Source organism: Mauremys mutica, chromosome 9 (assembly GCF_020497125.1).
Source record: "Mauremys mutica isolate MM-2020 ecotype Southern chromosome 9, ASM2049712v1, whole genome shotgun sequence".
In the NCBI taxonomy this organism is placed as follows: Eukaryota; Metazoa; Chordata; order Testudines; family Geoemydidae; genus Mauremys; species Mauremys mutica.
Window position 1 is genome coordinate 78009543 of NC_059080.1, and position 117188 is coordinate 78126730.

The following is a 117188-nucleotide window of genomic DNA, read 5'->3' on the forward strand; positions in this document are numbered from 1 at the left end:
GGGTCAGGACCCCCAATTTGAGAAATGCTGATTTCCCCTGTGAAATCTGTACAGTATAAGGTAAAAACACTCAAAAGACCAGATTTCATGGGGAATCTAGGGAAGGGGGCGGACACCAGAGTTCACGCTCCATGAGGCATTTTTCACGGCTGTGACAGGGCCATTATGTACCAGACATGCTAGTTCCACCCCACTATCCCCCATCCAGCACTGGCTCAGCCACCCCCGCCCCGGCTCTGTGCGCAGAACACCGCCTTCGCGCGCGCCCCCCGCGCGGACAGGATCTCGCGCCCACTGGCGCGTGTGTAAGAGACGGGGGAGGGCCACCCCTCCGGTGACTGTCACCTCACGTGACCTGCTCTGCGCGTGCGCGCTGCGTTTCCTGATCCCGTGACCTTGCTGTGGGGGTTCGCTCGCCCCACGCCGGCGCGTGCTCAGCCTCCATTTGCCGGTGCCGGTGGGGTGGCTGAGGGAGGATGCGGGCGCTGGTGCTGCTGTTCCTCCTGGCGGCGGGGCTGGGCCGGGCCGCGGCGGAGCAGGGGGCCCTGCCGGCTAAGAAGCTGCGCATGGCCTACACCACGGGGCCGCTGCTCAAGTTCCAGATCTGGTAAGTGCGCGGGCTGCGGCCGGCAGCCTCCCCGCGCCCGGCTCCGGCTCCGGCTGGGCCGCTCCAGGGGTCGCGCAGCCCCCTGTCCTCGCCGCTGGCTCGTGCTGCCGGGGCCCCTCCAGCCGCTTCTTCCCCAGCTCCTCCGCTCTGTGCACGGGCGAGGGTCCCTGTGCCAAGCCCGGGACCTGCTGGCAGCGCTGGGGCGGCGACTGGGCCGCCTCTCCCTCCCCGGGTGTTTCCCGGTTCCCGCGGAGCCCCGGACCCGGTGGTTTAGCACCAGTCCCGAAGGCTGCTGGCCGGAGAAGCCCTGCTCGCTGCGGCTCTCGGGGGCTGCGGGCTGCACGGGGAGGTAGCTGTCAGCGAGGGGTTTCCAAGCTTTTCCGGTGGCCAGCCTGCTGCTGGGAAGCTTTGCCAGGCGGGGGCTAGTCAGACTGCACGGACTCAATCGCCCTTGTGTTTGGAGAGAGGGGGGCTTATGAGCTGCGGGCTGAGGAGTTCTACAGAGTGCAGAAAATTGCTGAATTGTGCAATATTTTAACTTGCGTTTGCGTGTAGCGTTTAATGTTTCCTTCCTATTCTCTTTGTAGTTGATCTTTACAGTAGTGAGACAAATAACTGGGTTTAGATCAGAACATAAATGAAGTTGAGATCCTCCACGTATGCAGTATAGTTTGTGTTGGGACCCAGAATGACTTGCATTTCTTTAATCAGGGTTTAAATCATGGATTTGGGTAAGTGATACCGAGAAGAAATCGGAAGTCTACAGAGAAGCAATTAATACTCTTGGTCTAAAACCTTAGCAGTACCTCTTTTGAACATTAATGTAATGTTTAATGATGAATTCTTCTGAATCAGTGTTGAATAAATTTTTGTCTTTACCTTTATGACCTTTGCTTCTTTAAAAGATCTTCCTTGTTACATGAATCTCTGGTATATTTTAATGTGGGGTTTTGGGAGTTAATCTTTAATAGTAGTCTCTTAACCCCTTTCACAGCAAGTGTTAATTTAAAAAGAAATTGTGCTTTTCAGGGCTATTTTTAAGATGCTCTTGTGTACTGTGGTTACATCAGCATAGCAACCCATCACAACTGGGACTCAGAGACAGAACAGTAAATAATTAAACAACAACCAAAAAAACCTCTTCCCTGCTGCCTTAGTGTTTTAAAATAACATAGAGGCACTTTCAGTTTTTTAATGCTAATGCTGGAACTTTATAAATTAAGTTAATATTGAACAGAGAAAATACCTTACTCTAGTCCTTGATGGAAATTGAACAATAGTTTGGAAGTTACCTATGCACTTGAATTTATGTAATAGCTAACTTTTGGTTTTAATAGAAGACACATGTCTCTAGAAAGGGTTCATAGAGCACTGTAAGATTAAAACAGACCACCTCAAGGGCAGAATTCGGCCCAACTTCCTTGTCATCTGTAGGGCATAACTGGATTCTGCAGGATCTGAGCTTTCATTTTAAAAAAGTAAGTTACTAACCCTCATGATTGTGGAGAAAACATTTCAAATATGAACAGAGTTTAGACAGCTGCGGTTTTGTCGTGAGTCTGCAGACAATGACTCTGATGTTTGCACTTACCTGGCTCAGTTATTCTTTTTGGGATGTAGGCTCTAAAGATGAATGATGACCCTTCATTTTAGTAACTGTCTAATTGCTGATCATTTTATCTGACAGGGAGGTGGGAATTGTGAGTTGATGCAGGAGAGAAAATGCTCAGTGAAGAAAGGAGGGGGTACATAAAAATAGGGAATGGGAAGAAATGTGAGGATCGGGAAGGTAGAGAAAGGGCAGAACAGTGGTGGTCGTGAAGGTGAGCATATTTTCCTTCTGAGTGATGTGGAAGAAGGTTTACCAAATAGCTAAAAGTTTAGTTATTACATAAAGGACATATTCTACTTTGGGACTTGTTATTGGGAGCTCTGCTGTGAATTGATGGTAGTGTATACCATATATTTAATACTAATGCCCATACACAATAATTTTAAGAAGGAATTTAACCATTTTCAAAAAAATAAGATTTCCACCTTTGAAACTAACTTTTATCCTATGGCTTTTTTGTACATAGTGGGGACATGTAATCAATTAAAGCAGTCAAGTTTCTAGCCAATCTTCTTTTTAAAAAAAGTCACATAATTAACAGAATATTTAGACTTAATTTTAACATGAAATTGTGATATCTAAGTATTTGTAGAGGTAGTAGCTGCTGAAAGGGAAAACATGTCTTGTCAGGATGTAAGTGAAGGAATAGTTTTGAAATACTTGGTTTTAAAACAGATGTGAAATATCTAAGTTTGTATGTAGTGAACAACTTTGCGAAAGATGCATTTTATCAGCATACAAAATTGTTTCCCACAAATCAGCAAAGGGTTAGTAACAGAAATAATACTTCACGTATCATTTAAATAACAGGTACATGTATTAAATAAAACATTCCAGATTTATGTGTTCCATAGTGCTTCAAACCCAAACAAAAGCTATACTAGGGAACAGAAATAGAGCTATCCTACATCGCCACCAAAAATATGCAGGAAAGAGTATACCTTACCTTCGTGTAGTATTGATCACCCCTGATAGGAGAAGATGCATGTAGCTACATGTCATAAGTTTTATCAGAACTAGTTATTTTGTCGGATGTCTCTGGTATAATTTTCCTCAAGTACTGCCAATCTTTATGAACAGCGTTCAGAGCAGTAGACATCTGCTGTTATTAGCATGCTAGCATTCCGTACTGCGCAGTGGTCCCCAAACTTTTCCTTTTGTGCTGCTCTTCCCTCCCTTCTCCCCCCGCCCCCCATAGAATGTGTCCATGCTCCCCTGGGCTGGAACCAGAGTGGCAGCTGGGCTGGGGGGTGGGAGTGGGGGCTGGAGGCAGAGCCAAGGCTGCAGCTGGGCACAGAGTGGGGCTGGGTGGTGGTGCCTTCCTGCCCCCTCATGGGGGCTGGCCTACACCCCACCCCAACAGTCCTCTGTGCCCAGCTGTGGGGGTGTGCTCCACAGTTTAGGGTCTACTGCCTGACTGAGACAGCATGTAATGCCATTTCAGCAGGAGGGAAATATTTCATGTTGGAGCAGGAATGTGCACCCCAAGCCCTTAAAAATTAATGGAGTCCTTTCATATTGGTATTAATGATTCTATAAAACACAAGTAACAAACTTCAGTCAAATTAATATAGCTCTTCTTCATTTTCTTACTTACTATTTTTCATATATTTTCATATGTTAATGAGATGTGCAATCAGATTTTACCTGAAACAGTTTTTATGTTGTGACATAGGTGTGTGCATCTTCATAGTTTACTAGACTAAAGTAGCATGTTTGGCCCTGTATTCATTATCTAAATTCTTCTCTCCATAATAATTTTTAGTGAACAGTTGTATTAACATCAGTCTATTCACTTTTAGACTGATATAACTAAAATTACCTATCTTTGACAGTCTGTGAAACATTGTGCTTAGTTAAAACTACTGGAAATGCAAGTGTGTTTCACAGTTTTATAGGAAAGTTCTTTAGTTCAAAGTAAAATGTGTGCACGCAAATACAATTTTCCTGTCATGGCAAATTTTCTTGGTTTGTCAAACGAATAATTTGTCTTTTTAAACTATTTTAAATAGTTATTTAGTTTTATGAAGCAAATGCCATTAGACCTAGCTTTTATATGTCTGAAGGCCAAATAGCTGTTCAAACTATTTAAAACTATAGTTATTTCAATAATATGTTTTGGATGCTCCTGCTAGCAATGGGTATTCCACACAAGTAAAAATAGAGGCTTGTTTTCTACTTGGATCCTGTGACTTTTACAGTGGCTCCAGCTATGTTGTGACATTTCAGAATGTCTGTGACAACTACTATGGAAGCTTCCCCAACTCCCAGGTTGGTGCTAGATTTAGAAAAGATCCTCTTCAATATATTTCATAGTGTTGTACCATTTATTTTTTTCAAAGGACATAAAATGCAAAGACTTAGTGTAAACATGCAGTACTGCATATTTTTTTAAACGGAACTTCTGACTTCTTATGGTTTGAGTCTATGCTCCAAAAAGAGGCTTTCTTGGCACCTGTGGTGTCTCAGATGTGTGCTCTGGAGTGTTTCAGTGAACAAAAACAAACATAAAAGACTCTAAAGTGTGTTAGGCGTGGGGTGTCTTCATTTGTGCTAAATAATTCCTTTACTGTTTGGTGAGGGGGCATTCATTGCATGTTACTGAAGTTGATATAATTTTTGTATTTTGTTGGCAGTTCACTGCTAAAAACATCTTTTTTAAGAGCTCCCCCCCACTGTCTGTTATCTTCATTTTCACTGCTGTGTCTGAGCGTAGATAATTTCATTTGTAGAAGGTACAACTGTTTATAACAGGCTGGACTGTCCAAGACAATAACAAAACCATGTCCTTCCTGTTGAATTCTTAGCTTCTGCTCTACATCTTAAAGAGACAAGAGAAGGCTAAGGTCAGGCAATTCAACATACAGTAACTCCTCGCATTATAGTTATGTTCCTGAAAAATGTGACTTTAAGCTAAATGATGTTAAGCGAATCCAATTTCCCCATAAGAATGAATGTAAATTGGGAGGCGGGGGGGTAGTTTCCAGGGAATTTTTTTTCACCAGACAAAAAACATATATACACACACACACACCACACACACACTAAATTTTAAACGAACAATTTAGTACTGTACACAGCAATGATGATTGTGAAGCTTGGTTGAGGTGGTGAAGTCAGAGGGTGGGAGATTTCCCAGGGAATGCCTTACTGCTAAATGATGAACTAGCATTTGGCTGAGCCCTCAAGGGTTAACACATTGTTGTTAATGTAGCCTCATACTCTACAAGGCAGCACGAATGGAGGGAGGGGAGACAGTATGGCAGACAGACACACACCGTGTGTGTGTTTGTGTGTGTATGAGAGAGAGAGAGAGATAGATATGCGATGCGCTGACCCCACTCTAAGTACATTGCCTTTAAAAAGATCAGGAAGTTGAGACAGCAGCTGCGGCCAGCAAGCTCTCTCCATCCTGAGGCCTCTCATGTCCCCAGCCTGCTCTATATGGAGAAGGGATAGGCGGGGGACAGGAGCAGGGGGGAGGAGGGACACCCTGACATTAGCCTTCCTCTGCCCCCCATCCTGCACAGCAAGCAGGAGGCTCCTGGGAGCAGCACATGGCAGTGTTGGGAGAGACAGCTGAACTGCCAGCAATTGATAGCCTGCTGGGTGGCTGCCGCACAGGGAACTTAGGGGAGTGGGTAGCTCATAGGGAGGCTGCCGGTCCACCCTGGTTCTAACCAGCTAGCTGCAACGGGCTGCTCTTCCTGCAAGCCGTGGACAAAGCAGGCGGCTGCCAAACAACATTATAAGGGAACATTGCGCAACTTTAGACGAGCATGTGCCCTAATTGATCAGCAAAGTAACAACGAAACAATGTTAACCAGGACGACTTTAAATGAAGAGTTACTGTATAAGTTAGTGGCAAAGTACTACTGATTTATTGTGTTATTTTGTCTCAGAGTGCTGGAGACATCACATTGGGTCATGCTTCTACAAATTCTGTCCTCTTGTTGTCATTGGAAGCATTCTCTTCATTATACCATGACCCCTTCAGCCAGTTTCCAAATTGCTTTTCATTGTGGCACTTTTGAGTGTATATCTCACAGAATTAAAGGTATTTAACAGTTTTTTCTTATGTAGGAAGCTGTCATATGTTGGAAGCTGCGAGGAAATCAGATTGCAGTGATGCTGTTGTAAAAATGTAGAGTTGTTAATTGATCCTGAAATCTCTTAATATTAAACTCATATTGGCCTATCCTGAGTAGAATAGCACAGTACATTGAAAATAGGTATGGCATGTGAAATCAGTGTCTGAACTTCCAAAATAATCAGTTTGGTTTAATCACAAACTACTTTTTTTCTTGGTACAATGGATATTAGTTTTCTAATTCAGAACATTCATAAATTATTTGGGAATGTATTGTCAATATCAGCTCTGCAGTGAATTTACCAACAGTGTTTGAGATTTCATGACAATGGTTGTAGTACACTTCTTACAAAAAAACTTTCTTGAGAGCACTTTCTTCCAAGTGCGCGCGCGTGCTCTCTCTCTCTCTCTCTCACGTACGTACGTACGTTGCTTCTTTGTACCTCAAAGGATATTCTCCTCATTTTGCCGGTAGTGTGAAGTTCATGACTGTTAGAGATTGTAATATATTAAATAGCTAGACAGCTTTTTACTGAAGTCTTCAAGATTTTTGGCTGAAATCTGAAAGTAGAAAACAATCTTTATCTTCCTTAACCACTTTTAACATATTTCTGCTTAAATTGACTGATGAGAAGCAGGATAAAGTATCAGTTTAGGGTTTTGCCGTAGCCTCAGCTCAATGAATGATAATTGTCTTGATTGGTATGACTGTCTGATGAAGGTGATCCAGTATAAGGCTCTTAAGTGAACGTTTAAAAACATCAATTTCTGAGTTCACTTGTAAGGTGTAAATATCTTTTTTTGCTGGGACACAGTCTATTAAGTGGTCAAAAATTGTTAAAGTAGTATTTCACTCTCAATGATCACGAGAACTTGTGAAGAGTGTGTGTGTGTGTGTGTGTATATATATATATATATATATATATATTAGCCCCACCATCTGTCAGTATAAACATTTGTCCAAAGTTACATTGTTAATAATGTTGGGTTGTTTTTTTTTTTCCTCTAGTGTTTCCTGAGGTTACAGGCGGGTGTTTGAGGAGTACATGCGGGTTATTAGCCAGCGGTACCCAGACATCCGCATTGAAGGGGAAAACTACCTTCCGCAACCTATATATAGGTATGACTTGTTTGCTTATAAACTAGCAGAATTGACATGTAATGGCTGTATGTGCAATTTGTACATATCTCTCAAAGTAGAAGAGTTTAAAAAAGTGTGGGTTAATTTTTTAAGGTATTAAAATAGTCTTTTGTAAAGTCTTTCAGTTTCCATATGAAGGTATTTCCCCTCTCATTTCTAAATCAGATTTAAAGAAAATAAACTGGGATATATTCTCCCTTGGCAGATGATCCTTGTGTGAATATTGGACAAAAACAAAAATTACATCTGTCTGTACCATAATACTTGAGGGCAGATTAAATTAATTGCAGCCAAAATTCACCTTTGCTCCACAATCATGTCCCTGGACATTAGTTCACAACATCTATCTCTTTTGTAGCTCACCTGTTTGTTCATATTTACATAATGTTGCATAATATACATATCAGGCTACACTGGGAATGGAGAAGTAGATTTTAAAATTAGTTTTCTTGTGACTTTATCATAAATAGGAGAATTTCTTTTAAACATAATTTAAAACCTGGTGATGAGCGGTGAGGAAATAAATGAAATGATTCTTATTTTTTTTATTCAGTTGTTTACAGGCTAGAAAATGAATTTTGGTGTAAAGGTACTACAGTGGTTATTGGACCACTTACATGTCCAATTGGCTTTTGCAGAAATGTTACCAGTTGTAATGAGGCAAAATAAACATTGCAGAAGATTTTAAAAATCTTTAGCGACTTTACAGACAGAATTTTAAAGATACATTATTCTCTGGATGTGGGTTTAACCCCCTCATGGTGAATTATAGGGTTTTATGTACTCATTGAGAGAACACAGTTCAAGTGGATGTATTTTGGCATGGGTCATTGAAGACATTCTTCTGAAATATGATATCAGACTGAGTACATTTGCCAGTGTAAGATATTGGGCAAACTGTCAAATACAATTGATATTTGTATTTATCCTTGTACTTTATTAAATATACTACATCTTTAAAATGGCACTCAGATGGTATGCTATGTCTGTTATGTTTTTGTTAAATGAAAAACGTTCTAAATTTGTTCTTCTGGATGATCTTAAAAGCTATATATTTTACAAATGGGTGTGGCATTACTTTCTATAAAATTTCTGGTTATACACTACGGAAATAATTCTAATTGAAGTGGTTTCGGCTCTAAAGTGTCAAAGTATTAACTAAAAATCTCCTTAGTGACTGTTATGTCTTTGCTTTTGATAGACACATAGCATCCTTCCTGTCAGTCTTCAAACTAGTATTAATAGGCTTAATAATTGTCGGCAAGGATCCCTTCGCTTTCTTTGGCATGCAAGCTCCAAGTATCTGGCAGTGGGGCCAAGAAAATAAGGTACATCATTTCCTTTTCTTTAAAAGTAACTTTCTGGTGGTAAGGGCTGACTTGTGTGGAAGTGCTTGGAAACTTGCAATATCTGTATTCAGCTTGTTTGTACACTGCAGGTGTTTTTTAAGATACAAATATCTAAAATCTTTATTAGGGAGTATCTAAATTTACTTGACAAATGGAAGGATAGTCTAATTGCTCTTAACAATTGTTAGGGCCCTACCAAATTCACGGCCATGAAAAACGCATCATGAACTGTGAAATCTGGTCTTCTGTGTGCTTTTACCCCTATACAGATTTCATGGGGGAGACCAGTGTTTCTGAAATTGGGGGCCCTGACCCAAAAGAGGGGGGGGGGGAGTCACAAGATTATTTTAGGGTGGTCGTGGAGTTGCCACCCTTACTTCTGCACTGCCTTCAGAGCTGGGTGGCTGGAGAGCAGTGGTTGCTGACCTGAGGGCCCAGCTCTGCAGGCAGCAATGCAGAAGAAAGGGCAGCAATGCCATACCATGCCATCCTTCGGCGCTGCTACTGACGGTGGCTCTGCCTTCAGAGCTGGGCTCCCAGCCAGCAGCTGCCGCTCTCCAGCTGCTCTGCTCTGAAGGCAGTGCCGCCACCAGCAGCAGCATAGAAGTAAGAGTAGCAATACCGCAACACTTCCCCCCCCCCCCCCACAATAACCTTGTGACTTCTCCCTCCCCTCACGCTCCTTTTTGGGTCAGGGCCTCTTAGGGTGACTAGACAGCAAATGTGAAAAATCAGGACAGGGGGTGGGGGATAATAGGAACCTATATAAGAAAAAGACCCCAAAATCAGGACTGTCCCTATAAAATCGGGACATCTGGTCACCCTAGGACCCCTACAATTACAACCCCGTTAAATTTCAGATTTAAATAGTTGAAATCATTAAATTACAATTTTAAAAATCCTATGACTGTATTTTCCAAAATGGACCATGAATTTGGTAGGGCCCTATCAATGGTGCTTAGTTTTGTTGTCATAGATCCAGATTTGATTGCTGATCTTTTGCTTCCCAGACTGATAATATGGTAAAAGGAGCACGTAAAGGTAAAGATGTAGCATCGGTTGGTTACAAAGGGAGTCTTTACCAGTCAGTAAGGAGGAGTAATTTTTACTGCAAGTAGAATCACAGTTTTTAAATGTATAGATTATTTTTTTTAAGGTGTTACTCCTGTTTCTTCCTTTAGCATTGACTCCTGGCTATTTGTTAGTTATTTCTTATTAACACTTTATTAATTTTTTTTTAGAAAAGCGAGACCTCTATTTGAACTTCAGAATATTCTTTCTTCTTTTGTAGAAAATGCCCTGAATGCTTTAAGGGAAACTTTCATTACTGATGAGATGTATATCCCTCAGAATCAATCCTAAAACAACACTGTTCTTTTCGTAATAGTTCTTTCTTAAACTGGCCATTCTTGGAAGTGATTGATTAACTCCAACTCTACAGAGCCGCTCTAATTTAAAAAAAAAAAAATTGAGAAACTTAATCTGTGTTAAGGGCAGCGCTTTAACGTGGCTTGTATGGTCACAGCAGAGTGCAGGGAGAGAGTTCTCCCAGTGCTCTGTAAAAAACACCTCCACAAGAGGTGTAGCTCCCAGTGCTGGGAGCGCTGTCTACCCTGGTGCTTTACAGCGCTGAAACTTGCTGCGCTCAGGGGTGTGTTTTTTCACACCCCAGAGCGAGAAAGTTGCAGCGCTGTAAATTGCCAGAGTAGACAAGCCCTAAGGCTGTTGTAATTTGACACATCTTTAAATATTGAGTTAATTATGGTGCAGCAAACCTCAAACTTAACTATCTATGAAGAAGGTATGAATTAGCAGTCAGTTGAAATATATGGAAATACTAGAGTACTTGATTGACAAAACAAGCGGAACCAATACAATGGTGGATTCAGCTGTCTTGCACAATAGCCTGACCTTGGTAATGGCTTCACCAAGAAATTACTGGGTGTTTTATTGGTCTGAATATTTCTCATGTGCTACGTCCATTGGTTCCTGGTTACCAGTGTGAACAGACTGGTGTTTAATACTTAATATGAAAAGTTAAAACTATAAATAAATATACTAGTTATGAAATCTCCCAATGCTATGTTGCTGATGATTGCATCATTTGATCCTTGGTGTATAATGCCAAAAGAGAATTTAAAAGAATGGTGTGGAAGGAACAATGCTAGTAGGATTTGCCTCCCCAAAAAGAAAAAATAGAATCACTAACTTACACCACTACTGTTTTATCTATCAAAGGTATAATATATTTAGGCACATAATATTTGTTTCTGGCTACTCAAATTATTGTGGAGAGCACTTCTATAAATCCTTTCACTGGTTTTTCGTGTAAACGCTATTAAAATTGTACATCTACCTTCTGGCTCTGCAGAATGTGAATGGTTTTCTTAAAGTGGGTAAATCTTAGTTTATAGTACACTTGAAAATGAAACCTTAAGAATCAAGTGGTTCGATATTACTTCAATATTGAACTTCCAGAGTAGCAAGAAAATGTTTTACAAACTATTATTTAGATAAGGAAGATTAATAAACAACTATGTGACTCTAAACTCGTTTGAGAGAGAGCAAATGAACAATTGAAAAGGTTTTGATCACAGTTGAAAAGGTTTTAGTTTGTAAAGATGTAGCATGGTTCTCAAGACCTCATTGTCTATGAAATTCACACTAATTCTTAATTGGTTCTAGGTCTATGCTTGTATGATGGTTTTCTTCCTGAGCAATATGATTGAGAACCAGTGTATGTCAACAGGTGCATTTGAAATAACTTTGAATGGTGAGTTTTGAGTGTTTGAAGGAATTGCTTTGTGTACACTATATATTATGCTATATAATACAAGAATTCTCCAAGACTACTAGCCTCTCCTGTCCCTCCTAAATGAAGTAATGATGGAGCAAATCAGATAAAGCAGTTACCTGTGAAATTTGTGGATCTTAAATCTTTAACATATTGAATAACTCCTGTCTGTAGGTTGTATAAGGTGGTTCTTATTTGCCTTTCATCTTGAAGCTCACCTGGGGGAAACTCATTATTACTTAAAAGTGAACTAAATGCTGCTTATAACTAAACATAAAGAAGAGAGATTCTAGATTACTAACAAGACATACATGTGGACTTCAAACTGCATATTTAAAAACACAGTAATAAAAACTTAAGCTTTCCTTTAGTGATACGTCATTACTCTAAAATCCCCTTTGGGAGTGGTGAGTGCTCTTTCTTACACAAGCACTGTGTGATGAGACATAGGTGATACTGGTTAGCCAGGGAAGAAATGGGGAGGGAATTGTCTGCTTTCTCTTCTGTGGATTCATGTCTCTTCTCTTTGCAAATATGTCTTAGACCTGAGCTATTTCTGCTTCTGGATTCTCAGCAACTACTACTGGATTAATAGTGCCCATTTTCATCTGCAGCAGTCCTGGAGCTTGCAATCTTTCCTTTCTGATTTGGACCTCCAAATAATTATCTATTCCTTTCTATTGCATTAATCCAACCAGGAGGTGACATTCTACTGACGGCTGCCATTGCAGACCTGCCACAAGCTTAATGCTGTGCAGAATTCAGTGGCCTGTTTCTTTTGTGGGTCTGGCCACTATAATACGCATGTAACACCAAGGCTGTGTGGTTTTATACTGGCTTCATAACTGCATCAGAATGAAGTTCAGGGTTGTTATTTGAGTGTACTGGAAATTTTCTACTTGAGACTGCTTGCATGTAATGTTGCATCATGATGGCTAAAACTGACTGTGTACTAGAAAACATTATCTAAGTTGTTCCTGTCAGTTTTTGAATTAGAACTGGTGGCAGAGCCTTCATGGGAAAGGATCTTCACCTTTGTTCGGGCAGGCTTTTGACTTATTACTATTAGGTGTGGGAGTGATCATTAATGTTGTCATACCTAGCCGATAAATTGTATTTTTAACTATAAGGTGGCCAGGTGCTAATGTGATGAGTGCCATAGAAATAGTTGAGTGAGTAAATGAATAAAAACCTGCCAACACCAGAGCTGAAGGTTGTGTTTATCCTAAAATAGCTATTCCTGAGGGCATTCTGGGCCAAAAAATTTAAAATTCTCCACACAATATTTTAAAATTATGCAAGTTTTATTTGTCAATAAATAAATGCAGAGGCTCCAGCATGGCAGTGGGGAGCACAGGCTACTAGCTACACAAACGTGGGAGCTCACACTGCAGCCCTCCCACCCCCAGGACATGGACTCAGTGGTGAGGCTTCACCCGTCCCTGACATAGCACAAGGCCTGTCCCTGTCCCAGAAACACCCTCTGCGCCAGGTGCACCAGGTGTGGGGCAGGTAGGCTCAACCAGGCAGGATCCAGGTGTTGAGGGGCTCAGTGTGGAGGGATTAAGGTGTGGGGTGAGAGGATTCTGTGTGGAATAATCTGGGTGCAGGCAGCTCAGTGGGGAATCTACATGGGGAGGGGGAGGATCTGGATGCACAGAGGCTGGTTAGGGGGTTTCCAGGTGCAGGGGCTTCCAGGTGAAGGTTGTTGTGGCTCAGTGGAGTGGTCTGGGTGTGCGGGTCTCAACGGGGGGTGGGGTGCAGCTCGTTGGTGGTCAGTGGCATGGGGTGGCTCAGGATTGGAGTTTGAGTGCAGGGAGCTCAGTGGGGGGGTGGTCTGGGGGTGGGGGTCTGGATGTAGGGGGGCTCCAGATGCAGGGGTTGAGAATCAGTGGGGTGGAGTTTGGGTATGGAGGGCTAGGGGGATTCTGGATGTACCAGGTGAGGTTTGGCAGGGCTGTCTGGTATGGGAGGTCCAGATGCACAGGGGTTGGGTGGATGGGGGAGCAGCTCCCTGTACAGTGACCCCTCCCCCCCACAGCTGAGGAGTGATGGGGGGCAGGAAGCAAGGGAGCATTCTGAGCTTCCTGCAGCTGGGGGAGGGTCTGACACAGCCCCAGCCACTCCTTGCAGGGGAAGAGGAAGTCCCGTCCTCTCCAGCCCAGCTAGGACTAGCAGCTGATCCTGGCTCATCCCTAGACCTGCGGTGATTTACCTCTCCGCTGGATGCTCTGGTACCTGCCCTGTTAGGGAGTGGTGCGTGACTGCTCTTTTAGCTTCTCTATCAGAAAGTCATTTTTCTATGAGGAAGTAAAGAAATCTGTGGGAATGTGAATTCTGCACATGCGCAGTGGCGCAGAATTCCCCCAGGAGTAAATATCTGATGGCATTACTGACCACTAAAACTATTCAGGAAATGTGCTAAGCGTTACAGGATAAACAGCCTTCCGTCTTGCTCTTGGCAAGTACAAGCCTTTTCGTTCAACCTTAAACAGATTATAGGCGTACAGAAATGAGTTGAAAGCTGATCAGACCAACAAGATTTAAGCCTTAGCTATGGTTGAAAGACCCAAAAATCTAAATTGCACTCATGTCCACGGGAGGGAGGGAATCTATTAGTAGCTGAGGACAGCAAGGGTATGGATATTTTTGACTCCGAATCCTTATGGTACCTTTTTAAGCAAGGAGCCTAGTGCTTACCCTTAATCATTTGGGATGCAGGGTGCTTTACTTCATTTTAATACTCCAAAGGCGTGCAGCAGTTCTTGTTCCAGATATATTCAGGAAGTTAAGACCAAACTGTTGCTAAACTTCCTGGCTCTTAATTAGATGAGCTTCCTACTTCTAATTGATTGTGGTATTTTTCCCTTTTTGTGTTAGATGTTCCAGTGTGGTCTAAGCTGGAGTCTGGTCACCTTCCTTCCATGCAGCAGCTGGTCCAAATTCTTGATAATGAAATGAAACTCAATGTGCACATGGAGTCAATGCACCATCATCGATCATAGCCCCATCTAGCAGCACTGAAAACTTCTTGTAAGTGTGTGGGTGAGTGGGTAGTGGTGGGTGTAGGGATTTTTTTTGTTTTGTCTTTTTGTGTGTGTGCTACAGTCACTAGCTACCTGATTAATTAGCAGTGCAAACGATTGTATGGTAAATGAATGTTCAAGCCAAAGATCCTATTGATCAGAATAGTCAGGCCACTGATCAGGAGTTTCTGATCCAAAAACTATTCAGGTGAGTTGTAATTTAGCATTTGAGTAGAGCTGTCAAGCGATTAAAAAAATTAATCACACTTAATCGCACGATTAAACAATAATAGAATACCATTTATTTAAATATTTTTGGATGTTTTCTACATTTTCAAATATATTGATTTCAATTATAACACATAATACAAAGTGTACAGTGCTCACTTTATATTTTTGGTTACAAATATTTGTGCTGTGAAAAAAAGAAATAGTATTTTTCAATTCACCTAATACAAGTACTGTAGTACCATCTCTTTATAATGACAGTTGAACTTACAAATGTAATTATGTATGAAAAAATAACTGCATTCAAAAATACAACCATGTAAAACTTGAGAGCCTACAAGTCCACTCAGTCCTATTTCTTGTTCAGCCAATCGTTCAGACAAACAAGTTTGTTTACATTTGCAGGAGATAATGCTACCTGCTTCTTGTTCACAATGTCACTTGTAAGTGAGAACAGGCGTTCTCTTGGCATTGTTGTAGCCGGCGTTGCAAGATATTTACATGCCAGATGAGCTAAAGATTCATATGTCCCTTCATGCTTCAACCACAATTCCAGAGAACATGCATCCATGCTGATGACAGGTTCTGCTCAATAACAATCCAAAGCAGTGTGGACCGACTCATATTCGTTTTCATTATCTGAGTCAGATGCCACCAGCAGAAGATTGATTTTCATTTTTGGTGGTTTGGGTTCTGTAGTTTCCGCATTGGAGTGTTGCTCTTTTAAAACTTCTGAACTCATGCTCCACACCTCATTCCTCTCAGATTTTGGATGGCACTTCAGGTTCTTAAACCTTGGTACCTTCTTTGTGTTTTGTTAAATCTGCAATGAAAGTGTTCTTAAAATGAACAACATGTGCTGAGTCATCACCCAAGACTACTATAACATGAGATATGTCAGAATGTGGGTAAAATAGAGCCGGAAACATACAATTCTTCCCTAAGGAGTCCAGTCACAAATTTAATTAACATGTTATTTTTTTAATGAGCGTCATCAGCATGGAAGCATGTCCTCTGAAATGGTGGCCAAAGCATGAAGCGGCATATGAATGTTTACCATATCTGGCACGTAAATACCTTGCAATGCTGGCTACAAAAGTGCCATGCAAATGCCTAGTCTCACTTTCTGGTGACGTAAATAAGAAGCAAGCAGCAGTATCTGCCATAAAAGTAAACAAACTTGTTTGTCTTAGCGATTGGCTGAACGAGAAGTAAGACTTAGTGGACTTGTAAGGTTTTTTTTGCATTGTTTTGTTAGTGCAGTTATGTAACAAAAAACCCTTACATTTGTAATTTGCACTTTCACGATAGAGATTGCACTACAGTACTTGTATGAAGTGAATTGAAAAATACTGTTTCTTTTATCGTTTTTACAGTGCAAATATCTGTAATAAAAAATAATAAAGTGAGCACTGTACATTTTGTATTCTGTGTTGTAAATGAAATCAGTATATTTGAAAATGTAGAAAAACATCCAAAAATATTTAATACATTTTAGTTGGTATTCTATTGTTTAACACTGTGATTAATCGTGATAACTCACGCCGATTAACTCAAAAAAAGTAAACTGCAATTAATGGACAGCCCTACATTTTAGTGTAATATAACTTTTACATAACACTTCATGATAATGCAAGCTAAAGGTTTACCTTATGACAGTAAGAAGGAAATTCTCCTATTTCTTGTAACATGAACAGATTTTTGTGATTGATAGTTGATTCTACTATGCGCAAAAAATCTTATAAATGAAGGAAATCACACAGACTCAGGAAATGTTGCCCTTTAAATGGACAATGATTTTCACGTCAGTCTATTACCAAAAGCTTTAGTGAGTACCTAGCACTTATTCTGTTTGATGGTTGACCCAGGCCAACTCCATCTCCTCTTGCCATTGCACTGAGTGAATCCTGCTAGCCAGCCTGTTGATCAGATCATGGTGGAGATCAGACTTCAAAGGGATTGACACCTGTATTCTTTATATAAAGTCATTGACTTAGGTTCTGCAAAACCACTTAAGCCTGATTTTTAACCCATACTTATCCTTTAGCAAGCAACACAATAACCATCAGCAGGATACAGAATCTTAAAAAATATCATATCTTCCACATTGTTCTGAGACACATCTTAATCCCCTTGTAATGTTTTGCATATTGGATATGTTCTGCAGGATTCTGGACAAGTTTTCTCTTACTGCTGGCAACATAGATTGTAAAATTTGTTTGTGGAATAGCCTATAATTTTTTTCTTTGAGTTAGTTGATTTAACATCACAGGATTCTAAATCTGATAATACAGTAAAACCTCCCAAGAACCCCCTCTCATGGGGGTTAGCAAAAGTGGTCGCTAGTAAGAGGTGATCACTCTTCAAAGGTTTGCACACCAACACTAATCTGGTGGTCCATGGCCTCTGCAGGTAGATCTCAGCAAGTGGTCTCTCTTTAGAGGTGGTCCCCAAGGGCTTCTCTACACTACAAAATTAGCTCAACTTAAGTTAGGTTGGCCTACAGCTACTGCAGTAATTAAATCAGCTGTTAATGTCCACACTACCCTCCTTCTGCCACTGGTGTATGTCCTCACCAGAAGTGCTTGCACTGACTGAAGTGGGGCATTCTGAGGTACTGACAGCTGTGCCGGGCTCACAGCTGGACTCCCCTCACACCAGGGTTGACTGCCCTAGCTGTGAGCCAGGCACTAGGCTCAATTTCACAGCAAGGAGCCTACCAGCCATGAAAATGACATTCTTGTCAGTTTAAGGTTGCTGCTCTTTCACATTTCCTTTCTGGGTTCAACCTGGGAGGAATGAGAGCTGGAGCCAGAGACCAAATGTGAAATAATAGCAGCCCTGAAACTGACAAGAATGAAATTTCAGGGCTGGTAGGCTTCATGCTGTGGAATTGACTGCTGCCGGTCCCCTCAGCCCTTGGGAAGGGAGAGGGTTCCCACTGTGAATGTGTGCTGGGCTGGGGGCTCGGGCTGTCAGCCCTGGGGTACGGTGGGCATGGGGCTGACAGTTGGGAGCCCTGCTTCTGAGCTCAGGCTCCTTCATCACTGCCCCCCAATCCTTCACTGGGAGGTGGCAGCAGAGCTCCCAGATGTCAGCCAACAGGTGATGTAAGTAACGCAGTATCTACACAGACATTGTATCACCTTAGCTACATTGACCTAAGCACTATGTATCTCACAAAGATGGGGTTATTAGGTCAATATAGTGGGCGAGTTGCATCAGCAGAAGCACCATTGTAGTGTAGACACTTACATAGGTCGATGTAAGCTACCTTATGTCAATCTAACTCTGTTGTGTAGACCAGGCCGAAGGTAGGTTTTATTGTACTATACTGTTTCTGGCTACACACTTTTTTTCTTCTAGTTCTTTAACTACCCTCTGAAGATGATTCTGCAGTAAGTTCCTCTGTTAGAAAGACTTTCCTGATTTTTTTTCAGCCTTAATTTTTCCTTTCCTCAACTTAATCCCAGTACTCCTAGTTATATCCCCTGTACTTTCCTATGTAGTTCCTTTTCCTTTTTAGTGTTTACATTTATCATATATTTATGGACAATGTCCCCCTCACACCATTTTGTCACTTAACTGAATTATACACATGTATTTCTAATATTAGTTGAGTAGGCTCTGGAGTCACACAGGTTTTCTCCATAGTTCAGGACTGAAGGTGTTCAGACTTGCAACTTGTTCAGATGTACAAGTGCATCATGGAAGCAACTTGCCATTGTTTTTATTGTTTTGACCTAATTGTCCACTGATACAATGTTTTTGTCTCAATGTATTTTCAGCCATTAAGTGACACTTTCCCAAAGGCAGCGTGACTGAAACCTATGAAGGCCTGTACTGAAGACAGCAAGCTGTTAGTGCAGACTGGATGCTTTCTTTTCAGTCGTGTTGTACCTCCTGAAAAAACCTTAATGCAAGACATCTTTCAGTGCTGGCATGTTTCCAAATACTGCACAGTCATGGAGTGCAATAATACTGTATAGTTTTTTTTAAGAGTTAAGGCAACCAGTTGATCGCTAAACAATGCAGGCATTACTAACTGTAACTTTTGTTCTATATTCATGTGTCACACAATGGAAGATTGAGTTGATATCTTTTTTTCTTGAAAAAAGTTTGTCTAATCTGTTGTAATTTTATATAAATTTGTTCTTTTTGTAGATTAAAATGGAATTATAGGAATACTGATTTATTCCTAAACTGTTTTAAAGAGACAGTTTCCTATCAAATATCTCTAATTTGGTTGTCAGGTTTGTATATTTTTCAAAATATATTGCAGAGTGAACAGTGCATTATAAATTATATGAACAAAGCTATATGCAGAGTAATTACCACTTTTGTGATTTCAGGAAAAACTAAAAGACCAACTGCTTCTCAAATTGTATTGGCCAGCTCAAGAGTTTTCCCTTGATCAGTCTATAGAATTGAAAAGCTGGGCCTTTATATGTCCTAAATATAAACTAAGCAAATTAATTTAAATAAAGAGTTTTCATTTATTGTGTGAAGTATTGGTGTACTTTTATTACTTGTGAAAGTATGACTATGAAGAATAACTGGATTCTTCCAGTGAGAGCTGAAAACAAACCTAGAAGTAGTACACTTCACAGGAGCGTTATTTGTTTTGTATTGACTTCTTGTTACTATTCCATCTCAGTGAATTCTCAAAGATACAAGAGTGTTATTCAAATACATTTATTCAAATAGCCTTGGGAAGTTTGTACTGTAATAGGTTTTTTGTTGTTTTTTTTTAATTGAGTGCTATGTGTTCTTTTGTACATATGAGGTACGTAGGAAAGGGGAGAGAGAATGCAGTGTCATAGTTAGAAAAAGTTATTGGGCATATTGTAAGATATGGATTTCAGGAAACAGGTGCAGTTTAACAAAAAAGACATGCAATAGTTCTTCTGTCATATGGAAACGACCAGTGCAAAGGACTGTATGCCCAGTCAAGAGTTCTGTGAATGCTGACTAAGTGAATTCAGACTAGGTAAGGTTGCGGATGTTCTCAGTTAGATGTAAGTGGATGATAAGCCAATTCTAAAGTTCTTTGCTGAGGAGAAAGGTAGCATTATATCTATTGCAATGTGAACACTTTTGCCTGAAGCAAGTCCTGTGTCTTCTGTTTGCTTGTCTCAGGAGCCACTCCCTTCCTTAGCTGACAGTCTTCGTGACCACTGGATACAGCACCTGCACTAGTTGCAGAATCCTGACTGAGGATGGGGTAGTGGCATATCGCCATGAATTCCAGTGCATAAAGTCCAGAGCAAGCAGTACACAGAAGACCAAGAAAGCTCTTAACAGGTGTTGGCTAGCTACATGGGAGATATCTTCAAATGGTCACAACAGGTGTGGGGAGAAGGCTGGGAAGTGGGAGGAAGGTTTACTCAAATAGTTCCATCCCCACATTCTGGAATGGAGTTCTTTTAGGAGAGAAATTTAGGGGTCAGTAGGCTCTCTTTTGTGCTCAGTGCACTTCCTGAGAGAGATTTATCTAAGGATTTTTTCAAGATGATATTCTAGATCACCAGAATTTGCCTTCAAGACTAGTCTACATATGGGGGCTGGCCTTTGGGATCTGGACCAAACATAACTAGATCCCTTTGAGCTTTGGGAAGACCCCAGATCAGTTCACAGCTATAGAGAGTAATACCCCAACCCTCCTCCTGATGGCTTTAGGGCCATTATTTCCTCCTTAGCTCAGTCACAGGAAGGCAGTTATCTCCAGTTATGGTGACCAGATGTCCCGATTTTATAGGGACACTCCTGATATTTGTCTTATATAGGTGCCTATTACCCCTCCACCCCCTGTCCAGATTTTTCACAGTTGCTGTCTGGTCACCCTATCTCCAGTGCTGAGTGTGTGAAACTACTGGCTACATAGATGCAGAAGTTCTGTAATGTGCCTGGCCCTTGTCAAATCTGAATGTCCAGAATGGTCAAACTTGGGTGCTTAAAATTGGACATCTAACTCCCAGAGTGCTGAGCACCTGCAGGTCCTGTTGCCTTCATATGTTACCATTGGATATTAAGACCTGGTGCTTCTGACACTATTTAATGTTTTGGCAGTCTGAATAGAAACAAAGTGAGCTTCATAATCAACTGGAGGCATGCTGGAGACATCTGTCACCTTGAATAGGAATTACTGTAGGCCCTTCCTCAAAGATTTGTAGGGACTAATTTGAATGCAGTAACATCAAGACACTCTACCCAGCCACTCCTCAGTGAAACCACATGCATACATTTAAGCATACAATAACCTAAATTTGAAATTCTCCTTGCTTGCTGTTCAAAGGATAGCTATTTATTTTTGATGATCCAGTAGCATGGCCTCCCCATAGCATCCCATGTGAAACACAATTTCATGTGAAATAGATGAATCAAAATGTTTTCTAGTATCATTATCATTACTTACATACAGCCAAGTTAGGTGAAATTACTTGTTTTCTGTCTATGTGTATGACTGCTTAGATGTGTTGCTAGGTTATGAATTTTCATATACTGTTTTCAAGCAAAAAATCCTACTGATATTTATCTAGCCTTCCCACTTGATATTAAAATAACTGTTGATCTCTTTCCAAAGAGAATCTTGGAGCTCAGCATTTCTTTATCAGATCAAGACTATATGCAATATGTTAGGTAAAGTGTATGGGTAACTATGTTGGTGTTCATTAAATATGCAAAGAGTATAACCTTCTTTTATTGGCTTTTGGACAAACAGCTTTTCCATTGCCTCAATCCTGTATATAATTCTGGGTCACAGGGTTCATTACATTTTGTTTTTGTGATTTATACTGAAACCTATTAAACAGTAATTCTATAGAATGTTTTCAATCAGAAAAAGGTGATTGAAGAGAGAAGAATGTTGGCAGTCACTTAAAGGAAGTGTCACTTGCACACCCTCTAAAAGCTCATTGTACAGTGTTAATAGAATACACCTCTACCCCGATATAACGCCGTCCTCGGGAGCCAAAAAATCTTACTGTGTTATAGGTGAAACCGCGTTATATCGAACTTGCTTTGGTCCACCGGAGTGCGCAGCCTCGCCCCCCCTGGAGCGGAGCTTTACCTCATTATATCCGAATTCGTGTTATATTGGGTCGCGTTATATCGGGGTAGAGATGTACATAATAGTTTGTGGTACTTAATCAGGGTGACTTGTTTTACTCAGTGACTTGTTTTAGTCAGTTCTGTGAAACAGTTCTAATTTTCGATCATATATCTTGAGTTTTTGTGGTGGTCTTTGCAGGATTTTTCCCCATAAAGATCCTAATTATTTGCTCTCAGAAGCATGAACCCTCAATATAGTTTATCTATGCGTTATCCTAACATTAGAACTACAGTTTCAGTTCATCTTTCATGTGAAACCGGTTATTCTGACATAATGTTTCTCCGAAATGTTCCATTTTATAGGATCTAATTTTTAGTTCTCTTAGAAATCTTTATCAGTTATGAACCCACATGCAAAGTGCATGTAGAATTCTAATAGCAGTATAAGAGGCAAATTCTAATTTGGTAACATTTTTACTCAGTGTTCACTTAGCACAGGTGTAAATGAGGATACAAAACACCATATAGTGGCGAATCAGGCCCATTTAATCTAATGTTATGTGGATGTAGCTCCACTGACTGTTCTGGGAGTTACTCTGGGTTTATACCAGTATGAATGATATCAGAAGCTGGCACTTATTGTGTAAGCTGCTTGAGGTACAAATTGAGTCTCATTCTCATCTCTCAATGGTGTAAATCAGGAGTAAATCCACTGAAGCCAAAGTTAGTGGTGTGAGTGAAATCTTTCTCTGACTCTGAAACACCAAGGCCCAGATTTTCAAAGGTATTTACATGAACCTTTTCCAATTCCAATATCTTTTTTGAGATGGGGCGACCACATCTGCATGCAGTTTTCAAGATGTGGGCGTACCGTAGATTTATATAGAGGCAGTATGATATTGTCTGTCTTCTTATCTATCCCTTTCTTAATGATTCCCAACATTCGGTTCACTTTTTTGACAGCCATTGTGGAATTATCCACAATGACTTCCGAGATCTTTTTCTTGAGTGGTAACAGCTAGTTTAGACCCCATCATTTTATATGTATAGTTGGGATTATGTTTTCTAATGTGCATTACTTTGCATTTATCAACACTGAATTTCATCTGCCATTTTGTTGCAGAGTTTTGAGTGATCCTTTTGCAGCTCTTCACAATCTGCCTGGGACTTACAAAACAACTCAAGATAGTTATCTGCACATTATGCCACCTCACTGTTTACCCCTTTTTCCAGATCATTTTTGAATATGTTGAATAGCACTGATCCCAGTACAGACCCCTGAGGGACACCACTATTTACCTCTCTCCATTTTGAAAACTGACCATTTATTCCTACACTTTGTTTCCTTTCTTTTAACCAGTTACCAGTCCATGAGAGGACCTTCCCTCTTATCTCATGACAGCTTACTTTGCTTCCGAGTCTTTGGTGATGGACCCTGTCGAAGGCTTTCTGAAAAGCCTTTTGTGCCTTCAAATACATTTCCATCTCAATTCTTACCTGTGCCTGGTTTTTGCCCAAATCATGGGAGCTGTAATACCCCAAGGGAGCAAGCGACTGAGATGGATCATGTGATTGGAGACTGATAACAGGGCCTGGTGAAAGTGGTATCCTCTGAGGGGAGAGATTGGGGATGAGGGAAGACCTGAGGCCTGACTTGGCTCTGTAGGGTGGCCTGGGGAAAAGACTAGTGTAAAGTGGTTAGGGAGAAGGCCTCAGTATAGATTTGTTTGTTTATTTAATGCTGGTGTGGGATTGTGGCAGAATGTTATCCTGTGAAACAGGAAGCCACAGATTTTGAGAAGAAGGTTAAGAGTTTAGGGTGCCAGAGCTGCAGTCTGTAACAGAGGAAGGACTATAATGCCATTTTGAGGGTTAGTGTGGGACCCCTGTAACTGAGGAGCAGGGCTTATGATGCTAGCACTGAGGAATAAAAGAACAAGTGTCTAACTAACCTGGGAAAGGCCAAGCAACTGTTTAGCCTGGTGGAAGCAATTGGTGAAGCCACATAAAGTTCCATGGCCTAACAAGGGTCAAGGATATATTTTGCTTTTGGGACTCTTTGTAGCCAAAGTACTAAAATTACCCAACCACCAAGAGAAGGAGGAACTGTGAGTGGATGCATCCTGATGCTGTATCAGGTAAGCCACTTCTACTGGTTTTAGTATGTGATGGTGCTGGATGAATTACATGGTAGACAAATATTTGACTCAAATTCATATCTCAATTAAACTGCTGAAAATTTGGATTTACTTCCATTACTTCAGTAGTTTGTCCTGATTTACATAATTGCAAATGAAATCCAAATCAGACCCTTTATCTTAGTTTATTGAACAAGAACAATACTCTTAGTATTGCTTTTCCATGGTTAAACTATTTTCTCAAGATAGATAAAAGCTTTAGTCCCTAAAAGGTTGATAAATGCTGTATGTGAACTGCCTAGATAAAATGGAATGGTACAAATCCCTTTAAAACGATGTTTGCGAAGCTATTAGTGGTGCTCTCATACTGGTCATTAACAAGAGGCTGAAAGTAATATCTTACTTGGATTAGTTGACTTAGAATCAAAATCTGTAATAAATGCAAGCTAAATGATTATAAAATGTTTGGCAAGAGGCTAAATTGATGAATTATTGGATTTGTTTTTAGGTGAACCACTTCACTCTGTGAAGGTGAGGTACAGGCATACAGAAGTGAAAACGACGATATATAAAATGATTTCTAATCCATAACAAGATACGAACTTCGTATAAATCATTTGAAAAGTGCAAACTGTTCTTCAGTAAATGAGGTCACTTTAATGAACATCACAAATAATCAACTCTAGCAAATTGCTAATAGTCCTTCAACCAGCCATGGGAGCACACCTGCACTTGTCCCCTGCTCTATTATAAATGAATACTCCCCATTTTCTTCTCCTAGTCTTTACCATATTAAGGAACTTCCACATGTGGTTATTGCTTCAGTGCATGTATATGCACAAACAGCTTGATACTGCTTCTAATGCCCCCTGCAAAGATTAAAGATACCTTCACCTAATGTCACAGATGTATGTTAGCTAGATAGTCATAGAGCATGGGAAGGAACTGGACCCAGTCCTATCTCTTGCCCCTACTGCTCTTGTAATTACGGTAAGCCCTCTGGTATCTAGACTAAGGCCCATCTGTGATCCATGACTACTGCCAGCTACATCAACCAGACTGAAAACCAGGCCCCTCTGAGGTTGGGCACACACAGGATCAGAGGTGTAGCTTGGGCAAGTTCTGGCAGATGGGGAAGTTGTATCCCTTCTTTCACTAATTCCATCTCCCTTGGGGATCTTTCCTGCCACCCTGGTTAAAGTACATGTGCAGAATTGGGTATCTCATGCAGAGGGGAAGGAAAGGAGGATTTTCACACAGGTTTCATTCAGGCACATATGTCCTCATCTATCACTTTCTTCCCTCACGTGGCCAGACTGCAGACCAGACTCCAGTATTACAAAATACTGGTTTATGTATGAACCAAACAGGAATGCTCCTAGTTTCTGGGGACAGGTAGCAGGAACCTTCCTTTTGTTCCTTATTTGTACAGCATCTAGCACTATGGAATCCTGGTCCATGACTAGGGCTCCTGGGCACTACAGAAATACAAATAATACATCATAATACTCTCAGCTGTTCTAATCCTAGCTTAATGCATGATGCTGTGATAGCTATACCAATCTGAAAGCAATGATTTAGGCAATGAGAGTCCTAGGAAGAGAGGTGCTGTGGCTGATTAATTTACAGGGCTAGAGGAAGCATAGCAATTTGGGGCTCAATAAAAATGTGGGTCTTTTCTTGTACAAAAAGAAAACAAGGTGTGATGACCCAGAGCATCCTGCAGCCACATTTCTTGTCCTGAATTCTGAAGGTGATTCGAAATACTGTGATTTTGGAGGGTTCAGGTGTGTGGAGCAGAGTCAGGAAAACTGTAAACAAAACCAGCTGCCAGGGTTATGCAGTCCGCATGCTGCCGATGTTTGCTTGAGCCATGGGGCAAAAGGGTTTCTGTAAATGGTACATTTGTTGTAGGTGTGACACAGTATCAGACATATGGCCCATTCCTTGTGTCAGGCCAAAATGCCATATGTTTTTATGGAGATTTCAAAATGCTTTTATATCTTCACTGGAGGGGATATTTGTTTAATTTCCTCCTCTTCTGAGTTGTTTCCCTATAAATAAGGTCATTTTCTGTAATCTCACTGTGCAAAAACATCTTATCAGAGAAAATGAGGACAATTTGGCTTCTGTTCATTGGTTTTATAGTTCCTTCTAAGAGGTCACCTTGCACTTATATATAATATATAAATTATAAATAGTGCAGGCGATACATAATGCTATTTCCTTGCTTGCATCTATATATAACCACGAATAGTCATGTATGTTCAGATTTAGTTAAGGGATAAATCACCATGAAATTATACACACACACCCACACCCCCCGATGTGGTGTGCTGGTGATAGTTGGGATAGGTATTTATCACCTGATTCCACTATTTATCCTGTTCTTTTAATCACTGCTCCTGCACTCTGGCTACCAACTCTTCTGCCCTAGCAATGATTTTACCAATCAGCCCCTCTGTGCAGGTGCCACAGAACTGCTTTCTCTTCGGCTCCAGTTGTGGAATTCCCCTCTCATAAATGACAGGTGCCTGATAGTGAGGGTGGGCACTACTCAGGCTTGCGCCTATGACAGGTTTAATGCCCAATACCTCGTGATGCTGCAGGACTAGAAATGTGAACTTTGTGTTTAAAGCGAGACTCGGCATTGTCTTCTAGCCCTGGAAGCTACCAACATATCAAACTCTGAAATCATGACATTTGAATGTACAGAGAAGATATTTTAGGTCAGTTTTAGAGGCTTTCTTTCCCCCTGCCATCTGTAGGAATCGTCAGTCCTGAGTTAGCCACCTAGGCTCCTCATACAACAGGTGGGGAGAGTGAGAAAGGCATCCTCAGATGCCAGCAAGCCAAGTGGGGAGCTGCCAAAGCTAGCCAGGAGCTAAATGCCAAGGAGAGGGGAATTGGAGCCTAAGTGGCTAACCTGGTGCACCTGCCTGATCCCTCTGCTCAAGATCCTTAGCTGCAAACCCTTTCCTGGAGTTAGGCACCAAAGCTAGGTCAGACATTTTAGCTAGCACGTGCCCTAGCGGTTGAAATAGTCTATCTCCTGATCACACTCAATACCTTTCTCATGCTCACCCTACATTTTCCTGTGCCTACTGTGGGCTTTTGTGCGAGTGCTGGGCTGTCCCTGTGACGGGTTGGAGCCCCTGGGATGTCACCTGGTGTGCTGGGATGCCACTGAGGCAGACTATTCGACCAGCCTGGGCCCCCTTTTACCTGGTCTTGGTGGGCTAGGCTCCCTGGCCTTTTCCAGCCAAGCACCCAGGCAGGGCCACACCCAGCTGCACAGAGAGACAGAGATCTGCTCTGAGAAGGCTCAGCTTAAGGGGCCTGCCACAGCACCTAGATGTCCCGTCTCCCACTGACACTCTCTCTCTCTCTCTCTCTCTCTCTCTCGGAGTACAAAATTATATGAAATTTGCCTCTTCCCTCAATGTAGAGGAGGAGGGTATGCACGACTTCTTGCCCGCTCTCTCCCCCTCCCCCCAGTTAGAAATCACACAAACTGGGTTATACTGTAAACCAGAAATACATTTATTAACTATAACAGGTGTATTTTAAGTAGTTCAGGAGGTAGCAGACAGAACAAGGCAGATTACTAAGAAAATAGAGCACACAAACTAAGCTTAATACACTAAAGAAACTGGTTACAAGTTCTCACCCTAAATGTGGTTCTAATAATCTTCTTCACAGGCCAGATGCCCTTCCGGCCTGGGTTCAGTTCTTTAGAATCATAGAATTATTAGGGTTGGAAGAGACCTCAGGAGGTCATCTAGTCCAATCCCCTGCTCAAAGCAGGACCAACACCAACTAAATCATCCCAGCCAGGGCTTTGTCAAGCCGGGCCTTAAAAACCTCTAAGGATGGAGATTCCACCACCTCCCTGGGTAACCCATTCCAGTGCTTCACCACCCTCCTAGTGAAGGTCTTAGTTCACCCACAGTTCAGTTTTAGTTGTTTCCAGCAGTCATCTTGGGGGGTAGCAGGGAGAACTGACAACTTGCATTACCTCACTCCCCCCCTTAAATAGGATTTGCATAAGGCAGGAGTCCTTTGTTTCCTAGTTTGATGCACGCACCCAGCTTCTTGTGGAAAAGTACAGAATTCAAGATGGGTTCCGGTATCAGATGACATGGTCACATGCCTCTGTAGGGCCCCTGTAGCCATTCTTCACAGGTTGACCCACAGGTTCACAGGGAGACTACGCCCTTTTACAGTCCATTGTCTCGTGCTGATGGGTCATCAGCACTGTCGGGCTTTTCACTGTTGTACCTGAAGTGTCACCAGGGGACGTCACCCAAAGTAACACATTTGAAATAGATACATAATCAATATTCCTGATTTCACATACAGAAATGATACATGCATACAAATTGGATAATCGCATTCAGTAAATCATAACCTTTCCAATGATACCTCACATGAGCCATTTTGCATAAAGTATCTGTTATGTCATACTTGTATCATAAGCATATTTTCATAAAGAATATGGAATGACATGTCACACCCCCCATTGGTGGCCTGCATCCGGGCCTTGGGGTATGAGGTCTGACAGGTCTCTGTGCTCTGAGGATGCCTACAGGATAGGGCCTGTGGGTGAGATAAGCGTTCCCCATCCCAGTTTGAAAAGCTTGCTTTGGGGCCTCCATGGTTTCCACTTGAACTAGGGCTCCGTGCTGCCCATCAGCTGTGGAGTGGGATTAGGGGCATGTGGGGCATTAGGACTTTCATGGCTTTGTGAATGGTGACCGGCAGAAACCTATGTGCCCGGAGTCCTATTGGGTTAGGTGTCAGCAAAAATGTCAGTTTCCCCTAAATGGTGAAGTCAAGAGTCCTAGTGTCTGGTAGTGTGGCCTAGCTGATAGATCACTGGACTGGGCCTCAGGAGACCTAAATTCTAGTCCTGGCTCTGCCACTGGCCTACTGAGTGGCCTTGAGCAAGTCTCTTCCCTTCTTTGTGCCTCAGTTTCCCCATCAGTAAAATGGTGATGATATTGATCTCCTTTGTAAAGCACTTTGAGATCTAGTGATGACTTAGGGATTATTATTAGTGATTAGTTGCATCGCTAGATAACACTTTTCTATTACTTGGCTAAAACTAGCCTGCAATACAAAGGTGAATTATTTTACACGGAAGCTTCTTTTTATCATTCCAGTCAGTGTTACATACGAGATCTGAAACAACAATATGCTGGGCTGGGCGCTTCTTCCTGGTGCTGGGCTGCTGCTGTCCTTGGTGTTTTAGCTGGGATTTTGGTGCTGTCTCTTGATTTAGAAGCACTGTGTTTAAAGTTCATTGGTTGCCATAGTTCCAAGAGTTTCTCACAGTCAATAGAAGAGAGATTTCTGAGAAAACCATTTAACTGATAACCTTAGTCTGGTGTTTGGCGCATAGCACTCACTGACCATATTTTGTGATTCTCTGTAGTAACTGAGATACATTTCCCTCTCTGGAACAAATCCTGGTCTCTCTATTATTAGCACTGTGTGTTTAACAATAGCAGTTATACACGGGGGATCATTTCCCGTGTGGGTCAGGAGACTCTTCTTAGTTTGCACTTATTCTAGACACCTGTCAGGGGTTATAATTTATCTTTGCTTTATTTGATAAAGACCTTTCTTATCTTTCTGCGTCAAAGACACATACAGGAACTGATTGAACAAGCAAACATCCCCAATCACTTTCTCTTCCCACCCCATTGAGTTTATTCTGCCAGTAGCCTCCTGCTGCCAGCAGCTGAGGACTTTGGGGTTTTTTTTCCATCTCCCAGCACATCTCTGTGGGCAAAGAGAAAAATCTGAAAGATCTGGAAACTGCAGCAGACTGATGGCAGCTTGAAGAACAGAGTATGGACATTCCAAGAGAACAACCTCTCTCTTGAAGAATCAGCAAAGAGTTAAAGGCACCAGGTCTTAATTTCCTGCTGAAACCCCAGAAAGAATTGGGTCCTGCTCTTTCAGTCCAGACTTCAGCTGCACATTTCCTTCCAGCTTGGCTTTCTCTGGTGGAGTAAGTGTAGACTGTGGAGTCAGTTACACCTCTTGGAGCCAATGTGTCTCCCATCCTCATCTCCGAAGGAAGATGAGCCACGTCTTGTATGCAGTGTTACATTCTCTCCTGGGCTTCTTCATCCCCTCAGCCAACCTGCTGGTAATTGTGGTTGTCTACAAACTAATGAAGAAGCAGCAGGGCAGAAGCTACATCTTCATACTTAACCTGGCTGCTGCAGACCTGCTGGTGGGAGTGATGTGCATTGCAGAGGCACTGGATGATATCCTGGATGGAGACTTCGACAAGAATTTATCCTTTTGTCTCTTGCGGATCTGCATGAGTATGACACCTTGCATTGGCTCCATTCTCACCTTGCTCTTGATTTCCCTGGATAGATACCTGGCAGTGAAGCTTCCCCTTTATTATCCTGCCCTCTTGAACAAAAAACCCATCATCTTCTCTCTCACCATCCTGTGGGCCATCTCCATCTTGTTTGGGCACATGCCTTTGATTTCTCCCTCCCTGCAGCAAAGCAACTACACGGGCTACTGTGGGCTCCTGTATGCAGCCAAGAGTGACTACCTGTATGTGACCTGCTTTGGGATCTTCATCCCTTCCTTGTTGGTCATGATCTGCCTGCACATCTCAGTCGGGAGGATTGCCTACTCACAGCACAAGCGAATCTGGCGCACCTGCCTGCAAACAGAACCCCTCACTGCTCACCTCCGCCACTTCAAGGCACTGCGGACAGTACTTATAATGATTGTCGGCTTCACCATCTGCTGGGGACCTTATTACCTGGCAGGCTTTGTGCAAGCTACTTGGGACTCCTGCAACCTGGCTGACCCGATAACGGAGGTCTTATTCCTGCTGGGAGAAATCAACTCCCTCATCAACCCCCTCATCTATGCTCTGTACTACAAAGATATAAGAAGCCAGCTGCCCAAACTGATGTGCAAGAAGAAAGGTCAAGTAAAGCCTCTGGCTGTGGTTCACTTTAATATCCAAGCCCTTGATGGTGTATCCAATGGAGAGGTTAAGAGACCCGATTCATCTGAGGTTCCAGTCCCCAATGCTACTTTCTTCAACAGTTCTAGCCACTGCAAAATCGTCTTCTCAGTGTCATGATCCAAAGCAGAGGAGAAGCTCTGCATGAACCACCAGTGAAGTGGAATGTGAGACTGACAGTTTTCTAGCGTAACAAACAAACAGCCGCCTGGACCTGGAGCACATTGACTGGTATCCAGATTTACTATTTTCCTTTTTGTCCTCCTCTGTGTTAAAAGGTAGCTGACCTGGCTGGGGGAAAAATAATCAAAACTTTGACAAAAAATGGTGTGGGTATTGGTGTTTTAAAATAGCCTGTAACGGTTCTGTTTGGACAACTAAACTCTGCAATATTTTACAACCAGTGTTATAAACCTCAACATGCCCTGAGCCACTGGTCACTCTTGCTCAGACCTGGGTAAATCAGGAGTAACTTCTTTTGAAGTTACGTATTCACGAGGAGCAGTTACACACAGGATCATTTCCTGTGTGGGCCAAAGAGACTTTATTTGCACTTGTTTAGGCAGCAGGTTATTACTTTCTTTACTTTGTTTGGTGAAGTCCTTTTGTATATTCCTGTGCCAGCCACATTCTGTGAATGAGTGAACCTGTCAGCCTACCCAGCAGCTGTCTGTTACCAAGTGAAAATGAGGCCAGGCTCTGTATTTCCTCTGTATCAAAATATATTGTGCATTAGCTAAACAACACAATTCTGCTTTACCATATGCAAATATATTTTCCTGAGCTTTTAAAATATAGCGGTGGTCAGAGGGCAGTGGCCAAGACTGGCTGATGGTTTATGTGGCTTCAGCCACATAGTGCTCAGTGGATTGGTGTCCGTATCACACATGCCACCATAACGAACATCATTTGGCAATCTTAGCAGTGGGGGCAAGGATCAGGTGGGTAAGGAGCGTGAACCATCCCTATAAGAAATCCCTCCTCGTTAGGGGTAGGAATGCACTTGAAGGACAAAATGGGAAAGCCTGCGTTGTTGCTACTGGTGTGCAGAGAATGTGGTTAAGGCACTGGACAGGATCTTGGGAGAGCTGGATCAGTTCCTTGCTCTTTCACTGACATTTTGTGTATGAGAGATCTTGGGCAAGTCACTTAATCTCTCTGTGCCTCATTCCCCAGCTGTAAAATGGGGATATTAATGCTTCCCTTCTGCATGTCAGTGATAGGGGTGTGAAGATAAGTCCATAAAATCCTTGTGTGGGCTCAGCCGCTACAGTGAGGAGGGCACAAAACAAACAAGACATCTAGCCCCTGGTCAACTTTTCTCTTTTTAACACAAGGTGAGTGTAATTCTTACTCAATACAGCACATGAGCTCTGTCAGGAACAGTTCTGTGCTCCTCTGTTAGTACTAGTGTTAGCTAGTCACATTCACTGTATTGTTTGCACACATCCTTCTAGTGGTGATTTAAACATTATACTATTTATTCTAATATAGGCTACACACACTGGAATTTTACATTTCTGAAAATGATTAAAAACAATATTTTTGTAGTTGGGGGGCTCTTTTTTTAAATACAGATCAAATGGTTCTACTCTCAACCACTATTAGAAATGAGCAAAGGCAGCAGCATCTCTGACTCATGCCTGAATAGTGCATGTTTTGACGCAGTTAACATAAATCAGTGCATCCCAAAGGGCATCATTCCACAACCACTTACCACTAGGTATAATTCATGAATAATCCCACTTAGCCTAATGGGACTACTAAAGGTAGAAAGTGCTGTCTTTGGTGGCAGGTGGGTTACTGACCTCCTGGATAGGTTTTGAAGTAAGAGAAGGAAAAAAGAGCTGTCCTTAAATTCAACCTACTGTATATGATTCCTTTAAGCTACTTTTTAAAAATGTGTATAAACAATGCAATTCTTCAGTACACACAGCTGCAAATATTCCTCAGAATAATTAAACTAATATTGTCTTTATGCAACACACACATACTGCTAGTCAGGTGCATTTATTATAGCTCTTATTGAACAGTCAACATCATCACTTATGTCAGAATTCTTACAAAGGTACAGTAATTTTAAAGCCTGTGTTGCAAGGTAGGAAGGGGGTTTGATTTTGCCCCACTGCTCAGTAGATGGGAAGTTTAAACATCCATGTAGTCTATCAAACAGACGCTGAATCTTTATTTTGCAGGCAAACAGCAGCAGGTCTTCTTCGCATACATGTTTTGGTGGTGGAAGTTTACCAGGCTGCCTTACCTTTGAAGGAAAGAAGGTGTAAGGGGTGGAGAGTTATAAAATGTTTATGTTTAGAACAGCAATCAACAGTTCCTGGAGGATCAAAACTCACAGAAGCAGAGAGAAACATGAGAGCAAAGCTTGCAAGCCACAGGTGCCCATCAGCAAAGCTACGCCCAGCAATGGGAGCATAAGCCTGCGCCCCCCCCACCCCATCCAAACCTGTGAAGGGGAGGCACACGCGCGCTCTCTCTCTCTTTCTCATGGCAGGTCGCATGTCCGGTACTCCTGCTAATTAAAACTTAATTTGCTGTTCTCATTGCTGGCTTGTGATATTAGAAACAATGTGAACCATGTAAAATGCTCAGTGATTTGAAATAAAATATTTGAAACAAATTAAGCTGGAGATGCCCCTCTGCCTGCATCTTTCCTGACTCCAACAAACAAGGGTGCTTTGCATAATTTAATCCATTCCCCAGGCCTCTACAATCTATATATCACCCAGTGCAGATTACTGGTGCTTCTGGAAGGGATAATCTGTATAGAGGAGCTGTGTTTGGCTGTTGCAGACCAATAATATGGACTATTGGGGGCGAGGAGGGGATAGGAGTTGCAGGGGTGCTTAGGTCCAATTCTGGAAATAGTTTGAGACTTAAGGATGAGGTTCTACGGAAGTTGGACAACGAACAAACTGACCACGATGATACCAGCGAGGTTTGGGGAAAATAGCTAAACATTTTACAGAAAATGCATAAGCTGCCTGTGGCCAAACAAAAGGAGGGAAGCTTAAGGGCAAGGAGCTGTGCAAGTGGTCCATGGGGGTGGGTGTGTGTGTGGAGGGGTGTGTGTGTGTGTGCGTGTGCTAAAGTACCTGCACTTTTGTTCCCACGTTGAATTTGGCTTGTTGGCCCATGGCAAGAAAAGAAACCGCAATCTTGTCTTGTCCAACTATCCTGACACCAACATATTGGTTCAAGGATATAAAGATGGGTTTAAATGAAACGCGGGGTCCAGAGTCCATCAAACTATTTGGCCAGGTCCACATTCGCACCCTGTTGCCTGCTTGGTCTGAATAATGTCCTCTGTGAATATTTATGTTTATCCTAAACAAGTAGGATTAATAAAATTAGTGCTTTACATAACAGATCATGCCTTGCTGTTACTAATACAATGTAGGCCCACTCCTGCAAACTTTTACTGTCCTGCAATCAAAGGGACTACGCACGAGTAAGAGTCTGGAGTAGGGGTCGGCAACCTTTCAGAAGTGGTGTGCTGAGTCTTCATTTATTCACTCTAATTTAAGGTTTCATGTGCCAGTAATACATTTTAACATTTTTAGAAGGTCTCTTTCTCTAAGTCTATATTATATAACTAAACTATTGTTGTATGTAAAGTAAATAAGGTTTTTAAAATGTTTAAGAAGCTTCATTTTAAATTAAAATTCAGAGCCCCCCAGACCAGTGGCCAGGACCCAGGCAGTGTGAGTGCCACTGAAAATCAGCTCACGTGCCGCCTTCGGCACTTGTGCCGTAGGTTGCCTACCCCTGGTCTGGAGGATCGGGCCCTTACATATCTAAACCTAGTCACAGTTAGAGGGAGTCTTTCTTCTACTGAGGTAGGTCATAAAACTGGGCCCTAAGGGCTTGACTTCACACGGTATTGAAAGAACTCAGCACTTCTAGGAGATGCTCAACTGCTATTGAAGTCAAAAGCTGCTCAGGGGGTTTGGTCCCTTGCAGAGTTGAACCCTAAATAACCAGAAGTAGAAAAATGCGAGGCTTTCACCCCACCGTCTTTTCTTCTCTTTAATTCACTGCACAGTTTCCAGAACTTTACATTTACTGACTTTGCTCTATGGTATTTTAGGCAAATGTATTGCTTGTGTGGGAGGGGAGTAAAAAGTGGAATTACTGTTAACAGTTTTCCCCATACATCATCCCACCCCAAGGCTTCTCAGCTTCCAAGAAGGAGTCCCTGGTGCACAAAACGCAGCTCTGTAAATACTGTACAGTTCAGGGGTTGTTCGATGTCTAGTTCAGAGGGATTTACAGTTTTCATCTCAAGTCTTCACCTGCAATTTAGGTTGGCTTTGTATGTTTTACAACAATGGGCCCTGATCCCACAAACATTTCATATGTGCTTAACTTTAAGCATAAGAGTGGTTCCATTCACCTCAATGGGCTTGCTTAGGCACACAATTAATTGGCTGCAGGATCATGGCCTCAGAACATAAATAAAACTTGAAGTTGGAAAGCACCTGACCTACGCTAGAGCTTGGCATTTGAATTTATTAAAATGCTAATTTTTAAACAAAGGGGGGAAATAACCCTGCTGAGCTACAGATGTCAGCACATGCTAAACAGGGTGATTTGATTTACATGGACATACCATACAAGTCCGTTTGGATGATAGCAAGTACCTTTGCCACTGGACTCAAACACTGCTTGAATTTTTGCATTATTTGGCTTGTCTTCCTGTACTATACAAATATAACCTCTCCTCTTTTGCACAATGATAACAGCCAGAGTGCCAGATGGATAGCTGTGTTCAGATAAGGTGTTCAAAGCCTCGTTGTTTGGCTAGTAGCACTGCCCTATTATCAAGCATGCAGTGGTTTTGGTAAGTGTTTTATAATACAAAGGTTGTCACAGTAGCTAGAATATTGTTTAAAGCCTGTGAGACTGGGCTGCCAATATTTTAACCAAGGGGCTCTGCCTCAGGCTTAGCCTGACCTGGGCCCTGGCAGCTACCCCCAGCTGCAGGGAGGTCAGAGACAACTGCTTACACAGACCTGGTAACTCAGTAGGGGGAGATCTAGGAGAGGTGTTTTCTCTCTTGGAAGGGCCTGGAGGAGTCAGGATGGAAGAGACCCCCACAGAAAAGGTAAGGATCCTGTGGGGGCAGGCCTGAGGCAGGGCCTGTTAGAGCAGGGATGTCCTTGAGGGAAGCTACCAGACTCCCCAGAGAAAAGAGGGAGTGGAGGGACAATGGGAGGAAGCCAGCTTAGGAGGTGCTTTGCAGGACCTGAGCTTAGGAGCCAAGAAGAGAGAACTTCAGTGTAGCCCAACTGGGGCAGAAGAATTATTAGTTTCAATATTTATTTGGAATTATAGTTGGACCTTATATCACCCTGGGAGAGGACGGAACTTTTAAGTGGCCAGGTTAGGAAGACTCTGACAGACAGGACATTTTGAGGCCAAGGAAATGACCACCAGGGGGTGTTAGAGGCCAAGTCCCTTCCAACAATGTGTCTTGATGTCAGAGGATGAATGGTGGTAAGAGTAATTGTTTACAGCAGGGGTGGCCAATCTGAGCCTGAGAAGGAGCCAGAATTTACCAATGTACATTGCCAAAGAGCCACAGCAATACATCAGCAGCCCCCCATCAGCTCCCCCACCCTGCTCCCAGGACCTCCCTCCCACCCACTAGCAGCTCTGCCAATCAGCACCTCCCCTCCTCCCCCTCCTGATCAGCTGTTTCATGGTGTGCAGGAGGCTTGGGGGGGGGGAGGAGTGAGGGCATGGCAGGCTCAGGGGAGGGGGCAGGGGCAGAGCCAGGGGTTGAGCAGTGAGCACCCCCCAGCACATTGGAAAGTTGGCGCCTGTAGCTCCACCCCTGGAGTCGGTGCCTATACAAGGGGCCACATGTTAACTTCTGAAGAGCCGCACGTGGCTCCAGAGCCACAGGTTGGCCACCCTGGCTTACAGGTTTCCAGAAAAATGTCTCATTGTAGCCTGTGAGGAGCCATGTGTACGGGTGGTCTGTATGCAACCAGCAGCGAGTGGTGAGGGATGGAGGACTCTATTAATGTGTTCTCCCATTTAAACAGAAATGATTCCTTACAACAGTAACCAAAGAGGCAGGTAACGCCACTTAGTAAATGTACATTAAAGACACATACATAGGCACCAACTCTGTGGGTGCTCCGGGGCTGGAGCACCCATGGGGAAAAAATAGTGGGTGCTCAACACCCACCAGCCACAGTTGTTCAGCAACACCCCCAATCAGCTAGCCTGGGGTACCATCAAACAGCTGATCGTCAGCTTAGGGAGGGGTTTGGAGCGGGGTGGAGAGCAGCGAGTGGCAGGCGGACAGGGCCTCGGGGAGGGGCTGCAGCAGGGGTGTGAAGAAGCGGAGCAAGGGCGGGGCCTTGGGGGATGGGGAAGGGCAGGAGCACCCCCAGGGGAAAATAAAAGTCAGCGCCTATGGATGCATAGCTGGAAAAAAGTTCTGGGTATATTGAATCAACTTGTGTCACTGTAATGAGAGCAGTGAAACCCTATGAGGCAATCTGGGGCCAGATGTATCATCCCCATGGAAATCATGATGCAAATAAAAAACCAACCTTCCCCCCCCGCAGCAACAAAAACCCAACAAACCCAAACACTTGGTGCAATTTAAAAAGCAAAACATTTGCTCTTCAGAGCCCATGGATAAGTTATCTCTGGTAGACTTGATTTAACCTGCGTCATGCACATTTATGGCATCTTGTAATTTGACAATGCTAAATTAATAGCTCTTTCTCTAGAACTGAGTAGGAGTGGGGGATGGTAGCAAAGGCAGGGAAGTTATCTCAAACCCATGTTCACTGTGGGAGCAGTATTTTAATAAGTCCTCTCTGGTGTGTCACTTAGTCAGAAAAATGTTGCTGCAAAGGAAAAACAACAAGAGGATCTTAGAGTGTTACAATGGACAATGGTAAAGCTAGTTTCAGGACTACAGCGTCACTTGGAGATGTTATATTTCTGTTGGGTTTCAACAGTTCTTGATATCTTGTAAATTCATGACTTGTATCTGTCCCTAGTATCTTTTACATGCTCCTTCTTAAACACAGGACATTTCTCAAAAGGTTAATCTTAGATCTACCCATTTGAAAGTCATTTTCATGAATGGACACTCATGGGTGGGGGTATATCAGCATAGCTCAGGTTATAAAGTGCTTGCATCTCCTGAAGAAGCTTGTGGGTGAACATAGTTGCTCCCAGTGATTGACACTCCCAGTGCAACAACGTCCCTTGCCCCAGCATAGCACTGGAGAGGTGCAGCTCCATTTGAGGTGTTAAACTGAAACGCCAACTGCAGGTAAATGATCTCCCTGTGCTCTTTCCAAAAGAGTGGCAGATCTACCTGGTGCCCTGGCCAAAGGTCAGTACAGCACAAAGGTTCTAAGAGCTGAGCCTATGTGTGACATGCTGCAGGGCGCACATTGGGAGCCTCAGTGCAGCACTACCAGCGTCCAGCTTGTGGCTTTGCCAAGTGCTCTAGGATACTTAAGGGTAGTAAAGGTATTTGTTATTTCAAACCAAGCTCTGTTCTGTTTTGAATGCATATGCTTTAAAATAGAGTATGCCCTGATGCAAGCCAGTTTAATTACAATGCAGCAGTAACCCCACTATCATTAAGGTTGTGGAGCTTACTGTGGCTGTTCTTGAATCTCTGTAGCAATCACCACAGTGACAGCTAAGAGTTCACGGTAGGTTTTGTCCTTTGCCATTCCCAGGTTGGAGGAAGCTTTGCTTCCCCCTCCCTCACACTGATTCTAAGTTAGTACGTCTGTGCCTTCTGTTACTGCAGGGCGGGGGGTTGGCAAATAAGTGGCTTCTGTTATTGTGTTGCCCTGCCACCGTCTCACATAGAAATCCAATCTAGTTCTCCAAACAAACATCCTCTTGTCATGAAATATTACCAGGCAATGCTCAGTTGAGAATGCACAGCGTTCAAATCTTGAACCTATCACAGCAGTAACACCTAGTACTACAGCAGCTGGAGTTCCTTGGAGAAAAGAGGAGTTATTCTGGTCATCAGGAATAGAACTTCTCAGATTGAGACTGGCATCATTTGTAGAACATGCCTTTATCATCATAAAAATACTAGTTAAGATTTAAAGCCTAAATTGTCAAGTGAGCAGTAATCTTTAGGTGCATAACTTGAGACACTAGGAAGGGATCTGACTTTCACAGGGCAGATGTTCAGTCCTTCCTGAAAATCAGGGGCCACTGAAGGTGTCACTAGTTGGTCTTGAAAATCTAAATCAATTTTTTAAAATTAGCATTTGTTTGGGCTGCGGTAGCAAATGTGAGTGATACATCAAGTTATTCTGAGGTAAAAGGAACTAATCTTTAAAAATGTGATCAAATTTCTGGACTGCTCAGGTAAATGAGCCTTGTGAAGGATACAATAATTGTGCTGTACCATCTGGAAATATGGTAAGGAACTTTCCTCCGTGTTTGTAGTATTTTTCCAAGAACAGTCGCTTCACTAGCTACATATTAAATAGAAGAAAAAAATGATGAGTTGAATCTTCACATAAACTTCACTATTAAAGGCACAATTGCCCAGTTGTTCATGTATTTATCTTCTTAAGAGCCTTGTTATACCCACTGCAGGAAAGCCTGTCTCTTAGCTTGCGGTTAAAAAATTTGATATTGATTCCCCCCGCCCGCCACTCAACCTCCACATGTTACTTGGATCAGTGCCCTGAAGACCCTACAATCTAAGGCAGGGGTGGGCCAACTACAGCCTGGGGGCTGCATCCGGCCCTGCAGATGTTTTAATCCGGCCCTCGAGCTCCTGCCGGGAGCGGGGTCTAGGGCTTGTCCCACTCCACACAGCTCCTGGAAGCAGCAGAGGTTTGAAGTTCTAGGATTAGAACGCAGATCTCCTGAACCGCTGGCCTAGTGCTTTCATTACTAGATCCTGCTCCCCTGCTACGTGGTACAGCTCATGTTCCTCAAGAGAAGGACTGCCCTGTATTCCCACTTCAGACACAAGCTAAAATGGAGAGGACTAGCAGGTAAAGGCAAAAAGAAAAGGAAATTAGCATGATTCTGACTGTCAAGAAACACTAAAAGCTTAAGTTGCTAAACTTGTCCCAATGGCTGCTGGGAAAGCAGCAAATGGATGAAGCTCCTTTGCTGGCCATTGTCTCTCTGATAGAGGAACTGACACAGACCTGTGGGCAAGAACATGGTGGAGGGTGGAGAGAGCAGCTCTCTAAACTCCTCAGTGTTGTGAGTTCCTGGCCTCTTGCACACTGGGGGTGAAACTCACCCCAATGACCAGAGGCAGTGAAAGGCCGACACATCATTTAAGTCCCACTAAGGCCCTTCTTAGGTGCATGGCCTGGTGCACAGAGGTGAATGTCACTCTGGAAGGGTAAGACCCAAGAGTGGGGATCTATCACAGAGAAAGTACAGGCGCGGTTACCTTTCCACCCGCAATGGTAAAGTCACAGCAAGTAATACTGTAGTTAATTTCCTCTTTCTCTACTCTTTCAACTGTCTCATCAGGCATGAGAGTCCAGCCTCCAGGAGAGGGTGGCTCACGGGAGAGCAGGTAGGAAATGGTTTTGAGTTGCTTTGAATCTAAGGAGAAAAGAAAAGAGTTACATATTTATAGGTGGGGCGCTAGTAGCACCACGTATTATTAAGTTCGCCCAACATTTCTCATTAGAGGACCCTGTTTTCAGTTGCTTATAACTTGCAAACTTCAACCATTTGGGCAGAAATTCTCCATGCTGGGTGTCTGCCTTGGCTTGGAAATGGCCACTGGAAAAATAAGTTGTTACATTCTTGAGACCTTTTCTCTGAAATGCTCTGGCTCCTACTTCCTTTGCAGCAGGCACTGGAAGGGTGGCCTTTGTGTCAAGGATGTGGATTTTGCCATACCTGTGGAAATCTGCCCAAATTTGCCCAAGTTATAAGCATTTGAAAAATTCACAGTCTCTGTAGAGATTTGTTAAAGCTTAACAGCTAAAATCTCTGAAAATTCTGTCCTCACTGGGCATGCTCCCTCCTCTCAGAGCTGTCCTCTTCCTTATTTACCACTCCCCTAATTTCTGTGACTTCTGCAAGATTTCTTCCAGATCATTGATAAAAATGTTAAATAGTGTAGGGCCCAGAACAGATCCCTGCGGGATCACCTAGAAACACACTCACTCAATGAAAATTCGCCATTTACAATTACATTTTGAGGCCTAACAATTAGCCAGTCTTTAATCTATTTAATGTGTGCTGTGTTAATTTTATATCATTCTAGTTTTAATCAAAATATCATGCAATACCAAGTCAAACGTCTTACAGAAGTCTAAGTATATTACATCAATGCTATTCCCTTTATCAACCAAACTTGTAATCTCATCAAAAACATATATCAAGTTAGTTTGACAGGATTTATTTTCCATAAATGCATGTTGATTTGCATTTACTACATTACCCACCCTCTTTTAATGATCAGTGGTTCCCATTATCTTGCCTGGGATCAATGTTGACAGGCCTATAATTCCCAGGTCATCCTGTTTACCCTTTTCAAAAATGGCACATTAGCTTTCTTCCAGTCTTCTGGAACTTCCCCAGTGCTCCAACACTTATTGAAAAGCAGTATTAATGATCCAGTGAGCTCTCAACATGCATCCAGGAATTCTAAAAGAGCTAGCTATCTGGACCTAACTTTAGTAGCTTCTGTTTAACATGCTCCAGAGATACAAGTGGAATGGAATGGAAAGATTGTTATCACCGGATGTGATTAAATCATCTTTTTTTTCCTCAAGTGCAGAACAGAAATATTTACTGAATACTTCTGCCTTTTCTGCATTATTATTGATAATTCTTCCATTTCCATCTAGTAATAGACCAATACCATTGTCAGGATTCTTTTTGTTCCTAACATTTTAACAACTTCTTCTTATTGTCCTTAACTCTCTTCTGGCCACAGACTTCTCCTTGTGTCTGTTTGCTTCCCTTATCAAATTTCTACAATTCCTAACTTCTGATTTTATTTAATTCCTATCTACTTCCCTTTCTTTGTTGCATATAATTTTTTTTAGCTGTCTTTACTTCCCCTCTAAACCAGGTCAGGTTTTTTACCCAGCACGGCCGCCTTCCTCAATTTTGATATTTTGGTCACCTGCTAAGGTGTTCTTAAATGATTCCCAATTATCATTGAAGGTGAAAGACAGATTGTCCTCTTGCCCAGCCAGTCCTTTCCAAACTGAGCTGATAGACCAGAGGAATGGAGAGTAGGACTGGGTAGGGAAGGAGAATGGGATTGGGACAAGGAGTCAGTGGTGGGGAAGAGAAGACGGGGCAGAGGGCATAAGAGTCTGTGCACACTAGTGCACAGTCACTTTCAGAGTCCAGAATGAAAATCAGGATTCTTGAATCTCACCATTCCTCTGTCAACAAATTTCTGTGAAACCCAGACTTCTAATGCTATCAAGTACTCAGCTCAAGTGACAGAGGTCTGTGCAAAGGAATCCAAAGGTTCCAACCCTGCTGATGACCCAAATGGGTGACAATATGATGCCACATGAAGGAATTTTTTTCAGTTTGCTTTTTTCAAATCCTAGGACATTACACACACAACCTACATTAAAAGAAAATTATTAAGATTGCAAAGTCAAGCACTACAAAGTTAGGAAATGCCAGAGTTAAGGTTACTTTGCTCCATTAATTTGGCCCCCTGGTGTATATGTATTATGATACAGTCTTTAATTACATGATCACATATTTCCCCCCCCCCGACCCATCTCATTCAATGCACAGGCTAGATCTGCTTTGAGGATAAATCAGGGCTATGCAGTGAAGGAAACTGTTTTTTGTAGGACCCCTACTTCTCCCCGCCCCCCCAAAAAATTGGAAGCTCTCTAGTGAAATGAGGCTGGAGATTGCAGGAAGAGGAAGGATGATCTCATGATTAAGGCAGTTGAACGTGATCCTGGAGAATTGGATTCTATCCCTGCCTCTGCCACAGAGTTTCTAGGTGATGCTGGGCAAGTCACTTAAATCAAACTTTTCACAGTTGGTCACTAATTGTGTGTTCTTCCTTTTGGGCTGAGACCATGGGGCTCAATTAGCAGAAGTGCTGAGCACTCACAACTGCAACTGAAGTCAATGGGAGTTGTGCTTGAATACACAAAGTGCTACAGAATAAGTACACTGAAAAACCAGGTCCTAAGCATCTCAAATTGGGTGCCCAAATAAGTGTATACTTTTTACCTTAATCTCTGTGCCTCAGTTCCTCATCTGTGAAATGGGGATAATACCAACCCCCAGGCCACAGGAGTTTTTTGAAGACAAGTTAATATTTGTGAAGCACTTAGACACTACAGTGATGAGCCCATGAGAAAATTAATAATTCTCACTTCAGGAGAGACTCTGAATAATGTGCAGCAAATAAGGCTCAGGACCACACATTGTACAATGAGGATAAAACAAAATGTGTGAATAGCTTCTCGTGAATTGAGCACCACCCATCCTGTGCACTGAATGAAGCATGATCCTGTGAAAAATTGTAATGACAGACTGTCATCATGCATATGTGCAAAGAGGCCAAATGAAGATTGTGCAGGCAACCTTAATTCTGGCATTTCCTAACTTTTCAGGGCTTGACTTTGCAACCTTCATGTTCTATTAGGGTAGCTTGTGTGTGTGTAAAATTGTATATTAAAGCAAACAGTTCAAGCATAAGCCTTTGAAGTCTGAATGAGAGACCCCACCCTGTGTAACTGTGTAACACAGCTGTGCCTGTTTCTTTTTTCACGCTAGGAGCCACCTTAATGTAAAAGGCATGGCGCACTTGATAATAAATTAGAGAGCAGGCATTGAAATCCACATCCAGTGAGAAAGCCCATTCCAACTCTGGCACAAATTTTCAGTTGAAGTTCATTGTAACAATAAAAAAAAAATCTAACTCACATTCAACGAAGCTGGCCTGCTCTGCTGCCATGAATGCAAACTGTTTTGCTATTTGTCTTTCCTGTTGCCTATAAAGCAAAAACATACAGGACATAAATTCCAAACCTCTTTCTTCAAAAGATACAAGTGCAATTCAAATGTCCTTGCAGCAGTAATGCAAGTGAGCTGCTGTTTGACAGCTATTTGGGCCTGATTCTCCTCTTACTTATGCAACTGCAAGTGACTCCACTGGCTACAGTAAAATGATGCCACTATGAAATCTGTGCACAAAAGGGGAATTGGGCCCATTTATAGATTACTGTATGACGTAAAATTTGACTGTTACTTGATTGTTTGACCAACTCTGCAAACATTACAGTTTCTAGCTCATTAGTAAATATGCATCTTGTATAGAAGAGATTTGGCATCTTGCAAGATTCTTTAATGGATATTCTGTAGCTGATATTCTGACAGAACATAAGGAAAAGTGCAGAATATGGCGTTATGGTGGCAGAGCTGGAAATTTCCTCTCTTGCATATGAGGATATTCAGTGTGGTGATAAAATGATAACAAAAATTCTGCCAGTAACGCTGATGAGCTGGAAAACAAAGAAAGAATTCCTAAACTCAGTCCAATAAAAGATGGAGTCAGAAGATCTAGTTTTATTTTGCGCTGAATGTCTGTGAAGTCTCATGAGCCCTAAATTAACAGGCTATGTGACAGATTTTTATTTCATGGTGAAGACTTCTACACTGCCATGAGCTATCTTGACAAGCTGACCCAGCCTTTGAATGTGCAACATATTTTTAAACAGCTAGGGCAGTGGGATACTGGATTTCAAGATGGAATGACTGGAATTTATCCGCACTACGCAGATTTCTTAATACAGAAAATAATGGCCTCTCTCTTGCAGTTTTGTATCCAGCACAGCTCCAGGTATGTTATGCTGGCTAAACATACTTCTAAAGTCTGCTCAAGAATCTCTCCTAATAGCCAATGCTGGGCAAGCCATGGCAAGAATAGATTAGGAAGAAACAAAACCGATAATTGGGGGCTGTTATTTAATGCTATTCTGTGATGTTATTCTCTTTATCTAAGTTTAAAATTAAGCCAAATACATTATAAATTTGGTACACAGTGCAATATACTTACATTATAGTGTGGAAGTAGAGAAAGAACTGACAGGGATTTGAAGGGGATTTCAATGCATGACAGTCTCTGTTAGCAAGAGTCAGGCTAGCTTAACCCTAATAACGCGAGATTTGTAGAAGCGAGGATTGTGTGAGGCGAGTGGGAAAGAACTGTGTGAGAAGTTGTTGTGACCTTGTGTTACATATGGAATGTAGACTATAGTCTAAATAGAGGTGAGAAAAATAAGATATCAGGATGACCTATGTATAAACAAAATGCAGCTGTTGCTCATTATTATATGTAACAAAGGTATAAATGCTTGCTGTCATTGTTTACCTAGAGAGAGACCAGTTTAGCGCTCTCCCGCCACACAATTGCTAGAGATAATAAAGTATCTGACTTGCTGCACCCAACCTGAAAGTTAGAACTCTGTTTTTCTCCAACAATAGTGGTACATAAATTATAGGAGTACATGGAACTCCTACTGTAACTGAGCATTTAGGGATAGAAATGTTCTTAACATTTCCCCTGGCACTTTATTTTTGTTCTTTAAGTTTATGGAGTAGGCCCAGATATTTGCACTGGCTTTTGGCTTCCTTTTAAGGGCCAAGAAACTGGACATGCACAGTAAGATATGCAGTAAAATGGATGACTAGTCCATACTGCAATGGGGATATCACTATCCAGATAATCTTTTTATTACTCATTAGTTGTGCAGAGGGTTAGAATTCATTTATCTGGTTATCATCTTTCAGCTTGGACAAGAAAAAGGCTCTACCAATGCCTTCTCTAAGAATTATATTTGTACCACTGAGTACTGGCATTAGCCTATTTCTACCACTCTGCAGGTCCATCCTATTTTGCTTTTCTCTTTCTTTAAGGAAGGAGCAATTTCTATAAAGTCACCATTTCATTTGATTGATAGTACAGGATAGTGTTGCTACTGTAGGTAGAGATGGAGTTTGGAGAGAACAGACAAACCTTTTACTGTTTTCTCATTATCTGTCTGTCTTGCATACCTGAAAGGTTTGGGGTTTTTTTCTGTATTGCTACTGCTAGAAGTATCACTTGATGATAAAACAATCTAATAAATCCCTCTAAACAGACCTCTCTAAGTAGTAATAATGTGGGATTTCAGGGCAGTTGCCATTGATCTTCACTGCCACCTTGACACCATGGACTCACCTGATATATTACACATTACATACATACAAACACACACACCCAATATAACGTTTAAGAAACGCTGAGCACTCACAACCCAAAGACATGTCCATTTTGCGAGTATTCAGCCCCTGACAAGTGGGTTTCGAAGTATCTCAGTTTGGTTACCCCACAACCAAAGGCATCCAAAATCCATATCTCACCGAAAAATGTGGCTTAAGCATTTGGGGCAAGACTTAGGCCCTAAACACTGTCAGTTGGTGATTAGGAGTCTGGCTTCACTTACTTTCTGGAGCTTACTAAAGCCAAAGATGCAACTAATATAAGTTAGAAGACAGTGCAAGTGGGGCATGTGCTAACACATGCTGACCAGGCCCTCTCTGGACTTTTCCTGACACGTATTTCCCCTGTCTGGTGCAGATTCTCTTTTTACTCCCATTTGCTATACTTTGAATTTCTCCGCATTGTCTCCCCCAGGTTAGAATGTTGTTCCCGAAAAGAACAAACTGCGAAGTTCGCTATATTTTACCAGCAAACGGTACCTTTGATATTCTTTCTCCCTTGCTTGCTGCCTGTCCACTTCACTGCCGTGGGCTGCATGAGGGTCAATGGAGATTGACTGATTTCTCGCATTCTCATACATCTTTTTTTCAGTAATGATGTACTCATAAAGATCCTGATTTTGCTCACAACAGAAAAACTGAAAAGCAAAGCAGTGATGTTACTCCAGTAGGGGGTGATTCGTGGAGAAGCTTTGTTAACTCTTTCCAATCGCTTACTGATTCATAATCTTCAGAGGTTGGGTCAAGATCTTCATAGGAAGGAAATAATTTCAGCAAGCTGCCACAGTACTCGCATGTTGCAGTAGATTCCTCTTCTACCTACAGTGGGGGCGTGGGAGAGGAAAACAAGGATTTGCACGGTAATGTGAGGTTTCTATAATCCTCCTATTCTAGGTAAAGGAGGCACCTTCAAAACCGCCATGTTTTAAAGTCCTTTACTCCAGTCTATGTATGCACAACCAAGCTTCTGAGCTGATTAGCATGCCAATTCGAAGACTACTGGCTCACTTTTACTTTCTAAGGAGATTGCCAAGCACTGTAAGTTATCCAGTGTATTTCATTAGGGATCTTGAAGAGCCGTCTAGCTCCTGCAAAGTTGGTGACAGAGGAGCCTGGGCAGTGTTGCAAATTTTTTGTTGCCTGGGTTCCTGGCAAAAAGTATTTTCAGAGACCGTTTTTCCTCCTTCCCCTGTGGCTTGCTTGCTTATTTATTTATTTCACAAGGTGTTTCTTAGTTCCAACGCCCTGGATCAAATTCAGATAAATGATCAGGTGTGTTTCAAGAGAAACTCTGGTCTCTGGAACACTGCTTCCAGCTCCCAGCCCTTACAGAATGATAGTTAGATTGCTTGGTCATTGTCTTATTTTTGAAGCAGTGTTGTCTCTATTAGATAAACATATACCACTTTTGGGTACCCAGAACTATGTACTGTGCATGCATTATTATGCATAAACCAAAATAAGATTGTATATCTCAGTTTTAGTGAAAGAACTAGATTTTTACCCTAGAAACATATCCTCAGCATGAAATAGTGTGGGATGCTTGCACAGTCTAATGTATTTTGGTACATGGATTACACATTTCAATGCCCTGGTGAATGACAGCCTCACTGCTAATGAAACCCTTGCAAGTTGAGTTTGACAGATGGCAGCATCTTACACAGATTTCATTTTTCCCCTCCTGTGGCTCTTGGGGGTTACTACAAACACACTACCATGTAGCAGAAAGAAACATCACCTGTATCTCCAGGCCTTCTCTTGATGATTCTGGCCTATATGCTAGAATAGTTGGTGGCCCAATATGGGACAGTGTGCGTAGAGATTCTTCAAACAGCCTTATGAAGTCTTCATTAAACTTAAATTTGAAAACAGCAAATTCAATGTAGAGTCAGCTCTTTTTCAGAGGGAAAATTGTTAAGAATAAAATGTATAATTGTAGGGACTGGAGAACCATACCTCCATGTCGCACAAAATGCCTAAACTGCTGAGGTCTTGTGACAGCACTGCATATATATCTGAATAGCAGCAATGAGAATTAATTAGGGAAGGCGTTGTGTTCTAGGAGAGCATTTCTTCCTAGCATCTTGGGAGGAATTCCCTCCCTGGCTTTTCAACACCCCTTCTTTCCCCTCCCCTTCCTTAACACATGCCACCTAGCTGGAACATCTTTGGAGCTTATCAACACACTGCTCTTAAATCATTGGTAGGGTTGCTGTCCATCAGTGTGAAGCCCTTCCCCGCTTTGGTCGGGGACGGGACATATAGGCCTAGATCCCATACTGTACTTAAGCATGTGCAGTAAAGCACAGGCTTAATTTTAAACAAGGAATAGTCCCATTGAAGTCAACAGGACTGCTCACTGCTTAAATCTAAGCACTTAAGTGAAATGTTGGATCAGAGCTATAGTGTCTAAAGCAGTTCCCACCTCTGCTGTCTTGAGAAGCAAGAGATTGGAAGCTAGAGATGGGGAAACTCCTATTAATCCATCCTCTGCCAGTGCAAGATTGTTTCCTATATTTCGGGCTTGTCTACACTGGTACTTTACAGCGCTGCAACTTTCTCGCTCAGGGGTGTGAAAAAACACTCCCCTGGGCGCAGCAAGTTTTAGCACTGTAACATGTCAGTATGGCCGGCTTTATGACCCGTGGGGCCCGATTTGAATACTCGGTGGCGGTCCAGGGCTTTGGCGGAACTTCAGTGGCGGGGGGGTCTGCTCTGGGTCTTTTGCGGTACCGAAGGACCCCTCGCCACCGAAATGCTGCTGAAGACCCCCGGAGCGAGGCCTCCTTAGGTGCGGGTGCAGGGCCCTTGTAGAGGTGTGTGTGGTTTTTTGTTTGTTTTTTGTTTTTTTAAGAGCACTGGGAGAGCTCTCCCAGTGCTGTGCCACGGCAGCGCTTTAAGGTTGCCTGTGTAGACAAGCCTTTAGTCTACACATAAATATCCGAAATTAAGGGGTTTCCACCACTCCCCTCAGACAGCTATTCCCAATCCAGTAGAAATGGTTGGGAGGAAGCTTTTCCTGACATCCAGTCACAACGAATCCCATTACTCAGTTATATTTCCTTGTGCCACCCCTTATAATTCACCTTCCACCTTGCTATTTACAACCTTCACAATCTTGCAACAAGTCATATCCCCCCGTTCTGGCTCAGAGAAGCCACACTTCTAGTTCTTTTAATCTGGTCAAGCCGTCTAATCCCAAACCATTTGTGTTGCTCTCTTCTGAGTTCCCTGGCCTTTGTCACTATCTAATAGGTATTAGTGTGTCCAGAATTGAATGCAGCCCTCCAAGAGGGAAAGCAGAAGCAGCTCCTCTGGGTATCAGTTTACCATTTCCAGCAGCAGTAGCGATGTGAATGCTGTCTTTCTTGAGCTCTTCAGTCTTTCTCTGAACTAGAATTAAAATACAGTCAACATAGGCAGTGGCCAAGCTTTGACAGTGTGTTTGATCTCGTCAAAGAAAAGAGCTGCAGGGAATGCTGAGCTGGAGGAGAGGAAACACCAGGGAGGGAGACCAAAATACATTGAGTGCTACACTGTGGACGAGCCTTTCTTTAATATAGTGGTGTGGTGCTATGAGACTACAGGCCCCAGGCATTCAATGCTCCATCTTGTCTCCAGTATTTCCTCTTGCAATGTGTTTGCATTGGATTTTACAAATAAGTATCCATTAAAGTCTAACTGAGCAGCCCTTTTGTACAGGATATCCCAATTAACAGTGGTTGTCCAGTAAAAGGTATTAGCTCAGCCGCCTTGTCTTTCTCACATCCTGGGACCAACACAGCTACAATAACACTGCAGATAACATTTGGATGATGCAGTGTAGTTGTAGCCAGGTCAGTCCCAGGATATTAGAGACACAAGGGGGGTAGGTAATATATTTTATTTAGAGACAAGCCATTGAGCCAGTTTCTTTCAGGACACAACCAACTTTTTCTACAAACTCTGCAACATTAACCACCTGCCTCAGAACAGCATCCTTGCCACCATGGACGTCACTTCCCTATACACCAACATCCCTCACAATGACGGCAGAGCTGCCTGCCTCAAATATTTACAAGACAATGGACAACCCTCAGATATCCACCCCAACCACATTGCCAAACTCGTCCATTTCATCCTCACCCATAATATTTTTATATTCAACAACAAACACTTTGTCCAAACCATGAGAACAGCCATGGGTACTAGGGTGGCTCCCCAATGTGCCAACCTCTTCATTTGCCACCTTAAAGAAGAATTTCTGGATGAATGCACCACAAAACCAATGATATACCTGAGACTCATTGATATTTTCATCCTCTGGACTGTTGGCTTGAACTCCCTCATAGATTTCCACCACAACTTCAACAACCACCACCCATCCGTTAAATTATCTCTACAACACTCCCACACCAGCATCAGCTTCCTGGACACCACAATCAGCTTCAACAATGGAATCCTACAGATGTCTATATACAAGAAACCCACAGATCACCCCACCTACCTTCACAGATCCAATCATTATCCCAAACAAGAAATCTATCTTCAGCCAGACACTCAGATACCACAGAATATGCTCTGAGGAGAAAGTCCGGGATATATACCTTAAACTCAAAACCACCTTCACCAAACAAGGACACTCCACCAGAGAAGTAGATTCGATCATGGAATAGGCCACCCAAATACCTCAAGAGAACCTGCTTCAATACAGAAATCCCCTCCAACCGCACACCCCTAGTTATCACCTACACCTCAGACTGGAACCTATATGGGATATCATCAAATAACTACAACCAATATTTGATGGGGACCCCATCCTGAAAGAAATCTTTCCTGAACCCTCATTTCTGGCCTTCAAACAACGCCCCCGCCTCTCCAAGCTTATCGTCAGACCAGGACACACCAACTCAAAGCAGCACCAGACCCTGCCAGAACAACAGATGCAAAACCTGCAGACATATCTTCACTGCTATGATCAACATTCCCCACAACATACCTTTCCAGATCCATGGATCCTGCACATGCCTATCACAATATATGGTGTATCTCATCCAGTGCACTAAATGTCCCAATAACTATGTGAGTAAAACCAGACAATCACTATACTCTTGAATGAACTGAAATAAGAAAATGATAAAAACATCCTATCACACTTTTCACACAGCGATCGCTCTATATCTGACCTATCAGTCCTTATCCTCAATGGCAACCTGCACAACACTTTCAAAAGATGAGCCTGGGAGCTTAAATTCATTACTTCAGATACTTAAAAATCATGGACTAAACAGAAATCTGTAATCCACTAACCCCCTCTTTTTGTACTGTGACTGCAGAGGTGTTAATGGGTCACTCTACCTTGAATGGTCCCTTACAATATGTGCTAACTATTTATGCTAAACAATCTTGTCCACCTTGCATTTAGCTGTGATGCTCTGAGTATCTTTCCCAGATCTGAAGAAGAGCTTGTCTCTCTCACCAACAGGAGTTGGTCCAATAAAAGATATTACCCCAGTCATCCACCTCTCTAACATTTGGTCCAATTTGGATGACTCCGTTGAGCAGCAGAAGGAAAGAGGCCATATATTTTCAACTCTACTTAGAGGCTTTGAAAGTTATCTTCCATAGGGATATGGTACACAACTAGGTCTGTTATCTGCTGAGCATTCCCCCACAGACTGCTGGGTATTCTTCTTACTAGCTGAACATTATGTCACATGTTTAATAATAGTTGTATTTAGAAGAAGTGCTATCTAGTGGTTATAGGGTGACCAGACAGCAAGTGTGAAAAATCGGGACAGGGGGTGAGGGGGTAATAGGAGCCTAAATAAGAAAAAGACCCCAAAATTGGGACTCTCCCTATAAAATCAGGACATCTGATCATCCTAAGTGGTTATAGAAAGGAGCTCTCCTGGGTTATGTTCCCAACTCTGACATTGACTTGCTGTAGAACCTTGGGGAAAGTCACTTGACTTCTGTGTCAAGTTTACACAAGAGTACTTGTGTAAAATAAGGAATTACACAAATCCTTGGTTACTAGGCACCTTAGAAGAAAAATGCTATAAATGTGCAATTACTACTACACAAGTTGGCTCTTATACAGTAAGCAACAGATACTTGAACTAGCAAAGCCATTTCTTACTGGTTTTTCTGTACATATGTTCATAAATCCAGCTTGTTTCCGTCTGCATTGACACTGAAATTCCTAAAGGTTTCTCATGAGTTGAGTGATCAACATTATCAGATGTTTTTCTTTCCCTACATGTAAAATACAAATTGTAAATTAATCATGTATGGTAGCTGCAAAGAAGTTGCTTTTGAAAATCTATTCAAGCAGGAGGTTTTCCAACTTGAGTGTTTAATACATTATTAGAATTTAGAGTAACACATGTATGTAGGACTAAAGGCCTAGAAACTTATTTTTGCTATCTGTAAGATTTATAGACTTACACTCAACCAAATCAGTCTCTGAAGGTCTCCAATGGACTAGACAATGAAAATGTCCTTTAAAAAGGGCCTTAGAGATTAAACTATGAAAATCTCAGATTGGTTTCTCTCTCAAAGCATTAAGAAGCATGTAAATGAACACTAGGTTTGTTTTATACATTAAATACTTTAAAACAAAAATTCTTGTCTTCCATGGTAAGAACTGAGATGAAAGATGTCAAGTCTGGGAAACCAGGATTACTTAAACCAGCATTTAAAATTCCTGTGCTCCACCATCAAGGTTTCACTGTTCCAATATTTGACTTTTCTCTTCTTCTAGCTGATCACAAAGACCCTGTTAAGTATCTATGGCTTTTTGATTTATAAATCAAATCCAAGGGCCCAAGACTCATGAGCAAACTTAAAAAACAACATAATAATAGATGCAAGCATGGGGAAGGAAAAAATGTTCAGTAGGTGAAGAATTATCAACTTTAAGTATAGTCAATTTTAAACAGCAATTAAAATTTGCAAGTCCACGTACGTATCCCCTTAATTTCCAACACCTTTCATATGCAGAAGATTACAATCCACATCAGCTATATCATCCAATATATAGTTAAAGCACAACACGAAATCTAAAATTAGGGTTGATCTACACTAGAAAATAAGATTGACCCAGCTACGTTGCTCGGGTGTGAAAAATCCATCCGCTCATCCCCTGAGTGACATGGTTAAGTTGACCTAAGTCCCCATGTAGGCCATGCTAGGTTAACAGAACAATTCTTCCATTAACCTAGTTACCGCCTCTCAAGGGAGATGGATTTACTACAGGAATGGGAGAACTCCTCCTTTTTGCTGCAGGAAGAGTCTACACCAGTGGGTCTCAGCCTATTTACCATTGTGGGCTGCATATGCAGCTCTCTATGCCGTATATGGGCTGCATCCACACAATATATATACTACCTGTATGGCCTTGAGGATGTCACGTGGGCCCCAGCTCTGTGCTGATTGGGCTGCAAGAGGCCCACAAGCCATGAGTTGAGAACCACTGGTCTACACTGAAGTGCTATAGCAGCACAGCTGCACCACTGTAGCATTTTAAGTGTAGATGTTCCTTACAGACTGAAAGCATCATAGAGCTCTTCCCTTTTCCAGTACACAGTGCAGCTGTCCTACTACCTTGGAGAGGTGAATTCAACAGTCGAGTTGAAAGCTTTAGCTTGCTCAAAGCTATGAGCAAGTAATGTATATGAAATATGTTGGTGGTCCTAGTACAGATCCTAGTGAACAGGCTTCGCAAAAACAACCACCAGACAGACATAGCACAAATAATCGGCAGCACCCCTGGTGGTTATTTAAGTAGAAGCCAAAACAGGATGGACATAAAGAATGAACTACCATTTCACTCACAGATACTTTCCCTCCAAATCCAGGTCGAAGCTTATTCAAAGAGTGCCCATGTTACCATTGCCCATCCTGTATCAGCTTTGTGGATAAATAGAAGACCGCAGTCTCTGTGGCTGTCAAAAACCTTTGACAAGGCCTATATCTTAAAAGCAGGCTTGAACTATATTCAGGAAAAACAATGAAAGCAATGGAGATTTGTAAGTAGCTTTTCTCACTGGTTCTAAGTTTCCCAGCTTATGATCCTGTTTGACCACCAACCAGTCATATTAAGTTCTGTGGTAATTTTGCATGTGCTTACCTGCTTAACTTGTGTAATGAGGGAGAGCAAGTTTCTCTTCTAATTCCACCTAATATTGTAGGAAGGCCTTTTGTACCTGTTGAACACAACAAACTAGTCTATGCATGCAATACAAACAATACTAAATGATTAAACACAGAGACTCTTCAGTGCATCTGCTGGTCTCGATTCATGAGAGAGAACTGTATGTGTTAAAATCCAAACTAAAACACGTGCTACTTTTTAAATGGTAGTTCCATAACAAGGTGCTTCTTAAGAGCAGAAATTTTCTACTTAGTTAAAAAAGATGACGTGTTCAGGACTAACTCCTGAATCTGTTTTGAGGGATTATTATTGCTGCATGCAGTCTAACCAGGGCTGGCTCTACCATTTTTGCCGCCCCAAGCCAAAAAAAAAGCTGATCGGACTGATGCCCGAACTGCTGAAGCAAAAAAAAAAAAATGCCTCCCCTTAGCATGTGCCGTCCCAGGCACGGGCCTCCTCCACTAGTGCCTGGAGCCGGCCCTGAGTCTAACTAACCAACCTACAGTAACACTATCCTCAGTAGGCTTCCCAGGCTATTGACCTGGAGGTTCCAATCCCAGCAGAATTCAGCTGCTCAGGTGCTCCTTTTGTCTAGCACTAAGAGTCACTTATGCCCACCCTTCTCTAAGTGCCCTGCCTGCCAATATGCTATGTTTCCCTTTATAAAGTCCATCCAAATCTAGGACGTAAATACTTCAATGAACAGCTTTTGCCCTAGGCCTCTGCTTGGCTGTGTTGGGCCTGCTCTCATCCCATGTTCTTTCTGGTTGATCCGAGAGCACAAGTTTCTCAGTGAAAGACTTGATTGTGGAACTAATTCTTGGAAGAGGTTGACAAAATTTCTTCCTTAGCTGCCTTAGGACATGTGATAAGACACATTCATTGTGGTTGGCTAGTTCTTGATAGTTTGCCCCCCGCTTGTTTACTGGATTTACTAACCCTTCCCCTCTTGCTCTCTTTTGTAATAATTGAGCCTACAACTTTATCCTAATTGTGAGCTTACCTGTGAAAAGTAACTAAAAGGTCATTAAATGTTATAATAACCTATAATAATAATCGATTTGTGGGAAAATGTACAAAAGGAAGACAGGCCTTCTTGTTTGGATTAATTTAGTCTATTGATAAAACTGAAGGACTATGTTAAGATCATGCTTAGTAAACAAGGGGAGTGTGGAATTGGAAATTAGGCCTAATTGCTGGACAAAATAAGGAGGGGAGGAGCTATTTCAGCCAATCATCCCTTTTTGGGGCCCTTAAAAACAGACTTTGGGAGGGCAGGGAAAGACTAATACTGCCACTGCTACAGCCACTGCTATGGGTCTTTCCATCGTGACACCCAGATGTTGGCACATAGTGGGAACATGTGACTATCACCACTACACCAGCAAGGACCCTTGCCTGCTACATGAGAGATCCTGCTTTGTCTTCCCCTCCCTTGGGTCTTTCTTTCCATCCCCCACTCTCGTGGCTTTTCACTTGAGCCTAAAAAAACCTGCTGCACAGCACTAGCACAATGAGATGAGACAACCCATCCAGTTCTGCTCAGCCTGAGAAGGACCTGACCACACCGGATGTCCCTGACCGGGGAGGCAAACCAGGGTCCAGAGCAACAGGTGATGTGCCAGCCCAAAGCACCTATTTATGACTGACTAGCCCCCTGTTTCCTGAGAACATCAATAAAAGCTGTATTTCCCCATTTTTACTATCCTGTCTCTCTTCTCTCCCTGCTGGGTCCATCTGTTTTGTCAAAAGCAAGAAAGTGAGCAGCATTCCTGACTCAGGATTAAACAGAACTAGTCACTTTCTTCCTCATCAAGGAGGACTGTTTGATTGAATAAGACTCACTGTGGTGTCCCAGGCCTTGAAGTTCCCCGACAACTGTTGCACCCTGGCCTCTACCTCATGTTTGCTGAAACCTGATGGGCTGAGAAGCTGATTGGAGGAGCACTCAATCTCCACCGATTGGTCCAACCCTGCTATTTAAGCCAGACGGCAGTACAGGAAGTTGTTTGAGCAACAAGGTGATTTCCTGTTGCAGCTCCATGGGACCCCGCTTCTTGCACCCAACCCTGTTCCCAGTTCCTGCTTTGTTCCTGGCTTCTGCTTCACCCCTGCCTTTGCTCCTGTTCCCACTGGGCTCATTCACTGTGCTTGATCCTTGCCTTTCCTCCATTTCCTGCCCTTACCTCGCTTCCACCATCACTTACCAGTCCTGTCTCTGACTCTGGCTTGACCCCTGGCTCTGGCATTTGGTTTCTGACCTTAGCTCTGACCCTCAGCTTCAATTCCAGACTCTGACTTCACCCTGCCTCTGGTAATTGGCAGTTGACCCTGGTGCTGACCCTTGGCTTTGTTTCCCCAACCTGGGTGCCTGCTAGGCCACTAGACCTGATTCTTGCTCTGACTACTAGACCAGACTGCCTACATCCCAGTCCACAGCACTCGAACCAATATTCCCTCTCTAAAAACGGAATAATCACTCAGTTTCAATGTTTTTTTGCCTTTTAATTCTTTTCCTTTGTTTGTGTTTCAATCAATAAATATCTGACCTTTGGTATGAATTTCCTAGTGTGTTTTCCATGGTACTAAGCTGGCTAAGGTCTCACATATACCAAACCTTATTTAGAACTGTTTAATGTGCAACAGTTACAGGTTATGCTAATGCCTTTAACTTGTTGGGCCCATATACTACATCACAATTAATACAATATCCCCTTTATTTATACAGGTGGGAAACTGATCCCTTTTGTTGATGGGTGCTTGCCTGAAGATTATTAGATCTCCACTTTCATAGATTCCAAGGCCTGAAGAAACCACTGTGATCATCTAATCTGATCTCCTATAGGGCTGTATCCAGATGACTTTTTGTTTAGGCTTGTCGACACTAGAAACTTTTTCCAGTACAGTAATGTCATTTAGGGATTTGAAGTTTTTAATGACATTTTTATATCAGTAAAAGCCCTAGTCTGTACATGATTATATTGGGGGAAAATATGTTTTTGCTGGCATAGCTTGTTTTCTTTCAGGAACTATGATAATCTATAGCAGTAAAAATGCTCTTTTGTTAGTATAAGCTGTGCCTACACTACAAAGTGTTTTTGTTCTAAATGGGGAGTAGATACGTTGCAGGGGACCTTATAAACTACATAAAATAGGGTTACTATTAAACTGAATAGCCTAGTTGGACCTGAAGTCACTGTGGAAGAGAGGAACACTGTTCTTTTTAAGGTTGCTATTGTATTAGATTTTCCAACTATTTCCACCTTTGAGAGGGCAGATAACTAGACAGGCAGGACACTTCTCTCTGGAACCAGACTGTGAAGGGTGGGAAATCCAGTAGTTACACTGTGCATATGTAATATGTATCTGGCTTTCATTCTCTGAGCAATGCTTATTCTATGCTAGGAAAAAATGATGCATTTTGATACTGCCAGTTTTGGGCCATGCTGTGCTTTTTCAAGATGATGTGCCAGCTTCCAGTATGATTCTAAGGAAAGGAAGGAGTTAGAATAAGGACAGTGGATTTCAAAAAAGCAGACTTTAATGAATTCAACTGATAGGTTAAGGTCCCATGGGAAGAAAATCTAAGGGAAAAAAGAGTTCAGGAGAGCTGGCAGTTTCTCGAGGTGGCAATATTAAAGGCATAACTGCACACTACCCTGATTCTAAGGAAAGATGGGAAGAACAGTAAGAGTCAAATATGGCTCCAGGAGCTTTTTAATGACCTGAAAATAAAAAAGCAATCCTACAAAAAGTGGAAACATGGGCAAATTGCTAAGAAGCACAAAAGGATAGAAAAGCACGTAGGGACAAAATCAGAGAGGCTAAGGCACAAAATGGGTTACACTTAGCAAGGGAAATAAAAGGCCATAAGAAGTTGTTCTTTAAGTACATTAGGAGCAAAAAAAAAGACAAAGGAAAGTGTAGATCCTCTACTTAGTGAAGAAGGAAAGCTAATAACCGATGACATGAAGAAAGCTGAGGTGTTTAATGCCTATTTTGCTTCAGTCTTCACTAAAAAGGTTAATGGTGATCAGCTACTCAACACAATTAATATTAACAAGGCGGAAGAAATTTCAAAGCAGAGAAAGAACAGATTAAAGACTATTTAGATAAGTTAAGGATAGTCAAGTTGGCAAGGCCTGATGAAATTCATCTTAGGGTACTTAATGAAGTAATCTCTGAACCGTTAGCAACTATCTTTGAGAACTCCTGGAGGATGGGTGATGTCCCAGAAGACTAGAAAAGTGCAAACATAGTACCTAGCTTTGAAAAGAGGAACAAATATGACCCCATGAATTATAGACTGGTCAGCCTAAATTTGATACCTGGAAAGATACTGGAACAAATTATTAAATAATCAATTTGTAAGCACCTGGAGGATAATAGGGTTACCAGGAATAGCCAACATGGATTTGTCAAGAACAAATCATGCCAAAGCAACCTAATTTCATTTTCTGAGAGGGTTACTGGCACAGTGGATAGGAAGGAAGCAGTAGATATATCTTGATTTTTAGTGAGGCTTTTGATCAGTCCTGATGGGCTGGCACTACGGGCAGCCTGGCGGCCCGGGGCAGTTCAGCTGGGACTCCTCTGGCCACGGGGGGAGAAGGGGCACTTAGGGTGGGGCAAGCGCTCAGGGCTCCTGTGGACATTGGGTAGGGGCAGAGCCTTGGGCAGAAGGGGCAGGGCTGCATGGCTAGCCTCCCCAAAGGTGGGGCTCACGCGCCACGAATGCTGTCAGGGTGGTCTAAGCTTACTTGGTCCTGCCTCAGTGGAGGGGGCTGGACTCATTAACTTCTTGAGGTCCCTTCCAGTCCTACCTTTATTTGGTTCTATAATACCTGTGTTGGGAGCTGGTTGCTTTGTGGTGCTCTTCTGGAGGCTGGTCTTGGATCTGGGTTCTGTGGTCCCATCAGATTTTCCTGCTGAACTCTTGTCTTGAGGCGATCTAAAGAGGTGAAAGGCAATATGATCAGACTTTAGGTGAAGGGCTGTTTACCCATAGTGCCTTACTAATACCCATGGTTAAGTCAGATGGCTTGCCATCTCCTAAGGAATTTAGATTCCCTGTTGTCAAAGACAAAATGCTACACTTAGCTGGCTGTTTAGGGGCTTATATGAAATAAATGGGTACTCTTAATGTGGTTCCTACTGGATAGCTACCCATATTATAACAGCACCATAACTATCCTCATTAATCAACAAGAACAGATCACAAAGTAACAGGCTTATACTGTAGCATGGAAAACTTAAGTTAAATATTAGAAAAATATTTCTCCTATAAAGGCCTAATTCTGCCCTGTGATACATGTACAGAACTTTCACTGAAGGCAAGGAGAGTTGCACAGGGACAGAATTTCACCACTGTGCAGTTTCACAATGGAATATGTGAGTAAGGAAAGCTATGGAAATATCATCACTGGGAATATTAATATGTAGATACCCCTCTTGATGAATAACCAATTTTGCTGTGAAATTAGTGTGAGAGAAATCTGCATGACAATGGATCATGGTTCTTTCCAACCAAATGATCATTATATAACTAAGGACCAACATCTGGAGAAGAGTGAAAGCAAAGAAGACAGTTAATTGTACTGATTGTACTGACTACCTGGTTGTACAGTCCCCATATCAGGAATGGTTACAGCATGCCACAGCTCAGACAAAAATACAAACAAATTAACTTCTATTTTGAAGTAATAATTCAGCTAGAGCCTGCTCTAACTCCCATTGAAATCAATGCAAATAATTCCACTAAGTTCAAATGGGAGTTGAAGTGGGTCCTTCCTTACCTGCTTAATGTATCTAATGATGTGGAAATTTCTCTTCTAATTCCTCCTGGTTCTTTGGAACCTGTAACATACAAAAATCACTAGTCTTTATACTAGATTGTATCTGTAAACTAGTAATAAGCATAATTCTGACCTGCTCTAGAAGACTAAAGAATTGTACGTTGACATCAATGTAAATTAAAAACAAAACTTGTTTTTTACTGAATTAAATACAACCAACAGAGCAAATGCCCTGTCTTAAATGAGAATGAGAGTAAACTCCTCTTCCTGGCTTCAGATAAGGGTGACCAGCTTCCCTTTCCTACCTGACCAGTGATTTTATGTGCCAGATTATTGAGGCACAAGTGCTCAAATTTGGGTGGCTATAGCCAGGGCTGTCCACAGTGGTCCCACCCCCACTCCACCCCTTCCCCCAAGCTCCTGCCTCTTCCCTCTCCTGCTCCACCCCTTCCCCCAAGCCCCTGACCCGCCTCTTTCTGGCTTCTTCCCCCTCCCCCCGCCCCCGAGCGACACCGGGAGCTGGTGGGGCGGGCTGGGGCTGAGTTGCTCGCTGCTGCCGGCGCCAGGCCTCCCGCTAGTTCCCCAGGATCCCACATCCCGAAGCGTGGGGCCCCCTAAAGCGCGGGGCCTGGGACGGTTGCCCCAATCTGTCCTATGGACAGGATGGCTCTGTCTATAGCTAGGCACCTAAACCTGTAGCTAGGTACCTAAATGAAGTTAACAGAGAATGTGTGTGCTCAGCACCTCTGGAAAATCAGGCTACATATTTAGGAGCGTAAATATAGATTTAGGTGTCAAAGTTTAGGCATCTAAAACTGAAAATATAGCTCTGACCTTGTACCCCAGTGCACCTCTCCTTCTTGCCCCAAGGTATTTGCTTCCTTTTCCTACGTGCTCCAGATCACTGCCTCCTCCTTTTTTGTGTGCACTGATTTTTCTCTTCCCCCTATATGCCCAATGCATTACAATCCCAGTCTCTAGCAAGGATGGAATTACATCATAGTTGTACCTGGGCCTGGAGCTGGCTTTTCTGTGGCCCCATCCTGGAGGCTGCTCTCTGATTCCACCTCTGTGGAACTCCAGTCTTCAGATGAGCTAGGCAAGTTGAAAAGACAGTATGTTCAGCTTACAGGGGAAAGACATCTCTGCATAGCATTATTGTCTCACTAATGACCACTGTTTATAATAGATGGCCTTATCTCTAAAGGAATTCAATTTATCTCTCCTTGCACAAAGAAAATGCCACTGTACTCTGTCTAGTTCCTAGCAGACATAGTCATATAGTCCCTCCTCCTCCACTGGTACCTCTGCTATCCTCAGCAGAGGTTCAAGGACTGAATAAGCATGAAGACTGAAATAAGGCTAAGGTAGGAAAAATGGATACAGCTATGTTTATTCAGTCTGGGAGCGGGGAACTGGAGGGAGGAGGACAGTAACTAAAGATAAGGAGACAATCAATGAGGGCAGAACAAGTCATGATAGATGTGAAGTGCTATGCTAAGAAAGTTATACAGGCCATTTGGTAGGTGCAACATAGGTTACAAAATCATCTTGGCTACATTAGATGCTAGACATCTTCCTATCAAGGATGGTTTTGGGGAAAAACCTCAATATTGCCATGATGCAAGGAATGATGGACTAGATGACCCACTGGAGAGCCGCATAAACACCCAATGTTTCTCAGGTGATATAAGTAAGGATGGGTGGGGGATGAGGGAAGATAGTGAAAGCAAAGAAGATTCCCAAGTAGAATATTGGGCTGAATATTGTATTGCCGGCTCTAAGATCACGTATGGCAACTGCATAACACTGCTCAGCCCAGAATAAAGCAAATCAAAGTTATATTTCCATTTGCTTACCTGCTTTGCCCCTCGTAGGATGAAGATGAAGTTTCTTTTCTATTTTCCTTGGCATCTGTTGAATACAAATGTATACAGACTAGTTGGATGGCAAGATATACATCCGAACTTGCCAGCATAACCCCCCTAGTATGTGAGCTGGACTAGAGGAAAGGTAAAGAATTTTAAGGTAAGGTTTTAAGGCTGTATATACAGCATCTCCCATTCTTTTTATTGTCCCCACAGCAGTAAATGGAAAGGCTACTCCATGTAAAGGACTCGGAGGGATAAAGTTTCGCCAAGAAGCCAGGTTCTTATAACTCTTTGGCTTCAGCTATCAACAGCATGGCCCCAACATGTGCTTTCTCCCAATTCACTCTCCAGTCACCATGCTATACCCTAGAGATGCTCAGAGCATTTCATCACAAGTGAAATTTCCAACCAGTTCCCACTCTAAATGATGTCGTAAGTGATAAAACAAATGAGGAAATGGCTAGAGCACCAGTGGCAGAAGTCTGGTGCCAAGTCTGAATAGAAATGATTTGGACACGTTCTGCCATTGCTGTGCAAAAAGCTAAACATTTCTTTTTCTCCACCCTGGCATCAACAGTATCACGCAGCAGGACTGATCAGGATAGATGATAATATTGTTCATCTCAGCTGCCACCACTCAGTTACAGAGTTAGGGTTTTCTCCTCCGTGAAGAAATTTCAAATTACTTTGCAGGTAACAGCTTGGATCTGGACTGAGAGGTCGGCTTCTGTGGCGACAGAGTGGTGTCTTGAGGGGACAAATGCTGAGTGTTCTCTTCTTGAGTTTCAGATGATGTGGGTTTGCTTTGGGTCACAATCTGTACATGTTCTTCTTGGCTGGGCGGAAGGCCTGTGGGAAGTACTGGGCTTGTTGGTTGAGACTGTCGTCATTTTCCTACAAGGAGAGGAGTGCAGAGTGCCAGGAGTCCTTAAGGAGGCTCTTGCTAACCATTGACTTGTATCTCGTTTTTCTCTTTTGGGAAATAATTGAAAAGGAGGTGGAAGGGCAACTCCAGTACTTTCTGCAGTTCTATTTCATTATCTTAGTCTATCACACTTTACACCCTATTACAGACTGGATTGGGCCTTTTTAAGAGGACACTGCTCCAGCCCACCTATGCCTCAGTAACAGTCTCTTGATTGGGTGTGACAGAGGGGAACTGGTCTCTGTAAAGAGCCAGAGGAGCGAGGACTCTGATAGAGGCTGTAATGAGTTGAAGGCTTCTGCAGGATACTGTTGACCAAGGGGAAGCATTGGGGCCAGAAAGCCAGAGCAAGCTATAGAGAACCTGCAGGGACAGACCCTCAAACTAGAGGAGTTGCTTCAGCTAGGCTGGGCTGGGAGTGGCATGCTAAAGTAGGGAAGATGCTGAGGCACCAGATAAGTTTCTAAGCAGGAAGGCCTGGAAGTAAGACTCCTGCAGGGAAAATCCTAAGAAACCAGAGGAGTTTTGAGACTATACTCAGAGAGGAGGGGCTGGGTCCAGGATAAAAAAAAATTGTTAGTTTTTATGCCAATAAAACTAGTCCCTAAGTTAGTTACTGAACAGAGAAAAGTCTTTCTGTAAGTTATTGAGAAAACCAAACAGAGAAGCAGAGACAGGATGTGACAGTAACCCCTGACCAGAAGAGGGTGCTCAGGAGGCAGCTGATGCTGTAACAGGCCCAAATCTGTGACTATCTGCGCTTGTTTCTGTGGCTTTTCTAGCAGTGGATAAAGACTGAATATCCACGGTGCTCTCTTAAATTCTCAACGTCCTTGATGCTTGTAACCATGAGGTTTTGCTGGCACCGCTGCAGTTGCCAGTAGGGATCTTTGGGGAAAGTCCCAAGGGGGTAGTTTTACAAAATTGCTCTTCCAGCCAAAGGACTCTCTGTGAACCAGGCTACTCTGAGTTTCTTTTGTAAACATCACGGTCTCTATGCCTATTGGAAGTGTTAATGAGGAGCTATTGCTGCAGTGGGCTGATGGCACCCAGGGCTACATTCCCACCTATCTCACTCCGCTGATGCAGCAGAAAGACTGAGCCAGGCTCTTTATGAGACTAGGGTGTAAACAAAGGGAAGTTGTCTCAGTCTTACAGATGAGATGATGTTGGTAAAGGGGAGATGCAGGTAGAAAGTGGGAAACGCTAATCTCCCCTCTGTCTGTCCAACAAGGGGATCCACGCCGCGTCCGGCGGGCTTGTCAAGCGCTGAGGAGACTGGATCTAGAGTAGCTCAAGGAGCAGCTGTAGCCAAATGCCTTTAAAAATCGGCTTCTGCCACCTCCAGACCCAACCCGCCGGCAGTCCCAGCTGAGACGTGTCACGCTGGGCCGGGCCGCGCCATCCCCGTGACCCGAGGGCCACGTACCCTTCCCTGCTGCCCGCGAGGCTGGCTGCTCGCCGGGCTCCGGCTCGGCGGACCCACCGCGCTCCCGCCCCGCACTGCCGGCTCCCTCCATGGTGCGCTGCTGCCTGCGGCCCCTTTAACACGCGGAGAGCCCCTTCCCGGGCCCTTGTGACGCCACCTGTTGTGCGTTCTAATCGCTAGGGAGACGGCGGCGGGGGGGCGGAACGGGGCGCTCAGAGCCCCTCCCGCACCGAGATTTAAAGGGGCCGGACGCTGCCAGCCCTGTGGGGCGCAGACTCCCCTCCCCAGTGCCGAGCAGCTCCACGGCCGCGCGGGCGGGCTCTAGGGCACAGCCCCCGGGCTGGGAGCACGTGCACCGGCTTATTCTGGGGTTGGGCAGTGGAGGCGTTTGGTCGCGGGGCGAGGGGCTGCATCTCCTCCTCCGCTGGCCCAACGGCGCGGGGTCGAGGTGATCTCGCATTTGTGAAAGCGGCGGCAGTTCCTGTTTTCCACCGGCTCCCTAACCCCGCAACCCTTGGCGGGAACCCGCTGCACCCGCCCCCTCGGTGTTTCCGCCTAAAGAACCAATGATGAAGTAGGTCTTAGGCTATTAAAGATCCCTTTGCATTTTCTGTACGAGGTCTCCGCATTGTTGTCACCTGCATTGTCCCACCCTTTCCCCTAGGAAGTGGCGGCTTCTCAGTGGTGCTGTACAAGTGGGTGTGACGTTTGTAAGTGCTCTGAAGTGTCCACCAGAGCTCGGTTTTATAAAACGTGTGGGCTTTGCAGTGTGGCCAGCATCTTGGGGGAGGGGTATGGATTAGTGATGGGGGAGGGGGGGCTGTTTGAAAGGTTACTTGTGAGTTTTCTCTGGCAGTTGGAACCATATGTTTTCAGTATTCATTTTGAAAAGCTCCAAAGGTATGAAAAAAAATCTCAATACTCAATATTCTAGCCTCATGAGATACAGGCGGGGGTGGTTGTTTTAAGAGACTCATCTGGGAGTTTAAAACAGTTCAGTACAACACAATCTACTGTAATTTGTACTCAATCTAATGTGGCAGGTAAAATTAAACAGATATAATTTCACTTCAATTTACACTAGCTTAGCTTCTGAAAATGGCTTTGGTTTGTCAAATTTGAAAATAAAAAAATACAGAAATTCTAGTCTGCAATAGGATGTCATGCTATAGGTGGTGACTAGAGGGAGATGTTGAATAATCTTTTTGTCAGACCGTTTTGTTAAACCTCTAGGACTAAATTCATCCTTGGTGTAACTCATCACACAGAAGTTAATGGAGTTGTGTGTGTGAATGCTGTAATGCAGAACTCTGCTCTGGCTGGCATTGTTGGGTAATGCGGTTAAACTTCCTTGGGTGTGGACAACAATGCAGTCTGCACTGCTCATTTGCACTCCCTTGCGGTCTCTGAGAAGGCTACCTAATTGTTAGTCTTGGGGTGGATGGCAAATTCTGAAGGAGAGGAAGATGCCATTCTGATTGAGGGGAGAGGGAAAACAGTCTCAAAGGGAGTGCATCACAGTCTTACAACTAGAGCTGGTTGAAAAATGAAACTTGTCTCAAATGTTCTTGTGAAATTTTTAGATTGAGGAAAATGGGGGCAAATTTTTCACAAGTTTTCAACCAGCTCTAGTTACAGCTCTTAGAGGAAGGATGTTCCAAATGGTTAAAACACTAGCCTGGTTATGGGAGACCCCAGTTCAATTCCCCGCTCTGCCACACACTTTTTGTTTGTCCCTGGGAAAGTCATTTAGGCCCAGATTTTAAAAGGTATTTAGGCATGTAAGTCTACATCTCCACAGCCCATGACAGCGACTCTCAGAGGCTGGGTCGACAAACACAGTCTTGCCCTTATATGTTAAAAATAGCTGTGTAGATGGTGAGAGTCAGGCTGGAGCTTGGGCTCTGAAGCCCTGTCTCTAGGCTTCAGAGCCTCAGCCTGAACCTGTACATACCTATTTTTAGCACCATAACATGAGTTTGAATGTGTTGGTCCTTGGGTTTGACACTTGTTGTAAACATACCCTCTGTCAGTTAGGCATTGCAACGCAGACTGGAGCAGTGCCTAAATGCCTCTAAAAATCAGTCTTTTTGTGCCTCAGTTCTTCTATAAAATGGGACTAATAACATTTCCCTTCTTTACGGGGAAATATTTGTGAGGATAAATACTGCAAAGATTCTGAGCACCTCAGAGACTATGGGTATGTCTACACTACAAGACTATTTCGAATCAACTTAAGTCGAATTTGTGGAATTGACCTTACGAAGTCGAATTTGTGTATCCACACTAAGGACACTAATTCGACTTTGTGAGTCCACATTAATGGGGCAAGCATCGACTTTGGAAGCGGTGCACTGTGGGAAGCTATCCCACAGTCCCCGCACTCCCCGCTGCCCATTGGAATTCTGGGTATAGCCACCAATGCCTGCTGGGGGGAAAACTGTGTCGAGGGTGGTCCTTGGTAACTGTCAGCATTCAACCGTCACTCCTGCCGGCGGGAAATCAGTTCGCGCACTTTTCCTGTTATAAGTGACATCACGGACGCCACAGCACTCCACTGCGATCATGGAGCCCGCTGCGATCATCGCTACACTTATGGCCATTGTCAACTCCTCGCACCTTATCGTACACCTCTTCAACAGTCAGATGCTGAGAAATCGGGCGAGGAGGCAACGGCAGCGCGGTGAGGACATGAAGTCTCAGACTGGCACAGACCTCTCAGAAAGCACGGTACGCCGCGCCGTGGAGATCATGGTGGCACTGGGTCATGTTCATGCTATGGGACGGCGATTCTGGGCCCGGGAAACAAGCACGGACTGGTGGGACCGCATAGTGCTGCAGGTCTGGGATGAATCACAGTGGCTGCTAAACTTCAGGATGCGTAAGGGCACTTTCCTTGAACTGTGTGACTTGCTGTCCCCTGCCCTGAAGTGCAAGGACACCCGGATGTGAGCAGCCCTGACTGTGCAGAAGCGAGTGGCCATAGCCCTCTGGAAACTTGCCATGCCAGACAGCTACCGGTCAGTAGTGAACCACTTTGGCGTGGGCAAATCTACCGTGGGGGTAGCTGTGATGCAAGTAGCCAACGCAATCGTTGAACTCCTGCTCTCGAAGGTAGTGACCCTGGGAAACGTCTAGGTCGTCATAGCTGGCTTCGCCGCGATGGGATTCCCAAACTGCGGTGGGGCTATAGATGGGACTCACATCTCTATCCTGGGACAGGACCACCAGGCCAGCCAGTACATTAACCAAAAGGGCTACTTTTCAATGGTGCTGCAAGCACTGGTGGACCATAGGGGACGCTTTACCAACATCAACGTCGGGTGGCCGGGCAAAGTTCATGACGCGCGTGTTTTCAGGAATTCTGGTCTGTTTAAACGCCTGCAGGAAGGTAGTTTCTTCCCGGACCACAAAATAACTGTTGGGGATGTGCAGATGCCTACAGTGATCCTCAGGGACCCAGCCTACCCGCTAATGCCCTGACTCATGAAGCCCTATACAGGCACCTTGGACAGTGAGAAGGAACTCTTCAACTACCGGCTGAGCAAGTGCAGAATGGTGGTGGAGTGGGCTTTCGGACGTCTCAAGGGGAGATGGCGGAGCTTACTGACTCGCTCGGATCTCAGCGAAAACAATATCCCCATTGTTATTGCAGCTTGCTGTGTGCTCCACAATCTCTGTGAGAGCAAGGGGGCGACCTTTATGGCGGGATGGGAGGTTGAGGCAAATCGCCTGGCTGCTGATTACGCTGAGCCAGACACCCGTGCCATTAGAAGATCCCAGCGGGAAGCGCTGTGCATCCAGGAGGCTTTGAAAGCTAGGTTCCTTAGGGAGCAGGGTAACCTATGACTGTCCAGTTGCTTTACAGAGAAGCTGAACCTGCCCCTGTTTCTTTACCCAGTTACTGTTGACTCTCCTCTGCAGTTTCATACACCGTTCACCCCGTTCGCCCCCTTCCAACACACGTGTAAAAATAAAGTTAATGGAGCATTGTTATTTAAAAACCTTTTCTTTAATAATGAATTCGCGTTAAAGGGTTGAAACAGGGACGCGGACTGTGGTGGGTAGGGTGTGCAGTGATGTAGAGACAGCTTCTAGACTCTAGGAATGATAGGCTACTGCTCCTACAGCGGTCTCTGGGGGGAGGACGGTTACAGGTGGGTGTGCAGGAAGGGGTGAGGGGTGTAGGCTTTGGGACGGAGTTTGGGTGCAGCCTCTGGGCTGGGGGTGGGGGCGTAGGAAGGGGTGAGGGGTGTGTGGGAAGGGGGAGGAGGCGTAGGGGGTTGCGTGCTGGGGCTGAGGTTTTGGGGCATTGTAGAGGCTCAGGGCTACGGTAGAAGGGCAGGGTGAGGGCAACCTGCCTTGCCATTTGTGGATGGCAGGCGCTAGGACCCTGGGGCAGCAGACAGCATTTCTGCCGGTAGCCGCTCTACTGTCAGGTAGGGACGTGGGGGGCGGGGGAACGACACGCCGGGGGAGGGGTGGCAGGTGGGCGCTGGGACCTGCTCCAGGCAGGGAATTGACAGGGCGGGGGGAGACCCACGTGGGCCAGGGCCCGATCCAGGCAGGGCCGGGGGAGAGACCCACCTCCAAGTATACCTGGAGCAGGGCACCTGCCGCCTATGAACAGAACATTAAAAACACCTCACAGACTGACCAGGGTGCCTAGTGACTGCACTCAGTGAGTAACCTGCTGTTGATCCTGCCCCCATGTCTGTACCCTGTTCATGGTGAATGTCCTATGCAATTACCAAACCCCTCTCCCCCCTTCACAGAAAGTCTTCAGCAAACAAACATGACAGAAACAGTAATTAACAGCAAACTACTTTTAATACTCGACAACACAGTAAAGGTAAGAACTTTTCAAAATCTAGGGACTGTGAACTTTTGGGTAATTTAGCAGTCCGCTGTGGTGCAGTGACAGTTTTCATGGCCCTTGGTGCCCCTCCTTCTTGTTATTCTGGGTGAGGTGGGTATTGGAGTGTGTGGCGGGGGAGGGCGGTTGCAGACACAGTGCAGGGGGGCTCTGTCCTCCTGCCTGCGGTCCTGCAGAACATCGACAAGGCGCCTGAGCGTGTCCGTTTGCTTCCCTCAGTAGTCCAAGCAGAGTTTGAGTCGCCTGCTGGTCCTCCTGACGCCATCTGTCCTCCCGTTCGCTGTGTGAGCGCTGCTGCTGTGTGAGGTTCTCCCTCCACTGGCTCTGCTGGTCCGCCTCTGCTCTGGAGCAGCCCATAAGTTCAGCAAACATCTCGTCCCGTGTCCTTTTCTTACGCTGCCTAATCTGCGCCAGCCTCTGTGAGGGGCATGGTGGAGCAGGTCGGGATACTGTTGCAGCTGTGTGATGGGGAAAAGGGAGTGAATTGCTTACAAAGATACATTTTCTCAAAAATGAAACATAGTCTACTCATTGTCTGTGAACCAGACCATGGACGGCACCTATCTCATGCGCACTCACTCAGGGAAAGTTCGATTTCTCTGCATTCGCTTTCATTGCCTGGGGTATTGCACTGCAGACCAGACAAGCGGGCAGGAAAGCTGAATCCATGGAGCAGCCAGGCATGGTAAGCCCAAGGCTTTTGGCTGCTTAAAAGTCAATGTCCAGCTCTGTCCTCTTGCTGCAGGCAATCCTGAAAGCATAAACTCTGCCCCTGTTCCACCCCCTCGCGGTTTTCCCTTGGAAAAGATCCCTGTATGCTGCCACTCTAGCCTCCAGCACGTGGCTCTAAAGTGACGCTTCTTGTTGTTCCAAGGAACAGTGAAGCACGACCAATATTAATAGTACACAAATTACTCTACTTACATGCAGGAGTCTGCGCGCGAGATCACCCTGAGGAGGGTGTCACAGAGAGAGAGAGTGCATGCTGAATGAAAGCCAGCACAAGCCAGGGCCCTATGCTGCGATGCTCGTCAAGGCACTGGTCCCGGAGTACCAGCTGAGAGCGTGGCGCGGAAAAGTGTGCTACCTCAGAGCACCCAATAAGCCAGCTCTCCCCAGGAACCTCCTCCATAGGCTTTTCGACTACCTCCAGGAGAGCTTCCTGGAGATCTCCGCGGAAAATGCCTGTTCCATTCCCCTGTATATAGACCTTCTGTTCGCCTAGTCTATTTTCCTGTTCTTTTCAGAAATAAATGTTAACATGTTTAAAGCACTTACCCACTGATCCTTCTCCTGATTCAGGGTCCGTGGTAACGGCTGCAGAGGGTTGGTAGGGGATCTCAGTGAGAGTGATGAAGAGATCCTGGCTGTCGGGGAAATCAGCATTGGAAGCGCTGTCGACTGCCTCCCGCTCCTCATCTCCTTCCTCATCTTCCCCATCTGCGAACATCGACGAGGAACTGGCCGTCAACACTATCCCTTCGTCAGAGTCCACGCACACTGGTGGGGCAGTGGTGGCAGACCCACCGAGAATGGCATGCAGTGCCTCGTAGAAGCGGCATGTCTGGGGCTGGGCTCCGGAGCGTCCGTTTGCCGCTTTGACTTTATGGTAGCCTTGTCTCAGCTCCTTGACTTTCACGCGGCACTGCATTGCATCCCGGCTGTATCCTCTGTCTGTCATGGCTTTAGAGACCTTCTTGTAGGTCTTCACATTCCGTTTGTTGGAGCGCAGCTCCGAAAGCACAGACTCATCGCCCCACACACCAATCAGATCCAAGACTTCCCGGTCAGTCCATGCTGGGGACCTCTTTCTATTCTGGGATTGCCTGGACTCCTCTGCTTGAGAGCTCTGCATCGTTGCCGGTGCTGCTGAGCTCGCCCCGATGTCCAACCAGGACATGAGATTCAAAGTGCCCAGACAGGAAAAGGAATTCAAATTTTCCCGGGTCGTTTCCTGTGTGGCTGGTCAGAGCATCCAAGCTCGGACTGCTGTCCAGAGCGTCAACAGAGTGGTGCACTGTGGGATAGCTCCCGGAGCTACTAAGTTCGATTTGCATCCACACCTAGCCTAATTCGACATAGCCATGTCGAATTTAGCGCTACTCCCCTCGTCGGGGAGGAGTACAGAATTCGAACTAAAGAGCCCTCTATGTTGAATTAAATGGCTTCATGGTGTGGACGGGTGCGCGGTTAATTCGAATTAACGCTGCTAAATTCGAATTAAAGTCCTAGTGTAGACCAGGCCTATGGTGATAGGGGCGCTATAAGTACATAAGAGCGAACTCCCTTCATAGATAGGCTAACATTCTCTGTTTCTCCCACACTAAGGTAATAACCCCTCAGCATACTATAATTGGGACTGACTGTGTGAAGTTGAACTCTTGAAACTTCTCTCTGTCTCTTATATGTGCACACACACATCTTATATATTAAAGAATAGCTTGGAAAGAAAAGTAAATTACATTTATTGTATCTATAAGTACATTTTGCTTGCTTAGTCCTCTGTATGTACAGGGAGCACTTAGACACCAGTTTCTTTGTCACTGCATGTTGGTGCGTGTGATTACCTAACAGTCTTCTTCCAGACCAGTGGTCCCCAACCTTTTTGTGGCCAGTAGCACATTCATGTTTTCAGAAGAGGGGGGCGGGCGCCAACAATTTTTCAAGGCTTATTTTGTATTTGTACATTAAATAATACGAAAAACATCACATTTAATATTCTTCCCACTCTGGGTTGAAATAATACGTACATTGTCTCTTATTTGAACCACTCATTTTGGAGCAAAATGTTAAAAAATAATAAATTGCAAAGCAGAAGAAAACAGCAGTATCAGTGCAGGAAGAATACTCACATACAGGGCTGGCTCCAGGCACCGGTGGAGCAAGCAGGTGCCTGTGTCAGCACATCCTACAGGGCAGCATTCGGTCCATTCTGTAGAGGCGGAGCATTTTTTATTTTTTTTTTGGCAGCAGTTCTGGGCAGTGCAGAGAGAAGCTGCGCAGCCTGCAACCCCGGAGTGCTCTGTCCCCAGCAGGCGGGGGGCCCTGGCATCTCTCCCCTGCTGGGCACTAGGCGGGCCCTGCGCCTGCCGGGGACAGAACACCGGTACCTGCAGCCCTGGAGTTCTCTGTGCCCGGCAGGTGCGGGGCCATGGCTTCTCTTCTTAAAGCCGGAGAGAAGCTGCAGCCCTCGCCTGCCGGGGACAGAGAGCACCGGCGCCCGCAGCCCTGGAGTTCTCTGCCCCCAGCAACCGCAGGGCTGCGGCTTCTTTCCCCTGCTCAGCACTAGGCAGGTGCACATAAATGCCCCGGCGGGCACCATGGCGGGGTCCACTGTTCCAGGCTGATGGATAAATGAATCATATGGTGGACTCTTCAGTATTATTAGGAACATTCATGCATGTTGTTATATATAACATTTCTCATTTATCTTATCTTTTTATCCCAACCCCTCTTTTTTAAATGTATAGCTAAGTCTCTTATCTGTTTAAATATGGACATTAGCGATGGATATCAATGTTTAGGTAAAATATCCTAGCAGGATCAGCTTTTTACATTTTTTTTAAATTAACATATTTTTGGATTAGGAGGGTGATATTTTGTTTGTCTGGTTGGTGTCCTTTTGAGGTTTAAAATATAAATCTATATTAAGTCATTTTGAAGAAGTAACCTCTTCCCCTTACTAAACAGTAATGGGTCCTTTGAAAATGTTATACCTCATAACTCTTTTGCCAATCTGTGTCGTATGGGTGGGTCACAATGTTAATGTGTATATTATGTCCTAAGTTGTTGGTATGCACTAGGCTGCATTTTCTTGCAACCCTGAAAAACAGTTTATAGTGGTGGTGTTATGATGTACTACGTCAGCAATAGCAGGTACCATTAGAATGCATCTCCAATAATTTCTCTGTTTGCAGTTTATTGAGACTAAGGCTTAGTCTACACTAGAAAAGATTTGCTGGTGTAGCTAATATAGACAGTTTCTACCAGCAGAAATGTGGTTGTTTTTGTTTTTTTTTAATTGTATAGCTTATACCAGTTCCCTAAACAAAATAAGTGATATGCATCCGCACTATCAGCAAAAGCTTTATAATGTTAAAAAAACAACAACCAAAAACCCCAAAAACATCCCCCAACACTATCATGCTGGCAAGTTTCTAGTGTAGACCTGTCCTATGAAATGTTTTTTGTGCTAATTTGATAGGCCTCCACACAACTCAACATTCTTACGCAGAGGAAGATATTTAATTCTGACATCCTGCCTTGACTGGAGACTCAATGGCAATAAGGGTTTTTTCACAAGTCATGTTTTATGGTTTGTGGGTAGGTCACTGATCCCAATCTGATTGACTTGCTGTCATCCTACTCCAGTTCACTTGCAGGGGTGTTGAAACAACTTTTATAGTGGGGGTGCTGAGAGCCATTGGACCAGACTGTAAACCCTGTATATATTGGAAACCACTTCAAGCCAGGGGGCGTGACAGCACCCCTAGTTTCAGCCCCCACAATTCATTGATCTGAAAGATGGCTTATTTTTGTTCATTTTTCACATGGCAAATATGCATTGGATGTGTGTGTCTTTCTTGCACAGGCAGCCAGATAACTAGCCACATCAAAGATTCAGAGGTGAGTGGTTTTAAAAATGCAATTGGATGTTTACCAAGGGCTGTTGCTGCCACTGCAAAAAATGTCTAGGCTATATCCCATTAACATTTCTCCATCACAGTCAAGCCTGGCCTAGGAATTGAGTTACAGCATTGATTACACAACATGCATTACTAAGGCAGAGCTCTCCCTTGAAATCCATTTGTGATCACTCTACTTGCTCTGTAGAAAGCTTTATTAAATGCCAAACACCTTACTCATATCTGTGTACCATATGCAATCAGTTTTCATTTAAAAGCCTTTGGCTTCTGCTGGAAAATGATTGTACAGCCCTAGCTGACAAATTAATGAGAATTTAAACACCAGCACACAGTATTCCTCTACATTAGCTCATTGCCATAAAAAAGCAACTTCAATGGAGCTGTGCTATTTTGGGGTTACCTCATTACCTTTATTAGTATAGCAACCTAACCAAGTGATGTCAAAGTTAAACCAGCAAGTATGTGTATGAGTTGGCTGGACCCAAGTAATAGAGTTTATGCTGGTGAATTCCTTACAGGGAATATCAAAAGGCTAGATTTAATGACGTAATTATCCCCACAAGTTGCAATACTCCAGTACCCCTCCTGTTACTCTCATAACAGCAGCTGGGGTGCAACTCCACCCCAGTCAACTCCTCTTCTGTAGGCTACTCTCTTCCCTTGATCAGCTGTACTTTCTCCTGGCCAGCACACTTCTCAACCCCTTGCTCATTTCCTGCCTGCTGATTTCTCCTAAGCTTGGCCCAGTTTGGCACACTTTCTCCCACTTGTCAATTTCCCAACTTTCTCTGGCTCCCTCTGTTGCTTAGGAACCCTCAGTACAGTGCCACTGGGTATTGATGACCACCACCCCTTTGCCCAGTGAAGCTGCCGGTAACTTCCCATCACTCTGAGGGTCAGAATAAGACATCAGAACTATAGACCCATGTGTAGGGTGCCTGCTCCTGGAATCAGGTGATCACATGAGAATCCTAACTTTCATTTTGAAAAATGAGTAAGCCCTCTACCCCTCATGGTTGTGAAGAAAAGCTTGAAAAGGTGACCTAAATGTAACTGATGCATGGTTCTAGATAGTATGAAACAACAGCACTGAGAAAGATGAACAGGACCATGCTCTGGGATGTTAACTCCATGACCCACTGCAGCGGCCCAGCCCAGGACTTTGTGCAGCAGGAGGACATTGTAGCAGGACAGCCTACCCATGCAGATACTTACCCCACAGCTGCTGGGGTATTTGGAAGCTGCTCTCCTGTTACCCCATTTCTCCAAGGGAGAGAGGAGGCCGCATCGTGCTATCTCTGCCTTTCTGGGAGACTGGGGGCATTCCAATTGGAGGTGGAGCCATGGGGGCATTTCATGGTGTGAAAAACACGTCTGGATTGCCTTAATCTGGCCCTGACCCCCACCCCAGGCTTTTCCAAATAAACACTGAGAAATGAAGTGTTCAGTCTCCTACAGTGCCCCAGAGAATATGTTTGAAGGGGGCAGTTCATATCCTATCTTATTACAGTGGACTTCAGAAAAATCACAAGTGGGAAACCAAATATTGGTAAGGGAGAACCATTCCAAGAACAGACACTTTAATAACCCTTGGTTCACAACTTGCACTGAGGAAAGTGTTTGGAACCCCTCTGTAGGCCTCACTGTTTTCCTCATCTGCTCAGATAGTTTAAATTCCCATCCACATGTATCATTGATGAGGAAGCTGCAAAATTCCTTCCCCAAGTAGTAGGTTGCACTCAGTTGTCATTAAAGGAGCAACTTCCATGATATGATCAAAAGGTAATGTATGTCCATTGGCACCTCAGTGTAATTGTCCCCACAGAGATGTAGAAACACCATCCTGGGAACTGATTAAAAAGGACAGGTGCAATCCAGAGGGACCACTTGCTAGGATATTCTGTGTGACTGTGAATGAGGTAGCTTCTGGAATGTGGAGTAGCTATTCTTGGTACCTGTCTCACCCTCTGGAGGGGGCTTGAAACAACCCAAGGCGATTTAGAAAATGCATGTTTGTACCTGAGCAGTAATGCTCAAAGTACTACAAAGAGACTACACAAGAATAGGCACACAGGAGTAAAATAATACATTCAAAGAGGGGGAAATGGCTGATGACAGCAGCTGCTTTGGAATCATTAGTGGCTGTGCACAGTTGCTATTCAATCTCTGCTATTTGTATCATGTGAACAATTCAGAACAGTGTTAAGAGCATGAGCAGCGTTGTCAGATTATGTAAGTGTATCCACATTTTCCTGTTTTAAAATCACACTGTTTATCAAAGCAGATAAATGACTTGCTAAGGACTCAGCTGTCATATTCTAGATGGTTTGGTATAAGCAGGCATTTCTCAGTCATTTTCCCTCCCCTCATGTGAGGTCTGAATTTGGGTTGTGAGTACAGAGTTGGCAGTGAGAATGATTTGATGAGAGGCACCTGGAGACTGAAGTGCTGTGAAAAGTAACTCTGTATAAGGCCTTCCCCCAGAGCCACGATGGAAGACAAGTGAAGAAAATTCACACAATCCAGACCATCAAAACTAAAAAAATTCTTGACTTAATTAAAATAAATATATTTAAATATAGTGATCAAAGATCCTGTCCAGTAACTCAGGCCCATAAAGCCCACTTTTGTAAATACAGCAAAAACAACTAATATCCCTAAAAGCTAGTTTCAGGCCTATGCACAGCTTCACAGACCATACAAGTGATGCTGGTGCACTGTCAGAGATAAATTGGATCCCTATTTCTTTCTGCTTATGTAAATGCCTTGGGGCAGGTTCTGCACTTTGTTTGCTGCACTTAGTACAGTGGGACCTTGATCCTGGCTGAAGTCTCTTGATACTATTGTAATGCAAACAATAAATAACAATTAGAAATATGGGGCAGGGGAATCATAGAATTAGAATTAGAATTCAAGATCAGAAGGGACCATTATGATCATCTAGTCTGACCTCCTGCAAGATGCAGGCCACATAAGCCGATCCACCCACTCCTTAAGCAAGCGACCCCTGCCCCATGCTTCGGAGGAAGGCGAAAAACCTCCAGGGCCACTGCCAATCTACCCTGGAGGAAAATTCCTTCCCGACCCCAAATATGGCGGTCAGCTGAACCCCGAGCATGCGGGCAAGACTCTCCAGCCATACCCTCTGGAAAAAGGCTAACAATATCCTATCATTGACCCATTGTACTAATTACCAGTGTGGCACTTAATTGACCTATTGACTAAGCCCGTTATCCTATCATACCATCTCCTCCATAAACTTATCTAGCTTAATCTTAAAGTCATGGAGGTCCTTCGCCCCCACTGTTTCCTTCGGTAGGCTGTTCCAGAATTGCACTCCTCTGATGGTTAGAAACCTTCGTCTAATTTCAAGCCTAAATTTCCTGACTGACAATTTATATCCGTTTGTCCTCGTGTCCACATTAGCACTGAGCTGAAATAATTCCTCTCCTTCTCTGGTATTTATCCCTCTGATATATTTAAAGAGTGCAATCATATCTCCTCTTATCCTTCTTTTGGTTAAGGAAAACAAACCAAGCTCCTCAAGTCTCCTTTCATATGACAGACTTTCCATTCCTCGGATCATTCTAGTGGCCCTTCTTTGTACCCGTTCCAGTTTGAATTCATCCTTCTTCAACATGGGAGACCAAAACTGCACACAATACTCCAAATGAGGTCTTACCAACGCCTTATATAACGGGACTAGCGCCTCCTTATCCCTACTAGAAATACCTCGCCTAATGCATCCCAAGACCGCATTAGCTTTTTTAACGGCCACATCACATTGCCTACTCATAGTCATCCTACGATCAACCAGGACTCCTAGGTCCTTCTCCTCCTCCGTTACTTCCAACTGGTGTGTCCCCAGCTTATAACTAAAGTTCTTGTTAGTCATCCCTAAATGCATAACCTTACACTTCTCACTATTGAATTTCATCCTGTTACTAATACTCCAGTTTACAAGGTCATCCAAATCTCCCTGGAGGATATCCCGATCCTTTTCCGAATTTGCAATACCTCCCAACTTGGTGTCATCCGCAAACTTTATCAGCCCACTCCTACTCTTGGTTCCCAGGTCAGCGATAAATAGATTGAATAAAATCGGACCCAAAACCGAACCTTGAGGAACTCCACTGGTAACCCCCCTCCAACCCGACAGTTCCCCCTTCAATACGACCCTCTGCAGTCTCCCCTTTAACCAGCTCCTTATCCACCTCTGGATTTTCATTTCGATCCCCATCTTTTAACCAGTAATTCCTCATGCGGTACCGTATCAAACGCCTTACTGAAATCTAGATATATTAGATCCACCGCATTTCCCTTGTCTAAAAAATCTGTTACTTTCTCAAAGAATGGTTTCAGAGTAGCAGCTGTGTTAGTCTGTATCCGCAAAAAAACCAGGAGTACTTGTGGCACCTTAAAGACTAACAAATTTATTTTAGCATGAGCTTTCGTGAGCTAAAGCTCACTTCTTCGGATGCTCAAAGAAGGAGATCAGGTTGGTTTGGCACGATCTACCTTTCGTAAATCCATACTGTAATTTGTCCCAGTTGCCATCGGCCTCATGCTCCGTAACCACTCTCTCCTTTAAAAATTTTTCCATGACTTTGCATACTACAGATGTTAAACTAACAGGCCTGTAGTTACCCGGGTCACTTTTTTTCCCCTTCTTGAATATAGGAACTATATTAGCTAATCTCCAGTCAAACGGTACAACCCCCGAGTTTAGAGATTTATTAAAAATCATCGCTAATGGGCTTGCAATTTCACTCGCCAATTCCCTTAATATTCTAGGATGAAGATTATCCGGGCCCCCCGATGTACTTCCGTTTAGCTGTTCAAGTTTGGCTTCTACCTCAGATACAGTAATGTCTACCCCCATATCTTCATTCCCATCAGTCCCTCTATCACTATTCCTTAGCCCTTCATTAGCCTCATTAAAGACCGAGGCAAAATATTCGTTCAGATATTGTGCCATTCCAAGATTATCCCTAATCTCCACTCCGTTTAAAGTTTTAAGCGGTCCCACTTCTTCCTTCTTGGTTTTCCTCCTATTTATATGGCTAAAAACCTTTTGCTATTGGTTTTAATCCCCTTCGCTAGGTCCATCTCCACCCGGCTCTTTGCCTTTCTCACTGCTTCCCTACACCCTCTGACCTCAATAAGGTAGGTTTCTTTGCTGATCCCTCCCATTTTCCACTCCTTGTACGCTTTCTGTTTTTTCTTAATCACCCCTCTAAGACGCTTGCTCATCCAGCTCGGTCTAAAACTGCTACCTACGAGCTGTTTTCCCTTTCTCGGGATACATGCCTCTGACAGCTCCTGCAACTTCAACCTGAAGTAACCCCAGGCGTCATCTGCCTTTAGATCCCTAAATATGTTAGTCCAATCCACTTCCCTAACTAGTCGCCTTAATTTAGTAAAGTTAGCCCTTTTGAAATTGTATACCTTAGTCTCAGATGCAATTTTGATTATCCTCCCATTTATTTTGAAACGAATTAGCTCATGATCACTCGAGCCAAGGTTGTCCCCTACAACTATTTCCTCAACAAGGTCCTCGTTACTCACCAAAATCAGATCTAAAATGGCATCCCCCCTCGTCAGTTCAGCAACTACTTGATGAAGGAATTCATCAGCTATCACGTCTAGGAAAAGCTGAGCCCTATTATTATTATTATTACTAGCATTTGTTTCCCAATCTATATCCGGGAAGTTAAAGTCCCCCATGATCAAACAGTTCCTATTAGTATTTACCTCCTTAAAAACATTAAAGAGCTCTCTATCCATATCCAGGCTAGATCCCGGCGGTCTATAGCACACCCCAATCACTATCCCAGGGGAGGCTCTAGTAGTTTTCTTCCCCAATGTCACCATTGCCCAAACAGACTCCGTATTATCCATTGCATTGCTAGTTATTTCGTTACATTTCACCTCATTATTGATATACAATGCTACTCCCCCACTTTTACCTTTGCATCGGTCTTTCCTAAACAGCACATACCCTTCCATACCTGTACTCCAGTCATGGCTACCGTTCCACCATGTTTCGGTTATTCCCAGTGATGAGCTGCCAAAATCTTAACAACGGGTTCCCTATAAAAAGTTCTGATTTAACAACGGGTTCCCTATAAAAAGTTCTGATTTAAGGGATGTGCGACAGCATGTATTTTTTGTACCAATAGGGTTACCATACGTCCATATTTTCCCAGGAGGTGATTAAGAACCGAAAAGCCTGACATGTCCAGGAAAATACAGATGTATTTTAACCCTACCTAAAGTTCTTTTTTAAAAAGATGGGGCTGAACTAGAAATGAGCTCCGTTTCACATGTGTGGGTGGTGATCAGGGACAGTCTCAATTTTTGGGTCTTTTTCTTATATAGGCTCCTATTACCCCTCACCCCCGTCCCGATTTTTCACACTTGCTGTCTGGTCACTCTAGGGTGTGCACATGTGTGGGTCCCAGCTGCTCCCTGCCCCCCCCTCATTAAAGCAGGTGTGCAGGGTTACTGCCCTGGGAACTGCAGGGCACCAGTGGATGTGGAGCTGGCTGCAGATAGGGGCGTGGGGCAGGGCTAGCTGGAGGCAGGGAGTGACACGGGCTCGCTGTGGGCAGGTGATGCAGACGGGCGGGCTGCGGGTGGCTGTGGGCAGGGGGTGGCTGCAGGCGGCTGTGGGCAGAGGCTGGCTGCAGGCAGGGGGTGGCTGTGGCAGGGGCTGCAGGCAGAGGCTGGCTGCGGGCAGAGGGCGGCTGTGGCAAGGGCTGGCTGCGGGCAGAGGGCGGCTGTGGCAAGGGCTCGCTGCGGGTGGCTGGGGGCAGGGGGTGGCTGGGGGCAGGGGCTGGCTGCGGGTGGCTGTGGGCAGGGGGTGGGGCAGAGGGCAGCTGTGGGCAGGGGCTGGCTGGGGGCAGGGGGTGGCAGGGGCTGGCTGGGGGTAGGGGCTGGCTGTGAGTGGCTGTGGGCAGGGGCTGGCTGCGGGCAGAGGGTGGCTGGGGCTGGCTGGGGACAGGGGCTGGCTGGGGACAGGGGCTGGCAGGGGGCTGGCTGGGGGCAGGGGCTGGCTGGGGGTGGCTGTGGGCAGGGAAGGCGGGGGAGGGGCGCAGATACTCACACGGGGGGGGGGGGGCTGGGAGCAGCAGGAGGCAGCCGGGGACTCACCAGGCAGCAGCAGCAGGAGCCCCAGGGCCAGAGGTCCAAAGAGCAGGAGCAGCAACAGGGCCAGGAGGCAGCTCACATGGCTCTCGCAGCACAGCGCAGCGCCCCCCAGCGGCCGGGAGGAGGAATTACAGGCTTCCCAGGCAGAGCCCATCAAAGCTTCCCTCGCAGGGAAGCTAGTTAACAAGCGGTTCTAAAACCGCTTCTAAATTTAACAACGGGTTCGTGCAAACCAGTGCGAACCGGCTCCAGCTCACCCCTGGTTATTCCTACGACAGGGGTCTCAAACTCAAATGAGCCCGAGGGCCGCATGAGGACTAGTGCATTGGCCCGAGGGCCGCATCACTGACACGCCCCCTTGCTGCCCCTGGCCCCACCCCCAATCCACCCCTTCCATGAGGCCCCGCCCCTGCCCTGTCTCTTCTCCACCTCCTCCCCTAAGCGCGCGGCTCCCCGCTCCTCCCCCCTCCCTCCTGGAAAGTGCTAAGCGCCACCAACAGCTGTTTGGCGGCTTGGCGGCGGGGCACTTAGGCGGCGGGTCCCGGAACAGAAGGGGTCCCCCACCGCCGAAGACCGGGCTGCGCTTCGGTGGCGGCGGGTCCCTCTTTTCCCCACCCCGGCCGGTCCCGCTTCCCACCCCGGCCCCGGCGGGTCCCGCTTCCCTTCCCCCCCCCCGGCCCGGCCCGGCCCCGGCGGGTCCCCCTCCCCCCCCCCCGGCCCGGCCCTGGCGGGTCCCGCTTCCCTTCCCCCCCCCCCGGCCCGGCCCTGGCGGGTCCCGCTTCCCTTCCCCCCCCCCCGGCCCGGCCCTGGCGGGTCCCGCTTCCCTTCCCCCCCCCCGGCCCGGCCCGGCGGGTCCCGCTTCCCTTTCCCCCCCCCCCCCCCGGCCCGGCCCCGCCCCGGCGCGTCCCCCTCCCCCCCCCGGCCCGGCCCTGGTGGGTCCCGCTGCCCTCCCCCCCCCCCCGGCCCGGCCCGGCCCCGCCCGGCCCGGCGGGTCTCGCTTCCCTTCCCCCCCCCCACGGCCCGGCCGCGGGGGGTCCCGCGCCCCACCCCGGCCCGGCCCCGGCGGCTCCCGCTTCCCCCCCCCCCTTACCCGAGCGCGTCTCCGGCGAGGGCTGAGCTTCGTCCCGCTCAGAGCCGCGTGGTGAGGGGGCGGGGCTGGGAGCTCCACGCCGAGCGCAGCGCTCAGCCCAGAGCTCCCAGCCCCGCCCCCTCCCCACGCGGCTCGGATCGGGGCGGGGCTCAGGCGCTCGGACGGAGACGCGCTCGGGTAAGGGGGGTAAGGGGGGGGGGAAAAGGCTCCAGGAGAGGGGCGGAGGCGGGAGCCTCCGCTTTTCTCTTGGGGGCCCCTGCGGAGCCCGGGGCCCAGGGCAAATTGCCCCCTTTGCCCCCCCCTCTGGGCGGCCCTGGGGAGCTCCGCGGGCCGCAGGGAAGAGCTCCGCGGGCCGCATGTTTGAGACCCCTGTCCTACGATATCCGGTTTCAATTCCCGGACCAGGAGCTCCAGTTCCTCCATTTTGTTACCTAAGCTTCTCGGAATGAGTGCCTACTAAATAAAAAAGGATTTTCTTCTGAGAGGCCAAAAAAAACTTAAAACAAATCCCAACCCCTTGTCCCCTACAACCCAGCACCATTTAATGGTTGGACTCCGAGTAACCAAAACAAAGAAATCCAGTCTTCCCTTGAGGGCCTGACTTGCAATTAGCTCAGCTAACCCAATTTAAAAACCAGTTAGGGGCATAGGCTGAGATTTTTTTAAAGCTCCCTAGGATGCCCAATTCCCATTAATTTCAATAGGAGATTTGGACATCCAATTCCCATGTGGTTTTGAAAATCTGTTCATGTAGACCCAGTTTTAGGAGGGGCGGTTTAAGGCAGCATCACGTTTTTACTGAACCTAGTGGTCTCAAAACCAATTCAGTATAAAAAGGTCTACACAACAATTCTAACCAGCTTTGAGATCTGGGTAGCTGGATCTGGTGGGTTTTTTTTTATTTAAATTTTTTATTGGGTTTTCATAAGGAAACAGACAATGGAAAAACACAAAACTGTAAATAACCTACAGCTTGTCTAGGTTTCCAAATACCACATGCTTCACAGGGTTGCTAATAGAATTACAAAGTTTGGTCTTGCAGCTTTGATAAGTTGTAAGACAACACTGCACAGACATGTTGAGTGGGGTAATAGTAATAAAATAGGCATACATGAATAAGGAGGGGAAAGAGGCAGGGTTAGGTGGAATGTAGGCCTAGTAGTCTTTGAGCGATCTCTTCTTTTTTATCCAAATGTATCTAGAACTAGTTTTAAACCACTTAGAAAATGTCCCCAAGGTAGGCAGGCCCTAAGTGACATCTAAGTATTGCTTCAGTTTGAGAGTGCTAAATGGTCTAAGTTTAAACCAGTATCCATACACAAAATTGTGCTTATTTAGAGTTAAGGTTGTTAGTTCTTTGCTTTTTACATTAGGTATGATGTCCAAGCAGTTACATCATTTAAAACTCTATCTGCACTCCATTCATTTGTTCCCCTTGTAAACCGCCACCACACCTCCCTTGCAACCACAGCCCACCCTCATCATAAACAGACATGTAGCCTTAACTCTGACCATGTGTATTGGTTAGACGTTACTGTGTTCTGTACTCTTCTATACAGTGATGTGTGGTGTCAGATTGCAAACAGCAGTTGCCAGTGGTTTTCCTGTAACGTTTAGGAAAACTTATGTGAACGGGTGATCTATGTATGTTGTAAATTTGGTAGATGTAGAAATTACAGGTTCTGGGGTACATATTGGTAATTATAATTGGGATTAAGGCTATTTTATTGGTTCAAGATGAAGGAACTGTGATATGGGGTAGAGGAGACCTGATTGGGAGGGAGGGATGAGGTAGTATGGTGGAATATGAGGAAAATTGGAGGGGGCATGGCAGCTGTGCTAGCAATTTGGAAATGGCACTCATTTATGGGGGGGAATTATGGATTACAAGGGGAGTTTGTGCTAGCAGAGGAGAGGTACTTTTCTAATGTGTACATGCAAAGGTAACACTTACCTCTTGCTTATGGTGAGTATTGAGTAGCGACAATTCCACTAGGAAATCCCATTAGGGAGCCTAAAGTTCCATATATAAAGTCACTAATGCAGAGTTTACTTTGATGCCTTATTGGCATTAAGGCAACCTTAAAGGTAAAATAGAATCAAACCTGCAAGAGATTCCCCCTAGAGAGGCACAGCCTAGAAAACCACTGCTCATTTAGAGCTCCTTCCTTGAAAGCAATGGTTACAGTAGTGAAGTAGTAGCAATTACTTTTTATTCAGCCTAATTAGCGATGCCTTCATGGCCTTGGGGTCATTATTTTGATCAATTTGATAATAATTATTGAATCACTGCAATGCCTTAAATCCACTATTATCAATATGCAGTCTGCTAATGATGCCAAATTCCATGTTCAGATAATGTATTGCTAGGTTCAATATAAATGGAACATGCATTTCCTCACAAAATAATCAGTCTCCCCTGGATATGGTAAAAATGGCCACTAACCAAGCTGAAAAAGCACTTAGAAGACCATGCTTTAAAAAATAAACTGTTCATGAACTCTTCAGTAACAGAATACAACACCGAGAAGAGTTGAGGATTAGAGGTTTGTACAGCATGATGAGCTTCATTGCAACAGTTGTCAGTTAACTTGACTTACTCCACTTGAACCAGCCTCGCTGGAGTGAGTGATCACACTGCAAAACAACACTTGCAACCGTCACTCTGTGTAGGCCATCCCCATTGCATTACTATCTAGTGTCAGCAGCACTTGAGTTTCCATCTCCCCTCTTCCACAGGCCAGCTAGCTGGATCTTAAATCTCTTGGACTAGAGATTTGTGTGTGGAGTTGCTACAAAACTTGATGTATAGCTCAAGCTAACAATGCAGTGAAGACAAGCCCATATATATGCTAAATATTAGACACGTTATATATGTTGACTTGTTACAAATAAAAACACGGTATGAAAAGTTATACATGAATTTAACTGTTATTCATCCTCTAAAGAGGTGAATTCATGACAGTGCGGAGCTGACTGATTACAGATGTCTGAAATCTCTTTATCTATTGTTTTAGGTGGCTGCGATAGGCTCAGCTCTGACAGGAGATACCAAAGAAACTGAATTCAGAACTTGGCAAGTAAGTGAATGAAAACAACTTTTAAAATTATACAGTTTTGAAATGTAAGTGTATAAGTAATTTAAGACTGTTTAAATCAGAAGTGGCCAACCTGTGGCTCTGGAGCTACACGCAGCTCTTCAGAAGTTAATATGTGGCTCCTCGTATAGGCACTGACTCCAGGGGTGGAGCTACAGGCACCAACTTTCCAATGGGCTGGGGAAGGGGAGGGGTGCTTACTGCTCAACCTCTGGCTCTGCCACAGGCCCTGCCCCCTCTCCTCAGACTGCTGTGCCCTTGCTCCTCCTCTGTTCCCACCAGAGCCTCCCGCAGCCACAGAACAGCTGATCGGGAGGTGCGGGGAGAGAGGGGGAGGCACTGATTGGCGGGCCTGCTGGTGGGTGGGAGGCGCTGGGAGCAGGAGCTGCTGTCGTATTACTGTGGCTCTTTGGCAATATACATTGGTAAATTCTGGCTCCTTCTCAGGCTCAGGTTGGCCACCCCAGGTTTAAATATTTATAAAAGTAACCATTTATTTGTTTTTAGGAGGCACCTTTCATCTGACTATCAATTGCTTTACAAACACTACTTAAGCCCCATAACAAAGATATGCAAGCATCATTCCTATTTAAAGATGGGGAAACCGAGGCACAGGGAGGCTAAATGACTTGCCTATGTGCACACAGCATGTCCATGGCACAGCCAAGAATGGACCATAGAATTTGGCTCCCTGTTTACTGCTTTAGCCTCTACCAGTTTGTAGTGGGAAGCCAATCCCTACAAGTCTTTTCAACTCATTTTGTCTTTAAAATGGAAATAATTCTGGGTTTCTCAAACAGCGGTCGCCTCTTCTGTAGAAAGAGCCCCTGGAGGGCCGGGCCGGTGTGTTTACCTGCCCCGTCTGCAGGTCCGGCCGATCACGGCTCTGGGCCAATGGGAGTTGCTGGAAGCTGCGGCCAGTACATCCCTCGGCCCGCGCCACTTCCAGCAGCCCCCATTGGCCCGAAGCAGCGATCCGCGGCGTGAGAGCTACGATTGGATGGACTTGCGGACGAGGCAGTAAACACACTGGCCCGGCCCGCCAGGGGCTTTTCCTACAGAAGCGGCGACCCCTGTTTGAGAAACCCTGAAATAATTCCATTTCAGGGGGAGTTGCCAGCAGGATAAGGGTTAAGAAACTAACAAAACAAACAAACAAACAAAAACACTTCATAAGCAGATAAATACTCTGTTACCAGTATTCTCTTCTGTTGCTGGAATTAACTAACTCTAAGAATATGCCATAGCAGAGAAGCAAGTGTGACCAGTTTTGTTGGTCTGTAAAATATTTCTCTGCAAGTTGTCAAAATGCTGGATAGACAAGAAGTATGATCAGAGACGTCCCTAAGATGCGATTCTAGGACTTGTTTCCAATTCCATACTACATGGCTTCTCTTCTTATTGGTCACTTCTTTAATAAAAGGTTCACTTGGCTTCCGTGGGGTTATCCAATATACTCCAGAACAGGACATGACCTTGCATCTGTGCTACTTTCTTTTTCCTTGATGCACTACTGCATGGCTAGTGTGTTATTTTTGTAACCCTGAGCTATAGCCATCAGAGAGTCACGCTGGTAAAACCGTCTCCAGGAGTATGTTTCAGGTTTGCTTCCTTAAGAAGTTAATCTGATTTTTGGATCAAGTATCAACTACCTGAGTTTATTGTCTAAATGGATTACACTTCTAACTTCTTGGCAGCAGAGGCTACATATTCTGTATTCAAAGCAATAGATACAGCAAAACCAGGCACTGTAAAATCCAGAGTGAAAGGACCCCCCTCCCCCAACTAATTTAACAAGAACTAAATGTTGTCTCAGGTCTTAACTATGTGAGTAAATTGTATACCAAGTCTTAATAACAACTTAATTCCAGTGAACCGTCATTTCTCCTTCATAGGTGTTAAATCATCTAACATGAATTGTGCAGTGTGATTTACAGTGTTAGGGAAATGTAATCTGGATTCATGACTACTGTTACGAACCAGGACTTCCGTTTTCACTTTACATTTTACTTCTGTTTAAATCATTGTTGTGATTCTGTCATGCTTAAATGAATGGCCTTCTGCAGCAAAATTGGAAAAACGTGTCATTTTTCATTGTAAGCATTGCTAGGCTATTGGAATGTGAATTGCTCTTGACAATTCTTGATTAACTGGTCCTACGTAGAGCATAGGCATTACCTTCTGAAGACCCAAAGCCTAAGTCTGGTCTTGCGACACCAGTGTAAATCAGGAGTTCACTCAGTGGAAGTCATTGGAGTTATGCTAGTGTGAGCTCCACCAACGGGATCTTGAACTATAGCGCGTCATTAGATAATAGTTCCAGGGAGTTCTTTGCATGATCTCACAAATCCTCAACCACAAAACAAACTAATCTATTTCCTACTATTGGTTCTGGTAGATTATAACGTGGGCAAGTATTTGGGAAAACAATCTTGCATTCTCAAGAAGTTGTACAGGAACCTCCCTCCCCATATGAACTAGATCACAGGAAGGAAGGAAACATTTGGCCTGGAATATCGATTTTTCTTCCATTTTGGAGCACAGAGTATTGTTCTATATGGTCACAGACACAGCTACGCTATTAGAGGGAAGCCAGATTTCTACTATTCTCTAAGAAGGTGATGTGCTAGATCTCAGACCCTTTTTGGAGGAAGAAGCAGCATGTGTAAAGATCTAAATCTGCTTATATTCTGTTTTCTCTCTATATAGCCTAACTGGATAATAAAACTGTAGTCCCAATCCTGTGGAACTCTCACTGATGTCTATGGAAGTTCTGCATGTGGAGAGCTTACGGAATCAGGCCATAATGTGGTATCCTTTCCTTTGATTTGATTCGATTCAGATTAAAAGTTGATGTAAATGACAGTTAAGAGCGAGAATGTGGTTTCAATTCACAGTAGCACAAGGGAAAATTTACATGTACAGAGAGTAAAACATCTTGAAAACAACAGCTGCCACCATAAATTCACATAATTAAACGTTCATGATATGTGGGCACCTCCATCAATTAAACATGCCACAAAATGTTGTTTTTGCAAAATATTTATTAAAAAACTAAAGTAAATATGGCAACAAAAACTTAAATAGCAAATGACATGACACTGGCCATAAAGCTTTCACTGTATTATTCTAATCAATCTCTGACAATATCAATAATCAAGTATGTCTCCAGGGGAAGCCACATGTAAACAACCTGAATGCACCGCTATATGATCAACTCCTAGCTGTTTGAGAACTATTAGATATGCGCCTCTTGCTTTACTAGCACCTGATCCAGGGTCCTTGTAAAATGTTCCAGGCATACTGAACTTTAAACAAAGTGAATGGGAGCAGAAGATGCTCAACACTTTGCAGGATCAGGCCTGGTTCATTTTTTAAAGACACAGCAAGTGAGCCAACACAACTGTTTGTTTTTTTTCTTTTCTTTCTTTCTTTCTTTCTTTCTTTCTTTCTTTTTTTTTAAATAAAGAAGAGGGAATCAGAGCAGCAAGGGAACCTATACCAAAGTACCTTTTGTTCCTCTCTGAGTCACAATAACCTCTCATGGGTACCACACTTGAAGCTATTTGTTTATTCTCTTTTTAAAAGCCCAGCAGGGGAGTAAGTCAAGAGGTGCCTGTTTTCTCCTTGGATAACTCCTCTTGAGGGGAGCTTTGGGTGCACTTCAAAGAGAAAAATAGACTCTCAAGTCTATTAAAGACATATGTCTAATGGAAGCTCTGTTGTTTTTAAAAGTGGTAAAAAATCTTCAAAAAGCATCCAAGAATTCTAAAAAAACCCTTTTCCTGTTCGGATAATTGATAGGACACTCGCTCATCTTGTCTGGTTAGCCATGACTTACAACCCAAAGAGAAAGTTGTTACAAAATGTTGGCTAAATTAGGAATCCTAAGAGATATATATGAAGACATAGTTGAGTATCATTTTAAAAAACCCTTAAGAATGTAAAGCACTATGCCCAGACAACCCTCGGTTTCACTAACGACACATATAATCACGGACAACACGTAGAAATAGTCACATTGATGCCAAGGTTTCCATTGTCTGCAAAAAGATGTGCTATAGCTGTATCGAAAACTAGACAGTCGCTGTTCATGATGGCAGCAGCCACCCCATCGTGAATGGAGCGGGGCGTTGCCTCCCAGGTCAGCCTGCGCCGGTTACCATTCAGCTCCAGTCGGTATGCAAAGTTCTCTGCTTGTTTGCGAGTGCCAATGAGCAACACAATAGCAAAAAACTGCTGGTGACCCTCATACTTCTCCTGTTTCTCCAACACCAGCATGAAATGGTGACCAAAGCAAGACTGCATCATGACCCAGTCAACAGCTCCTGGCAGGTTAATGTCCGTGGCGAGAAAGACTATGTCTTCTCCCTGAAGGGTGGTAATGCTTTTGTGGGCGTGCATGAGGTGGGACATCACGGCTTCCAAAGAGCCCTGCCATTTACAGGAGGCACCAGGACATGGACAGGAGTAGGGACGGTATTCACAGATGTCTTCATGCTCCGGCTTTTCTGTATGGTGGAGTGTCAGGGAACAGCCTGTAGTGGCATACTGGAAGGAGACAAAACACAGGCCATCAAGATATACATCCAGATTTAATGTTCTAAAGTTCCCAACTGTGAACTGCAAAATGCAGCATCAGTAAGAGCCCTCATTTCATTCTAAATTTTACATTATATGTTTTTAAATGCTCTGGATTTAGAGCTGAGCTTTATTTTATCCCCAAATGGATTCCTGCTTCATATACTTTTAAATGGGAATTGATAAACACGAATATTCTATTAGAACACACTCTTAGAAAGTGCAGCATTACTAGTATTTGTGTCCCATTCAATGAAAGATTTTATTTTAATTTAAATGTTTGCAGTCTCACTCTACCACTGCATGAGAATCAAAGAGAGTGAAACTGACTATTTTTACCATACAAGTAAGGTGAAAGCCTAAGAAGTGAGATTTTTGTTTAAAGCTCTCTGTTTTAATAGTCCCTGAGCCATACAGGTAAGGACATGTTTTTATTTGTTTTAAACCAGAAAATGCACCTTTACATACTTATAGCAAATTCAACATTCCTTAAACAAAGCACATATTTCTTCACCCTTACACAGCAACAGTCCCTTAATGGGAAAGCTTTTCCCCTTCAGCCAAGAACATGAATATCACATTGTCACAGCTGTGAGACAAGCCAGAACACTTTCTACACTGACAGCCATAAGCCCTCCACAATATATACATCTATAATTCAAAAGAAAATGGATTAAGCAAGAGTTTTCACTCTCCACCTGGCTAATGAATAACAAAGTAGGAGCATAACAGGGGAGGCAAACTTCTTTTCTCAACCTCATCCCTTATCTTTTTCATGCACTGATTTATTTACAATCATTTTATTCCCAGTATCAGAGGGGTAGCCGTGTTAGTCTGGATCTGTAAAAGCAGCAACATTCACAGTGAACAAGGTTAATGTTGACCTGCAAAAGTTTGTTTTGTTTTTTAAATTGGGTTTGCATCCTTTGTTTATATGTTATACAAAGAAGGCCCCAAAGGACATTTTTATTTAAGTGAACAGGATCAGGAATGTCAAGATTTGATGGAGGACCTTAGATGTTGATTGGAAGATCTTACATGCTAACAGGACAGGTGAGTTGAATATCTACCACAATACCCTTTATCCAAAATGTTTCCTGATCATTGGAGTTAAGAGGTGATTCCAAAATGAAGCAAAAAAAAAAAAAGTCTCCCTCTTTCCCAAGGAATGGGACAGAGGACTAAGCTTTAGGTGTAAGAATGGCAAACTCAGTGATCTAGAAGCTGAATTAAATACCAAATACAAAAATACCAACACGTCTGGAAAGAGTTTCTGGTGATATGAACAAGTAAAAAAGGGTTGTTTCTTAATAATTATCTGACCAGTTTAAAAAAAAAAATCAAGGTTAAATGCAGTTTTTCCAAATGTTTATTTTTTAAACAGCTATTTCTGAGTCAGAACACGCAAAAGGAATTTCAGTTCCGAGGGTTAAATGCCTGAGAAACAAGGGCTTCGATTCAATGTCATCTCAGTTATTATACCTGTCATGCTGCTAACATGTGTAGTGGAAGAACACCAGAGTACAGACTTCTGTTTCAGATGTCACTAAAGAGTTAACAAAGCTCTGCATTTACTGTATCCGCCCCTCCCCCCACTGTTTAATCCTCTGCTAAGAGATTTGTTTAGGTGTGCCCAGTAAGCAGACAAGCCATGAGTTCTGCTCCACCACAGTGACAGCAGAAAGAAGGGGTCCTTGTGTCAAAGGGCACAGCCACAATTGAGGCCAAATGCTGCCATTTGTCAGGATTGCTGCACTGCTGTTTGTGCACGCATGCATAAAAAGCAGATTGTTCCAGACACACAGTGTTAGGTGCAGGCAGACATGAAACAAGTCAGTCTTTAGCCTAAGCATTCTTCCCAGGAAAAGATTTTAGCCTGATTGCGGCTCATGGTGCAAATAAGTCTTTATGATAGTGACACACTCGTTTGGAAGTTAAAACAAAACAGAATGCAAGAGAGAACTGAAGTTCAGTTATATTTGTATTCAAGGCACTATTTTAGAGAGAGACCAGTGAAGGGGCAGTGATTTTGTTAGAAGAACATCACTGTAAATACTTCACATTTCTTTGAAAAAACATAGCCTATCACTTACCATGTTTTTTAAAAACCAACTTTGAACAGCCCCCAAACACTGCGCTTTGTGGCTGGAAAGCTGCTCTCGTGGCATAACACTCTTACTTGTCATTTAAGGACAGTCCCCCAAAGGGTTAAATAGGAGTTTCCTGATGAATGTTCAGTATTTGAAAAGTGTGAGCTCTGGTGATGTGGATAAGCCTTGCCCAAAATTATATGGTATGTGAGAGTGCTGCTTTAGCTTCTAACCTCATCCTTGCCACGTGAAGCATTCAGTTAAACATAGATTTCAGTGTCCAACCCACAATGATACTTTTCTCACCGTAGGTGAGTAAAGCCTGTTAAATAGGCTGTCACCGCCCTGAATCCCAAGTCTCCTGTATGCTCCAGTACCTTCCATTTGTTAGCAGGCTTCTTAGGTTAGAAGCAGCTAGTTCTACAGCACCCTTAGCAAACCTCTGCTTCTCTAGCAAAGCTGCATTTTCTGCTACTGTTAAAATTGTTTGGCCTCTGCCTAGTTTATGTAAAACCGAGCGAGTAACTTCATTCAGAACAACCAATGTCGATTCAGCACCGTGCAAACAATGCAGAGGGGCTTCACTACACATTAAAAAACAAAACATGAGAACAATAAAATATCAGCAGGGTAAATACTGGGAAAATAAACATCCATCAGGAAAAGATAGGGAATGAAAGCAGAATTGGAACTATTAATAAAAATGTCAAATCATCATCTACTTCTTTCACAGCTTTGTGTCCTGCAAGCCTTAAAAGAACCTGTTGTGCCTCAAAATTAGAAAGTATCAGCTGATGTTACTCTTGTTAGATCTTGGGCAAATGTAATAAGTAATTCTAAGCAGAATCATAAAGCGTAAGGACAGACGGGACCACCAAGTCATCTATATCATAGGCCACCAACACCACCCCGCACCCACACGCTACCTGAACAACTGAAATTAGACCTAAGTATTGCAGCCCCCAGGACACTAAAGTACATGCAGCACAGTGAGAAAATAGAAGGGACTGACACGCACTATTGCCTGAGACGCCTACAATGCCAGTAAAATGATTGAGATATTCCTGGCAAGTGCCCCATACCCACATGCTGCAGTGGAAGGCAACCCCACCCCGCCCCCCATCCCTAAGGTCACTGCCAATCTCACCTGGTAGAAATTCCTGTCTGACCTCACCCACATATGCTTATCAGTTAGACCCTGACAGGGGCGGCTCTAGATATTTCGCCGCCCCAAACACGGCGGCATGCCGCGGGGGGCGCTCTGACAGTCGCCGGACCCGCGGCTCCGGTGGACCAGCGGACCCTCCGCAGGCATGCCGCCGAAGGCTGCCTGCCTGCTGCCCTCCCGGAGGCTGGCAGAGCGCCCCCGGCAGCATGCCGCCCCAAGCACACACTTGGCAGCTGGGGCCTGGAGCCGCCCCTGGACCCTGAGCATGTGAGCAAGAACCAGCCAACCATGCACTTGAGAGTAAGAGAATGCTTGTTTTACCTTTCTAGTTTTGAAAGATTTAAAATAAGGTCTGAAGTCACGGAACACAGAATCAGTGCTAGATCACCGGGTAGAGAGTAAATATTCATCACATAAATATGAAATGCCAAACAGCTGGCATATTTACCTGACTAGGAAAGCTGTCATTCTACCTCCCTATCTGATGTGTTTATTTGTGTATGGACAATTAAAATTAAGGGTTGCATATTTGTCTACCAATGAAAGATTAATTTTTCTATGTATGTTAACAGTCAGACTTAGTTTGCCTTGTTTATGTAAACTTCTGATAAAGTTGCGAGGTAACCATGAAGCACAAAGGGAAATTCAAATTTTTTCTCAAGTCAAAAGTTAATTACACAATACTGTGAGTTTATTAGGTTTTATTGTAATGAGTACACTTGTCTTTAGAGGGCTTAGAAGCATCTGATTATCTGGTAGAGTTAGCTGGAAGGCAAGATCTGCAACTGGCATATTTCTTGAAACAACATCTCTATATCTAATGTACCTGTGGTCTAAATTCATAAAGTGCCGAGCACCACCGATCCCAGTGATGTCAGGAAATGTGGGTTTAAAATCCCTGAAAAAAATCAAGCCACTTACTTCCCTGAGACTCCTGGAATATATGCAATAACGAAAAATACAGAAATCTGATTATTTCCTTCCTAATTTACAAAATGTATTCTTAAATCAAATTACTCATATCACTAATAGGGTGACCAAACAGCAAACGTGAAAAATTGGGATGAGGGTGGGAGGTAATAGGAGCCTATATAAGAAAAAGACCCAAAAATTGGGACTGTCCCTATAAAATCGAGACATCTGGTCACCCTAATCACTAAGAACCCATTCATGTAGCAATGGGGGAAATCCTAAAATGTTTTCATATATATATTCGTATTAAATGTAACTGGGCCCATTCCATGTAGTTGCCCATTAGCAAGTTTGCTACAAAGGTATACAAGACATTTCCCCCAGTGGAGTCCTCAAAGCTAATACAAGGGGACTAAGTTTGTGGCTGTGTAAATCTGAAGCAAATTCTATCATAAACTAAAACGCAAGCAGGAAGTAGCATGAGTTTTACTAATCGGGAGTGCAGTTCTGCACAGGGTCATGTCATTTCTATGGCCACAGCAATGATCACTCAGGCACGAAGTACTTTGTGAAATACTATCATGAAAGGTAATGCTAAAATATTGTAGAAGACACAAATATCGGTTGATGTGTAATTATATGAAGCCACTGCAGTTTTATAGCTCAAAGTAAACAGCAGCATTTAAAACTCTAATTATTTCACTGCACATTTTTTAATAAGTAGTTCATCTAAAAAAGCACATTGCACTGCTCAGTTAGCTAGGCCACATTGCCAAGTTTCAGCTTCCTAAGCAACTGAACTACTGCAATCTCACACAAGTACTGTATAATTAATTAGATTTTAATAGCCATTCATACAGCTGTGAGTTCACAAGGTTTATTTTCTCCAATCTACAGCATCATTACAAAGTCACCTGAGACCACAAGAGAAGCTAAATCCATATAAAAAAAAAATCCTTGCTGACTAAACAGCACTTTTCTACAGCTAACCATTTCAATTCCATATTTATTTAAGAGAGGAAAGATAGCAAGATGATATTTTCGTATGTCTTTAACAAGGATTTTGACTCAGAGGATGATGTGCTTTTCAAGTTTTGAAAAGCGCCTAGAGCATTCTGTAAGTATTTTAAAATTTCAGTGACTTAACACTGTTAAATCCTGTAAGACTCACTTCTTTCATAATGTCCATAAGAAGCAAGTAGATAATTATATAATGCTATATATATTTTCAAAAAGCCTTTGTAACCCATCCAGATGGGCACAGGCCATAACTGAGAAACCACATGACCCTATTCCTATAAACCTTGGTTTTCTCTATTGTACACTTTGGGGCACTGTATAAACAATAAATAGATGCTTTCTAAGCATGGAAGACAAATGCCAGTGGAAAATACCCTGGTTAATTTCACTTTCTTGCTCTTTGGGAGAAGTATGTGCAGCAGCACAGAAATTACTCATGGTGAAGAAAGACACCCCCTCTCCCACATACAAAGAGAGGTTGAGAGAGGAGTAGAAAGTAGGAGATATTCTTACTATTTCCACCCCTTTTCCATCAGTGAGAGGCAGAAATCTCCTTCTACTTTCCAACAGCTAGTAGGAAGTAGGATTTCCAGTTTAGCAGATTCCTACCAGCCAGAGGCTGGGGCGAAGGATGGAGCTCCTATGCAAAGAGCAGAAACATCAGCCTGGGAAAACCCCAGCACTCTGCCCATTCTCCAACAGTTAGGAAAGACAGAGGAGTAGTTACTTGCCACTCCATCTTTTGTATCCACCTCTGGCATGCTCTTCAGACCCAGTACTAACTGGTGCATATATATGGCAGTGACCCAATTCTATGTTTCCTGCAGGCCTCCTGCGGGAGATTTGGATGCATAAAGAAATGCAGGATCAGGTCCCAGCCTATTTCCCACTGAACTATCAGCTTTAACAGCTTTCAGTCACTCAGACTACATTTGAACTCATAAGCCAGAGATGAAAAGCTCCAAATCCCATCACCAAGTAAGCCTCTGACCGTTCCAGTCCCCATGCCTTTTTCCCGCCTCAATTATTTCATCTTCCAATCTAAGCTACATCCCTCCCCTTTTCTCAGTCAGTGTTAATGGTATCAGAGCAGCTCTGCAGGTCAGAACATACCAAGCAAGATAAGTTAATTGCAAAGGTAATACTGAGGAAACCATTTTTCCAAAATTCTCCCAACTGCAACAGAAGTAAAGGCTCCAAAATGCAAAGTTAAGCTTTGTAATTAACTTTGTGCTATCTACACATCCACATGTTTCAAGCAAGGATTGAAACACTTTACAGAATATGTGGACTCAAATCACTATAGCTGGCGTCCTTCCCAAATTTATACTGACACAGCACTTAAAGTATTAGGTTGAAACTTCCTGTGAATTGAATTGCCTTGCATCTGCACTGAAGATCAACAGTGGATCTGCTGGGACTCATTGCCCAGAAATAGACGAAAGTGAAAGTCGGAGACAATTCTAGAGAAGAGGGGAAGGATATAAGTGCTCAACAGAGAGTAAGATGATTTCTACTTGTTTCCTTCCACTCCTTATTTTATATTGTCTCTGTCTCACAATTAGTAGTAGTTTGCAGGGAAGGTTTGTTTTTTTTCCAATGGAACTATTAAAGTCCATGTACTTAATGTTTCCAATGACCCTATCCAAAGCAAGATACCTGAGCTGCAAAAGGGAGTGGGGTGGGGAAGGGTGTGTGTGTACATTTTCTTGCTTCTTTACGATGTTTAAAGAAGGTGCAAAAAAAATTCTGCTTGGTTTTATTTACATGAGTCAGTCAGGGTTTGTCTGTGCTGGGAGCTTCTGGCCAACTGGGGAACTGATAGGTTAATAACAGATATACCAAAGAGGAGAAACTTGACGCAGAAAGAGATGAGGTGCTTTTTATTCAGACTGTTTAAAATCTTGTTAGGTTTTATTGGTTACACCTTTTTATTTAAAGAACAGGAGAGAAAAGAACTTGGTTAAAGAATCAACAAGCCCATCTTTTGTTTTATCCTGTAAAGTGAACTGGTTAAATGTATTTGCTTTGCTAAAAATATCACTATAAAATAGAGAAAATAGCTTGATTAAAGGAAAGCCTGAGTAGAGGGAGCTGTTTTCATCAAGATTTGTAATCGCTTATCAGTATTTCCTACCACTAGCAGTGAGGCTAGGAGACATGTAAGTAAGTGTTTTTGAACTTGGGGGGGGGGGGGAGGGGAGGTCATACTTTCAGTTAAGGTCTCAGAAAGCTTTCTGTGCCCATTTCTGAGTCATCCATGATGCTCTCCAACAAATACTGGAAATGTCAAGGCTTGTCTTCTGTTAACACCTACATTCATGCCCCCCTTTCAGGCCTCCTTTAATCATCATAAAGCAGCAATAAATAAATTAAATACAATAATAATAATAAAGCATAAGTCCAACCCGGCAATGGCCACTGTCAGACAGGTTTTCAACCTAGATGGACCTCTAGTCAGTTTCAATACAACATGAACTGTAATTATTGCCATGAGAATAGTTGCTTTGGGGGGTGATGCATTGATTTCATTAAGGGCAACTAGGAAATACTAACTGTCACATTAGATTAAGATAGGACACTTTAAAAAAAATGAAAACTGGGCAAGCAAGCATATCTGAAAAGAATGCATGGAATGTTTTGTTCTTTTTAGGCCAAGAATGCATCACAGCGAGGCATCTGACTCTCTGAACTTCTTCCTATATTGGATTTAAAAAGAAAAGCTGTGTTTTAGTTCTACATTCCATGTTATTACAATCATGAGATTAATTCTCATTTGAAAACTGAACAGAGAGAAACAAACTCCTAAGTTTTTAAAAACTCAATAAAACACCTAAACTCATCCCACCTTGTCCTGTGATCTAGTTCACAAGCTAAATAGGGTCCCAACCAATGACTGTCACTGAACTTAAAATGTTGCAGTAAGTGGCACTGATGATTCATTCAGGAGGTGTCATTCTCCCCCCTGAGTCAGTAATGAATCTTGTAGATTGTTACGGGGCACTATACAGCTATGGACTGGCTTTCAGAGGTTATACAGATTAATAACATAAGAACGGCCGTACTGGGTCAGAGCAAAGGTCCATCTAGCCCAGTATCCTGTCTACCGACTGTGGCCAATGCCAGGTGCCCCAGAGGGAGTGAACCTAACAGGTAATGATCAAGTGATCTCTCTCCTGCCATCCATCTCCATCCTCTGACAAACAGAGGGCTTGGCTACACTTACAAATTTGCAGCGCTGCAGCAGGGTGTGAAAACACACCCTCTCCGGCGCTGCAAAGCGCCAGTGTAGTCAAAGCCCCAGCGCTGGGAGCGCGGCTCCCAGCGCTGTCCGTTATTCCCCACAGGGAGGTGGAGTACGGACAGCGCTGGGAGAGATTTCTCCCAGCGCTGGCGCTTTGACTACACTTAGCGCTTCAAAGCGCTGCCGCGGCAGTGCTTTGAAGTGTAAGTGTAGCCAAAGCCAGAGGCTAGAGACACCATTCCTTACCCATCCTGGCTAATAGCCATTTATGGACTTTACTACCATGAATTTATCCAGTTTTCTTTTAAATGCTGTTATAGTCCTAGCCTTCACAACCTCCTCAGGTAAGGAGTTCCACAAGTTGACTGTGAGCTGCGTGAAGAACTTCCTTTTATTTGTTTTAAACCTGCTGCATATTAATTTCATTTGGTGACCCCTAGTTCTTGTATTATGGGAATAAGTAAATAACTTTTCCTTATCCACTTTCTCCACATCACTCATGATTTTATATACCTCTATCATGTCCCCCCTTAGTCTTCTCTTTTCCAAGCTGAAGAGTCCTAGCCTCTTTAATCTTTCCTCGTATGGGACCCTCTCTAAACCCCTAATCATTTTAGTTGCCCTTTTCTGAACCTTTTCTAGTGCTAGAATATCTTTTTTGAGATGAGGAGACCACATGTGTACACAGTATTCGAGATGTGGGAGTACCATCGATTTATATAAGTGCAATAATATATTCTCAGTCTTATTCTCTATCCCCTTTTTCCTTTTTTGACCACCTCTGCACACTGCGTGGACATCTTCAGAGAACTATCCATGATGACTCCAAGATCTTTTTCCTGACCCGTTGCAGCTAAACTAGCCCCCATCATATTGTATGTATAGTTGGGGTTATTTTTTCCAATGTGCATTACTTTACATTTATCCACATTACATTTCATTTGCCATTTTGTTGCCCAATCACTTAGGTTTTGTGAGATCTTTTTGAAGTTCTTCACAGTCTGCTTTGGTCTTAACCAGGGGTCTCAAACATGCGGCCCGCGGGCCGCATGCGGCCCGCGGAGCTCTTCCCTGCGGCCCGCGGAGCTCCCCAGGGGAGCTCCGCAAGGGCCCTCAAGAGAAAAGCGGAGGCTCCCGCCTCCACCCCTCTCCTGGAGCCTCGGCGCATAGAGCGCCGAGTCTCCGTCCGAGCGCCTGAGCCCCGCCCCGCTCAGAGCCGCGTGGGGAGGGGGCGGGGCTGGGAGCTCTGGGCTGAGCGCTGCGCTCGGCGTGGAGCTCACAGCCCCGCCCCCTCCCCACGCGGCTCTGAGCGGGACCGCCGGAGACGCGCTCGGGTAAGGGGGGGGGGAAAGCGGGACCCGCCGGGGCCGGGCCGGGGGAAGGGAAGCGGGACCCGCCGGGGCCGGGCGGGGGGGGGGGGAAGGGAAGTGCTCAGGGCTGGGGCAGAGGATTAGGGTGCGGGGGGATGAGGGGTTCAGGATGTGGGGGCGCTCCGGGCTGGGGCAGAGGATTCGGGTGTGGGGGGATGAGGGCTCTGGCTGGGGCTGAGGATTAGGGTGCAGGGTCCTAGTGCCTGCCCTCCGCCAGTACTGGCAAGGCAGGCTTCCCTTACCCTGAGCCTCTCCAACCCCAAACCCTCAGCCCCAGCCAGAGCCCTCATTCCCCCCGCACCCTAATCCTCAGCCCCAGCCCTGAGCACCCCCACATCATGAACCCCTCATCCCCCTGCACCCTAATCCTCAGCCCCAGCCAGAGCCCTCCTACCCCCCACCACTTATCCTCTGCCCCAGCCCTGAGCGCCCCCACATCATGTACCCCTCCTCCCCCCGCACCCTAATCCTCTGCCCCAGCCCTGAGCGCCCCCACATCATGAACCCCTCATCCCCCCGCACCCTAATCCTCTGCCCCAGCCCTGAGCGCCCCCACATCATGAACCCCTCATCCACAGCCCTCACCCCACACTCCAAACCTCTTCCCTAGCCCTGAGCCCCCTCACATCATGAACCCCTCATCCACAGCCCTCACCCCACAGCCCAACCCTCTTCCCTAGCCCTGAGCCCCCTCGCATCATGAACCCCTCATCCACAGCCCTCACCCCACAGCCCAAACCTCTTCCCTAGCCCTGAGCCCCCTCGCATCATGAACCCCTCATCCACAGCCCTCACCCCACAGCCCAACCCTCTTCCCTAGCCCTGAGCCCCCTCCTGCATCATGTACCCCTCGCCCTCAGCCCCACAGCCCTCACCCCTGCACTCCCTCCTATCCCCAAACTCCGTCCCAAAGCCTGCACCCCCACCCCCTGCCGCAGCCTGGAGCCTGCATCGAGCACAGAGCCTGCATCCAGACCCCTCCCCCACCCAAACTCCCTCCCAGAGCCTTAGGCAGTAAATCTAAGTGCGTGTTTTGTCCTTTGAGTGAGGTGCATTACTGAGTGTATATATTTATTAAAACTGCGCGCGCTTAGGGGAGGAGGTGGAGAAGAGACAGGGCAGGGGCGGGGCCTCATGGAAGGGGTGGATTGGGGGTGGGGCCAGGGGCAGCAAGGGGGCGTGTCAGTGATGCGGCCCTCGGGCCAATGCACTAGTCCTCATGCGGCCCTCGGGGTCATTTGAGTTTGAGACCCCTGGTCTTAACTATCTTGAGCAGTTTAGTATCATCTGCAAACATTTCCTCCTCACTGTTTACCCCTTTCTCCACATCATTTATGAATAAGTTGAATAGGACTGGTCCTAGGACTGACTCTTGGGGAACACCACTAGTTACCCCTCTCCATTCTGAGAATTTACCATTAATTCCTACCCTTTGTTCCCTGTCTTTTAACCAGTTCTCAATCCATGAAAGGACCTTCCCTTTTATCCCATGACAACTTAATTTACGTAACAGCCTTTGGCGAGGGACCTTGTCAAAGGCTTTCTGGAAATTTAAGTACACTATGTCCACTGGATCCCCCTTGTCCACATGTTTGTTGACCCCTTCAAAGAACTCTAATAGATTAGTAAGACACGATTTCCCTTTACAGAAACCATGTTGACTATTGCTCAACAGTTTGTTTTTCTAATGACCATAAATATCCCATGGTACCCTTCATCAGAGTACTGATTTTAACAAGTGTTCTTTCAACCTGGGTCATTAAGTTCTGCCTGCTTCTGTTATCAAGCATTCTCTCTCAGGTCTTGTCATGAAGTTACATCAACAGCGAAGCGAATCAACACCATTTGGTGTTACACACTATTGGCTTCAGCCATTATTGTATTGTTGTGAGGCTTAGCTGTCTGTCAGGTACTTTGAGACATTATGAAAGTGTAAAGGTTTAAAGGATCTCTAGCTAAACTTTTAAGAATAATTGAATTAGAATTGCATCTCCAAAACCTATATTGGAAAATATATGTACTTCAGTTCACTAAATTAAAAAAAAAAAGTTTAAAAATGCAGTAAGATTTAAATATTTAATCTGCCTACATGAAAAACTGTGACGTTTCAAATTAAATCTAAAGATGTCAGCTATAATTAGTAACAGGACAGCTTGTTCATACCCCCCGCCCCAGGACTGCTGAAAATTGGCTGAAGAGATCTGACCGATGCCCCATTCCCATGGTTAAATCGTTCTTTTAAAAACAGAATTAAGATACCTCGCAAAACACTTCTAACTTCATAACTGCAGGATGACTGTGCCAAATATTAAGAACAAGAGAGACATTCTGCATCCAATTTACTGCAAACTAGAACGACAATAATCAATATTTAAAAAAAAATTCAGTGAAATTCGTTTAATGCTGGTGATGGATGACGCTCCACATTGCTGAAGCATGTAGCTGGCCTATCGAGTGTCAGGTAAGTGCCCTCTTCTTAGTACAGTGCGTGTTCTGTTTGTAAAGCTTTAAAAATACGAACTGGAGACTTAGCAGAGCCGTACATACACTGTACTACAAAGGGCAATTACCAGACTCTTCACAGGTACAGCAGTGGAGTTCCACTGTGAGAATTACGTCACCTCCTTAGTGTACACTGGGGCACTGCATGGAGCAGCAGCCGGAAACCCACAACTTCAGGAGGCCTTGAAAGAAAGAAAAGCTCACAGTAAATATTATTTTCATTGAAAACCAACAAAGCATCTACCCCTACAAACTGCCAAACAAACCTGCCATTGTTTATTTTTGATTAATCTCAGAAAAATCCTGGAAATTCTCCCATAACTGCAAACCATCACGTCTCTCGATCTTGCTAGCAATGGAATTTAATGTAAATTCACTTATCTAATGAGAGTGATCAGTTAAGGTGAGCTATTACCAGCAGGAGAGAAAAAAACTTTTTGTAGTGGTAATCAAAATGGTCCATGTGCAGCAGTTGACAAGAAGGTGTGAGGAAGGGGGGGGACGACATGGGGGAAATAGTTTTACTTTGTGTACTCAAAAAGAACAGGAGTATTTGTGGCACCTTAAAGATTAACAAATTTAGCATGCTAAAATAAATTTGTTAGTCTTTAAGGTGCCACAAATACTCCTGTTCTTTTTGCGGATACAGACTAACACGGCTGCTATTCTGAAACTTTGTGTACTGACCCATCCACTTCCAGTCTTTATTCAAGCCTAATTGAATGGTGTCCATTTTGCAAATTAATTCCAATTCAGCAGTCTCTCATTGGAGTCTGTTTTTGAAGTTTTTTTTTAAAAGCTTTTCTCTCCTCTGCTGGTAATAGCTCACCTTAACTGATCACTCTTGTTAGAGTTTGTACAGTAACACCCATTGTTTCATGTTCTCTGTGTGTATATATATATAGATATATATATCTATATATCTGTCTTCCCACTGTATTTTCCACTGCATGCATCCGATGAAGTGGGCTGTAGCCCACAAAAGCTTATGCTCAAATAAATTTGTTAGTCTCTAAGGTGCCACAAGTACTACTATTCTTTTTGCAGATATAGGCCTTGGCTACACTGGCACTTTACAGCGCTGCAACTTTCTCGCTCAGGGGTGTGAAAAAACACTCCCCTGAGCGCAGCAAGTTACAGCGCTGTAAAGTGCCAGTGTAAACAGTGCCCCAGCGCTGGGAGCACGGTTCCCAGCGCTGTAAGCTAATCCCCACGGGGAGGTGGAGTACCTGCAGCGCTGGGAGAGCTCTCTCCCAGCACTGGCGCCGCGACCACACTCGCACTTCAAAGCGCTGCCGCGGGAGCGCTCCCACGGCAGCGCTGTACAGCTGCAAGTGTAGCCATACCCACAGACTAACAGGGCTGCAACTCTGAAACCTTCCTCTTGGTCATTGTTTCCTAGGTGTCAATGTTCCGGCCCCTGAGGCTTTCCATTGTCTCTTTTGGACTCTGCATTAATAGGCGTTGCTTTCAGCAGGTTCCAACCAGTTCCTCAACAACTCTATTCATTGCAGTCCAGACAGAGAGGCAACACCCACACCTCATGTCCTGTGTGCTGCTCCCAAGAGCAGGCTTAACTCTTTTTCCTCCTCTGGGTAGCAATGCAAAGTACACGTTTCATAAAAATATTACAGAAAATCCCAACTTCCTCACAGCTTCTCTAGCTGATTAATAGCTTTTTGGAATTGACTGGCAAGACACTGGCCAAGAGAAGGGTCTGACCTGGCCTGAAAGACTTCTCAGCACAAGGCAACAAGGCTGGCCTGAAAGACTTCTCAGCACAAGGCAACTTTTATGCTGTAACAGCTAATGTTCTGGAGATATCCCCTCAATGTTCCCAACCAGGATTTAAGAACACCCTAACAGATTGTGATCATAGAATCCACCTCAGATTTTACACTGAGACCAGTGCATAGGTGGAACAGGAGTTAGTGACTTTCCACCCAGCATTGACTTAACTCCTTTAGTGAAAGAAAACATCAGTAACACTTATTTATGTACCTTGCTATCAAGTCCCAGGTCTTGTCTAATAGAGCTCTCACATTTTTGGCGGGTGGGTGGCATACTTTAGATTGGACACATTATGCATTAGAACTTGAGCACAATGAGTAAGAATTCTAGGTAAGAATAAAATATTTTAAAAAACAGATGATGACAGACACTAAGAACGGGTAAATATCACTCCTGGAGTGCTGCTGTTGGCTGATAGTGTCATGTGACCCTGTAAAACTACAGAACCTTAAACAGTGGCAGGGCATGAGAAAAATAAATACTTACAAAGGAATATGTAAAACAAACTGGAGTTTTAAGACAAGCCTCACTTTGGAAAATCAGAGTGAACAAAAATATTCTTAGCTGTAGAACACAGGACATACAAGGTGGTGGAAAATGAGCAGCCATTATGGCCTGCTGTCACTTTTTCCAACCAGAAGGAAAATTCACTATAAGCATCAACTCCAGTCAAATCTCTAGATTAACACAATGGAGTAAAACGGTCTATTCCTTTTGTAATATTTCCTATTGCCCCAGTTCTTCAAGTAGATGTGATAATATGAACTCCTGAGCTTGCATGCAGCCTAACTGCAGGATCTGGGGTAGTTTGTAAAAATCAAAGTTCTGCTAGGTGTAGCAAGAATCTGTATAATATGCCTTGTATGCTTATTTCCATAAGGAAATATTTTAAGATATATTTCACACAATCTACTTTCAATGAACAGCCACATCAAATAAAATCAAAGCTCTTAAATTCAAATGAAACTTTTCTAAATATTCTTTGGAGCTTATTGTGGTTGGAGGAGTTGATCCTAGAATATCAGGGTTAGAAGGGACCTCTGGAGGTCATCTAGTCCAACCCCCTGCTCAAAGCAGGACCTCCCCAGACAGATTTTTGCCCCAGATTGAACTCACAACCCTGGGTTTAGCAGGCCAATGCCCAAACCACTGAGCTATCCCTCCTCCAAACACTTTATTTAAAAGGACACTGTGAATTTGAAATCTAATCAATTACAGAAGTGAGTGAACAGTAGTCTCAGGTACTACATCTGTCCCTGATTCCCTTGGTCTATCACATTACCTATTTTTTAAAATATATTTTTCTGTCCCTTGTTACTCTAAGAGAGACCCACCCAAACTACAGAGGACCATGCCCAGGGAAAGATGTGAAACTGATTAAATACCAAAGTGCTGTCTATAGGCATAAAGTAAGCAAACTGAAAATGAGAGGACAGATTTTTTCTCTCTCTGATCTCTTGGAATTATAACAGTGTTCTAAACAAATAGGTAAAATGTATTCAGTGATCATGACTTTTAAGATCTATTGTGTCCCTCTTACTCACCAAATTAAATCACAAGCCTACTTATATAAACCTTAACCCCCTACTTCTTTCCAGTGATTTAATTAGAGGTGGGCATTTGTCCTACAAAAGAAGCAGTATATTGCATGAAGAAAATGCAGTAGGATGGTCTAAACCCTCTGCAATGTGAAAGAGGACTCCGCAAGAATCTACGTGTGTGAGATATTACTTTTAAAAATTAGATGCTTATGTAATTTTTAGTAGTTGATTGTTTAAGCCTTAATGGTGTAGTTATGCATAATGCCACTGTGCAGCAGCAGGGCTATCAAACAGGATTAAGGCAAGGCAGCAGCACTAATTTGTAAACAGATATGCAGAAGAGCCACGCTGTCCGTGTCTTTAAGACAAAGAACAATAGGATATATATTCTCTCTACTCTTATTGCTCATCTTCCCCCCACCCTTCTCGTGAAAGGAACTGTGCTCCTAGCACGAGGCCATATGTCTATTGACAGAGCTGGGAATGGAAGCCCCCCTGTGTTTCTGTTGGAATAGGGTGATAGGCTATTACTGGGGTTCCTCGGGCTCCTACTAATGTGGGAAGCTTCTCCTGCTTCTGCTGGGAAAGGGGGCAGGGATTTGTTTAATAGCCATATAAATAACGAGGACAGGAGCCTCCCTCCGGTATGGCGGGGAGGTGCAGAATGTTCCTGTTGACTGGAACCTGGAAAGGAGAAGCGAAACTTTCACGATCTCGCCTCTCTGCAGAATTCTGACATCTGGGGAGTTGAGAGGACAGGTCCCCTTCTTAGTGACCCGGGGGACAGGGCTCCCTACTGGCCGCTCTTGGAGGAGCCTTTGCTTGTCGCTCTACAGAAGTGACAGCAGCATCCCGGTCCGGGGATGAAAAGAGGCGCAAGGAGTTTAGCTCCATCCAGTCCCCCCTGGGACCGTGTCGGCCAGAGCAGGAAAGCGGCTTGGGGGATGCTCTTACCTTGCAGGGGAAGAGGACAGCCGAGGCCACTTTCTCCATGGCCAGGTTCCTGATGCTTGGGGTCAGGGATCCCCTGCACGTGGGGCAGCAGCTCAGTTTCTGCCGGCATTGATTGCACACCAGATGCCCGGCCTGGCACTGCAGGATCGGGGGCAGCACATAGTCGAAGCAGACGGGGCACTCGAACAGCGAGGTCAGCTCGTGGTGCTGAGGCGAGACCGGCCCGCCGCCGCCGCCGCCGCCTCCCGGGCCTGAGATCACAGCGGCCGCGGCGGGTAGCGCGGAGGAGCCGGGGCCGGCAGCCGAGATGGTGGCGGCGGCAGCGGGGGCAGCAGCGGGGGACGGCGCGTGCTGCTGCTTGCCGCAGGGTTTGTTAGCACCGGGGCCGGCGGAGGACGGGCGGCTCATCGCGGTCCGAACCAACCATCGAACTGCGGGCACCTGGGTGGCCACGCGCCGAAACCCGGCGGGACCCGCGCGCGCAACAAACCGGCTCCGGGGCCGCTCTCGGGAGCGGGCCGCCGCCAGCAGCCGATTGGACGCCGCGGACGTTCCAAAGTGTCCCAGCGTTCCGAGGGGAGCTTCGGCCACCAGCCCGAGCGGGGCCACGCGCGCTCCTCAGCCCGGCGTCTGCAACATTGAGCTGACGCAAGCGAGAGAGGCAGGAAGAGGGTGTCGCGCCCCAGCCCGCTCCCAGCGCCTGGCTCTTACTGAGCATGCCCCAGCCGCATGCCCAGGCTGCCGTGCGCTCGGACCAGCCCGGCGCGGCGGCGGAGGAAGAGGCGACCCGGGGGTGGGCGAGGAAATGGGGTAGGAGCTGCACGAGCAGAAGAGGAAGGCGTTTGCTGACACTCCAGCGGGGGAGGCAGGCCCACACTGGCGTGTCTGACGTGTACGGCCCCCTTCCACCGCCCGGGGGTGGTGGGGCGAGGGCCGCCTCTGCCTGTCTCCATGGGGCTGCGTGGTTGCTAACATGGCTGGCGCAATCCAGTGGGGGAGATGGCACAGAAAGCGCCAGCAGGCACCGAGTTTTCATCTGTGATCTATTATGCATCCATCACTGTAGCACTTTGCAGGACTAAAGGGTGGTGGAGGGGCTGCCACGCGGGTGATGTTCATGGGTAGGGTGACTAACTGCGATACACGGTGGCAGGCGGAGCTAGTGTTTTTGCACCGCACGGTTATGGTAGTTAGTCTAAAAAATGTCCCGTGGCCGTGGGAGTAAGGATACACCAGAGCGCCTGCCGCATAAGGGCTTCTTTGTGACGAGTCTCCGTCTCTTCGGAATCTCGTGCATGCTGTGGGACGCATTTAGTCCAACGGCATATTTTTAATTCTGTCATCCACCCATGTTTTGCGTTGAAACATGTATGTTGCTGATTGGACACACGTGCACTATGTGCGTGAGAGAGAGACTGATCCTGATAAGGAGCGCGCGTTGTGGGAGACCGAATTCATTTTTAGGTGAAATGTGGTTGCAGTTCAACAGATCCACTCGTGTGACTCATCAGCTGGCCGGCTTGATGTAAAAGCCACGTCTTACTGTTTTGCTGGAGTGCACACTGCATACGTAGGTGGGGGCGGAGGCTAATGTTTCCCTTGCATTCCCTTCGCTCGTAGATGACGGCTGTGTGTGTGGCATGTGGCTTTAGACACGGCAAATCCTGCATCTTGGCAAGGGCGGGGGTTAGACTGGATGACCCTTGCAGTCCCTTCTAACCTATGGTTCTATGATTCTGGAATTGCAAGTGTGTGTGTGTGTGTGTGTGTGTGTGAGAGAGAGAGAGAGACAGAGAGTGAGAGGGCAAATAAGAGTAAAGGCATCCTCCCGCATAATGGGTTATTGGTGCTATGCACCCTGGCACATTTAACACACTTAAAATTTAAATTAATCTCAAATCATGTTACACAAGTCTTTTATGAATAGCAGTCACACCATATATTATAACTTTACATGAACACATGACACAATCATTTCAAAAATTCCTTTGGCAGATTTTAAGATAATGTAAAATTCAGAGTGCTTTTTCAATAGTTTCTGCAGTTAACATCAGGGATGTGAAAGTTAGAAACCCTTGTTTTGCAAACACTAACATATATACATAATTTTGATACTAATCACTTGACTAAAGTTATGCACATGCCTAAGAGTTTGCAGGACCAGGGCCAAAGCAAGTGTAATTAAGTATTATCCAGTGGTGAGGTAAATGCTGGAAGATTGCTTGTTCTGTTCAACCAGTGAACATAAAACCAATTGACTCTGACATTACTGAATCTGCATTAAAGAAGACTGCCTAATGAAATTACCCATATTTTATTTGATTGCATCTTGTTTACACAGCATCCTTTCAGAGCATAGCTCCTCTCATTAAAATGGGATCAAAGGATCTTACTTGCCTAAAAGAGAGTGACTCTTAAGTATTCCCTGGGCTATGGACTATTGTTACCCTGGAACTCTGGGTAAAGACCAAAAAGCACTTAGCCACAGTAATGCTAAAAAGGATTAAATGCATCTTTGGTGCTTATTAGAAATTGACTTTTGCTGATGTTTTTGGATTGTCTCAAGATTTCCCTGTCTACAAGCTAAGGCTCTGATCCCATTATTTTGAGAGCTGCAAACTCCTGCATTTCCTCCTGTATCCATTTAGCCATTGCAGCTACATCAATTGGTTCTCTAAGCCACAATTCAGCAAAAGCTACTTTAAAATCCTTCTATTATATATTCTGATTAACCATGTAATGCATCAGCTGATAATGAACAAGTCTGTTATAGTCCAGTTCTAGAAGTCAATAGCTGCAGTTCCTGGAAGGATAGAAAAAGAATAGACTTCTATCATCTGCATACCAGAATGAAAAATGCTGTATAGTATTGACTGTAGCATGCAACACCTTGTGACACCAGTAGAAGAATATAGTAGGCAGCTTGTTACTGTTATCTCTGTGATTTTGATGCTTGAAATTACATTGTTTGTATGAAATCCATTCTCAGGAGTGGATGCAGCAAAAACTGCCAACATGTATGAATAAATTAAAAATACATCAAATGAGGCTGTAACCCAAATTTCAATGGGATTACTCATGTGTAAATATAAACAGGATTGTTTATATACATTAGTGTTTTCAGGATTGGGGCCTATTTTCATGAAATCTAAAAAGAACTAATGACAAAACAGAGTTTTGTGGTGGTGCAATGTTTTGTTGTTTTGCTTTACGTTTAATATTTTCCTATAGTGCAAGAGAATCAGAAAGTGGACCTGATTTGGTTGTTTTCATTGTCCACACTGAGTGAAGTTAGAAAATCAAATTTGATATTTTCAAAATTCCTTCTGTTTTAATAATATTACAGAAGTGAGGAAATGTTGGTTGTGGGGAAAAATAATCTTACAGTGCCTCTTTAAAATTTGAGTGAAATAGAAGAAAAAGAAGGAATACATTTGATGATAGTAAATAGTCAAATTTAAGGATGGGTCTGTTTGTTTTTTTGTTCGATGACCATGTGTAGAGGTTAAAAATAAGACTGAACTACTTCCTATGTACAATCGCCCATGTTCAGCATAATCCATCATAACAATCAGTTAGTTTTGAAGGAGTGGTATAACTAGTGTGCATTGCCTTGTCAGCAAAGTGAGACTAGCTTCCAGAGAGTTGTTGTAACTTGACTCTGAGATTACCTGTGCTTAAAGGAACAGTTCCTTGCCTCATGGAAGCTTACATGGTTGTTTTGTTTTGTTTTTTGAGGGTTTTTTTTTTGGTAGGCCTTCAGTATAATGGTATAATTAGAAAGGTTGCTATGGTATGAGCAGCTGCATGATTCATTCTTGACTTTAGCCACTAGCAAGATTCTTAATTAAGTTACTATCTGTACAGAACGTAGAGTAAAAGGTAATTGTCATAGCATTGGAGATTTTTTTTTTTTTTTGCCATGTGCCTAGAGAATCCTGAGCTGCCCTGTAAAATCACAAAATCATATAGTTGATAAGAAGAAAACATGTTTTTGGCATTAGTACATGCATTTCTAGTGTCAATACAGCACTTTACAACTTTTTTAAACATTTCAGTAAACTGTTCAATAATGCATAATTCAGTAAGACATAGTGAAAAGAGCTTGCATTTCATCTGACATTCATTAATGTCATAGGGGAAAACCACGTAGGGGGAAATTTTCAAATGCACAAATAGGAAACAGGTATCAAAACACCAACTGAATTTTAATGGAGGATGGATATCCAATTCCCATTTGTGCCTTTGCAGATCTTTTCCGAGCTTCAAAATTTTCCTGATTGATTTTCTGAACAGTTTTTTAGACTTTTTTTTTCCTCAAAAGAGTCAAATCAAACTTCTAAGAAGTATAATAGCTTGAAGAATATTCTTAAGTGTGGCTGTAAAAGTGACTAAAGAAGTCATGGATTTGATTCTGAGGCCTTTATAGGCTAAATTCATAGCTTCCCCTACAGTAGCTAACAAGAGAGGAAAATAACCCGGTATGTGAAGAGAGAACAAAATGTCTTTCTTACTACTGTGTTTTGTCCCCTCTCTGTCCTGTGCATCTGTGATGATAAAACTCTGAAATAATCAACATATTATTAGATAATAGCTAATATTATATTATAGTCACAGATGATCTAAGGTGAGCCACTGATTATTAGAAATATAGAAAAGACTGACCAAATATTAGAATAATTTAGATAATTATGAAACTCTCATTTAAACAGTATCAGGAATAGATGATTACTGCACAGCAAGACAAATAAAAGGCAGTCAGCACAGAAAGTTCAGACACTGAAGTATTACAAGTAAAATAACTGGAGTGAAGCACCAGTGCCGGCAAAACTAATGTCGCTTAGTGGGGTGCTTTTTCACACCCCTCAGCAACATATGTTTTGACGACATAAGTGGTAGTGTAGACATGGCCTTAGTCTTGGTGTCAGTGGTTGCTAGAATCGCCACAGGACATTCTCAGATCATCACAGACTTTCTCTGATGTATGTTTTCTCAGGCTTGATCTTCATTTGAAAGCTATATTGGCAAAGCTATGGCGGTCTGGGGTAGGGAAAAAATCACACCCCTGATTGACATAAATATGCCACCATAACTTCCAGTGTAGACATGGTAATGTTGGTGGAAGAATGCCTTGTCGATGTAGCTTAAGTCATGCAGAGAGGTGGTGTTGCTATACTGACAGTAAAACCCCTTCCGTTGGTGTAGGCTGCAGGGCCAGGCTGGCATAGTTTTTCTGGTATAGTCTTCATAGTGTAGCCATACTTTTAGTGAAATCATCTCAAGAATGCGAAGAGGGCAAGGTAGGCAGTAGCAATTATTCATTCTCTTTTTTTAGTCATGCGGCTTTGCCTGTTACAAGGATCATGGTCTGTATGTTCTCAAAATGTCACTCAACCGCACACTACACAGGATCAGTGAGATTTAAATTGAAATAAGGTAGTTTTTGAAATACGTGGCTGAGGCTTTTGAAAATTCACTGTCCTTGACTCCATCAGATGAGAGGTCCCTTCACTGCAAGCCATTGATGCCCGTGCTTGCCATTACTGTAACAGTAAAAAAGACTGAATAGTCCAGATCTTGCAGTTTCATGTCTGCGACTACACTAGTATTCTTTCTCTGAATTTTTCAATCCATTTAAAACTCTATGACTTTACAATTACATTCAGTTTTGGAAACCTGATGTAGCCCTCAGGCCAAAAAGTTTGCCTGCCCCTGCCCTAGGCCCTGCTATACAGCAAACACCTGCTTACAAGATCATATCCAGTACATGGAGTTGGCAAGAACATGGCTGGTGTTGATAAAACACAGGCACTCCTAAGATGGCACTCCTAAGATGGGCTAGGCATTCACATAAACACATTCTGGAAGGGTAGTACTCGATCAGCCCGATACAAAGTTATGGTATAAACATGCTGCCCGAAGATGGTTCAAGGACACACTGACCCCTCCTAAAGATAAGGACAGGATAATGGATGGAGATGTTTTGTTTGAACCAACAGGTGATCACTAACCACATCAGAAGGGTACTAATTAACTTGTTTGTATCAATGTATAAAAGAAGTCAAAGGAGGAGTGTCTTTGTGTGACCGAAGAGCAGTGGAAGATCCTGCCACTGACTGAATTGGTCCCCTGTCATGAGCATACATGTTTTAGTCACCCTGTAGAGTCTATGGGGTACTGGTACCATGCTTTGTCAGCAATAAACCTGGCCGAGGGCCTTCGCCACTGAACCAAGTCTGTAATCTTTCTGGACAGTTTGATCGAGGACTGCTTGGCCAGCAACTTGGCCAGAGCCAGGACAGCACATAGACAGAACACACAGGCAGCCAACTACTGACAACACTAACCTTTCCTTCTCAGCTATTATTGATTACACTGTAAAATCCTATCTAGTGTGTGATCCATTACACACTACTCGCTATCAGCCCTGGGGTGTCACACCTGAGTATCAAGACCTGTTAAAAATCTTTAAGAGTTACTTGCACAGAAGCTAAACTATGTTTTTACACTGCTGGCACTGTTGACAGTCTGCAGCTATAGCAGTATAGCAACCCAGGCTCTTCAATTTATAAACTAACTAGGCATTGTTTTGATTATGGAAGAACAGAAAAGCATTTAAAAGCCACAAAACTTGCGTCTCACTGCTATGGTTAGTAGGCCCTAAATTATATATCATATACACACATTACAAATACACACACACACAAATCTGTTTCTTTTTAACAAATGAGGGTGTTTCCAAACAAATGCTTCTATTCAAAATGAAAATAAATGAAGATGCAAACACCACAAACAAACAAATACACATCAGTTCAGTCAGGCGCAACTTTACAACAATTCAGTGTGTGTACCCAAATAAGGAAAAATATTCTGGTAAGAAGAGAGATCCAACCACAAGCAAAAATACACTGTTTTGAAATAATTAAAAATATTTTGCAAGTGAATTCTAAAAAACAAGCAAACTTTAAAATGTTTTAATATATAACATTTTTCTGGATGGACACTTAAAATGTAAAGTTACAGCTCAAATTTAATTTGAGATATAAAATTAAAACCATCTGAACACGGGGGTTTGTGGTGGAAACTGACAACTCTCCATAAAGCAGCATTCCCATGCTCTCCTATTATGCTGAAGTGTTATGCTTGATTTTAAAACACATTCCTGAGCAAAAGATATTCCAAAAAGGAACCTGATCCTTTCTTATTTAACTCTATGACATAAAAACATAAGAATGGCCATTCTGGGTTAGACCAATGGTCCATCTACCCCAGGATCCTGTCTTCCAACAGTAGCCAATGCCAGATGCTTCACAGGGAATGAAAAGAACAAGACAATTTATCGAGTGATACATCCCCTGTTGTCCAGTCCCAGGTTCTGGCATTCACAGGTTAGGGGCACCCAGAGCATAAGGTTACATCCCTGACCATCTTGCCTAACAGACATTGATGGACCTCTCCACCATGAACTCATCTAATTCTTTTTCGAACCCAGTTATATTTTTGACCTTCACAACATCCCCTGGCAACAAGTTCCACAGATTGACTGTAGGTTGTGTGAAGAAGTATTTCCTTGTTTGTTTTAAACCTACTGCCTATTAATTTCATTGGCTGACCCCTGGTTCTTGTGTAATGTGAAGGGGTAATTAACACTTCCTTATTCACTTTCTCCAAACGGATCATGATTTTATAGATCTCTATCCCAGTGGTCCCCAATGCGGTGCCCGCGGGCGCCATGGCGCCCACTGGGGCATTTATATGCGCCTGCCTAGTGCCCAGCGGCCCCGCGCCTGCCGGGGATAGAGAACTCCAGGGCTGCAGGCTGCGGGCGCTGGTGTTCTCTGTCCCTGGCAGACACGGGGCTGCAGCTTCTCTCCGGCTTCTCTGGAGCTGCAGGCTGCGGGCGCCGGTGTTCTCTGTCCCCGGCAGGTGCCAGGCCGCGGCTTCTCTCCAACTTCGAAGCCGTAGAGAAGCCGTGGCCCGGCCTCTGCCAGGGACAGAGAACTTGGGGGCTGTAGGCTGCGGGCGCCAGTGTTCTCGGTCCCTGGCAGGCACGGGGCCGCAGCTTAAGCTGGAGAGAAACCACGGCCCCACGCCTGCTGGGGACAGAGAACTCCGGGGCTGCAGGCACCGGCGTTCTCTGTCCCTGGCAGGTGTGGGGCTGCAGCTTCTCTCCGGCTTCTCCAGTGCTGCAGGTGTTGGTGTTCTCTGTCCGTGGCAGGTGCTGGGCCTCGGCTTCTCTCCGGCTTTGAAGCTGCAGAGAAGCCGTGGCCCCGCACCTGCCACGGACAGAGAACTCTGGGGCTGCAGGCTTCATTCTATGTTAAAGTAAGAATAATAAATATATTTGGACCAGCAGTTCAACAATGTTTAACTTTTTAAAAATAAATAAGATGAAAACTGTTTATGATATTTATTTTGTAAAAACTCCTTAATTTTTCTTACAGGTAGATAAAAAAGAGCAAATTCACATGGTAAGATGAAAGAGTAGTTGCCTAATAATTTAATTAATACCTTTTACATGTAAAATTACCCTTTTTATCTTATGGATTCATATATATTAAGTATGTTTTTCGTATTATTTAATGTACAAATACAAAATAAGCCTTGAAAAACTGTTGGCACCCGCCACACTCTTCTGGAAACATGGATGTGCTACTGGCCACAAAAAGGTTGGGGACCACTGTTGTAGAGGGTCTTCAGACCAGCATGGCTCTCAGAAGGATCATATGAGTGAGTTTAAAAGAGACATCATCAATTTCAATTATCATAATTAATTATGCAGAAATTTCAGAAGGGATATTAACATGGGGGCAGGTGGAGCCCCCCTTTGGGGAGGCTAGTCTCCAGTGCTGCCTCTTCTAACCTTGCCCCTCCCCTGGGCCAGAGCCCTGAGCCCACGCGCCTGCCTGGAGGAGCCCCGGGCCGCCCCTCCCCTCCTGTCCCCAGATCCCAAGCCACCCAGGAAAAGCGGCAGCATGACAGCGTTTCTTCCCAGAGGAGAACCTGAGCTTTTGCTATGCCCCATGCAGATTCTGGGGTGGCTGAGGAGGCAGTATTGTTACTCAGCTTCCTCAGTTCATCAGTAATCTCTCTGGAGTCCAGGGAGAATACTGATGAACCCAGGAAGCTGACTAGCACACTCCACCTCCTCAGCCACCCCAGAACCTGCATGGGGCATAATAAAGCAAAAGCTTCCCCCGCCAAACCTGCAACTAGGCATCCGGCAGCAAGTGCCAGGGGAGGCAGAGGTGCCCCTGGCCTATTATATCTGCCACCCATGGATATTAATCCTAGTGTGTCAGGGTTTAAGCCTAACAATCAGAGAGAAGGATGAGGCCTATGTGGTGGGCAGATTATGCCACATCTGCCTACTGCAGGGCTCTTCTGAAGCATCTGGTGCTGTTCACTGCCAGAGACAGGATACTGGACTAGATGGACCTTGGGTCTGAGCTGGTCAGGCAATTCCTATGTTTCTAATTTAAAAATTGCGCCATTCTCTGAATGTTTTTACCTGCCATTGTTACCTAAGGTCAGTGTAAGTGAATGTGACTACAAGGGGGGAGGTTTTCCCCGTTTGCTTACGCTGTGCATTTGACAGCAGTTTAGTCAGTTCTATTATTTCTATGGATAGTTAGTCAGCTTTCCCATTTGTTTGTGTGGATCTTTCACACAGCAATAGAGAAGAGAAAAATAGTTAAAAAGGAAACAAACAAGTGCCCCCCCCAAAACAAACAAAAAACAAAAACAACACCCTTGTTATAAAACCACAGGAATTGGCAGGAGGCCTAGTACTTGAAACTGCTTTCAAACTCCCATTTTGTGGCTTTAAGTGCTTTTTTGTCCACTAGTATTTCTCTACAAAGACATAAGAGTCCAAAAAAGGAGGTGGTTGTTTTAGATTGCAGGGAGGTCGGCTTGTATGTGCAGAGACAGACACAGGAGATAGTGTCCACTGTGCTTTGAAGAGCTTTAGCACTTTCTCATGTATTAAAGCTGGGCTGTTAATATTGAGCCATAATCTTTGTATCTTTGGGTGTGCAGTGGCCTAGTTAACAGGGTACAGAAGTAGGCGTTAGAAGGCCTGAATTCTAGTCCCAGCATGCCACTTATTCAGACTCTGTGGGCAAATCACTTGGTTTCTCCATGACATAATTTCCTCATCTGAAAAAGAGAGAAAAAATGATACTCATGCTTGTAGAACATGAGAGTGAGAGTGTCGGTGAAAGTTCTGTATTATTAATAGTAATTAATGATGTGTGTACCTCTCCAGGCTGGATGGTGACTGTTCTTGTTTTCTAAATTACTTTCCTATTCCCAGTCTGTGGGTAATTGTTGGATATTGAAGCTGCACAGCTTGGTGGTATGGAAAGATGTCTGGTCTGGTTCATTCCCTCTTCTAGCCTCTGATAAAGGTTGTTCACAGTTACTTCATTTTTCAAGATGCCTGAGGAGATGGCAGCATTTAATCTTTTTTTAAAAATAGGAGTTGTGTGGTAAGCTAATGAGGCGTGGGTGTAGGTGTGTGAGGAGGGGCATTGGAAAAGAATTGCTTGTTGGAAGTTACAATGCTAGGTATCGTATAAAAAGTGCTTTGCACACCCCTAGTGCCTCCTGACCAAGGATGTCAAAATTCCTGGCAAACATTAGCCCCACAACACCTTTATGAAGTAGACATATTACCT

General features: G+C 44.1%; 4 protein-coding genes and 1 long non-coding RNA gene across 6 annotated transcripts; 3 read left to right on the forward strand and 2 right to left on the reverse strand.

The window, feature by feature from the left end:
• The first annotated feature begins 366 nt into the window (after positions 1–366).
• SELENOT (selenoprotein T) lies at positions 367–19355 on the forward strand. The gene is made up of 6 exons (XM_045031441.1): positions 367–607; positions 7319–7429; positions 8652–8778; positions 11485–11572; positions 14474–14626; positions 18636–19355. Exons 1-5 carry the CDS (start codon positions 477–479, stop codon positions 14596–14598), a joined length of 582 nt encoding a protein of 193 aa, XP_044887376.1. The 5' UTR covers positions 367–476; the 3' UTR covers positions 14599–14626; positions 18636–19355.
• Positions 19356–30105: 10750 nt separating this feature from the next.
• On the forward strand, positions 30106–32281 carry LOC123377351 (glucose-dependent insulinotropic receptor-like). Its single transcript, XM_045030153.1, has one exon. It carries the CDS (start codon positions 30127–30129, stop codon positions 31162–31164), a length of 1038 nt encoding a protein of 345 aa, XP_044886088.1. The 5' UTR covers positions 30106–30126; the 3' UTR covers positions 31165–32281.
• Positions 32282–32917: 636 nt separating this feature from the next.
• Positions 32918–64609, reverse strand: ERICH6 (glutamate rich 6). 2 transcript variants are annotated; one of them, XM_045030151.1, is made up of 18 exons: positions 64472–64609; positions 62106–62160; positions 61256–61341; positions 60247–60307; positions 59296–59402; positions 54428–54503; positions 52436–52551; positions 49645–49707; positions 48271–48329; positions 48053–48169; positions 47032–47133; positions 46795–46952; positions 43978–44045; positions 40490–40647; positions 39460–39545; positions 35672–35824; positions 34155–34386; positions 32918–33304 (listed from the first exon to the last, which is right to left on the reverse strand). In XM_045030151.1, exons 1-18 carry the CDS (start codon positions 64560–64562, stop codon positions 33041–33043), a joined length of 2052 nt encoding a protein of 683 aa, XP_044886086.1. In that variant the 5' UTR covers positions 64563–64609; the 3' UTR covers positions 32918–33040. The 2 variants fall into 2 exon arrangements, with proteins under 2 accessions (XP_044886086.1, XP_044886087.1); XM_045030152.1 differs by having other exon boundaries at positions 64529–64580.
• A 478-nt stretch (positions 64610–65087) lies between these two features.
• Positions 65088–88233, forward strand: LOC123377355. Its single transcript, XR_006582186.1, has 3 exons — positions 65088–65181; positions 85253–85315; positions 88043–88233. It is a non-coding gene; the product is annotated as an uncharacterized LOC123377355 (long non-coding RNA).
• Positions 88234–88404: 171 nt separating this feature from the next.
• On the reverse strand, positions 88405–107440 carry SIAH2 (siah E3 ubiquitin protein ligase 2). Its single transcript, XM_045030154.1, has 2 exons — positions 106507–107440; positions 88405–89884 (listed from the first exon to the last, which is right to left on the reverse strand). The coding sequence occupies exons 1-2, from the start codon at positions 106912–106914 to the stop codon at positions 89327–89329; spliced, it is 966 nt and encodes a 321-aa protein (XP_044886089.1). The 5' UTR covers positions 106915–107440; the 3' UTR covers positions 88405–89326.
• Positions 107441–117188: the final 9748 nt, after the last annotated feature.

Excerpts from the sequence above, each read along its gene's own strand:
- ERICH6 (XM_045030151.1), bottom strand. The coding sequence starts at position 64,562 with ATGGAGGGAGCCGGCAGTGCGGGGCGGGAGCGCGGTGGGTCCGCCGAG. Across the intron at positions 39,546-40,489 it reads TTACCATTGCGGGTGGAAAG|CTAGTGAAGCGACTGTTCTT; the intron begins GTAACCGCGCCT and ends TTTAATATGTAG. Across the intron at positions 35,825-39,459 it reads GATGGTACAGCACAATTATT|CTATCCATCTGGCACTCTGG; the intron begins GTATCCTTCACA and ends ATCTGAACACAG.
- LOC123377351 (XM_045030153.1), top strand. The coding sequence starts at position 30,127 with ATGAGCCACGTCTTGTATGCAGTGTTACATTCTCTCCTGGGCTTCTTC.
- SIAH2 (XM_045030154.1), bottom strand. The coding sequence starts at position 106,914 with ATGAGCCGCCCGTCCTCCGCCGGCCCCGGTGCTAACAAACCCTGCGGC. Across the intron at positions 89,885-106,506 it reads CTGTCCTCTTCCCCTGCAAG|TATGCCACTACAGGCTGTTC; the intron begins GTAAGAGCATCC and ends GTCTCCTTCCAG.